This window comes from Leopardus geoffroyi, chromosome B2, assembly GCF_018350155.1.
Source record: "Leopardus geoffroyi isolate Oge1 chromosome B2, O.geoffroyi_Oge1_pat1.0, whole genome shotgun sequence".
Taxonomy (NCBI): domain Eukaryota; kingdom Metazoa; phylum Chordata; class Mammalia; order Carnivora; family Felidae; genus Leopardus; species Leopardus geoffroyi.
In genome coordinates, this window is record NC_059332.1 from 36,092,436 (window position 1) to 36,234,246 (window position 141,811).

The 141,811-nt window shown below is 48.0% G+C and overlaps 2 protein-coding genes and 1 pseudogene across 8 annotated transcripts; 1 reads left to right on the plus strand and 2 right to left on the minus strand.

Moving 5' to 3' along the window:
- The first annotated feature begins 12,715 nt into the window (after positions 1 to 12,715).
- CMTR1 (cap methyltransferase 1) lies at positions 12,716 to 64,423 on the plus strand. Of its 7 annotated transcripts, XM_045498043.1 has the most exons (24): positions 12,716 to 13,015; positions 14,990 to 15,127; positions 24,249 to 24,400; positions 25,966 to 26,124; positions 29,284 to 29,376; positions 30,785 to 30,856; positions 31,955 to 32,049; positions 32,163 to 32,235; positions 37,110 to 37,308; positions 38,097 to 38,215; positions 40,516 to 40,612; positions 40,932 to 41,064; positions 41,776 to 41,955; positions 54,192 to 54,248; positions 55,016 to 55,073; positions 55,583 to 55,651; positions 56,284 to 56,415; positions 57,382 to 57,504; positions 58,160 to 58,251; positions 59,085 to 59,153; positions 60,397 to 60,444; positions 61,283 to 61,395; positions 62,017 to 62,125; positions 62,919 to 64,423. In XM_045498043.1, exons 2-24 carry the CDS (start codon positions 14,995 to 14,997, stop codon positions 63,049 to 63,051), a joined length of 2,508 nt encoding a protein of 835 aa, XP_045353999.1. In that variant the 5' UTR covers positions 12,716 to 13,015; positions 14,990 to 14,994; the 3' UTR covers positions 63,052 to 64,423. The 7 variants fall into 7 exon arrangements, with proteins under 7 accessions (XP_045353999.1, XP_045354001.1, XP_045354003.1 ...); XM_045498045.1 differs by lacking the exon at positions 54,192 to 54,248 and having other exon boundaries at positions 12,788 to 13,015; XM_045498047.1 differs by lacking the exon at positions 41,776 to 41,955 and having other exon boundaries at positions 12,789 to 13,015.
- Positions 20,588 to 21,465, minus strand: LOC123609355 (annotated as a pseudogene).
- Positions 64,424 to 65,738: 1,315 nt separating the features above from the next.
- CCDC167 (coiled-coil domain containing 167) lies at positions 65,739 to 82,270 on the minus strand. Its single transcript, XM_045498050.1, has 4 exons — positions 82,177 to 82,270; positions 67,977 to 68,071; positions 67,744 to 67,796; positions 65,739 to 66,103 (listed from the first exon to the last, which is right to left on the minus strand). Exons 1-4 carry the CDS (start codon positions 82,216 to 82,218, stop codon positions 66,000 to 66,002), a joined length of 294 nt encoding a protein of 97 aa, XP_045354006.1. The 5' UTR covers positions 82,219 to 82,270; the 3' UTR covers positions 65,739 to 65,999.
- Between the last annotated feature and the right edge of the window lie 59,541 nt (positions 82,271 to 141,811).

Genomic DNA, 141,811 nt, shown 5'->3' on the forward strand with positions numbered 1-141,811 from the left:
TTTTGAATTCCACTGATTTTTGCTTTTATTTTTATTATTTCCTTCTTCTGCTTACTTTGGGTTTATTTGCTTTTCCTTTTCTATTTTCTTGAAGTGAAGCTTTGATTGTTGATTGTGACTTTTCTTCTTTTCTGCATTTAATGCAATAAAATCGACCTCTATGCATGATTATACTGCATGCTGGAAGTTTTTGTATGTTGTATTTTTATTTTTATTTTGTTCAAAATACTTTCTAATTTTCCTTGAGATTTCTTTTTGACCCATAGATCATTTGAAATAGTTAATATAAGTACCAAGTATTTGGAGATTTTTCAGTTATCTTTCTGTTATTGATTTCTACTTTAATGCTAAATAGAGAGCTTACTTTGTATGATTTCAATTATTTTAAACGTATCAAGGTTTGTTTAATGATCCAGCATGTAGTCTATCTTGGTGCACATGTGTACTTGAATGTGTATTCCACTGTTGTTGGGTGAAGTGTTCTGTCAGTGTCAGTTAGATCCAGTTGGTTAATGAAGTTGTTCAGATTTTCTATATCCTTGCTGACTTCTGTCTCTTGTCCCACTGATTACTGAGAGATGAACTCACCAACCATAATTGCCCATTTTTCCTTCCATTTCCATCAGTCTTCACTTTTATTTGGAAGTCCTGTTGTGATGCACATACATATTTAAGATTGTTATGTCTTCTTGCTCCTTTTTATCATTATACAATGTCTCTCTTTATTCTTGAGAATTTTCCTCTCTCTGAAGTCTACTTTGATATTATTCTAGATCTTTCAGCTTTCTTTTGGTCAGTATTTGCTTGGTATATCATTTCTTGATTCTTTTAATTTTTACTGACTCTTGTATTAAGTGAATTTTTATAGATAGCATATAAATTGGTTCTTGATTTTTTTATCCTTTATGACAATCTTGGTCTTCAAATTGATGTGTTTAGACTATTGACACTAAATACAATTATTGATATATTTGGCTATAGGTCTGCATTCTTTATATTGTGTTTGTTTATACTGTTTGTTCTGTTTTTCGTACCTCTGTCTCTGTTCTGACTTTTTTGGATTAAGATTCCATTTTAATTGATATAGTGAGTTTTTTTTTTTTACTATATCTCTGTATATACTTTAAAAATTCATATTTATTTTTAAAGTAAGAAATAAAAATACATCTTCTCAAGTTACTTCTGACTTAGTTTTCTGATTAAGTGACAGGGATGAACATGGCAGAGAATAGAAGGCAGAGAACTCTGAATGTAATTTATTTACTGTTTTTCATTTGTCTACTCTGAAAATGGATTTGAGGCAGCCTCTACTAGTGCTATATATTTCTTTGTGTGGATTCAATTTACTGTCTAGTGTCTTTTCTTTCAGCTTGAGAGATTCATTTCAGTATTTCATGTAAGGCAGGTCTGATAATGACAAATTTTTGTTTTTAATCTGGGAATGTCTTAATTTCTTCTTTATGACCCCTACCCCCAGTTTGGTTTTGTTGCTATTTTTTTGAAGTTTTGCTGGATATAGAATTCTTAATTTACAATTTTTTTCTTTCAACACTTTTTTTTTTTTAAGTTTATTTATTCTGAGAAAGAGAGAGAGCTTGCATGTGAGAGGGGAGGGAAGGCGAGATAGGGAGAGAGGAAGAGAATTCAAAGCAGGCTTCATGTTGTCAGTGTAGAGCCCCACATGGGCTTGATCTCACAAACTGTGAGATCAGGACCTGAGCCAAAATCAAGTGTCAGACACCTGACTGAGCCACCCAGGTGCACTCTTTCAACATTTTGAATATGTCATCCTACTGTCTTCTGGCCTCCATGATTTCTGATGCAGTCAGCTGTTAATGTTATTGAGGATCCCTTATGACCTCATTTAACCTTACTTATCTCCTAAAAGCCCTATCTGCAGATGCAGTCACATTGGGAATTAGGGCTTCAACATATGAATTTTATGGGGGACAGTTCAGTCCATTATAAGCCCCAACAGTGAAATTTTCATGTCAGTTTTTGTACTTTTCTTTTTTTTTTTTTTTATTTTTTTTTTCAACGTTTTTTATTTATTTTTTTGGGACAGAGAGAGACAGAGCATGAATGGGGGAGGGGCAGAGAGAGAGGGAGACACAGAATCGGAAACAGGCTCCAGGCTCTGAGCCATCAGCCCAGAGCCTGACACGGGGCTCGAACTCACGGACCGCGAGATCGTGACCTGGCTGAAGTCGGACGCTTAACAGACTGCGCCACCCAGGCGCCCCAGTTTTTGTACTTTTCAACTCTAGAATTTCTACTTTGTTCTTTTTATTTATTAAAAAAAATTTTTTTTAACATTTATTCATTTTTGAAAGGCAGAGAGAGACAGAGCGCAAATGGGGGAGGGGCAGAGAGAGAGGGAGCCACAGAAACAGAAGCAGGCTCCAGGCTCCGAGCTATCAGCACAGAGCCCGACACGGGGCTCAAACTCATGGACCGCGAGATCATGACCTGAGCCGAAGTCGGCCACTTAACCGACTGAGCCACCCAGGCGCCCCTACTTTGTTTTTTGTTTTTTTTTTTCAACGTTTATTTATTTTTGGGACAGAGAGAGACAGAGCATGAACGGGGGAGGGGCAGAGAGAGAGGGAGACACAGAATCGGGAACAGGCTCCAGGCTCTGAACCATCAGCCCAGAGCCCGACGGGGGGCTCGAACTCACGGACCGGCGAGAGCGTGACCTGGCTGAAGTCGGATGCTTAACCGACTGCGCCACCCAGGCGCCCCTACTTTGTTCTTTTTAAAAAATGATTTCTATCTTCTTATTGATGTTCTCTATTTGGTGAGACACTACCCTCATACTTTCTTTTAATTCTTTGGACATATTATAATAGATGATTAAAAGTCATTATCTACTAGGTTCAGTTTCTGGGCATTCTCCGGTATAATTTCTATTGGCTGCTTCCCCTCCCTGTATGAGTCATAATTTACCATTTCTTTCTGTCTTGAAAACGGAATGTTTAAAATAATGTTGCAGTGTCCCCTCCCTGCCCCGCCCCCCGCCCGCAACCAGTTTGGTTTCATTGCTATTAGTAATTTTCCTGAATTCTGTGAAGTTTTCATTCTTTGTCATGGATGGCCACTGAAGTCTCTGCTTGGTTAGTTTAACGGTCAGCTAATGACTGGACAGATTTCCTTAAATGCCTGGAACCAATAAATCTCCTAGCCTTTGTCAAGGTCTGTGTGTGCATGTTGGGATATGGCTTCAATGCTCTGACAGGCAGTTTGCAACTAACTCTGCCTTTGTCTTCACTTCCTGCTTGTGCAGAGCCGCACAGTAGGTGAGAGGTGAGAGATTAGGGCCCTCTCAGGTCTTTCCTAAGCATGTGCACAGCCCTGCATATTCCTGTAGCCTTCTAGATACCTAGGAATATTCTGGGGCTTTTTAGAGACCCCTTTGGGCAACTCATTCCCAGATATTTGTTTTTTGTTAGGTCCAACTGGTAACACTGCCTCAAGTAATGCTTGCCAGTGATTATTTTTGATAATGTTTTGCAAATAGAACTGTTTGCACAGAGTAACCTCTGGGTCAGATAAAATAAAGACATGCTTTGAGAATGGAGTTTTTCAGCAAGCTGCCAGACAGTTAAAATAGAGATAATTCTCTGGAGGTGGGGCTTTGGAGGAGCTCCAAACCTGTTTTGTCCTGCTAGTTGCTGCTAGGTTGATGGTTTTCATAGCTACCATGCTTGTGATGCTGTTGATTTTCAAGTCTACTATGGAGCTGGTGATAAGGGGATAGGATTGGGGCAAGTTAAAATGCCACAAAGCTCATTGTTCTTACTGAACCCATTTTTCCTGAGGAAACCCTCCTTGGATTGTTGCAAGTCTCTGGTTAATTTCTAGAGTTCTAAAAAAATTGATTTTGACAAATTTGCCTGTGTTTTCATTGCTTCTATGGAAGACTGTGTTTTTAGAAGTCCTTACTATGCTATTCCAGAAGTTGGAATTCTTAAATCTTTTTTAAGGGGTTGCTCTAGGGATTACAATATGCATACCTAACTTTTCATAGTCTATTTAGCATTAATATATTACAACTTTCAGCAGAATATGGAAACCTTGCCACCTTATAGGTCATTTTGCCATCCCCCATTCATGTTATAGATGTCATACATAGAGACAGACATCTACAATGGTCTACATCCATTGAAAACCCCATCAGACGATGTTATATTTTTTCCTTTCAAATCTCATGTGAATTTTAAAGAACATAAAAGTAGAAAAAGAGTTTATGATATTTACTTAAATACTTACCATTTTTATCATTCTTCCTTCATTCCTGACATTTCCGATGTGAAATCCATAGTTGCTCTAATTGTTGTTTTTCTGTATATGATATTCAGTTTTTCTCTGTTTTCTTTTTTTTTTTAAGTTTATCATTCATTTTGAGAGAGAGGGAACATGCTCAGGAGGGGCAGAAAGAGAGGGAGAGAGAGAATTCCAAGTAGGCTCTGCATTGTCAGTGCAAGGAGCAGATGCGGGGCTTAAACACATGAACCTGTGAGAGCATGACCTGAGCTAAAATCAAGAGTCGGACACTTGATTGACTGAGCCACCCAGGCGGCCCCTCTTGCTGCTTTCAAGATAGTTTCTTTGTCATTAGTTTTCAGCAGTTTGGTTATGATGCTTTTGGGAATAGATTTCTTTGAGTTTTTCGTGTTTGGAGAGTTGTGAGCTTCTGGAATCTATAAATTTATGGGTCCTCCCCTACCACCTTTTGGAAGTTTTCAGCCATTATTTCTTCAAATATTTTTTTCTGCACCCAATATTTTGTCTTTCTGTCTTCCTTCTGGGACTGGTGTCAGACCTTTTGATGTTTTCCCACAGGTCCCTGACATTCTGTTCATTTTTTTTTCTTTGTTGTTCAGATTGGAGAGTTTCCATTGATTTATCTTCAAGTTCAATGACTCTTCCTCTGCCATTGCCATTCGGATATTGAGTTCATCCAGTGAAATTTTTGTTTCTCTTACTGTATTTTTCAATTCTAAAATCCCTACTTCGTTCTCTTTTATATTTTTTCTTTCTCTGTGGAAACTTACTATTTTTCTATTCATTTTAATAGTCTGCATTCCTTCTTAGGTTGTGGTTATAATAGACATTTTTTTCAATTGTGGGGAAAACACATAAAAATTTACCATTTGTAAATTGTAACCATTTATTTTCATCTTAACCATTTTAATTTTTTTTATGATTTTTTTTTAAGTAATCTCTACACCCAACATGGGGCCTGAACTAACAACCCCAAGATCAAGAGTCTCATGCTCTACCAACTGAGCCAGCCAGGCGCCCCTCATCTTAACCATCTTAAAATGTACAGTTCAGTAGTGTTAACTATATTCATATTGTTGTGCAACAGATCTTTAGACACTTAGATTGCTTCTATTTCTTGACTACTGTGAATAATGCTTCAATGACCAGGGGTGTGAAAATCTCTCTTTCAGATCCTGCTTTTGATTCTTTTGGATATATACCTGGAAGTGGGATTGCTGAATCATATGGTAGCTCTATTTTTAATTTTTTGAGGAACCTCCATACTGTTTTCCATAGTGGCTGCACTTGACATTCCCACCAACAGAGCACTAGGGTTTCAATTTCTGCATACCCTCATCAATACTTGTTATTTTCTGTTATAGTATATATTTTAAAATTTTTTAACGTTTTTATTTATTTTTGAGAGAGAAGAAGAGAGAGAGAGAGAGAGAGAGAGAGAGAGAGAGTGCGTGCACATGAGTGGGGGAGGTAGAGAGAGAAAGAGAGGGAGACACAGAATCTAAAGCAGGCTCCAGGCTCTGAGCTGTCAGCACAGAGCCTGACATGGGGCTTGAACCCACAAACCATGAGATCATGACCCGAGCTGAAGTGAGACACTTAACAGACTGAGCCACCCAGGCACCCGTTTCATTTTTTGATAGTGACCATCCTAATGGGTGTGAGGTGATGTCTCATTGCAGTTTGGATTTTCATTTTTCTAATGATTTCTGATATTAAGCATATTTTCATATTCTTGTTGGCCATTTGTATTTCCTCTTTGCAGAAATGTCTATTCAAGTCTTTTGCTCATTTTTAAATTGGGCTATTTGTTTTGGTCATTGTTATTTTATAACAGTTATTATAAAAGCTTTTGTCTTTTGAGGTGCCTGTGTGTCTCAGTTGGTTAAGCAAATGACTTCAGCTCAGGTCATGATCTTGCGGTTTGTTGGTTCGAGCCCCACATCAGGCTGTATGCTGACATCTCAGAGCTGGGAGCCTGCTTTGAATTCCGCGTCTCCCTCTTTCTCTGCCCCTTCCTTGCTCAGGCTCTGTCTCTCTCTCTCTCTCTCTCTCTCAAAAATAAATATATATTAAAAAAAACCTTTTGTCTCTTGCAGGATATAGAATTAATATACAGAAGTTAATCAGTTTCTTATATACCAGAATGAACAAACAGAACTTGAAATTAAAAACACAATATTATTTACTTTAACACCCTCAAAAATGAAATACTTAGGTATAAATCTAACAAAATATGTACAAGATCTGTAGGAGAAAAAGTATAAAATTCCAATTAATGAAATAAAAGATCTAAATAAATGGAGAGATATTCCATGTTTATGGATAGGAATACTTGGGGCGCCTGGGTGGCGCAGTCGGTTAAGCGTCCGACTTCAGCCAGGTCACGATCTCGCGGTCCGTGAGTTCGAGCCCCGCGTCAGGCTCTGGGCTGATGGCTCAGAGCCTGGAGCCTGTTTCCGATTCTGTGTCTCCCTCTCTCTCTGCCCCTCCCCCGTTCATGCTCTGTCTCTCTCTGTCCCAAAAAGAATAAATAAACGTTGAAAAAAAAAAAAAAAAAAAAAAAAAAAAAAAAAAAGGAATACTTAATATTGTCAAGATATCAATTTCACCCAACTTTATCTATAGATTCAATGCAATCCCAATCAGAATCCCAGAAGGTTATTTTGTGGATAATGACAAACTGGTTATTATTTTTTTAATGTTTATTTGCCTGTTTAGAGAGAGAGAAAGAAAGCATGATTGAGGGAGGGGCAGAGAGAAAGGGAGCAAGAGAATCTCAAGCAGGGTCCATGCCCCAATGCTGGGCCTGATCCCACAAAGCAGGAGACCATGACCCAAGCCAAAATCAAGAGCTGGAGATGCTTAAACAACTGAGCCACCCAGGTGCCCCTTGACAAACTGATCCTAAAGTTTATATTGAAAGACAAAAGGTCCAGAATAGGCAACACATTATTGAAGGTGATGAAAAAAGTTGGAGGGCTGACATTACCCAACTTTAAGACTTACTGTAAAGCTATAGTAATCAAGATAATGTGGTATGGACCAAAGAATAGACAAATAGATCAGTGGAACAGAATAGAGAGCCCAGAAATAGACCCACACAAATATAGCCAACTGATGTTTGACAAATGAATAAGGGTAATACAATGGAGAAAAAAATCTTTTCAACAAATGGTGCCTGAATAACTGGACATCCACATTCAAAACAATCTAGACAGAGACCTTAGACATTTCACCAAAATGGACTCAAAATGGATAACAGACCTAAATGTAAAACACAAAGCTGTAAAGTTTCTAGAAAAGAACATATGAGAAATCCCAGATGAATTTGGGTATGAGGATGACTTTTAAGATACAACACCAAAGGCATGATTTATGAAAAAAATAATTGATATGCTAGACTTCATTAAAATAAAAAACCTGTTCTATGAAAGACAATGTCAAGAGAATGAGAAGACAGACTGGGAGACAATATTTGCAAAAGACACATCTGATAAAGTACATTACCTAAGATTTATGGAGAACTCTTAGAACTTCATAAGACAGCAGACAACTTAATTATAAAATAGGCCAAAGACCTGACCAGACACCTCACCAAAGAAGATATACAAATGGCAAATAAGCATATGAAAAGATGCCCCACATCATATGCCATCAGAGAAATGCAAATTAAAATAAGATACCATCACACACACACACTGGAATGGCCAAAATCCGGAATACTGATGCCACCAAGCATTGGTGTGGGTGTGGAACAAGAGGAACTCTCATGCATTGCTGGTGAGAATGTAAGATAGTACAGCCACATTGGAAGACAGTTTGATAGTTTCTTATAAAACTAAATATACTCTTAAGATACTATCCAGAAATTGTGCTCCTTGGTATTTACCCAAAGGAGTTGAAAACTTATGTCCACACCAAAACATCCACATGGATGTTTATAGCAGCTTTATTCATAACTTAGAAGTAACAAAATAACCAAGATATCCTTCAGTAGGTGAATGGATAAATAACTGTGGTACATCCAGGCAATGGAATATTATTGAGCACTAAAAAGAAACGAGCTATTTAGCCATGAAAAGACCTGGAGGAAACTTAGTGCGTATTACTAACTAATGACACTCTGGAAAAGACAAAAACTTATGGTGGCAGTAAAAAGATCAGTGGTTGCCAGGGTTTGGGGTGGGGAGGGAAAAATAGGTAGAATGCAGAGGACTTTTACAGTAGTAAAAATATTATGTATGAAACCATATGATGAATACATGTCATTATACGTTTGTCCAAACCCTCAGAATGTGCAACATCAAGAGTGAACCCTAATGGAAACTCCGGACGTTGGGTGATTATGATTTGTCAGTGTAAGTCCATCAATTGTAACAAATGTACTATTCTTGTGGGAGATGTTGATAAAGGGGGAAGCTACCACACATGTGTGGGGGCAGGGGTATATGGAAAATCTCTGTACTTTCCCTTCAGTTTTGCTGTGAACCTTAAACTCTAGAAAAGATAAAGTCTTTTTTTAAGTTTACTTGCTTATTTTGAGAGAGAGTGCGTGGAGGAGGGGCAGAGAAAGACAGAGGGAGGGAGGGAGAGAGAACCCCAAGCAGGCTCTGCACTGTCAGCGCAGAGCCTGAAGCGGGGTTCAATCTCACCAACCTTGAGATCATGACCTGAGCTGAAATCAAGAGTTGGTTGCTCAACTGACTGAGCCACCCAGGCACCTGAGTAGTTTTGGATTTTATCTTGGACGCTTTGAATATTACATATATGATGCTGGGTCTTGCTCAAATCCTATGGAGAATGTTGATTTTTTTTTTCTTTTTTGGTTTATTTGTTTTTGTTTGGTTGTTTTTTGTTCTGTTTTTGTTTTAACTGGGAACTGGGGGCACCTGGGTGGCTCAGTTGGTGAAGTGTCCAACTCTTGATCTCAGCTCAGGTCTTGATCTCAGGGTCATGAGTTCAAGCTCCACATTGGACCCCGTGCTGGGCGTGAAGCCTACTATAAACAAACAAACAAACAAGCAAGCAAAATAATGGGGAACTGGCCCAAGTAGGTCCAAACCACAATTGCCTATCTACCTTCTGTGGGCTGTGATTCTAATGGGCTGTAGGCTTTGTCCGCATTGTCGCCTGGTGACTGCCGGGAGACTGGGATGGAAGTGAATTAAGGAAGCTGACAAAACAACCCCCCCTCCCCCACTTTCTGTAATCTGTAGGAACCTCTTTCTTGCTTCTGGGATGAGAAATACATGTTTCTCTTGGAGTTCTTTTCACCTGCACCTTTTGGATAGCTCCAGGTTTCAAGCTGCCTTTCATTCCTGGCCAGGAGATACCAATGAGGTTAGAATTGGGAAACTTATCTCCAATTTGGTGGTTCTTTGACTTCTGGTTTCCTTCTCCACTAATCCTGCTACCATTTCCTTTTCAGAATCCTTAGAGAGATGTTCCATGCATTCTTCCTAGGTTTTAGTTGCATTCAGTTGGAGAAATGGGATGGACTGTATTTTCTCCATTTTGACAAGAATTGCAACTTTCTTTCTTTTTATTACTGAATATTATGTGTTTTTTGGATGTAAGTCATTTGTCAGATATATGTGTTGTGAATGTTTTTCTCTCAGTCTGCGGCTTGCTTATTCAATTTCTTTTTCTTAAAGATTTTATTTTTAAGTAATCTCTACACCCAACTCGGGGCTGGAACTCACAACCCTGAGATCAAGAATTGCATGCTCTACTGACTGAGCCAGCTAGGTGCCCTTTGCCTGTTGAATTTCTTAATGGTGTCTTTTTTATTTTTTAAATGTTTATTTATGTTTTTCAGAGAGAAAGAGAGAGAGAGAACAAGCTAGGGGCAGAGAGAGAGAGGGAGACAGAGAATCCCAAGCAGGCTCCATGCCATCAGTACAGAGCCCGATGCAGGGCTCAAACCCACAAACCATGAGATCATGACCTGAGCTGAAATCAAGAGTCAGAGGCTTAACCCACTGAGCCACCCAGGTGCCCCTCTTAATGGTGTCTTTTGATGAGCAACAGCCTCTTATTTTTTTCCCAAAATTTTATTTAAATTCTAGTTATTTAACATACAGTGCAATATTGGTTTCAGGAGCAAAAAGCCTTTTATTTGATGAGGTCTATTTTATCAAGTTTTTCTTCTGATTAATGCTGTTCTGGTCTTTTGTGAAAAAAACCTTTGTCTACTCCATGTCTGCAAGGATATTCTCCTGTTTTCTTTTTTTAACTTCCTTGTCCCCCTGTTTATGGAGTTATAATAACATATAGTATCAGTTTAAGGTGTGTAACATAATGACAATATGTATATGTTGTGAAATGATTACCACAAATAAGTTACTATCCATCACCTCACACAGTGGTAATTGTTTTTCTTGTGATGAGAACTTTTAAGATCTACTCTGTTAGTAACTTTCAAATATACATTACTGTTCTCCATAGTTGCTAATGTTTTCTTTTACAAGCTTTACCATTTTTGCTCTTATGTTTAGGTCTGATCCATTTTGATTTAATTCTGCACATGGTGTAAGGTAGAAATCAAGATTCATCATTCCCCTAAATACTTATTTGGTTGTTCCAGCTCTATTCATTGGTTTTTTACTCATATATATTAAAAACTAATTTTATCTTTAGTTTTCCTATTTTTAAAATCATTACTTAATGCTTTACATTAAAATTACAAAAAAAATCACAAAGTTCATTAAATAATTGTATTTCAATATAATTGATTTCCTTTGTTATCCTAAACTTGTATTTTATGCCATTCAAATTATTATTTTTGAGAATGGGTCTGTCCATAAGCTTTACAAGATTACCAAAGGTGTCTAAGGCACACATATGTTAAGAATCTGTCGTGAGTTGGTTTAAATGCTCATCTGCTGCTTCCTGGTTCTGTGACCTTGGGCACATCACTTAACCTTCATTCATCTTCCATACTTCAACAGATTCAATAAATGTCTATTGAGCACCTACTACCAGCCACTGTATTAAATCTTATGGATCTTAAGGATTTAATACAGACGGATGGAGATAACCTTTCTTAAAATTTCTTTTAATGTTTATTTTTGAGACAGAGAGAGACAGAGCATGAGCTGGGGAGGGGAAGAGAGAGAGGGAGACACAATCTGAAGCAGTGCCCAGGCTCTGAGCTGTCAGCACAGAGCCTGATGCGGAGCTCGAACTCATGAACTGTGAAATCATGACCTGAGCCGAAGTCACATGCTTAACAGACTGAGCCACCCAGGCACCCCGGAAAGAACCTTTCTTGTACAAAAGAAAGTGTACAACTTGTACAACCGAGTGGGGGAGGCAAACCTGTCAAGGGGTCATTACACAACACTGTGATAAATGCTTTGATAGCAGAAGAACAAAGCTATGGGAACACAGGGTGGGACTCCCAACCCAGACTTGGGGAGTCGGGAAAGATTTCCAGATAAGGATGCTAAACACATCTCAGGGATACGTGGACATTAGCCAAGCAAAGGGGGAGAAGAGCTATCCAGACAGGAGGATGAACCCTTAGGAGACATGGCAATGGGAATAAAGGATCAGTAACACAAGGCATGACTGCAGAAGGGGTGAGACTGGAGAGTTTTGTAACCATCTCAGGGACATTAGCTTCAACCTAAGTGAAATAGGAAGTCCTTGCTGGGTTTTAACCATTGATAGGTAGTGACAGGATCAGAATAAATTTTTAAAAATCTACACCAGAGGCATCACCAATGGAGACAGGGATAATGGTTTGGAGATTATTGGACTAATCTTGGTTAGAGAAAGTGAGTGCATGGGTTGTGGCAATGGGGATGGAGAAGAATGGATATATATGAGACATAATTAGGAGGTAAACTCAATGAAGTGTATATTGGGAGGACTTGGGGAATGAGGAAAATGGGCCATCTCAGATTTCTGGTTGGATCAACAGGATGAATGGTGGTGCCATTCACTGGGAAAAGGGCAGGTTTACAGAACATAAAGTCAGATTAGAATTTATGGGTGTGAAGTGACTGAGTGAGGATGTTCAGCACACGTCTGGCCATATTGGCTAGAAAACTGGAAGAGGGTTTGGGATGGGAAACCATCTGCGTCCATATGGTAAGATGCCATAGGCAGCATTCCTTCTTTCCTCCCGACCTTCGTTCAACATCTGGTTAGGATATACTATATGCTGGATGTTGGGGATACAGCCAGCAGTGAACAAGAAGACTGGGTTTCTGCCCTCAACCAGTTCACCATTTACCTTTCTCAACTTGTTCTTAATCTGTAAACTGAAGACAATGAGATTAAGTGAAATGAGGTGATGTGACGACACCTGCTCTTCCAATTTTTATATTTGTTTCTCGTCCCCAGAGCGGGAAGAGAAGGTACCTCGGTTACTTTTACTTTCGTATCCTTCCCCGCTAGGCTCTTCCGCGCAGGCGCCTTGGAAGGCCCTGGGTGGGGGTGGGGCGGGCCCTAACCTGGGTCTTCTTCCCCGGGGCCAGGACCCGGCCGCGAGAAGGAGCGGGCTGCCCGTGACGTCATCAAACTGCGCAGCCCGCAGGGCGGGACCCGAGCGCGACAGCGCGGCCGGCGGACCTGGCTGGCTTGTGGGGGAAACGAAACTGAGGGAGGAGGCGGCGGCTCTGGCAGCGGCAGGGCCAGGCCTGGTGGAGGAGGCGGCGGCAACGGCGGCCTGACCCCCCCCTCTCCGCTCCCAGGCAGCTCACCCTGTCCCCTCAGCGTGAGTGCCGACGCGCGGCCCGGGGGGAGCGAGCGGGCGGGCGCGCGGGCTCAGCATCCCTCTCCCCTCCACCGCCGCCTCGGCCACGCACCGGCGGTGGTGACCCTCGCCGCCCTTTCTCTCTCCCCTCCTCCTTTCCACCCTCCCCCGCTCCCCACCCGCTCTTCCAGCTCCCGCAGCCCGAGCTGCCGCTGACAAACGTTTCTGCGCACACATTCACACACGTTGTTTTCAAATGAAAAGACTGGCTCGGAGAGATGGGAGCTCATCTCCTCCCTCAGTGGATAGGGGTGGCAGTGCGAAACCGACACCCCGGGAGAGAAGACTGGAGAGGGGATTTGAACCCGTCCCTTGGGGGAGCAGCAGGTAGAACCAGGCCTCTTGCCTTCCACGCAGAAGTTCCCTGCCTGGGCACATTCTTCTGGCCTGTGTCGGTCACTGGAGCAGGGCACTGGTTAAGGTGTGCGGCCTTCCCCTCTCAGGCCTCAGTTTTTGTCCAGTGGAAAATGAGAGCGCTGGAGTAGATGATTTGGAAGGCCCAGATCTAAGATGGTTTGGGGAGGAGCATCAGTGTCTCCTGCCTTTCACACAACTATGTATTCTTGTTTTGCACCCACCGCGACGCAGTCCACGTTGAATTCCCGTTGCTTACCATCTCTCAGAGTCGCTAATAATCAGATGGCCCTTTTACTTTTGTTAGGGGCCTTTGGGGGCATTTAAGACGCTGGTTTAAAGTGAAACGTGGTCTTGCTTTCTCTTTGTTCAGTGTCTCCCGTTTTTCTTCCCTGGGATAACCCCTGCCTGTGCCTAGTAAAAGGCTGCTTCCTTAAAGAGGATAAGATTATGCATTGGGTGGATGGGCTCATCCTTGAGCTGGAGAGAAGTGAAAGAAGTGATTCAGGGTTTTGTGAGATTGAAGGGATCAGTGATATCTGTGCATTTCATTGCTTTCTTCCTGCTGTGATTCATGTTAAAAGACCATTTTGTGCCTCTGCACCTCCCCTTCCTCAAGGAATTGCAGCCCAGCTGGTCACCCACCTGTTGGCTCCTATGTTTTGAGTTCTTTCTCTTTTCTGAGTCTTAACAGACAGTTGTGTGTAAACCACACTGTATTCACTACTACTCTTGCTTGCTCTTTGACTTGATCATTCCTTAAAGTTTCTAGATGTAATAATCACTTCATTCCATCGCATTCCCCCCCCCCCCCATGCTTACCTCCTGTGCCTACACATGGGCATGGGTGATGGTGATGTGGTGCCTGATTGTTTCCATCCTCTTTTCACGGAGGTGTGTTCGTGTTCTTAAAATTATTTTTGTACCTGAGTCCTATGACGTGGCTACTTCTGGTTTCAGTAATTTTCCTACTCTTCTGTTTCCTCAGTCCTGAGTCAACTACTGTTTCCATTCCTTACTCATTAAAAACTTTCCCAGTTTTTCCATGCTTTCAAATATCCCGAAATAAACCAAAGCCAGTATTTTTATCATATTATGTAATCCGTTGATTGTCTTGCTAAAATAATAATGGTGATGGAACAGTCATTCTGGGGTGGTCCCTTCACATTCTGGAATGGTCGATACTCATCAGGTCCAGTTTACACTGTTGTCATGCATGGCTAGTGTTGCATGAAAAGTATAGAATGATAAGTTCCCAAGGCTTTTTTTTTTTTTTTTTTCCTTCCTTGTGGCCTGTGGAGTTGATCCATGACTTTTTGGTATCTGACACCCTTTCCCTGAGGCCTCTGGGTCTGTAAGCACCACACATTATCCAGTAAAATTAACTGCTATTATTGAAGACGAGCTTGGCTAGCATCCTTCCTGGACTTCAATTTGAGGAAGAGGCTATTCAAGTGCTGGCACTGGAAGCTATTTGGAATTGCCAAATCCCATTCCATTGATGACTTTTACCTTGGAATCACTGCTCTGATCCTAGTGGCTCTGACAAGGGCAGCTGACTATCTGGATTTATGGTTGCAGTAACAATGAGGAGGAGAAATGATCCAGAATGCACTGCCCCTATCAAGAAACAGAAGAAAAGAGTTGCAGAGCTTGCCCTGAACCTCAGCTCTACGTCTGATGACGAACCTCCCTCTTCTGTCAATCACGCAGCAAAAGGTATGCTTGCCCATGTGATGTGAGGCCACTGGCCATCTGGTTATTTGAATCCCTGGTGCCTGAATTGGGCAGAACACAGTCCACTGCCCCTTGAGGGAAATTAGGCAAGTTCTACAGAGAGTTGTTGGCTATAGCTTCTCTTGCTTCTGTCATTCTTCTACTAGGAATGGGCAACTTGTTTTAAATAAAAAAATTGGAATTTTGACAGTAGTGCCTTAGTTCTGCTGCTGGCCTTTCAGCAGGGGGCACTCTTTTGCTGCCTTAAACCTGTTGGAAGTAGTGAGCATTGAGTGCCCTGTGCTCTTAATTGCTGTTAATGATCCTGGGGCTCTTTGACAGGGGATGGGCTCTTTGCTGCAGTGATCTGGCCTAATTCCCCTCAGGTTTTTGTATTCTGTTTTCTCAATTCCCTCAGCATGTGTGACCAGAAACACCTAAATGAATTGGAGCATCCTGTGCTCACTATTGACGTTAAACTCAAAAGATTTCACTGATCTGGTTGAAACTGACGTTTGCTTTGCCTGTTTTGTAGGGTTATGGACATTCACAGTTTCCATAGGTAACTTTCTGTGAGAAATTGTAAGGTGCCTACGAGTTTGCCTCAGATACCAAGCAATTAGAAGTAGTTCCACTTACATTTACCTTGACTTGCCAGCTGTATTTCCTAGGGCTACTGTAACAAATTACCACAAACTGGGTGGCTTAAAACAACAAATTTATTCTCCATAGTTCTGGAGGCTCCATGTCTGAAATCAAGGTGTCGGCAGGGCTGTGCTCCCTTCTAAGTCTCTTGGGAAGAATCCTTCCTTGCCTCTTCTAGCTTCTGGTAGTTGCTGGCAGTCCTTGGTGTTCTTGGCTTATAGCAGCATAACTCCAGTCTGCCTCTGACCTCCCTCTGTGTGTGTCTGTGTGCAAATTTTCCTTTATAACGACATCAGTCATTGGATCAGGGCCCACCCTAATCTAGTATGACCTCATTTTAATTTGATTACATCTGCAAAGACCATATTTCCAAATCTCACATTCCCAGGTGCTGAGTGGATATAGCTTTTTGGAGGGACGCTAGTCAGTCCAGTATACCAGCCATCTTGGATTTTGGATCCTTTGCTGGATCACTGGTAAATTAGAATGAAATTTGGTGACAGATTGGTGACTGAAAGGGTGTGAGGCATCCTTTGAGAGTGGTAGGAAATACAGTTTACAAGTGGGAGACTAATTGAAGGACAGTTACTCATCAGTTGTACTGAGAAGCTGGTTCCGAGAGGAGAAGCTTGACTGGCAGAAGAGCTGAAGCATTTGGTGCAGCTGTGGTCCCGGTTGAATAAGAGACTCATAACCTTGTGTGTGGAGATACATTTGCCTTTAAAGTCGTCACAGTAGCTTCCATTCCAGGTAGCTGAGAAAGGCTGTATGTAATTGAGATTACTAAGTGGGAAGGCAAAAACATACTGGGTGCATTGGTTCTAGGGATTGTTGAAGAAAGGGAGTTTTGCTTTTCACCTGGGATTTGAGCAGCTTGGTGGAAGTAGAGTCTCCTTAGGTAGAACTCTGGGTTATTGGGAGAGATGGCCTACAAAAGAAGAAGGGAAAGCACATCTGCGCTTTCACAATTTCTCAAATGCTTTTCACATTTCTCAGATGTGCTCAGGTGCTGGCAGTATTTAGGTCTAAGCGGTTCTCGGGGGACATCTCTTTGAGGTAAGGAGAGGGCAACGCCCAGGTAGAGGAAGGTACATGGTTAAGGATCTTATAAGGGAACCAGTCTGATTTAAATTTCAAGCTTTTAAAATGGACTGAATTGAGATTACCCAACCCCCCCCCCCCCATCCCCCTTAATTGCACCAAATAGCTTTAACCTTTTCTGGAAGTAGCGCCATATGATTCAGTTAGGATTGACTATTGCTGTTGTGTGTACAGAATGGAAGTCTAGATGTGGCCAGTACCTTGTATGTGTCTGGCAGTAGGCCATTTGGTCCTTTTCATTTTTCAGGAAATGAGGCGGGAGGCAGAGGCAAAGAAACATTGTGAGATTTCCCTGGTTTAGCTTATTTTAAGAAGGGGCAGCTCCACGTCACAAAAACTGAGGGCTGGAGTCTGGTGTCTTCATCAGCAAGATTGCTTTCTGTGCTGCCCCCACCCCACCTCCCGCATGGAATAAATGCTTAATAAATATTCACTGAATAGAATTGATACAAGTACCAGTAGCATCTTTTCCAAGAAGCTTAAAATGCTTCACCTCTTTCATTTTGCCTATCCTCCTCCATTCTGTAGAAGATCATTTCATTAAGTACTTAGCATTTATATCATTTCTGTTCTGTATTGGCTTTTCTTAGGTGTCCCCTGGACGGTGTGCCCTGGTAGTTTACTGTCTCTCCAGAAACTACATTTGCTGAGGTTTATATACAGCTTTCCTAGTGAGGTCATTGCATTAAAGCAAATGTGTTTCCTTTTGCTTCAACCACTTCTACCTGAACATACTGTTGAACAGATGACTGAAAAATGCTCTTTAGGGAGTACAAATAGAAAAACAAAAAATAGTAGTTACTGTTTTTGTCTTTCTGTGCTTTCTTGTGCTTTCTGTCTTTATTTGTGCTTTGTCTGCTACTTCAGTGCAATGACTCATTAATAGATCTATTTAGTTTAATCAGTGTGTTTATTTTACTTTATTGACAAGGTAACTGCATTGCCTTGTCAGAGATTGACATTTGACCAGAGTAAAGGAAAAAAGGGATGTTATTGTAATGGCCACTGTGGTATCATGTGTTCTTTTGAGTTTTGGTTTTGTTAAGTTTATTCATTTTTGAAAGAGGGAGAGAGACAGAGTGTGAGCAGGGGAGGAGCAGAGAGAGACTGAGACACAGAATCCAAAGCCAGCTCCAGGCTCTGAGCTGTCAGCACAGAGCCTGACATGGGGCTCGAACTCCCTAACCTCGAGATCATGACCTGAGCTGAAGATGGACGCTCAACCAGCTGAGCCACCCAGGTGCCCCTCTTTTGAGTATTTTAAGAGGACTTTGAAGGATTTTTAAGCCTAAATAAACTTGGAAATTTGCTATTAAGTAACAACCTTTTGAAGTAAGAAGAGGCAGGTGGAGGTCATTTTGTTCTTTTTAGTTGTTTCTCTCAGGGAAAATGTGGTCTAGGCTCCAAGACAGTTTCCTTTTCTCTTTAGCTGTGTGTGTATCCAGTGCGGGCTCCTGGCCCTCCCACGGCGTGTTGCTTTGGATGTTGCCAGGCCCTTTTGCTGGCACCACACTAGTAGCGTCTTCCCCTCCACCAGGTTTAATTCTTCCCTAAATAGGCTATTTTCCCTGAAACACCATCGCTTTCCTGTCAGCCCAGATTCATGACCTTAATCAAAAACTTCCTTTATCGGTATCTGCTTAAATTGCTCTAACGAGTTACCATTTGTCTGGCATGAAGGAGAAATTGAGTCTTTAAACAGGAGTGAGTGTATTCCAAAGCAGTTGTTAGGCAGGATGCGATATTTATTAAAATCCATAATTTATTCTTCTGTATCTGTGTGCTGCTCACCTTGGCCGTTAGTGGTTGGAACTGCCTCTCTATATGTGTTGTCACTCTCACTTTTAATCTTGGCTTGTTTGCCCTACTGTTCTATTGCCATGTAAAAAATTCTGCCCTACTGTTGTATTGCTATGTGAAAAATTTTGAACTTTTCTTCTTTAAAATGACTTAAGAGTAATGATTTCTATCAGGTAGAGAAGAATTTTTAAATGAAAACTGAATAATGTTTTGGGCTCTCTGCTAGGTTTTAGAAGGGGAGCTCCTGGGGAGGTAAATGGGAGTGCCACCCAGCTTTGGCAAGTTCTTAATGAAACTAATCATTTTAATAGACTGACCTTATTACTCCTGTTAATTTATATCTTCATTACAAAATTGTCTGCCCAGTGTTTGCTAAATTCTTACCAGTCTTGGGAGGCTAAATCTCCTCTTTAGTTACTGCTGCAGCAATGACAGTTGTCTCCTTTTCATCTGAAAAGAGTGGCCCCAAAGGCCCAGGGGTAAAATGGGTAGTGACTGTGGCAGTCTGTGGACATCAGGATTAATCCAGGCAACTTTGTCTTAAATCATGGCAGGCTAAGAATTGGCTTCAAATACTGCATGAAATAAAAGAAATAAGGCTTATCCAAGACACTTCTTGATCTCACAAATGCCTAGTAAGGTGATATTTTAGCTCCCATTAACCTCACTCTCAGAACCATGTAGACAGCTGCATGCTAGGTAACGCCTAAGGAAGAGGAACGGAGTGGAAAGGTAATTTGTGCCAGAATCTGGTGCTGGTAGTTTGCACCAGAGTCACCACTGATTTGCCTGATAAGCCTTCCACTCAAATTTGGTTCTCCCTGTCATTTTGGTCCAAGAATGTTATGAAGACAAAAAAGACAAAAGATTTCTCTTTGAGATTTGAGGGTGGTGTGTGCCCTGCATGCCCAGGAATGATATTCATACCATTGATGAGTGACCACAGATGGGTCCTCAAGCAAACCTGAGAGCCTGCAACTCTAACTGGAGCTAGACCAAGGGCACACTCTCCTTTGGTGAGGATACCAGGTTTTCCTAACTTGTCGTAGGTAGGCCTATGAATCCCCAGAGAGCTGGTGAACGGAGTAGTAACTGATTTAACATTGTAGCTTCTGGTTAGTCAGGACCCTGAATCCCTGGGCTACACAGAAAGAAACTTAAGGGCTGTGCTTAGGGACCTGCCCACATACCACCTCTTTCTGTATGTATCATTTGGTACAGGTTGAAGGCATGGAAACAGTTGAGTAAAGAGAATTTCACCTTTGGAAGCACAATTCTTTAGTATGTGGGCACTGTGCTATAGAGTGTATCTGTTTCCTCTATGTGAGAGAATAGGTGAGAAACCCAGGGTTAGTCTTGAGCCACTTGAGAGGTCTTCCTCTTTAGATCTTGCTGCCCTCTGAAGATTGGTCTAAAAAGGAACTGGCTTTTTCTCAAGGTGTGGAATGGTACTTTATTTCTTTATAGCTTTATTATTATTTTTTTTAACTCAAATGTATTCTTTTGTTTTCTTTTTTTTTTTTTTTTTTTTTTTTGAGAGAGTGTGTGTGTGCCAGTGAGGGAGGGGCAGAGGCGGGGCTTGGTGGGGAGAGAGAGAGAGAAAATATCCCACGAGAGGAGGAGAGAGAGAGAGGCAGGACTTTTTTTTTTTTTTTTTTTGTACCCAAAGCGGGGCTCGTGTTCACCTCAAGCAGGGCTTATGCTCACCCGATGTGGGACTCGAACTCACGAACTGTGAGATCATGACCTGAGCCGAAGTCAGATGCTTAACAACTGAGCCACTCAGATGCCCTCTAATGAATATATTCTTATTTCTCACACAGAAAATGTAGACAAGTGCAAAACAGAAAATAAATATAACCTCATCTCACAGTTTCCATGGTTACTCATTGTTCTGGGTCTTTCCTTCTGAGTGGCATTCTCTGGCACTCTGTGACATGTGCTGCATTGGTCTGTGTAAGCAAGTCAGTTCCTTTTTGAGAGAATTGGAGAAACCTTAAGAGGAAAGAGTAGATTTGATAACCTCTCATATAGGACGTTGTCAACCAAAATTTCTCCTTGCTAACTGCTTAGGAACCAGAATGTTGGTTTTAAGTTTATTCTATTTTTTCAAACATGTTCATAGGACTTTTCTTTATTTTGCAAAATCCTATATCCTTGAAAGAAAAGAAATGCATATTTAGTTACCTGATTTTTATTTATTATTATTAAATTTTTTTTTTCATGGACCAATCTAAGTTATTCATTTAAGCCATCTCCTGCCATAAGCAAAGGGACTCAAGATCAGTTTACCAGTCATCATCTGATACAAGTAAGGAAGGTGGGCTTAAGGTCCTATATACTTTTCTGGTCCTTGTGCTGAGTCATGGTCTAAACCAGTGCTGTGGTCCCCACGGGGCAGTGGTCCAGGTTCTCTTTATTCATCCTCATAGCTAGTGGGAAGTGAATTCATGTGAGAGTTATGGAATAGAGTATGATTACCATCTCCCCACGGAAAGGGCTTGGACCTGATGTGGAAATGGGGGTCGGTGATGAACTCCCAATCTCTCGTGCTCTCCATGATATGACTTCAGGAAGATGTTCAGCATGCTCACTTCCACACTGGGGAGCCCTACAGAGTGGGTGAGGGCCTTACACGTGCAGGCTGAGCCCTCCTTGCCATGTGTGCCATCTGACATGGACCACCCCAGTTGTGCCCTGGACCAACCCAGTGGCCTAGAAACCCGTACCCAGCTGCTGCCACCATTTTCAACCAGGACCTTAGCTATCTGATTTTTTAAACTCTGAGGGTAGAGTTATTACTTTAGGGGAGTGCCCCATTATATATAGCGTGGACCTTTTATAGAACAGGTTCTGAACCAGAGTGGTTGTCTGATCAATTAAACAATACCAGTGTTTTGTTTTCTGACAGATCTGACACATATCCTATTTCAGCCTACTGGTGGGAGTGGTGGGGGAATGGGCTTTGTTAATAGTCCAAGGAAGGCCCAATTCTCTGTTAAGGTATAGGCATTTCACACTCATGCTTAAACTTTTTGTTCTTACTTAACCTTTTTTAAAAAAAAGTTTAAAGACTTAATTTAAAAAATTTTTATGGCATTAGGTCATAAAGCAGCTTTTTTAAAAACCATCTTTGTCAGAGTTTTCACAGTAAAACAAAGTTAAATGTACCTAAGTGAGACATGAAGCCATTCTTGGCAATACTGTACATTTTGTCCCGTGGGTATTACTATTTTCAAGTTTTCTCCTCTATATGAAACTATCGAAGGGAAAATTTATGTTGCAATTTCTAGATTACTTTGTACATGTCTCATTCTATAGACAAATGTATTCGTAGTTAATACATTAAGACCATAAATCAAGGCTTAAAATTTTTTTTTAAATTCACTGCAGTGAGTACTTAATTTTTGTTAAATGGAAAGATTCAGTCCAGGTGTTGGAGATGGGATGTGGAGTGTGACACAGTTCTTGCTCTCTGGGAGTGACCTTGTCCTAGTATTTGTGATGAGTGCTGGGCTGATAGTGCTGCTGCTGCTGCTGCTGGGGCGCGGTGGGAGGGAGAATCAGGCCTGGGGTGCTGGAGGAAGGCTTGGCTCTTCTCAAATGTTCACCCTTAGTGAGTTTGTGTTCTCATGGGGAAGTGGGCGGATCAGTGCAGATAGGCTTTAGAATTATGACGTCATTGCAAGTTACGAATACCTGAATAGTGACCATCTTGGGTTTTTGAAGAACTGTTTTACCCGAGTGCCTTTCCTTAACAAGCAGCCAGGCTTTGACTCCGCATCTCTTCTCCGGGACTTCCTTTCTTCCTTAAGAGAATTGTGTCAGTCACTTTCTTTTTCACATTTATTTTAAATTTTAATAGGTAATATATTCACATGGTTCATAAAAATATAAAAAGATAGTAAGTATAAACTCCAGTGATATAAAATGTAAATCAAATGTCATGTCTTTCACTTGTTCCAAGTAATCATTTTGGCATTCTGTCTCCATGCCTCAACTCCGCATATGTGGATAATCACTTTTATTGGTCTTTTCGTACATCTTTCCTTCCAAAAGCTCTTTGTGCAATTACAAGAAATATAACTATATATTCTTATTTTCTCTTTAGTATAGACTTAGGATGCCATGTGTCATGCATATGGTCTAGCTCTTCTGTTACTCATTTGACAGTATGTCCTGGTGATCTGTTCATTTCAGTACATAGAGCAGAGACTCCAAAGTGTTGTTTTTTTTTTTTTTTTTTATTCTTGGCACCCTCAGTGTTCCCTTAACTTTTTTCACCATGCTCCTAGACCAAAAGAAATACCTAAAAGTTCGTATTATTAATATTTAGATCTAAGTAACAAGCATTTCTAGTCTAACAACTAGTATATGTTTGAAAGCATAATACATGTAAACTGGAAAAAAATTTTTTTATTTTATTCTTAAATAAGTACAGTTACTTATTAATGAAATGTGTATACCGTTGAGCACTGTACAACATCTCAAGCCTTGGGATGAGATTAGACACCACCACCCTCATTTTCTGTCTTGCATTCTTCCTGGCTTGCAATTTATACCATTTTCAATGGGAATATGCAGAAATTGATAAGTTTTTGAGATACGGTCCATTTCCAAATTTGGTTGGGTTTGTCTGAGAAACTACCTGAATAAAATTACATCAGGTTGAAATCGCTTTCAATTTAAGAAATTCATGTATCTATAAAAGAGAGGGTAAGAGCCAGACAGACACAGTGAATAGAGTGTGAGTCATCCCACTTTGAGCCAGGACACAGGTAACCGACCACTTCTGGCAGCTGCTAAGGTGGGTCTTATTTGGAGTCCTTTGGTAACGAGGTGGTTGACCATGAAGATAATGGTTTAGCTTATTTAGGCCACCAGCTTCCTCCTGAAGCATTTAGGTGTAGCTCCTCTGCTGTTTGCCTTAGTTGATGCTGCTGCATAAGCACCTTCCTCTTCCCTGTCCTTCCTTTCTGTTCCCCCTTCCTGCTCTTTTTCCTTCTTCCCACCCTTCTCTTTTCCCTTGCTCTTCTTCTACCTCTTCTCTGGGGCAATGCTGGAGATCTGCCCTCTTACCTATATGTTTGAAGGACTGTGAAAACAGAGGAAACCAGGAGATTAAGCAATCAGAAACTGTTAGTCCCATGATAAAATTGTTGAAAATGGAGCTAGGCATCAGTGTTTGGAAGTTGATGTTCAAATAATAAATAAAATTTCAATAAATACATTTTGTATTTGACAGTGTACTTCCAAACACTGGTTTCATTTAACTTTCATACAATCCCATGGGGCAGGTATTACCATCTCAGTTTTGTGGGGGAGAAATTGAAAGGATGGGAAAGGACACCTGTTATTTCTGAGCTCCCGTTGTGTGTCAAGTACTATTAGGAACTTTGAGCGACTTGCTCACGTTAACATAGTAAGAGGTAGAGAATGCGTTTGACCCTGGGTCATTTAATGAACTTTATGTGTGCGATGCATAAACTGAACACTAGTTGAATAAATGAAACCTGGACTTCTAGAAGATACTTCGTGCCATAAGCTCACCTAAACAGTTTCTTTTCTTCTTTTCCAGCATCTACCACGAGCCTAAGTGGGTCCGACAGTGAGACTGAGGGGAAGCAACACAGCTCTGACTCTTTTGACGATGCGTTCAAAGCAGACTCCCTTGTGGAGGGAACTTCTTCTCGCTATTCCATGTATAATAGTGTCTCCCAGAAGCTTATGGTATGTCAGTGCTCCGGTTGGGTTTCTAAAGCTCCACCAGCAGAGTAAGAGAAGGGAAATTGTATTGGTATGAAAAGAAGAAAAGCTAGGCATGAGTTTTTCCTCTGCTTTTCAGCCACTGAAATTTAGTAGAGAGAGTGTGGCCCCCTTCTTAATAGAAGTGTCTGTCACATTTGAATCATCCATGGTAAGTGGCTGCACAAGCCTGCTTCTTCTGTCCTGTCCAGAGCTGGATCACTCTTTGGTCTCCCTAGTAATGAAAGCTTATTGTAAGTACATGTGAACATACTTCCCTACACATAGATGTGTGTGGATGGGTAAAGAGGCTTCATGCTGTGAATTTTTGCTCTAGTGAGTAATCTCAAGAGAAATGACTAAAATCCTGCTCACTCTCAGATGCCTAAAATAAGTGGGAGCAGAACAGTCTTTTATATTATTTCGAAAAGAAGGTCTGGTTCTCCTTCCCAATTTCTATACTCCATTGATATATCAGAAGAAGGAAAGCGACCAGGAAGACCTGCTTGCTTTCCTTATCAAATGTTAGTGCACAAAGGTTAGGGAAATTCAAGTTTGCTTTCTGACTAGAAATATTAATATTATAGTTAACCCCTCCATTTTCTTTTGGATTCATTTAAGAGTAAGAACTGCGACTTCTGAAGTCATAGTCCGGATTGTAGTCTGGGGGGCCACAAACTTTGGGGAAGTGGACAGTGGGGAGGTTTGTAGCTCAGTCAGCCTTTTTGACCTGGGGAGAGATTTGTGGCTACTGTAGGAATTCTGTCCAGTTCTTGAGTTGGTAATGCTCCTTCCAAAGGGAATATAGACCCTCAAGGAGGAACTATGTTTTCTTAGGACTGGAGTTCTTGTATTAGATAAGGGTGCTTGGGTTTGGGATTTGGGTTTCTGATTTTGGGGCATATAACTGGGCCCAGTGACTCAGGGGTTTAGTGTGAGCTTATGGACAATGGTGACATTTAAAAAACATTCCTTTCCAGTATCTTATGGTACCTTCCATACCTCAGTTTTACATGAAGTGATTTTTCAGTTAATATCTTGATTAAGTGGGCTCCTGCAAGCCCTCATTGTCTTTACCTGGTAAGGCTGTTTGAGTGGCTGAGAGTAAGGTAGAGTTGCTGCTTGAAGCATTTCCATTTTAAATTACGTTCTCTTTATCAACTCTACTCTAGAGCTACGTTTCAGTTAATCAGACAAATTAGCTGGAAGGGTAGTTGTGCAAATGTCCAATGAGATTTGTTAAGTGCTCTTGGTGCTTTTAATTACAGCTATGAGGTTCCTTCTCATTTATCCAACTTCTGGTTGCCCTAGACTTTCACCTCCAGAATAGACAGCCACTGGACCCACAGTTAAACTGCGGTTACTTTTTATGCTTATTTTCTTCATTAGGCCTTTCCTAAAGGAAAACTTCAGGCCTTACTCATTGATGTTTTTTCAGAGCTTAGCACAATGTCTGACACGTGGCAGGGGCTAAGTAAATGTCTGTTTATATAAGTGCTCCCTTATTATCTGTTTATTTATATAAATGCTCTATCTTATTTCTTTTTCAGGCCAAGATGGGCTTCAGGGAAGGTGAAGGATTGGGTAAATACAGCCAGGGTCGGAAGGACATCGTTGAGGCCTCTAATCAAAAAGGTCGAAGAGGCCTGGGTCTGACCCTGCAAGGTTTTGATCAAGAGCTGAATGTGGACTGGCGAGATGAGCCAGAGGTAACTGGTGAGGGGAGGAGGAGACAGGAAAGCCAATTTGTATATGTGGCTTGAAGTAGCCATATTAACAAATTAGAAGTCTCCAGAGGCAGTGGGGATTGGAACTGGTTTTTTTTACGTGGACTTGTACTGGGGATGTCCATAATGGAAACAGAAGAGATATACTGAGGGAGATATGATAGGATGTGGGTTTGTTTTCTACCGGTGGGTAGAAGATGCTGGAAGACAGAGTTTGACTTCACAAAGAGCTTAAAAAAATTTTTTTTAACGTTTATTTTTTGAGAGAGAGAGAGAGAGAGAGACGGAGATGGAGACAGAGACAATGAGTGGGGAGGGGCAGAGAGAGAGGGAGACACAGAATCCAAAGCAAGTTCCAGGCTTTTAGCTGTCAGCACAGAGCCCTACGCGGGGCTTGAACTCACAAGCTGTGAGATCATGACCTGAGCCGAAGTCAGATGCTTAATCGACTTGAGCCACCCACGCGCTCCCACAAAGAACTTTGATAAATAGGTATACCTTTCCACTAGTGGTTAAGGTACCTCATGAGATAGTGAGGTCCCTCTCTCTGCTGAAAGGATTCAGAGGCACTGAATGAGGACCCGTTTACCCGTTGTGTGAGTGACTGGATTAGATGCCCTCTAAGGTCTTGCACCTCTATGGGTTTATGACACCCCATCTCTACCTATGTAGGTGTTTGTTTATACTCCATAAGTTACTGTTTGGTCTGCTTATCTGGTTGGGTACCAGTTGTTCTAACCCCAACTACCAAAAGAGACTCCTGTCCTTTTTCATGGCACAGATGATGTTGAGATTTTATTTTTATTCATTTATTTATGTCCTATCTTATTTCACAGAGGATTTGAAGTAGATGTGATAAAAGCAACTAAAAATAATGATGAAATATTACCATTACGGAGTTGAAACTAGAGAAAATAGAACACAAATGTCTAGTCTTCTACATAGTTGCTGTATTTGAGCTTCACATGGGGCTCTGAACTCTGGAGAATTGATATTTTGTCTCCCTGATATTCCAGTTCAGGAAAGAACTCTCGTGAATTGCACATGATAAAAGCCTAATAAGGCTTCAGAATAAGATGCTGACAAGTCAGGAGCTAATGGTTTCTGGAGGTGGTCCTGCTGTGTTGCCTTGTAGTTGTGAGGAGACGAGACCAGCAGAATAGCAGATGAGACAGTGCAGGATAGGGTAAATATTTGTAATTGGGTGCTAGATAGAGGTTTTTACCTCAGAAATACTTGGTGCTTTCCATGTCTTCATTTGTATGAAAACCAGTAAAGAGTCTTGATTTGATTCTCTTAGTGGGGCAGAATTAGAACTAACTTAACTCAGAATCTCAAATTTGCCTGTAAGATCTCTGTTTTTAATGGACACAGGCTATTGAAATTCCTTTCTTTTTTTTTTTTTAATTTTTTTTTTTTTTCAACGTTTATTTATTTTTGGGACAGAGAGAGACAGAGCATGAACGGGGGAGGGGCAGAGAGAGAGGGAGACACAGAATCGGAAACAGGCTCCAGGCTCTGAGCCATCAGCCCAGAGCCTGACGCGGGGCTCGAACTCACGGACCGCGAGATCGTGACCTGGCTGAAGTCGGACGCCTAACTGACTGCGCCACCCAGGCGCCCCTGAAATTCCTTTCTGAGGCAAGGCTGTCCTAATTATCACTTACTGTGATTCAGTTTTTCTCTTAAAAGAGATGCCCTATTGTTTAAGAGTTTGGCCTATTAGTTGGTATCCACTTCTTTAAGGTAGATGAGTCTGGGTTACCTTGGGGTGACTGTCCAATCCTGGAGTCGCTGCAGAGAAAGTGCTTGGTGTCTGCTGCAGCCCAGGAATGTGGAATGCAAGGTTTGACCCTTTGGACAAAGTCCTCTTTGCGGTCCATTTTTGCCCTTCATGTTCACACTTCTGTGGGGAGATTGAGTCTGCTTATTTTCTCCAAAAGGACATGCCAAGTGTATGTGAGTTTTCTTCCCCCTAGAGTTTATAATGTATAACCATTTACAAATGGATTTGACCGGGGTGGGGGGTGGGGGGGAAGCCATGATTCACTGCCAGATTCATTGACAAAAGGCTTCAGTAACTTTTCTTTGAAACTTTCTCTCTCTAGTTGATGGTTGGCTTGCTCTCATGACCTTGCATTGCGTTACCATTTTATGCTTTTCAGAGCATGGAATATTGCCTTTAATCACATTGCTTCAGTTTGCAGTGGTGAGTCTCTTCTCCACACTTGCTTGGGAGGCAATGTGTAGTGTTGCCACGCAGGTTAGCCACCTATTTAGGTTTTATAATCCAGTGAATGTAGTCCTGGTTGGACATTAGAATCATTTGGGGACAGCTAAAAAATGTACTTAGAACCAGATTCTGCCTCAGACTGATAGAATTATATACTCTGAGGGTGGGGCCTAGCTATCAGTAGTTTTTAAAAGGACCGCAGAGGGGTGCCTGGCTGGCTCAGTCAGCAGAGCACGCGACTCTTGATCTTGGGTTGTGAGTTCAAGCCCGATGTGGGGTGTAGAGATTACTTAAAAATAAATAAAATCTTAAAACAAAACAAAACAAAACAAAACAGGACTGAAGATATTTCTAATGTATAATGTAATTGAAAAATTAAGAGAATACACCATTGAGGTGCCAGTTTCGGCTTTGGAATGAATAGGTGAAGAATCTTATTTGTTCATAACACTTTGAAAGGCATCAGGAGGTGAGACACATTGCCATTGGGTCTTCCTGGTATGATTACCTTTTCATAGACTTATATCCTATGTGTACTTCCCTGTGTCCCTACTGCTCTGATTGTAGGCCCCTTGGGTCAAGGACCATGTCTTTTTAACTGCTTTCTGAGTACTTAGCCCATAGTATGTATTTTTGAAATAACATTGGAACAAATAAAAGAAACTTTGAAGTTTTGGGAAGTTTCTAGAGATTCAAACTAGAATTGTTGCTGGCCTTCAGAAGTTAAACTTTAGCATCATGGCTCTCAGTTTTCATGTCTGACCACTGCATTTGGTCTCAGCTTTCTGGAGGGACCCTTCCTAGACTGTCTGAGTCCCTTTTGATTGTTTTGGGGAAACCCTAATGAGTTGGGGCATAGCCCTAAGGGGTTGTTTTACTTGACTTACTTGCCTCTTTTTTGTTTGTAGCCCAGTGCCTGTGAGCAGGTGTCATGGTTTCCAGAATGTACCACTGAAATTCCTGACACTCAGGAAATGAGTGATTGGATGGTTGTGGGAAAGGTAGGATTTCAGGAAAATACACCCTGAATTATTGGCACTTATCTCCTGACTTTTCTCCTTGAGTCTGGTATGTATACTCATAGTTTAAGAAAAATGTAAATCTGCCATTCTGGCAAGAGTAAAGCTGTGTCAAGATGGTGTGTCAAGGGCTTTACAGATATTCCCCTAGGAGATGTGACAAGGTTTTTTTCTCCTAGTCATTTAACTTGCAAGGCAGCACAAAATGCATAACTTCTGTCTTCCTCATGGATGCTTTTTAGAGTAGCTGATTATACATTTGTGTATATTCTGGTCACTGCTGGGCACTGTTCCAGGTAGATGAAAAGACACCGTCCCTGTCCTCAGAAAATAATGAGGGAGTTGTTACAGAGGGAATTTGTTTAATCTCCTTCTGGAAAATTGTAAGAATAAAGTAGATAGCCACCAAATCAGTATGGTCTGGAGAACAGTTCTCAAAGTGTAGGGCCCCCTGGGGATCTCCAAGACCCTTTCAGGGGCTCTGCAGGGTCACAGTTATTTTCATAATGGTACTGGAAAGTTACTTGTCTTTTCACTCATTCTCTCATAAGTGTCCAGGGGAGTCTTCCAGAGGCTGCACCACAACCAATTGAATGTAAATGTAGAGAGGAGAATCTAGCCAGATATTAAGAGATTTGTAAAAATGGAAAATAGTGCCACTCATTAAAAGTTTTTTGGGGAAATATAGTTACTTTTCATAAATATGTTATGTTAACACAATGTATTGCTTTTTTACACTGAATGATCTTTTAACATTTTCTCGGTTTTAATTTCTAATAATGTTGATACGTATATATCCCTCACATAAACAAAAGCTCTTTGGGGTCCTCAGTGATTTTGAAGTGTGTAAAACCTGAGAACACCCAAGTCTGAGCATCGTTGGTTTAGAGGTAGCCTCACTCGGACCTGAGGTTGGGTTTGACACCCACGTGAAGGTCTCCTGAACCCTTGTCTTCTCTGATGCTACCAGCTCCCACCTGGTGCCTGGTGTCCTACCTTTGTACTCATCATCGATCAGGAGGCTTCCTGGTTGAAGGAAGAACAGGCTTCTGTCATTTAGGGCGGTCCCCATCTGTCTGCCTCCATGCTCTGGGGGCAGACAGCTTGAACGTTTCCTTCCTGTTTGCTTTTCTCAGCCTCAGCGTTCATGAGTCTTATATCCATATGGTGCTCTAGTCAGAGCACCCAGGGGGCTGCTTCATCTCACAGCCATCTGGAGTGTAGCCAGAGGGATTTAAGGTTTTCTCTTTCCCTCCCCCCAGGGATTGATGTTCCTTGGCAGACACTCAAGCCCCTTCTTGCTCTACTCACTTGGAACCCTCGTTTCTCCATTCATTCCCCTAAATGTAGTCACACGTGGTCGTTATTGATTGTTTTCTTCTTTCTGTAGAGAAAGATGATTATTGAAGATGAGACAGAGTTTTGTGGGGAAGAGCTGCTTCACAGTGTGTTGCAGTGTAAGGTAAGGCCTGTGGCTAGAGCTGGGGTTGAAAACCTTTTGTGAGGGGATGTTCTGGGCTCTTCCAGTTCTTTTGAATTGGTTGTGGGGCTGAAGTTTAGCTGAGGTTTTTCCTGGAGATCAGATGTGTGTCTTGCTACATTTCTCTGAGGTAGTATCCTTTTTCCTGGTTCCCTGCAGTAGTGCGCTGTCCCTGTGGTCAGTAGCCAGGAAAGGATTCACTTAACAACTCAGTGGGTCCGTTCTTTACCATCAGACCTGAATTCAAATCCTTGTTTTTCAGGTTTTTTTTTGTTGTGTGACCTTGGGCCAGTTGCTTTAGCTGCTCTGAGTTTGAGTTTCCTCATCTATAAAATGGGGAGAGAATACTTTCCAGGATTGTTATGAGAATTAAATGAAATAATCCACGTGAAGCTCATGACACGCTGGGTGAATGTTAGTCTCTCCTTGATACTTTTGGAGTGATTTTGTGTCAGGAAGTACATTACCTGAGGCAGAATGAGCCAGGGAACCTCTGAGGAAGAAATGGGTTGGAGAAGAAGTAATACCTCAGACCAGCCTCACTGAACTTATGTTTTTTTGCCAGCAGAGGGTTGGGAATATCCTTAAGGTGACTGGAACTCAGGTGAAATGAGGCTTTTTGTTCCCCAGGGAAAAAATTGGGAGAAGGAAGAAGGGGTCTCCGTTGTGCATTAGGTGCCATCAGAAAACACTGGTCTTGGTTTGTTTGCCCTCTCTGAGTGAGCTCAACATCAGAATTCTGGTCCCTGGAAAGTTGCTGTTGGAGTGGAGAAACAGATTTGCTCTAAGGATTTGTGATGCCAACAGGTGGCTTTCTGCGTAGCCACAGGTGCCATTTATTAACCACTTACCATGCAGGGACATGCTTACATTTTCTCTTTTCCACTTAATAGGTGAGATAGTTGAGGGTCAGAGTGATTGAGCAACTTGTCTGGGGTCACACAACCGGTCGTTTTAGAGCTGAGATGCAGCAGTATTCTACCTCCTCAGAGGGCTGAGTTGGGCTCCGCTAGCACTTGAGTCCCCTGTCCCATCCTGGAGGGTGATGCTCACTTCGAGGTTCTGATTGTCTCCGGGCAGAGTGTGTTTGACGTCCTGGATGGGGAGGAGATGCGGCGAGCTCGGACCCGGGCTAATCCCTACGAAATGATCCGTGGAGTCTTCTTCCTAAACAGGTTTGCGGACGTTCCCCTCCCCTGCCCTGATATGTACTGTTGCACATTTCATCTGAGCCTCAGCTTTCCATACATCTGATGTACTGAGTTGCACTTTTCTGTCTTTGTTGCAGGGCGGCAATGAAGATGGCTAACATGGATTTTGTGTTTGATCGCATGTTTACAAATCCGCGGGACTCTTGTGGGGTGAGAACAAGATTCTGTGTGTGAATTTATAGCTTAAGCTTCAGCGGCCCAGAAATCGCCATTCGTGCAATGCTAGGAGAGTATTCCTGCTATGTGGTAGAGATAGATTTTGCTTGGAGCTCCTCAAATTAGGTCCCTCAGTGCTTCCTCTGGTCCCAGGGATGCTCCACAAGGCAGTTGTGTCTAGGGCTTGAGGCCCAGAGTTCCAGCCCCCAACTCTGCAGATCCTCCTGCCCACCCCGAGTGGAGGAGGGCAGGGCTTGCAGCAGTGGCAAAGGGACATTTCTGGGCCAAGTTGGCAGTTGTGCTACCTACAGGCCTAGGGAGCAGGGAGGTGAGGCTATGAGATAGGGCGTGGGCCCTCCTCCTGCATCCGGTAAACACGTATTTATCCTACTATGTGCCAGGTACCAGGAATATAATTTTAAATGAGATAGATGTGATCCCTTCCCCCATGGCACTTAGGTTCCGGATGTTCTGGTGGATTTGAGAACTGGTAAGGGTGCAGGGTTGAGATGCTTGTAAAGCCTTTCTGGGCTCATTGGTGTGTGGAGGGCAGCTGCTGCCAGGGAGCTTTAGACTGCTGCCTTCCTACCGTGGATGAGGTGGAGTGGTAAGGGTGAGTATGTAGTCCTTACAGTGAGCTTAGTTTCCAAATTCAAATTTGTGATATCGTCTGGCTTGAGTGCTGTTGCTGGTATGAGAAGGGAGTGTGCTCTGGCAAATGTGATGTGAGTGTTGAATGAAATGTGGGCATCTGGGTCCTTTCACTGGTCTATTTAAAATCAGTATCACGTCTGAAAATCTAGGCTGTGTTTTTCAGTGAGGGGTCGTGGGGGGCAGGAAGTACAGAACGTCCGTCGCAAGTAGTGTCACTTAAGTTCATCCCTTCTTTGGGGCTCGGCTGCCTCATCTCTGGAATTAGTCCTACTAACCTGCCAGAGGGTTGGACCAAAGGCCCTTAAGATTTGTTCCAGATCTAAGATCTGTGATTTCAGATGTGGCCACTTTCCCTTTCTGCCTTTCTGAACCAGCTTTGCGTGGGATCATATAATTATTAGATTTTGGCCCTTCTCAAGAAGCGGTAGAGCAGAATGATTTTCTACTCTGCTACATCTCATTTATCTGAACCCAGACACACAATAATTATAGAGAAAGAAAAAGGGAAATTTCATTCTGGCATTCCCTTTAGGGTTTCAAAGCATTTTTGCCCGGTCCTAGAAAGTTAGTTCTCTTTGACAGTGAAGGGTCAGCAGCCAGCTGTTCCCAAACCTGTTTCTGCTTCACACTCTGTCCTTCCAATAGGCCCCATGATTATCCACCCGCTAAAGGAACTTCTCTTCCAAGTTTTTTAGTGTTTCAGCTCCACCTCCCTTACTGCTTCCCTCAATGCTGGCAAAACTGGCATGTAGACCCCTCCAGCCTGTAGTCATTTCTCTCTCCCAGGTCTCCCTCCCTGTTTGCCAGGACCAGCAGGCAGCACAAAAGGGCTCTTGGAATTAGCATCTTGAGAAAATTAGGTTGATATAATGTTGGTTTAATTTTCTGAGTTCCAAATGATTTCCTTTAAACCCCTGCCTGGCAGAGGAGCTCTGTCAAGCTGATGGGAAGTCACAGCATCATTTTGGGCTTTTGAATGTAAACGCCTCCAGCAGCTGGTATCTGGTTATTGTCTTTTGCTGTCAGGAAAATGAAGTAGGCGCCAGGGTTGTACCATTCAGGTCAAGGGTGGAGATGTTAGTTACATAGGAAAAGGCAACTGTGTTTGTAACGCTTCAGGCAGCTTCTTGACCTGAATTGATTGTTAGTGGCCACGGAGAATTGCCCTTTCTGAGATGTTTCTCTACACTCTGCTATAAAAAGGGATTTCTCTCCAGCCCCTAGTGTTTTCTTCTCTCTTTTCATCTCTGTTTTCCCCTGAGGACCAGAGTGATAGCCAAGCCCAGTAGTCTTGGTGTGTTTTTCAGGTGAGCAGAGACACTCCAGAGCAATCCCCAGCAGAGATGGGAGTGGCTGAAGGTCCAGACACACACTGGGTTTGCTAGAATCTCAGTGGCTCTGGGATCACACAAACTTTAGAATAAGAGCATGGAGAACTTGAAGCTTAGGTAGGTGTGAGGAGGTTGGAGGTGGGAAGCAGAGGGGACTGTGAATTTTTTTACTGGGTTTCTGGTTCTGTGGGTTGTGGTAAAAGGAGAAAAGAGACTAGGTAGGGAAACACATTGTAAATATGAATTGGAAGAGATAAGGGAAAGAAGGGAGTTGAAGATTCTTTGGGTATATGCTAGCACGTTATGTGCAGGCTCTGTGTGCCTGGGGGTATTGCTGAGGTAGTAAACGTTGTGTAGCCTCAGGAGACAAAAATTGAATGTAGATCTTTAAGTTTCAGTGCTATCTTAGAGGAAATTAGATAGCACTTATAAAGTGCCTACTGAGTGTGGAGTACTGCACTAGGCATTGGAAAAGGAAAAAGATGGGAAAAGACAAGAGTTTTGACTCCAAGGAAGTTGATCAGTTGAATGTTGTGTCATCTTACGTTTAGTATTTACAGTGTATAAAGATCTTTGACATATGATACTTTAATCCTACAACAGCCTTGAGAAATTAGTTACATTAATCCCAGTTTACAGTTGAGGGAATGTGAGCTTAGAGGCATAAATCTTACGCTTGCCCTTAACTGCGCAGCCAGTAAGTGGCAGAGGTGAGAACTCCAGCCGTCCTTTCTATGAAAAGACCTTCTGGCCATGACCTGTGAGGTCTTGAAATCACAGATGGAGATCATACTTAAGTGCTCTTTTTGGAGGTGAGATTCTTTCACTGATTCATTTTCCTTCCTCTGCCTGGTCTTCCTTTGGGCCAGTGGCTCACCTGGAGAGCCTAGAGCCTGGGGCTAGGGCATAGCCAGTGATGAGAAACATTGTTTTTCCTCTTTCCAGTGTGTGCAGGCCTTAAACTTGTGACCCCTGTCTCATTACCACTGGGCTGCCTAGAAAATGCTACATAATGTTCTCAGCAAATGCCATTAGGCCTTTTTTGTATGTGTGCAAGTGAATATAATCCAAAAATATGAATAATTGATGGCTCAGAAAGGAAGAATACTGAGGCAGATTGGTGGGAAAGTAGAGAAAGAACTGATACATCTCAGCATGCCTGGGTGGGCTTATCTTAGGATGATGAAGTTTATTTTTAGCTAAAGTCCAGAGACTTCTTCAGCTGTTTTGGTTAAGCAGGATAGCTATCATCAGAGGCTAGGCCCTTTTCACCCAGAAAGTGACTAGATTGTGAACATTAGTATTTTCCATTTCTTTCTTACAGCTCTTTCCCTGAAAGCTTTCTGATCTTTATCTAGCAGTTACAGAACTCTGGATAAGTACTCAGCCAAGACAAACCTATGGAGAGGGAAGGCTGAGCTGCCTAAGCTCCTTCTAGCTGGATGTTCCTTAGGGTCCTCTAGTTACCTGCTCTAGAGCTCAACCTCTTGTTGTCACCAGTGTGCAGGTGGTATATCCCCTCTGCCTTGGAGCCAGGTCGGAACAAGTAGAATTCACCTCTAGGGCCAGGTGTGTAAAAGATAAACACAATATGGGCCAGTGCTGGTTCAGCATAAATTTCAGATTAAGGGTTAAAAGCTACTGGAGGGTTAAAAACTATAAGCCAGTAAAAATTCAAATACTTGTTGTAATTTAGTTATTCCTAAGGTGTGGGCGGGTACCCTGGGGGCTGCCTGGAAGCTCCACGCCAGTGTCTCCTTCCCCCTCTGCCTTGTCAGCCTCCAGCTCTACACTGCCCCATACTTCTGGCTAGCAGAGGGGCGAAGGCAGGAGAAGGGAGTGCGTAAAAGGAGGAGACTCAAAGCACTGTGATATATTGGACTGGATCTTGGAACAAAACAAGGACTCTAGTGAAATATGAATCAAGTTGAATTTAGTTAATAGCAGTGTACCAGTGTTGGTTTCTTAATTTTGACAGATTTTGTAAGATGCTAACAAAATTGGAATCTGGATGAAGAGTATATGAGAACTCTGTCTTTGCAACTTTTTTGTAAATCTAAAATTATTCCAAGATAAAAAGTTAATTGGAAAAAAATAGGGAGAACCAAGAAGGAAGGGGAGAAGGGAAGCAAAGGCTATGGTTTGGAAAGGTAGGCCCTGTGACCAGGAGGGACACATGTTAGAGCCTCTCAGACTTTGTTTTTGTTTGTTTTCTTAATGTTTTTTATTTATTGTTGAGAGAGAGAGCGAGAGAGGCAAAGAGAGAGGGAGACACAATCTGAAGCAGGCTTCAGGCTCTGAGCTGTCAGCACAGAACCCGACACGGGGCTCGAACTCACAAACTGTGAGATCATGACCTGAGCCGAAGTCGGACACTCAACCGACTAAGCCACCCAGGAACCCTGAGCCTCTCAGACTTTGGATAGGAAGACCGGAGTCCAGCAGTCAGGCCAACTGGATTCTGATTGAGCTTTGCTGCACACAGGCTATGAACAGGTTGCTTTGTGTCTTGGTGTCTTTTTTCCCTGTCTGTAAGTGGGGGATACAGCATCTATTCTGCTCAATGGGACTCTTAGAGTCAGGATATGGTAAGGAAAGGACTCAGAAATAAAAACGAATACTCAGATTCCCATTAAGATGTTTTTATTAGGAGTCTGAGCCAGGCCATGTAGTTGAAAGGCATTAGGGGTATTTTGAAGCACGGATGGGCAACTCCAGGGGGTGATGATCACAGAGGATACATATCCTGGGTGTCGTGGCCCTGGCGGGAGTTCCGCACTCCGCTTGCTGAAAGGCTCGTTTTACCTCCCTGCATTCTCCTTCCTGTTGCCCGTTGAGCCAGACTTTTTCCCTTCCTCCCCTGTCCTCCACTTACCTTTGCAGAAACCACTGGTAAAGGACCGGGAAGCTGAGCTTCTGTACTTTGCTGACGTCTGCGCAGGCCCAGGCGGTTTCTCTGAGTATGTGCTGTGGAGGAAGAAGTGGCATGCGAAGGGCTTTGGAATGACTCTGAAGGGCCCAAATGACTTCAAGCTGGAGGACTTCTACTCAGCCTCCAGTGAGCTCTTCGAACCCTACTATGGTAGGAACATGGAGGAGGGTGACGGGCTTTGAGAGAGTCCTCTGTGGGGACTTTAGGTCAGATGCAGTTATTATCCACTTGGCATGCTTTCTTTCCTAGGTCTCTCAGCCTGGGGTTTCCAGTCCTTGTCCTGAAGATCTCCGTTCCCTCTAGACCTTCCCTTTTTACCCCAGGCCTGTAGGATACAGGTTAAACACTCCACTAGGCAAACTCTCATCAAAACCATATTAATTCCCCTTTTCTTCTCTTGTGGTGACAGGAGATAATGAAACTGCCTGATCTCCAGCTGAGAAATGACAGGGTTATTAACAAATACAAACTCCATGCCCATCTCCAGCCTGTGCACGGGGTGTGGAATTCACTGGGTAACGGACAGCTCAGCAGCCCCACAGCAGTCCCCTCCACTCTTTCTTGATTGTTGTGATTTGGCAGAAAGTCCCAAGTTCTTTCTTAACAGTTCTTATTTAAAAGTGGATGTTGGTTCCTAAATATAGGTGCTTTAAACACAACTTGAGTCTTGAAGAGGAAGGCCCTCTACTTCAATTGATGACTCTTGGCTGGACAACTCTTTTTGAATTCTGCTTTATCACAACAGGCCCTGTTTTTGCCTCTTGGTCCATCACTGTAGGGCAGCCTTGCAGGATGGATTCTGCATTGAGTTGCTCCTCACAGGGCCTTTTCTCCGGGTCCTTGAGGAGAACCTGTGTTCACAGTCCCAGAGAGCTTGTGTCCCGGCTCCTGGGATCCACAGGGCAGATGAGCTAAATGTGAATCTTGTGTCCTGCCAGGTGAGGGTGGCATCGATGGAGATGGGGATATTACCCGCCCAGAGAACATCACTGCTTTTCGGAATTTTGTCCTGGATAACACAGATCGCAAGGGTGTCCACTTTCTGATGGCTGATGGGGTAGGTGATCTGTTCTCCATAGAGCGATGCTTTAGGGATTTATCATGTTAGAAGCTTGAGAGTTGCTTTTGTTTTGTTTTATTTTATTTGGTCCTTTTGGCTGCTCTAGAAAATGGTAGTTCACTATTCAGATAGTAGGGATATATGATGCATTTTTTTATTCTTTCTGCACATATTTTCAATGATAACTTTGTCAATGCTGTGATTTTGTGGACACCTTTGCTTAGAGCAAGTGGACCTTCTGAGCTCACTTCTTCGAAGGGCCTCGGTTGGCTGTGAGAAATGGTAGGGGAGAACCATGACTAAGATGGATTACGCAAAACTGACTGGAAAGAACATTTCCATCGTTGGTCACCTGGGTGTGGCTCCTGGTAGAGGCTGTCCTTACATGACCATACCTAAGCCTCTGGATGGGCTGAAGATGACCACATAACCAAAGGCAGTGGCTCAGGAGAATCCACCGGAAGCCCTGTCAGTGATCGGGCTGAAGTGAATATTCAAGGAACCTTGTTCTTCGGGCAGCTGCTTGAGGCACAGAGGGGAGCCCACTGTAGCTTTCTCACCTGGAAATCTGATGCTGCAGGTAGTCTTTTTTGGAGGAAGCCACCACTCACTAAGAGGAAAGACAGAATGTGGCAGTTGCTCCAGGGTCACATGGCTAGAATTGAGAAGAGCCTCTAGAGCTCCTTGGGTGGCCTCTCAAGCAGTAACCATGTGGAAAGGTGAAGGAGTGTGTAGGATGTCAGCATAGGCTCTGAAGATGCCTTGGCTTTCCACAGCACCGTGCATGGCAGGGACCAGCAGATAGGCTTGGGGGAGAAGAGGGAGGGGCTGCTCCAGCTGAGCAGATGTGGGGGCCTGATAGTGCCTGGGGGGGCTGTTGTTGCATTGTGGCAGCTAGAGCACAAACTCAAGGATTGTCTTTCTGTTTAGGCATTGGAGCCTGATGACTTGGGATATTTATTTATTTATTTAATTGACCCTGTGAACAGGCATGCATTTTGAGAAACATCTACAAATCTGGAGGACATTGTTAAACAATTTCTGATTCTGAGTCATTTAGCTGTTACCTTTGTAGGACTGAGGCAGGGAGACCTGGCCTGGCTGGTGCCAGCTTAACAGTCATCAGCATCCTTTACATTTTAAGAAAGTTATTGTTAAAACAACAACAACAACAACACACATACAATTTACCATCTCAGCCATTAAAAAATTTTTTTAAGTTGTTTTTAATTTTAATTTTTTTATTTGAGAGAGAGTGCAAACAGGGCAGAGGGCGGGGGGGGGGGTGGTGGGGGGGGAGAGAGAGAGAGAGACAGAGAGAGAGAGAGAGAGAGAGAATATCCCAAGCAGGCTCCATGTTCAGCGTGGAACACAATGCAGGGCCTGATCCCACGACCCTGGGATCATGATCTGAGCCAAAATCAAGAGTTGGACTCTCAACTGACTGAGCCACCCAGGCACCCCCCACCATTGCAACCATTTTTAAGTTCAGTAGTGTTGAGTATGTTCAAATTTTTGTGAAACAGATTTCCATGCTTTTTTCCTTTTTGTGAAATTGAAACTCTGTAGTCATTAAACAACTCTCCTCTCCCCCCTCCTCCAACTCCTAGCCTCCTTTACTTCTGTGTGAGCTTGGCTCTCTGCTCCCTGCTGGTATCTCACAGAGAGGGAGACCACTCCAGGGGTGGCAAGGCACATTCTTTGAACAAACACCCTGGCCAGAGACCCTGTCAGCTAGAGGGAGAGGCTCCAAGGTTTGAGACAGGAAGGGGGTTTTGGTTAGCAGAGAACGAGATTACTGTGACTGTCAGTTGTGTTAACTTTTCACCTATCACCATCCTGGGGCCTGAACAGTGGCTAAGCCCAGGCAGAGTATTCACACCACTCTCAGGGTCTTGGACTGACCAGGGCATTCTGTTTCCTATCTTGTAGTTGGCCTGTGACCAGCCAGTATTTTGCCTCTGCCCTGCCTTACTCTTCCCCTGGGTTCCCAAATGGGTTTTAAAATTTTCTGGACCATCTCCTTGGAAAAGTAGTCTTGGTTGTATCTCCTGGGAGTGATGGAGCAGAAGAGTGGCCCTGTGCTAGGAGTCAGGCCTGGGTCCTGGTACTGGCTCCGTCTGCGAGGAGCCATATGACTGTGCAAAATAATCTAAACGCTGAGCTGTATTTTTTATCAGTCTGATGGTGGAAATCAATGGAAACGCTTCAGGAAATCTTAATGAAGATGTAGTAGGGATGAGCGAGGTCCTCATCACTACTCTTTCCTACTCCCGATTCTTATACTCTCATTTCAGGGTTTCTCAGTGGAGGGACAGGAGAACCTGCAAGAGATCCTCAGCAAGCAGCTGCTGCTCTGTCAGTTCCTCATGGCGCTGTCTGTTGTCCGAACAGGTAACGCTTCCTCAGGTGTCTCCCCAGCCTGGGGTCCGCTAGAGGCCCTGTTTGGACACGAGCACGTATGGGGTTTCGGAGTAAGAAAAAAAAAAAAACCTGCTTAAATCAGGTGTCAGTTGGCTAAATGAGGAATTTAGGGAAGTTAGTGCAATAGAATCCCCCAGAGTCCCCTCTAAAACTGAGACTACCCCTTGAATTGCCTCTTTTAATGGACCCGAGCGCTGGGTCCCTGGCTTTGTCACATTTACTCCTTCAGGCTACCTTACCACTGGGTAAGAGCCCACTGACGGCTGTTGGTGTCTTCACTCTAATCTAGGAGGCCACTTCATCTGTAAAACCTTTGACCTGTTCACACCGTTCAGCGTGGGGCTCATCTACCTGCTGTACTGCTGCTTTGAACGAGTGTGTCTCTTTAAGCCGATTACCAGCCGTCCTGCCAACTCCGAGAGGTAAAGCCTTCCTCTCCATTCTAATCAGACTAGTTGACTAAATGTTAGAACAGAAAAGTGCAGCTCTCTGGCATAACTACTCAAGCTTGTACTCAAGCTACATTAAAACCCTGATTTTAAGGAAGTGATTAGAGCCAAGAGGAGTCAAAATTTGGATCTTACTGGTTCTGTGGAGTGTCAGTGCAACTTCTGCCTCCTTCTCCACAAGCCTTATTCCTCACACTTAGGTCGGGGATCCTTGGCTTGGTCCGGGAAAGAGAAAGTGAAAAGGGCACCTATGGGCTGGGCCAGGGCAGGAGGGCCACCAACCAGAGGCACTATTGGCATCCTAGTTGGGACACAGTGCTCATGCATGACGTGAGAGAAGATGTGGCCAGTCTGAATTGCTAGGTGGCTTGTTAAAAACACAGATTTCTGGGCCCTGTTCCTGGGGAGTCTGATTGACAAGGTCTGTAATTTAACAGACTCCCTAGTGACAGTGATACAGCCAGCCTGACACCGGGCAGTTGGGAACCACTGCCACAGAGAGTAGAAATATAGCCCAACATAAAAAGGAAGGAATTGAATTGAACTTTTGCAGCACAGAATTGGTACTGTTCTTTGTGCACAGACTTAAGATTCTTTAGCTTTATGACTCAGCAAGGAGTTTGGGGAGGAGGAATGTGGGGGAGAAGCCCTTGCTCAGTGGAGTGACAGGGTATCTTCTGCCAGGTATGTGGTGTGCAAGGGCCTGAAGGTGGGCATAGATGACGTGCGCGATTACCTCTTCTCAGTCAATATTAAACTCAACCAGCTGCGGAACACTGATTCTGATGTCAACCTTGTGGTCCCCTTGGAGGTAATCAAGGGAGACCATGAATTTACTGACTACATGATACGGTCCAATGAGAGGTAAGCAAACCCAGTGTTTTTTGCTGATACCACTGTAGTTATCAAGGAAGACCAGAGATTGAAGGACTGAATGGCTCTTAGTATCACTTTGTCCATTCCCAAACATTGGTAACTAGGATTGGTGTGCTTGTTCCAGGGCTCTCTGGGACGTGGGGGACCTTGGGGACCCTTGTCCCACTCCCATGCCCTGTCCCTAGGGTGGCCAGTGGGAACCTGGTTGGTGTTGCCCTGCCCATGGGAGCCTGAATATGATAGTGGAACCTGATAGAGCGCAACCTTGCCCGGTCCCTGGAGGCAGGAGTAACTCTATTTGCTTCTGTTTGTGAAAAGCCATCATGGTTGTTGCCTTGTGAAACTCCCTGTTTGGAAACAGGAGATGGCTAGAAAGCAAATATGCAACATGCTTTGGAAATTTCTGGTAATAAAACTTTTTTGCCAGTTCATGAATTCTTTAGATGCGTGATCTGAATGCTGGGGTTTTTTGTTTATTTGTTTGTTTTAAGTCTTTTTTTGATTTCTGCCCCCTTCTTGGTATTGGTAATAATTTAAAGTTGACAGTTGACTCAGTTTTCTAAGGGAAAACTTGGAGAAAAATTTTTTGAGGTAAGTTGGAGAGTTGTATAGTAACAGTGAATCAGTAGAAGTGCTTTCTCACGGGGCCAAACAGGTGTTGGTGTCATTTCTAAGGGTATAATCCTGTCTCCCGTGGAAGTTTGAAGGTATAGGTGGCCCTGGAGAATCACAGAAGGATAGAAAGTCTTTACCCATTTGCCCACCATCCTGCAGTGTTTTAACTTTGCACAGTACTGCCACATCAGCGCTTTCATCTTGATGGTAATGCTAGGCACCACGGTGGAGAAGATACTAAGCTTCGGCATGTTATACATGAGGAAACAGGTCCGGGAACTGGTCTAGAGTCAGCAACGCCAGGGCCTTGTAACATTTCTGTTTGCTGAACCGTGCTCCCGTCTGCTATGAATGTGTGTGGACGCATGGCGGAACTGGACTCTGCAGTGCTCCCAATAGTGTAGTGTTTAAGCAGACCTACAATGAATTAGTTTGCTTTTTTTTTTTTAAAGATTGATGGATAATTCCATAATTGAAATGCAGATCTTATGTGTATTTTTGACAAATGCGTATCTTCATATAGCCTACATTCCTATTAAGATTAAAAAAAAAAAAAAATTAACCTCAGGAAATTTCTTTGTGCCCCTACCTAGTCAACCTGGAAGTAACCACTCTTCTGATTTTTATCTTAGGCTGATTTTGCCCGTTCTAGAACTTAGTGTAAGTGGAATCATATATACATACACACTTATGTCCTGTTTTTTGTTTTGTCTTTTTTCCTTACCATAACATTTTTGAGATTCTCTCATGTGGTGTTAGTTTGTTCCTCTTTATTGCTGAATAGTATTCCATTGTATGGGCATACCAAATTTATTCTTCTGTTAATGGACACTTTATTTCCAGTTTGGGGCTATTCTGAATAAAGCTGCTAAAACATTCTTGTACAGCGATTTTGGTGGACAAATGTTTTCACCTTTCTTAGATAAATACCCAAGAGTGGAAATTGTAGGTCATAGGTTAGATGAGTACTTTTTAATAATGCCATACAGTTTTCTCAAGTGCTTATATGAGTTTATACTCCCTGTAGCAGAGTGTGAGAATTCTGATTGTTCTACATCTTTGCCAACATTTGGTATTGTTAGTCTTTTTCATTTTAGCTATTCTGGTGGGGGGTTCTATTTTTGTTTGTGTGTGTGTGTGTGTGTGTGTGTGTGTGTGTATAGTTAATTAAGTACCTGTGTTAGTTTCAGGTGTACAACATAGTGATTCAGCATTTATATACATATATGAAATGGTAACTACAATAAGTCTAGTTACCATCTGTTACCATATAAAGTTGTTACGATATTGTTGACTACATTCCCGTCTCTCATTTATTTAACTGGAAGATTGTACCACTTGCACCACTTAATCTCCTTCACCTATTTTGTCCATTCCCCCTCCACTCTTTCCCTCCTGGCAACCATCAGTTGGTTCTCTGTAAGTCTGTTTCTGTTTTGTTTTATTTGTTAATTTGTTTTGTGTTTTAGATTCTACATATAAGTGTTTTTGTCTTTCTCTTTCTTATTTTGACTTATTTCACATAGCATAATATCCTCTAGATTCATCCATATTGTTGGAAATAATAAGATTTCATTCTTTTTTGTGGCCAAGTAATATTCCATTGTATATATACATTTTATTTGTCCATTCATCTGTTGAACATTCAGATTGCTTCCACATTTTGGCTATTAATAAATAATGGTGTGATGAATCTAGGGGGACATAGGTCTTTTCAAATTAGTGTTTTTGTTTTCTTTTGATAAATACCTAGAAGAATTGCTGGACCGTGGTAGTTTTATATCTTTAATTTTCTGAGAAAATGCTATACTGTGTTCCATAGTGGCTGTACCAATTAACATTCCTACCATCACTGCACAAGGGTTCTCTTCTCCACATCCTCTCTAGCACTTGTTATTTCTTGTCTTTTTGGGGGGAGGGGGGTTGGTTTTCAGTTTCTCTTTTTTTTTTTTTTAACTTGTTTTATTTTTTATTCTTGATAATAGTTCTGTGAAGTGATATCTCATTGTGGTTTGGATTTGTATTTCTGTGGTGACTAATGACGTTGAACCTCTTTTCATGTGTTTATTGGCTGTTGAACATGTGACTCATGATCTCACGGGTTGTGGGATCAAGCCACACTCTCAGTGCGGAGCCTGCTTGGGATTCTCTCTCTCCCTCTTTCTTATCCCTTTCCTCACTTTCTCAAAGTAAATAAATAAACTTTTAAAAAATTGATTTTTTTTTTTTTTTTTTTTGTGAGAGCACAAGCTGGGGAAAGAGAGAGAATCCCAAGCAGGCTCCATGCTCAGCATGGAGGCTGACATGGGACTCAATCCCATAACCCTAGGATCATGACCTGAGCAAAATCATGAGTCAGACACTCAACTGACTGAGTCACCCAGGTGCCCCTCTTTTTATTAAATTGTAATATATTTTCTATTTTCTATATTTTGAATACAAGTCTGATTTCAAATATGTGTGTTGTGAATATTTTGTCCTAATGTGTGACATGCCTATTCATTTTCTTAATGGTATATTTTGATAAACAGAAGTTAAAAAAAGTTTTTTTTAAGTTTATTTATTTTGAGAGAGAATATAAGTAGGGGAGGGCCAGAGAGAGAGAGAGAGAGGGAGAGAGAATCCCAAGCAGGCTCTGTACAGAGCCTGCTGACAGCACAAAGCCCGTTGCAGGGCTCAAACTCACCCAGGTGCCCCCTACTTTGACCCTTTTTATTTGTTTGTTTATTTTTGAGAGAGAGTGCAAACAGGGGAGGGCAGAGAGAGAGAGAGACACACACACACACACACACACACACACACACACACACACACAGAATCCGAAGCAGGCTCTAGGCCCTGAGCTGTCAGCACAGAACCGACTGTGGGGTGGGGCTTGAACCCACAAACCGTGAGATTATGACATGAGCCGAAGTTGGAGGTTTAACCAACTGAGCCACCCAGGTGCCTCTATTTTTAAAATGTGTAATTCTGGGGCACCTGGGTGGCTCAGTCGGTTAAGTGTCTGACTTCAGCTCAGGTCATGATCTCACAGTTTGTGGGTTTGAGCCCCATGTCGGGCTCTGTACTGACAGCTCGGAGCCTGGAGCCTATTTCAGATTTTGTCTCCCTCTCTCTGCCCCTCCCATGCTTACTCCGTGTCTCTGTGTCTCTCAAAAATGAATAAATGTTAAAAAAAAAATGCATAATTCACTGGCATTAAATACATTCACATTGTTGTGCAACCATCATCACTGTATATTTCCAGAATGTTTTAATCATCCAAAACAGAAATTCTGTACCCATTAAACAATAACTCCCCATTTCTCCCACCTTGAAGTTCGATGAATTTGCCTGTTCTAGGTACCTCATATAAGTGAAATCATAACGATATTTGTTCTTTTGTGTCTGGCTTATTTCACTTCGCATAATGTTTTTAAGGTTTATATCATGTTGTAGCATGTGTCAGAATTCCATTCCTTTTAGGGCTAAATAATATTCCATACACACACACACACACACACACACACACCACATTTTGTTTACCCATTCATCTGTTGTTGGATATTTGGATTGTCCCCACATTTTAGCTCCTGTGAATAATACTGCTTTGAATATTGGTGTGCAAGTAACTGAGCCCCTGCTTTCAGTTCTTTCGTGTATACACTTAGAAGTGGAGTTGTTGGATCCTATGGTAATTGTGCTTAAAATGGTGCAGCTACAACTGCCATACTATTTTTTACAACACTTGCCCTATTTCACGTTACCAACAGTCATGCTCAAGGGTTCCAGTTTCTCCACATTCTCACCAACACCCGTTGTTGTCTCTCTGTTTTTGTTTCTGTTCTTGTTTTTTTGGATAATAGCCCTCCTAATGGGTGTGAGGTGGTGTCTCATTGTAGTTTTGACTTTTGATATTGAGTATATTTTTGTATCGGGCTGTTTGTGTATCTTTGGAGAAATGCCTATTCTAGTCCTTTGCCTATTTTTAAATTGGTGTTTTTCATTGTCAAATGGTAGGATTCTTTATTAATATTCTGGATATTAATCCCTCATCAGATATATGATTTGAAAATATTTTCTCTCGTTATGTGTTTTTTTTCCTGCATTGATTGTGTCCTTCAATGCACAGATTCAATTTCTTTTTTTTCTTTTATTGTTTATGCTTTTGGTGTAATATTCAGGAAATCATTGCTGAATCCAGCATTATGAAACTTTTCACTGTGCTTTTTTCGAAGTGTTTTATACTTTTAGCTCTTATCTTTAGGTCTTTGATCCATTTTGAGTTAATTTTTGTAGATATTATAAAGTAAGGGTCCAACTTCATACATTTGCATGTAGACAACCAGTTTTCCCAGCACCATTTGTTGAAAAGACTATTCTTTCCTCATGAAATGGTTTTGGTACCCTTGTTGAAAATCATTTGATCATATATGCAGAGGTTTACTTCTGGGCTGTCTATTCTGTACCTTTGGTTCTGTATGCCTATCTTTATGCCAGTACCACAGTTGTGATTATTCTAGCTTTGTAGTAAGTTTTGAAACTAGGAAATATGAGACCTTCAGTTTGTTTTTCTCTTTCAAGATTGTTCTGGCTATGGGGCCCCTTGAGATTCCATATGAATTTTAGGATGGGTTTTTCCATTTTCGCAAAAATTGCCTTTGGGATTTTGAAAGGGATTACATTGAATCTGTAGATTGCTTTAGATAATATTGTCTTGTTAACAATATTGAGTCTTCCAATCCATGATCACAGGATGTCTTTCCATTTATGTCTTTTTCCATTTTTGTCAGCAGTGATTTGTAGCTTTTAGTGTACAAGTCTTACACTTCTTTAGTTTATTTCTGAGTATTTTATTCTTTCTGATGCTATTGTAAATGGAGTTATTTTCTTCATCCTTTCAGATTATTCATTATTGTGTAGAAATGACTGGTTTTTGTGTGTTGATTTTGTATCCTGCAAATTGGCCAGATTTGATTATTAGTTGTAATAGTTTTTGGTGGAATCTTTAGGGTTTTTTTGCATGAAAGATTATGCTGTCTGTGAACTGAGATAATTTTACTTTTTTTTTTTTTTTTTCCAGTTTGGATGCCTAGAACTTTTAAATTTTGATAATGAAATCCAGCTTATCAGTTTTTTCTTTTTGTTAGTGATTTTTCTTTCTAAACAATCTTGGCCTAAAGTCATGAAAATATTCTTCTCTTTTCATGTAGACATTTCTTTTGTTTAGGTCTATAGCCCACCTGAAATTAACTTTTTGCATGTGGTGTAATGGTAGGGGTTGAAGTTCTTTTTTTTCCCTTAGAGATACCCAGTTCTAACACCATTTGTTAAAAATACTTTTCTTTTTCCATTTAATTGTTTTGGCACTCTTGTTGAAAATTGATCTAGAGCATTCTGTTCTGTTAATCTGTTTGTCTTCTGCCATATTCTCTTGATGACTGTACCTTCAAACAGGTCATCTTGAGGTCAGGTAGTGTGTGTTCTCCAGCATTGATCTTTTTCAAGACTGTTTCAGCTTTGTCTAGGTGTGTTGTTTGCAGTTCTATGTAAATTTTAGAATCAGTTTGTCAATTTCTATAAGATTTGATGGAGATTACATTGAATTTATGAATCATTTTGGCAAGAAGTGACATCTTTTTTTTTTTTTTTTCAATGTTTATTTATTTTTGGGACAGAGAGAGACAGAGCATGAACAGGGGAGGGGCAGAGAGAGAGGGAGACACAGAATCGGAAACAGGCTCCAGGCTCTGAGCCATCAGCCCAGAGCCCGACGCGGGGCTCGAACTCACGGACCGCGAGATCGTGACCTGGCTGAAGTCGGACGCTTAACCGACTGCGCCACCCAGGCGCCCCAGAAGTGACATCTTAATACTGAATCTTTCTATCCATAAATTTAAAAATACCCATTTATTTAGTTTCTTAAATGTCTCTCAGCAGTGTTTTATAGTTTTCAGTATAGAGGTCTTACACATCTTTTGTTAAATTTATCCTTAAGAATTTTGTGTATTTGGATGCTCTTATAGGTGGTTTGTTTGTTTGTTTGTTTGTTTATTTATTTATTTATTTATTTATTTATTTATTTATTTCTAAGTTTGTTTGAGAGAGAGGCAGATAGAGAGTAGGGGAGCGGCAGGGGGAGAGAAAATTCCAAGCAGGCCCCATGCTCAGCTCAGAGCCTGACACAGGGCTTGATCTCATGAGACCATGGCCTGAGCCGAAATCGAGAGTTGGATGTTTAACTGACTGATCCATCATGTGTCCTGTAAGGGGTATTTTAAAAATTTTGTTTTCCAGTTGTTCATTGTTAGTATGTGGAAATACAGTTGACTTTTGTATATTGACTGTGTATCTTGTGAGAATGCTTAATTTATTTATTGGTTCTATGAATTTGACTATTTTAGAGAACATATGTAAGTTATGGAATCATGTAGTATTTGTCTTTCTGTGACTGGCTTATTTCACTTAGCATGATATCCTCAAGGTTCATTCATGTTGTCTCATGTTGCTTAATTTCTTCTCTTTCCTTTTCTTTCTTTCTTTCTTTCTTTCTTTCTTTCTTTCTTTCTTTCTTTCTTTCTTGTCTAAATATTGTATTGTATGTAAAGGGGTGCCTGGCTGACTCAGTGGGTAGAGCGTGTGGCTCTTGATCTTGGGGTTGTGAGTTCAAGTCCTACATGTGGTGTGCAGTTTACTTAAAAAAATTTAAAAAGATATTCCATTGTATATATATTACCACATTTTCTTTATCTGTTCATCTGTCAGTGGACATTTAGGTTGTTTCTACATCTTGGTTACTGTGACTAGTGCTTCAGTGAACATGGGGGTGCTAATATTTTTGCAAGATCCTGATTTCAGTTCTTTTGGATAAATACCCAGAAGTGTAATTCCTGGATCATATGGTAGTTCTGGTTTTTTTCTTGCCTTATTGAACTGACTAATTCCTTCAATTTGATGTTGAATTGAAGTGATAAAAGCAGACAGCCTTGCCTTACTCTTAATTTTAAGCATAAAGTGTTTAATCATTCATTAAGTGTGGTGTTGGCAATAGGTTTTTGTAGACGTCCTTTATCAGATTGAATTTTCTTCTATTTTGAGATTGTTGAGCGTTTTTATTTTGAATGGATGTTTAGTTCTGTCAGATACTTTTTGTATCTATAGAAATTATTATGGTATTATTCTTTATTCCATTAATACAATGAATTAGATTGAATGATTTTCAGATGGTAAACCAGTCTTGCATTTTTTAATATGCTTTGGTTATGAATATCATTCTTATATATTCTGTATTTGATTTACTAATATTTTATTGAGTTGAGTCTGTGTTCATAAGGGTTATTAGTCTCTAAATCTGTATTCTGTTATTCTTAATGAATTGACCTTTTGTCATTATGAAATACCCTTCTTTATCTCTAGTAATACTCTTTGTCTTAAAGTCTACCTCATCTGGTATTAATATAGTCACATCAACTTTCTTTTGCTTAGTATTGATTTGTCTTTTTTTCTTCAATTCATTTATTTATTTTTGAGAGTGTGAGTGAGCGAGGGGCAGAGAGAGAGGGAGAAAGAGAGGAGAAAGAGAATCCTATATAGGCTCTGCACTGTTAGCACAGAGGCCGAAGTGGGGCTCGAGCTCATCCAAAGTGTGGCTGGAGCTCACCCGAAGCAGGTCTCTAGCTCACCCCATGTGGGACTTGAACTCAGGAACCATGAGATCGTGACCTGAGCTAAAGTCAGATGCTTAACTGACTGAGCCACAGATGCCCCTGCTTGGTTTATCTTTTTAAGTCCTTTTATTTTCAACCTGTGTTTGTCTTTATAAATAACATATGCTTGGGTCTTACTTTCTTATGCAGTGTGACAGTCTCTGCCTTATAATTAGAGTGTTTAGTATAGTTACATGGAATGTAATTATTGCTATGTTTGGGTTTAAATCCTCTATCTTGGAGCACCTGGCTGGCTCAGTTGATTTAGTGTCCAACTTCGGCTCAGGTCATGATCTCACAGTTCGTGGGTTTGAGCCCCGTGTCAGGCTCTGTGCTGACAGCTCAGAGCCTGGAGCCTGCTTTGGATTCTGTGTCTCCCTCTCTCTCTCTGCCCTTCCCCTGCTCGTACTCTGTCTCTCTCAAAAATAAACATTAAAAAATTTTTTTTTAATCCTCTTATCTTGGTTGTTTAGTATCTCTTTATCCTGTTTTCTGTTTGTTTCTCAGTTCCTTCCTTTTTTGGGGGGGCTGGTTGGTATTTTTTAATATTCGTTTATATCTCCTTGGATTTTTTCTTTTTTATGTCTTTTTGTTTTATATTTTAGCTCTTTTATTTATTTATTTATTTATTTATTTATTTATTTATTTATTTAATATATGAAATTTATTGTCAAATTGGTTTCCATACAACACCCAGTGCTCATCCCAAAAGGTGCCCTCCTCAATACCCATCACCCACCCTCCCTCCAATACCCCATCAACCCTCAGTTTGTTCTCAGTGTTTAAGAGTCTCTTATACTTTGGCTCTCTCCCACTCTAACCTCTTTTTTTTTTTTTTTCTTCCCCTCCTCCATGGGTTTCTGTTAAGCTTCTCAGGATCCACATAAGAATGAAAACATATGGTATCTGTCTTTCTCTGTATAGCTTATTTCACTTAGCATCACACTCTCCAGTTCCATCCACGTTGCTACAAAGGACCATATTTCATTCTTTCTCATTGCCACGTAGTACTCCATTGTGTATATAAACCACAATTTCTTTATCTATTCATCAGTTGATGGACATTTAGGCTTTTTCCAGAATTTGGCTATTGTTGAGAGTTATTTTAGCTCTTTTAAAGATAACAGTATTCATCTTTAATTTATCATGGTTTACTTTCAAAGAGTATCCTGCTTTATGAACAATGTAAGAACCTATTACCGCAGTATATATGCATTTACAGTTCTGCCTTTGTGTTCTTGTTTTATATAAACCCTACTTTAGCTTGCTATTATTTTTATTTTAAGATTTCTTTTTTTTTTTTTTTCAATTTTTTTTTTTTTTCAACGTTTATTTATTTTTGGGACAGAGAGAGACAGAGCATGAATGGGGGAGGGGCAGAGAGAGAGGGAGACACAGAATCGGAAACAGGCTCCAGGCTCCGAGCCATCAGCCCAGAGCCTGACGCGGGGCTCGAACTCACGGACCGCGGGATCGTGACCTGGCTGAAGTCGGACGCTCAACCGACTGCGCCACCCAGGCGCCCCTATTTTTATTTTAAACCATAAAGTCTATATCATCTTTTAAAGAGATTTAAAGTACATCTGCCTGTACAGGCATACCTCAGAGATATTGCAGGTTTGGTTCTAGATCACTGCAGTAAGGTGAATATTGCAATATGGCAAGTCAAATTAATTTTTGTTTCTTAGTGCATATAAAGTTGTGTTTATACTATAGTTTACTAAGTGTGCAGTAACACTGTGTACAAAAAACAATGTACAAATGTTAATTTAAAAAATGCTTTATTGCTAAAAAAAAAATGTTAATCATTGTCGGGGCTTTTAGTGAATCATAATCTTTTTGCTGGTGCAGGGTTTTGCCTCAGTGCTGATGGCTGCTGACTGATCAGGGTGGTGATTATTGAAGGTTGGGATGGTTGTGGCAGTTTCTTAAAATAAGACAATGACATTTGCCACATCGATTGACTCTTCCTTTTATGAATGGGTTCTCTGTAGCATGTGATGTTTGATAACATCTTACTGACAGAACTTCTTTCAAAATTGGAGTCCATCCTCTCAAACCCTGACACTGCTTTATCAGCTAAGTTTATGTAATATTCTCAATCCTTTGTTGTCATTTCAACAGTCTGCACAGCATCTTCACCACGAGTAGATTCCATCTCAAGAAACTACTTTCTTTGCTCATTCATAAGAAGCACCTCCTCATCTGATAAAGTTTTATAGCAATTCAGCCACATCTTCAGGCTCCAAAGTTCACTGATCACAGATTACCATAACAAATATAACAATAATGTAAAAGTTTGAAATATTATGAGAATTACCAAAATATGACACAGAGACATGCAGTGAGCAAATGCTGTTGGGAAAATGGCACCAGTAGACTTGCTCAACACAGGGTTGCCACCTGCAATTTGTAAAAAATGCATTATCTGTCAGGTGCAGTAATGTGAAGTGCAATAAAACGAGGTATGCCTGCATATGTACATTTACATTTTTTAAAAAGGTCCTTTGTATCTACTGACCTATTTACACATTTTGGTGTTCTTCATTTCTAGTTCTTGCAGAACTGGGTTTCTGTTTGGAATCCTTTCCCTTTGGCCTGAAGAATTTCTTTTAGCCTAGTTTTATTGTGCAAGTATGCTGGAGTAATTTGTCTTTTGAAAATGTATTTATTTCCCTCTCCTCTTTGAACGATACTTTTATTGGATATAGAATTTGAGGGTTGGTCGAGTTTCTCTTTCAGCACTTTAAAGATAATGTTCCATTGTTTTCTGCCTTCCTTGTTTCTGATGAGAGAAGTCAGTCATTACTGTTACTGTTTTCATGCATATCATGTGTCCTTTTTCCTCTGAGTGCTTTTAAGATTTTCCCTTTATCTTTGTTTTCAACATGTTGACCACAGTGTGTTTATATATGGTTTTCTTTGTACTGATTCTGCCTGGGGTTCTCTGACCTTGGATCTGTGGATTGATTTCATTTACCAGTTTGGGAAAATTCTTGGCTATTATCTTGTTAGTATTTTTGTCTTATTCTTTTTTCTGCTTCTGAGACTCTACTTATTTATGTTTAACTGTTTGCTATTGTCCTGTAGAGTTCTAATACTGGTATTTTTTTTTCACTTTTTCTCTCTTTATGTTTTGGTTTGCGTTTCTGTTGACCTCATTGTCCCCAAGTTCACTGATTCTTTCCTGTACTGTTTTCAGTCTGGTGATAAGCCCATCAAAATCATTCTTCATCTCTAATATCATAGTTTTCAATCCTAGAATCTTGGTTTTTTAGAAATATGGTTTCTGTACCTCTGCTGAAATTCTTTATCTTTCCATGAATGTTGTACATCTTTTCTACTAGATCCTTTAATATGTTTTTCAGTTATTTTAAGGGCCATGTCTGATAATATGAACATCTGGACCATTTCTGGATCTTCTGCTATTGGATTGTTTCCCCTCTTGTTAGCTGGTCACATTTTCTTGCTTTATCACATGTCACACACTCTTTAATTTAACGCCAGACATTGTATAAAAGGATAGTGGGGATTAAAGTAGCAAGGGCAGCTGCTAGTGTAGGTGGGTTGAGTCAGTTCAGTCTGCAGCTGAACTGGGTCTGGGCTTTGTCGTTGCTTTATTTAGAATTAATTCACTACTGCTTTCAAGTTTTTAAGGATGGGATCATAACTTTCCTTTTAGCAGGACCTGGGAGCTGGGTGTCTAGCGGGTTTGACTCAGTTCTGCTTTATTATAAGCCTTTAGCAGGCCCCATGTAACTGTATCTTGGGGTGTAGTCAAGGGGGTTCTCTTTCAGTTCTCCAGCCCCTCTCCCCCAAATGTAGATGGCCACTGCTCTGGCTGAGCTTCTCTTTTTTGATATCTTTTGCCTTTTTTGGTAATCCTTCTGAAATTAAATCTTTTTTTTCCCCCCCTCTCTCTAGCCACTGTAGTCTGCAGATCAAAGCTCTGGCCAAAATCCATGCCTTTGTTCAAGACACGTGAGTGTTGCCCACTCCCCAGAATTCTTTTATTTCAAGGAAAGATCTTTTCATTTTGTTCCTTCCTCTGAGCTCTTTATTTCATTTCAACAAACATTTAAAAACGTCTGTTTTTTTTTAATCTTTTACTCTGCTGTGGTCTTTGAAGCATACCAGAGAAGTAGATGGCATGAACCTTGCCCTCAAAGACTTTATGTTTGTGTTTAGGCAGATAAGAGTACCCCAGGAAAAGGATACAGGAGGAATGTAGAGGGTGCATCAGAGGGTGTAGAGTGGCATAGTATGAGTAGAATGCATAATGTTGAGGGGACACAGAATAAAGAGTGATCAAGAGAGGGGAGATAGGACTGGTCTAAGAAAACCATTCTTCTGGTAGGGGGTCAGCATAAGCTGATAAAGCTTTCTGGAGCATAGTGGCATCCATTGGGATGGACTTAATGTGTATCAGCAGAGGAAAAGCCAGAACATGCTGAGAGAGGAGAGTGTGTGGGGAGCTCTGGCATTCAGGGTGATCGGGAGGGTAGTCTTCCTTCCCTTTGTGGTGAGAAGGGGAGGTCATCCATTTTGTCTACATCTGATCCCCCTTCTTTAAGGGGCAGAGCCATGTGAGTGTTGTAAGCATCCTGGGCTAATGGCAGCATGGCCTCTGTATGCACACACGTTTATTCATCTGGGCTTCCTCTCTTGGGAGTTCTGAGGGGTGCATGGGATGCACACTCCTTGTACCTCTTGGAGGTTTTAATCACTTGTTGGTTTTATTTTCCCAGAACCCTGAGTGAGCCTCGGCAGGCAGAGATCCGGAAAGAGTGCCTTCGACTTTGGGGGGTGAGCATCTCCCTAGCCCATTATTACTCCAGAGCAGGGAAGCTGTAGAGAAGAATGGATTGACCAACCCTGTCTACTTAGGGTTTCTCCTTACATGTAAACGTCTCCCTACCCTCACAGGGTTCCAGAGTTAGATGTCTTAGCATTGTCAGGAGTTACCTTTTTGGCCCTTTCACTGACATTGTGGTCCTGCAGTTGGGTCAAAAAGGACAAGGGTGGTGGGTGACCAGGCCTCATTTTGTTGCCAGGGCCCTATACAGCAACTCTCTGCCCACAGAGAGTCCCAGACAGAGGGAAGGAGCCTTTGTGGTGTTGTGGTGTGCAACCACAGGGCTTGAAGTGAGGCAGTGACTGGATTACCCACTCCCATCTCCTGCTTTCTAGCCCCCTTTGTAGGGGGCCATTGCCTCTTCCCCTGTCTGGACCTATCCCCTCGCCTGCATGTGCATACACACAGCTTTCGTTGAAAGTACATTTGCAAATCAAAGCTCTTTGCTGTCTCCTTTCAGATCCCAGACCAGGCTCGAGTTGCTCCTTCTTCCTCAGACCCCAAATCTAAGTTCTTTGAGCTAATCCAGGTGAGTTTGGTATCTGTTGAAAATAAAAAGTCAGAGAGGCCTAACTTTAGATGTGGAAGGTATCAGACCCGTGCCATCCTCCCTCCAGATGCCTGGCCTCCAGAGGGCTTGTGTAGGCACCTCCTGGATTCTGAGGGGCTGGGCTTCATTTAAATCTAGCCCAGATTATGGGGCCGTCGTGCTGGTTTTGTGGGGTCACGGACTGGAGAATGAGGTTCCAGATGACCTCAGAAGAGTAGCATGTGTACATATTTCTGAATGGGGTGGAGCGGTCACTTAACTGCTCTCAGACCAACTACTGATGAGTCCTCGCCTTCAGTTTTATTGAAGGGGTGGCTTTTATATTCTGGCGGCATTTCCTTATAGCTCTGGTAAATTGATCTGTACTCAGGGAGTTGGTGTTCTTTCCCTTCCCAGCCTCTTCTAATAGGTCCTAAAGGAACACTCCAAGCAGATGGAATTAGATCCCAGTTAGTGCATGGTTAGGGAGAGCAGGGGGGCATGTTTCAGAGAGCAAGTGCTTCCTGTCCCTCGCCTCTCCCAGCCTGCCCCCATCCCTCATACAGGCACCCATACTGAGCGCCTGTCCCTTCCCCCAACCCAGCCATGTTTTCTCTGACCCGCGGCTGCAGGGCACTGAGATTGACATCTTCAGCTATAAGCCCACGCTGCTCACCTCCAAAACCCTGGAGAAGATCCGCCCAGTGCTTGACTACCGCTGCATGGTGTCTGGCAGCGAGCAGAAGTTCCTCATCGGTCTGGGGGTAAGTCTGCTGCTGGCTTCCTCTCTACTGTCGGGGTGGTGGAACCTTGCTCCGTGTCTGTGGGAGTCTGGACAGCTGCCTGCCACCCTCGGTGCGTGTTCTCTTGGCACTAGGGAGCTGGGGCTTTGACCCCAGGGAAGGTATTTCTTAAAGCTTTGCTTCCTTTCTGTGAGTTAGCCAAGTGTCATTCATCCATTCGGTTTTTCATTCATTCACATTTGCGCATTCATCTCTGTGCATTGTAAAGGGAACACTGCTTCTTTTCTTGTGATATTAAGCTTCCTAGGCTAACAGGATTGTCAGCAGGCTACTGTGGCTTGAATCCATGCAGCCATTTCTTTGTAACACCACCCCCATTGGGCTCTGTGCTGACAGCGTGGAGCCTGCTTGGGATTCGCTCTCTCTGCCTCTCTCTTTCCCAAAACAAATAAATAAACTTAAAAAGAAAAAAAAAAAGATGCTCAGCCAACTGAGCCACCCAGGCCCAGGTGCTCCATGAGCTTGATCTTTTTTGAGGGTCACTAATCATGGACTTGGGCCTTTTTTTTTTTTTTTTTTAATGTTTGTTTATTTTTGAGGGAGAGACAGAGCATGAGCAGGGGAGGGGCAGAGAGAGAAGGAGACACAGAATCTGAAGCGGGCTCTGAGCTGTCAGCACAGAGCCCGACACAGGGCTCGAACCCTTGAACTGAGACACCATGACTGAGCCAAAGTTGGACACTTAACCGACTGAGCCACCCAGATACCCCTGGACTTAGGCCTTTTGAATGGTGCCCTGGGCCTGTTCCCTACCACCAGGACTGAGCCAGATCCCTGTCGCTGAATTATAACACTAATCTCTCCTAGACATTTTCTTCTGACATTTCCCAGCCCCATCAGCTTATAACCGCCAACTGAAAGCTCTTTTGAGCGCTCACCCCTCAATCTCCATGCCTACCTCATGAGGCCCTTTCTCTCTGCCTGTAGAAGTCCCAGATCTACACGTGGGACGGCCGCCAGTCAGACCGCTGGGTCAAGCTAGACCTGAAGACAGAGCTACCCCGGGATACTCTACTGTCTGTGGAGATCGTCCATGAACTGAAAGGGGAGGTCAGAGGTGGTTCTGCTCATGTGTTCTGGCCCTGCCAGCTAGGGAACTGGGGCACGGCTGAGCCTGGTCCTTTTCCCCCCAAGTTAACTGGGTCACATTGTGGTGCTTGACAGGGCCCAGAGCTGGGGGAGGGCTGTGAAATGATTCCTCCTCCTTGGGTAGTTGCTCGAAACAATGATACGTTTAGGTAGGAAGGATCACAGTCCCCATGTGTGCAAGAGGGAACCTCAGTCATCTCTGGGCATCCTGGGCCCTACTGGGCCTGCTGGGTATTTTTTAGCTGCTGATTTTGTTTTTACCAGGGATCCCTTGAGCTTTGGCCATGACAGCCATACAGATGACTTTCAGAACAGTCAATGGGAACAGTGGACAAGATTGGGAAGCTAGGCCCTGGCTGGAGCACCATGGCGGCAGCCTCACTGAGTTTGAGGTTCAGGGGTGCTCATCACCTAAAGCCTCAGATCTCTGCTGCTCGGAAGTCTGGGCCAGTGTGGTGCTGAGAATGATCTGGGAGGGAGGCACAAGAAAGTTCTGTGTTTGGAGTCCTTCTCTTCCCCCGGTGATATATAGGTAGAACGGAGGCCAGCATGCCATGGTGGGCAGTGGGCCCCAGGCCGATGCTTGGCAGGGTGGGCAGCGCACTTCTTCTTCTAGGGGAAGGCCCAGCGGAAGATTAGTGCCATCCACATCCTCGATGTCCTCGTGCTGAATGGCAGTGACGTGCGGGAGCAGCACTTTAACCAGCGGTTTGACCTGGGTCCGGGGGAGGGAGGGCAGGGTAGGCCAGGTCAGCTGTGTGGCAGCAGCCTCTGAGGCTTGGTCCCTCACCCAGGCCTTCTTGCCTAAGGCTATCGTTAGTTTTCCTTCCCCACCCATGGGCTGGTTCCAGGGCCTGGGTGAGGAATTAGTATCTGCACTGCAGAGTTTGCTGGGGCTTGGGCCTCCATTGCCACAGATACCAGCACACTCCGTTTGGCTACAGCTGTTCAGATCAGAAGTGATGTTTTGATTCAGGTTGAGCAAGAGGATAGGCTTATGGAGAGAGGGAGGGTCTCTGAAGAACACGTCTTGAGCATGGGTGGTCCCGTTTAAGTCTGTTTATCTGGATCCCACAGCGGCCCTTTTGCTTGTGGATGGATGACTGATCAGTTGTTAGAAGGGGGGTGGAGGACACAAAGGAGGGACCTCTCACACTGCCGTGATACTGATATGCCTAAGTTGGTTCTTCTGAGTGGGTGTGCTGTGGCATCAGTGGTTTGGGGTGAGTCGACATACACGATACAGATGACATTTGAAGTTCTAGTGGAGGGGACTGAGCACAACTCAAGGCACACTTCAGAAAAGCCTACCAACATATAGCAAAACTGGATGTCCAAATCTACAGAGGGAGGGTGTGCACAAAGATGTTAGTGGAGAAGGGCAGGGTGGGCTTCCTCAGGCACAGGAGTGCTGCCTCTTGGAGCGGCTTTGCTCCACATTCAGAAGTGTTCCGTCTCTGGTGCCACGCAGATGCCCTGGGGGCAGGGGTGCTAGTGGAGGCGCCTTGGCTCACCTCTGAGAGACTCTGTTTGTGCTCTAGAATTCAGCTTGCTGAGAAATTTGTGAAAGCTGTTTCCAAGCCCAGTCGGCCTGACATGAATCCCATCAGGTGAGCATATGGTCTCCCTCCCAAACCCCCATTCCCCATTGCTTCTTTCTGGCCAGTGCCTGCTTCCCCATCCTGTGGAGGATGGGAGGGCTCAGTAGAGAGGACCAGGCAAAGTTGTGGTTAGAGATAAGACTACCCTTGGTGAATGTGAATTGTTGGGGTGGGGTGCTGGGTAGGTGTGTCCTTCGCCCCAGAGTGTCTCCCCATCCTGCCTGTCATGGTGGGCCAGCCGCCACAGGAGATGCATTCCTAGGGGTTAAGGTGTCATTGAAGATGCACATGCTTCTCTGGGCACTGACACACCTTGCACATTCACACTCATTAGCATACCACCTGGCCTTTTCTTTTTTTTCAGGTGAGAAAAGGGTGCTAAGGGAATGGGAGTTTTTGAACAGGAAGAAGAGAGTGTTTGTTGCCACGTTAGGTGGTGTGAAAGTTCCAGGCCCTGAGGTAGGAGAGGAGGATGAGGACAGTCAGGGAGCCCACAAAGGGAGACCAGACTTTCCAGGCTGTGCCCAGGTCAGAGGTTATTACCTTTGGGGCTTGGAGACCCAGACTATATGACTGGAGACCGAGGTGTCTCTCTACACTTTTTATAAAATGTCCTGTCCTGAGGGCAGGAACATTATAAATGTTATAAACATTATAAATGTTATAAACATTATAAAATGTTCAGGTCCTGAGGGACACCTTCCAGGGACCCTCCCTGTGTTGCTTGTTGTCTAGTTGCTGGGTCCCTGGAGACCCTACCCAGCAGTTCCAAAGATGTGTTCAGAGGCCCCCAGAGGTGAAGGAACCCTGCACCCTGGGTAGAGGTCCCCCTGCCCCCTATGGTAAAAGGCCCGTTAGGACTGTTTGGAAATAACTCTGCTACAGGAAGCCCTAAAATCCATGGTGACCTACACAAGAGCCTGGACCTTGGTATTCGGGTCCCTGGTGACAGTGAAGATGACTTGGGTGTCTGCCAGATTTTCCTCTCTCCCCCTTCTTCAGTAACCATAGTTGTGCTCCCCAGTTGCCGTGGGGCAGGCCCAAGGGGGTGTTTGGTAGCTCTGAGCTAGGGCATCTGTGTTGGACAGCAGCACACGGGGCTGGGGGTCCTCATTCTGGTGGGTTGGGGTACTGGGGCCAGAAGAAGACAAGGACAGGCACAGCCTCTTGCCTCCAGCTGCTGCTGGGTAAGAATATCTGCCCCCCCACACCCCAGAAAACCTTTGTCCTCTCTCTGTCCCTCTACACACAGGGTGAAGGAGGTGTACAGGCTGGAGGAGATGGAGAAGATTTTTGTCAGGTGAGTGACTCAGTGCAGGATCTGAGAGGAGAGTTGGGGTGGGGGTGCAGCAGCGTTCTCTTTTTGCAGAGTGTGTCGTGGGGGAGGTGGGGAGTTGGCCCTGGCAGGCTGCCTTTAACCCCCCCTGCCGCAGCCAAGAGCCCCCCGGCTGAGAGCTGATTCAGCACCGTCAGGAGGGGAGCAGGGCGGTGTGTGTCAGGCAGAAATACGGGCTCATTGATGCTGTAATAGTTACGATTGTCCCTGCGAGGGGCAGAGCAGCAAGCTGCTTGAAACACTATAAATCCCAGCTCCTGGTGCTGACAGAGAGATTGAGCCTGGAGGGGCAGGGGGGCGTAACTGCTTCCTTGCATTAGTGGTGTGCAGGGTGCTCTCATCTGGGGGTCTCATCCTGGGTTTGTGCCCGCTGCGGCCATGGGAGCTAGGCCAGGTCTCCATGGTCTCGTGTTAACTCTTTAGTGGCCACAGTGATGCCTTTGGTGGGGGATCGAAGACCCAGTGGCACCTCTGGTCTCAGATCTTAACCTTACTTGTGTCACCCTTGAAACAACCCCCCCTGCCCGTCCCCCAAACGGCAGCAACAGAGCAGGGACATCTGTCACTTTCCTGACTCCATTGCTTAGAGTTTAGAGCCTGAGTTCTCCATCCAGCTCTGCACAGACTCCCTCGATGGGTAGCCTGGAGCAACTCACATCTCTGCCTCAGTTTCCATTTCTTATGTTGAACTGAGGTAAAATGCTGTGGGTGGTGGGATTTTAATATTAGCCGGAGAATAATGTGAGGGCTCGCTCTCATGCACAAAACCACACTTGCTGTTTACTCACCTCGGGGAAATTAGGTTAGAAATGAAGATCATCAAGGGCTCCAGTGGCACCCCGAAGCTCAGCTACACAGGGCGGGATGACCGGCACTTTGTGCCCACTGGCCTCTACATCGTCAGGACGGTGAATGGTAGGTGATGGGTGATTGTTGCCTGTCCTCTTTCCTGCAGCCAGGGTGACTGGCCCAGACCCTGTCTGAGCCGGAGCTGAAGGCTGCCTACTAAGGTGCATGGCAGCCAGGCTGGCATTTCTTTGAGGTGTGGGGTTGGGGACTGCTTCCCGAGCCTCTTCTGTTCCTTGGTGGGTCCTGGGGGTCGGGTTGGGGCTGAGAGAGAGGAGCCCAGTTGGTTTGTGCACACACAGTGTCCTCATGCAGGTAAAGGGCCTTCTCTGGGGGCGGCAGCAAGTCAGGCTTGGCCATTTGTATCCTCTGTACAGGCACTTTTCTTCAGTGCCTTCTGGCTAAAGAGCCTTCCCTCTGCCAGGGTCCCAGAGTTGTTGCCCTGGTGGCAGGTTGGCAGGACTGGGGTGGGGTTGTTGAGAAGTAATTATCCTAGTTGTCCTCCTTGAGCCCCTTTGGGCTGGTGATAAAGGCTGCATCCTCCTCACAGGCTGTTCTCTGCCTGCTTTTTGGGAGAGAGGGCAATGGAAGAACACAAGTGCAGAAAGGCACACCCCTATGTTGGTCTGTTCCTGTCCCGCATGAATATTTTGTGTCCTTTTCTGAGCTTTCCCCTCTTCCTTCTGTCAGAGCCATGGACTATGGGATTCAGCAAAAGCTTCAAGAGGAAGTTTTTCTACAATAAGAAAACCAAGATCTCTACCTTTGACCTCCCTGCAGACTCCATCGCCCCATTTCAGTAAGTGGCCCTCCTCCGTGCCTGTCCCCCCCACAACCCCAGGTGCTCCTGCCAGGATGCCGGCCAGCCCTCTTGGGGCATACCCCAGGTCCTGAGAAAGATGGCTACCCAAGCAGGGGCTCCCCTAGCATAGACTGGGCTCCTCCCAAGGGTGGGGCTATGCCCCCTCTAGGGCGTGGCCCCCAGTTCTGGATAGAAGCTCAGTGAGAAGCAAGTGACACTAAGACCTGCTGTGATGGCTGGGGGTCCTGGGTAGGAAGAGCCTCATCCAAGCAGGGCATCTATCTGCCCCATGGAGCAGCCACTGCTTATGCGACTTTCTGACACTGGCCTGGTGGTGCAAACCTACCAAGGGCCTGCAGCCCTGCCCCTTGGGATTCAAGGGTGTTAGGTGTCTCTCATGAGCACCCAGAGTCCGTTTGCCAGACTGTTACAGTCATAGGTTTTGACAGCAGCCAGTAACTCTAATGCACCTATAATTAGCCACTGACACCAGTGTCTGTTGCTACACTGATACTGTTTTATTAGAACGGCACAGACAAACCAGGAACATCAGTAATTCTAGGAATCTAGTTGGACACAATTAGCATCAGCATCTGTTTGTTGGAAAGGCGCTGGGGCCTACTGGGTACCTGTTGGCTGCTAGAGGGAAGACCCTCAACTGGAGTTAAATGACCCACCCCTTTAAGGATCAGTCCTCTAAGTCATGGTTGCCAGGGTTGGGGTGGTGATCTCTTGGTCCTGCTCCACCCAGGTACAGCCCTCTGACCTCCTTTCTCTTCCTTCTCCCCAGCATCTGCTACTATGGCAGGCTCTTCTGGGAGTGGGGGGATGGCATCCGTGTTCATGACTCCCAGAAGCCCCAGGACCCAGACAAGCTGTCCAAGGAAGATGTCCTCTCATTCATCCAGATGCACAGCGCCTGAGGGTGTGGGGATGCCCACCCCTGCTGAATGATCTGTCATTCTCTGAGTCAGGGCACTCTGCCTGGGGCTCACAGTACTGGTTTTTTACCCCTTCTCGGAAAGGGACTGGGGAGCACAGTCACTGCAGCCTGACCATAAGGGGTGGGTGGTCTCCTCTCCATTCTCCCTGAAGAACTCAGTTGGGGGCCTTCTGAGGACTCTGACGTTCCTTCTGGGACACCTTTTGGACTTCCCTCCCCAGAGACCTGCCTGGGAATTGTCTTCCCTGCCAGGAATCAGCCTGAAGGATGCTGCTCCTACAGGCGGGTTTGAGGTCAGGGCCGAGGGCATGTGTGGTCAGTGGAGGACGTGTCAGAGAACAGCAGGGCTTTGTTTCTGCCATTCTCTCTTGTATCCTGTAGACTCACTTTTCTGAGTTCCGTGCACTGCCCTGAGGGCGGCCATGCCCGTGCTCTGCCCAGCTTTTTATTGGGCCGACCCTGAGTGGGTGTAGGCCAGGGGCAGCTGCTGTACAAATCAAGGTTTTGTTTCTTTGAACTTGCTCTGTTTTGATGCCAAGTTGGAGATGATTTTATCTCCTCCCTGACCTCTGTCCTGGTCTTCCCTGGAGTTCGTCCCAGCCGGACCTCTGACAGTCCCGCAGGCCGGGAAGGGAGGCACGTGGGCCATACTTCCCTGCCACTGCATCGGGACACAGGCAGTGCTGTCTTGATAGCGGGCATGACTGCCTCCTGGGGTTGTAGAGCCTTCCTGGGCCCCATTCCCTTTTGTTCTGAACCTTGGGCAGCTCTAGAAGAGGAAGCAGCCTTTAAAGACCTTTTTCTATGCCCCAGCAGCCGTGGCCCCCTGGCAACAGAGGTACCTCGGGTTGGGTCACACCCAGCCTTCTGGCAATCATGGCACCCCCCCCCCATTTGCCACAGCCACCTTGCTACTCACCCCCTTTTTCTTCCCCAGTAGGAAGTACAGTCACTTTTGTTTGTCCTTTTGTGGTCACTCCATTTCCTCTGTCTTGGCAGAGGGGGAAGAAGGGAAGCTGGGCAGTAGCTTTGGGTGGGGGAGGGCACTTGTGGTTGTTTTTAATGGGAAATACCTCTCAGAGATGCTCTTATGGGCTCCCTAGAGCCCCATCCCAGTGCTAGGCTGGTTTCCATGGCGATAGGCCACAGAGACTCCCTGTGAGGTTGGAAATGACTCTACCTGGGGGTGGGGGCGGGGGGGGGGGGGGGCGGTGTCGCCTAGCCAGCATCCAGCCCCTCCCTCCCCCCAGGTTGGTGGCAGCACGGCTGAGAAAGGTGTGTTTCCACCCCGTTCTGGGTATATCAGTGTGTCTTGCAGAACCTTGGATCATTAAAGATAAACATATTTTTAATGCCTGTGTGGCTCTGTGCTGGGGCTAGTGCTGTTTGTCCTTGGTGCTGTGTGGTCTGGGATTGGCTTGGATGAAACAGTTTGGGCTGGAGAAGGGGAGGAAGCTCTACTTAAGAAGCGGGGAGAAAAGCAGGTTTGTTTATAATCAGAGCCTCTACAAGCTCCTGGGCCTCGTGGGCCCTGCTGCTACAGAGGGGCCCCACCTAGGAAGAGTCCGGAAATTATGCAGCTCCTGTTGGAAGCAGGGACTGGAGAATGAAAGAACCTACTGCCCAGCAGGGCAGGGAGGCACCTTCCCCCTTACATAAATCACACGGCTCACTACATGGTAGCACTGTGACAATCCAGGATCAGTCTGTGTGACTAAAATAACAGAGGTGTCAGACCAATTAGTGTCACTAGACCGGAGGGAGAGAGGGAGGGAGAGACGGTTGCACTGACCCCTGGCCAGCCTCCCCTCCGTTCTGTGCCTGCACCGGTGGGGGTGGGGGGGCTGTGCTTGGGGTGAGGTGTGCAGGTGCCGATGGTGCCTCCCTCTCGGCCCAGGGCTAGAGCTGCTCCACCAGCTCCACAGCTCTGGTGCCGGCCTCCTCCAGCCTGCTGTACTTTGGCTCCTTCCTTCACCCTGGCCCCAAGGGTCCTTGATGTCTCACACCCTGAGCTCCTAGGGCAACTCCTTTCTTAGGGCAACTCCACTTTCCTAACTGGTGTAGTCTCCAGGCCAAGCCCCTGATCCTTCTGGTTGCCCTACTATGCTCGGCTTTGCTCAGCCTCCCACTCCTGCCCCTCCTGGCCCTGGTGCTGGGAGCAGAGTTGGAGGGTGGCCTTGTTTGTTGTTGCTGCCCACTGTCACTGTAAGTCTGGTCATTACCATGGCTCTTGCCGCCTACTCTGCCAGGCCTCACCAGCTCTGCTTGCCTCTTGAAGACGGGTTAACTCTGTGGTCCTGTGGCACCTCCACATGACCACTTCCCTGGTCACCCTTTGCTGCATGGCATGTGTTTTTGGTTTTTTTTCATGCCATAATTACAGGCAGTGACCCTGACTGGAGGGCAAGAAAGTGTGTTTGGTGGGCACGGTGGACTGGTAGTGCAAGGCCTAAGCCCTGGAAATGGCTCCCAGAATAGTTTTGGCTTTTACATGCTTCCTCCTGTCTCCTTATTCCCCACTTAAGCTGGGGACTCACCTTCGCAGCCCTGCCTTCCCCCTCCCTTCTGAGTTGTAAGCTGAACACTTCCCCTTGAACATCTTTTCTTCCTTGATTCCCGAGTGCCACCCCCACCACCCTCCAGCTGCAGTCAGACCATGACATTTACTCAGCAGACAGAAGCAGCCTGGCTGTTCTTTATTGCCTCTCCCTTGGGCTGAGAGGGGAATCAGCACAAAGTCCTTCTGGAGACCCAGGCCCCACAGCAGGACCAGGAGTGAAGAGGGGCTGGGCTGGCAGCCCTGATCCAGTGTCGGGGTCAGGGAGAAATACGCCTGTACCTTGGTTGTCTTGAGGCTTGAAGGGCCTGCTTGGTTGTGACCAGGGGGCCAAGGAGGAACCCCGTGCTGACTCTGGAGAAGTCTCAGGCTCACATGGTCCAGTAGGTGTAGATGAGGGTCAGGAGAATAAAGATGGCCACAGAGAGCAGCATGTTCTTCCGGTTCTCCTGCCGAAGCAACTTTAACTCCTTCTCTGGGAGGAAACAGGAGTGGACAGGTAGTTTGGGCCCATATGCTACTCTCCTCTGTCTGCTTCTCTCACAAATGGGCACATATATTGCTCTGAGGGGCAGACGTGTTCCTTCCCAGCTTCTCCACTTATCTATAAAGATGACTGTCCTTGATCTGCCCAGATTCTCACAACCTTTTGGCTACAGATCCTGGCCCAAAGGAATCCCACCACGCAATGCTGCTCAGCCGTTTCTCTTCAAACGCAGTGAAAGTTGAGGACGGAGTGTGTGAGGGGGTTATCAAAAAGGCCACACCTGAAAGCCAAGCTAGGTGTTGGCATGGCATCGCCAGGTGAGTCCTTTGGGCTGGGGGTGGGGGCTACTGGTGCTCATCCTTTCAGGTGTTCTCATCTGGTCAACTAGAGACTCGGGGTAGCTGGGGCTTTTGGGGCCTGACGCTGGAGCGGGTACAGGGTGGGGCCACACCATCAGGGCTTCCAGTCCTGCCCCCTGCTGGACACCCAGCTAAGCAGGAACCAGGGACACTAAGAGAAAGCAGTTTGTACCCACAAGGTGGTTGGGCTCGCCTCTAGAGGAAGCCAGTCCTATGGCCACACTGAATCCATTCATCCCCTCGTGTGACATGCAGGTGGGTGGTACTGAGGTACCGTACCTCTCAGGGAAATGGGGTTGATGCTGCGGCTGCAAAAATTGCTAGGCTTAAGGGGCACCTGGGTAGTTCAGTTAAGTGTCTGACTTCGGCTCAGGTCATGATTTCACAGTTTGTGAGTTCAAGCTCTGCATCTTGCACTGTTAGCGCAGAGCCGGCTTCAGATCCTCTGTCTTCCTTTCTCTGCCCTTCCCCAGCTCACTCTGTCTCTCAACAAAAATAAACATTAAAAAAAAAAATTGCTGGGCTTGAGGCAAAATGGATATCCCACTCCTACTTGTATAAAAGAGTGGGTATGTACCTGTAAATCAGCGCTGGGCAGGCCAGACTGAGATTGGGGCCCATGCAGGGGTGTGTATGTGCTTACAGTGTTGATTCAAACTGGTCCCTCTGGGAGGTTCCCTGTCACCTGGACTGTTCTGGGGCTGATTCTTGGCCAGGTCTGGTCTCTCGGGGAGGACAGAACAGAGAAGTCTGATGAGCCTCTGTAGACCATGTTCCTCTGAGGTTGGCTGGGGCAGGGTGGGGGTAGGGGTGGTACCAGCCACCCTCCCGCTCTGCACCCTACCTGGTTCTACCTGGCTCTGCCCCCAGCGCCCAGAAGGTGGCAGCATTGCTCCACCCACAGTAGCCCTTCCTGCTGCCCAAGTGGGAGGTTCATCCTGGGATGGAATGGAGGGGAAGGGGGGGGGGGGGCCGGAGAACAGATGTCCCAAGTCTGGGTGGATATGAGAGTCTCTTCTGGACCTGACTACAGCCATTCCCCTTCATCCCACAGAGGAAGAAGAGGCCCGTAGGCCTCTCCATCTCCCCTGGAACAAAGAAACAAACCTGCTCTCTTTCCAGGCTGCTGGGCCTACAGTGGGTTTCTACAGCCTCGGTGGAGGGGCAGGGGGGGATGGCTCCCTCCCAAAGAACCCTCTCGATCCCCATCACCCGGTGGGCTCCCTGGGCCTGGAGGATGGGGCTGGTAAAGGAAGGGAACTTTCTTACCATAGTTAGAGGCTTTGTTCATCAGGCTGTTTTTCTCCTTCTCCAGAGACTTCCTGTAAGGGGAGAAGGAGTATTATGGCTCAAGCCTTTTTCCTTCCCATCTGAGGGGCAGCTGGCACACCGGGGCAGGATGGACAAGGAGCCCAAATCTCCAGCGGCAAGGAGTAGGGCAAATGGAAGCTCAGGGCCAGGTCCCCAGGATGAGAATGAGGGGCCAAGGGCAGATGCCTTACCTGGCCTCTGGGCTCAGCTCCGTCCCACAGAGCCTGGAGTTTACAGCTTCCAGGTCTTTCCGACACTGTGACAGCTTCTCCTCCAGCCCATCGATCTGAAACACACAGCACATGGGCAGATAGAGATGGGTGACAGAGCCTTTCAACTTTCAAAACAGTTGGGGTCCTCGGATGGGGAGGAAGGGGCCTCTAGGAGTCTTCCTGGACAGCACCCTGTCCCCCCAGCATCTTTGTTTTGCCGTCCTCTACCTCCACACAGTGCAGCCTGAGCCCCACTGCAGACAGCTATGGGTGTGGTGCGGTTCCCACAGTTGCCCTGCTTCTCTGGACCAGGCATGGGTGGGGGGCCGTCAGGAGCAATCTCCCTGTCTTCCCAGGACGCATGCCGGCCAGGCTGACAGCAGGAGTGACCTGAGACCGTCCTGGTCTAGGAGGGAACAAGGCACTGCTATGGGAGGCCCTGCCTTTCCCCAGCACTCCACACACACGAGGGATGGGGATTAGACATATAGGGGCCAAGAAGCAGAGGTATTTCTTGCGTTGACACACTTAAGGTAGTTTTAAGTTGTAAGAATATATATATTTTCCCATGAGAATCAATAAAAATCACGGACTGTAAAAAAACACAGCTCAAAAACTTGTTTCTGACTTGGTTCTTGTGCAAAAACATTGCCTATCATCAAGGTAGCTGTAGCTTGTGGGGCAAAGTAGCTAAGCTCCTCAAAGGCTGGCTGACAAAGGTATCAGCCCCCCCCCCTTTTTTTTTAAATTTATTATAGTTTCAGAGTTGTGTTCTTGGGGAAATAATGTGTTGTAGGAAAATGTTTTCTAAAATACTGGACTGGATCATTCAAGCCTGATTCCTGGTATCATGTATGTGGCTTTGAAAGTTCATCTCTGTCCATCTGTCTCCAGGTGTCTAATCTGCCACCTCTCTGGGCCCAGGTCTGTTCCTGTACCTCTGCGCTGCTGGAGGCAGCCTAGATTTTGGTGGGTGGGAAGATTCAGAGGGCCCGGTGTCCCTCAGTGGCAGGTGACTGAATAGTGCCTGGGGTCCCATGATGCTCAATTTTCCATCACATCCCTGGAGAGGGATAGCAAATATGACCTCTATATGGGAGGCTGGGATCCCCAAAGGGAAGGACTTTTTCGAGGAGACTGGAGCACCCCTCTCCTTAACTGGTCTCAGCCAGTTCTCTATCCAGTTCCTCCCGGAGAGGCCCCTGCAGAGACAGTGATCAATGATTACAAGTGCGGATCCCAGAGTCCCAGGCAGGTGTTCTGAGGCCTGTGTTAGGAGAGATGCACTTGAAGCCTTCTGCCCCTCTCCCTGGCCAGCACCCATCCCAGCCACTTCTGGGTCAGCCACTTTGCCTTGTCCCAACGCCTAGCTCTAGACATACCATCTATTCCCTTCCCTACAGCCTCAGCCACCTGCCAACTGCAGCTCCAGAGGCAAGGCCCTGTGGGAGGGAGCAACAGAAGAGCCCTGAGTTGATTGCCTGGTTAATTGTGTCATTTCTCTGCTAATGGGCACCAAAGGAAGGACTGTGCTGGGGAACAGCCCCAGCCACGAGCTGGGGCCTGTGCCTTGGGAGGCCGAAGGCTGTCCTGGAACCTGCACTACAGGGAAATAAGCACTGGGCAGTCAGGCTCGGAACAGCAAGAGCGTGCCGTGATGGTCAGTGAAGCTGAACGAGAACAGCAGGTGGTGTAGGCCACCATGCAGCCCCCTCTTCCAGCAGCACCCTCAACACACACAGCCCAGCTGGGCCCTGAGACTTGCTGTTTCCGTCCCATGGTGTGCAAACCACAATCAGGGCACCAAATTCCATGCTAGGTCCCAAAGCTTAGTTCTTGAAGTGCTACCTCCTCCACAGGCCTTCTCTGCTGCCCTTGACTGGAGAGGTATCACTTCCTTCCCTTGGCTCTCCTAAGGCTGACTGCACACGATGTCATCCCAGCTACGGGTGTCTAAACCTCACCTTCCTATACTCTGGGAACCCCTAGGGCAGATGTTGTAAACTTGTAGCCCAGGGATCAAGTCTAGCCCAGACTGGCCCATTCCACTTGCAAATGTGACTGCCCGGCTCCTAAGGATGCCTGACTTTGTAGCTCCTATCCTAGAATGGCGGCCGTCTGTCTCCCCTTTGTGATCACCACAAAGCCTGTCCTGCTGCAGTCATTGTGTTTGTAGCCACGGAGGAAGGACTGCAGTTGAACGTGGATGGGGCCGAGGGGCTACAGACAGATCTAGGCCTCATGTAGAAACTAGAGCCTGAAACCCTCCCTTAGAGCTCACTCTTGCGTCAGATGTCTTCCTGCCACTCCTTGGGCCAAGTCCTGGTTCAAATGTCCTCAAGCAGGCTCGGTATTTCCACGCCTAAACATCTCTGGAAGGCTACCGGGTGCCCAAACAAGTGGTAATTGGCCCAGAACAAGACCGGGAACTCACGCTAAGCAAAATCTTTAAATTGAGGTTGGCAAACCACAAGTGGCCAAGCCAATCTGCTGTCGTGCTCTGGGCAGGGCATGTGGAGCTGGCAGTAGGAGGCCTTTATCTGAACAAGCCCAATTTATCTGCAGTTCCACTGAATATCCCCACTTTCATTTACCACTTTTTAATGAGGCTTAAACGGACGAACACAAATCAAGGTTTTAGGGACTCAAGTTCTAACCTCCCTCTATGAATATTTATGTCCTGCTGACAGCTCTCTCTGATTCCCTTCGAAATAGCAAGTTCCCCCTTTTTTTTATAACCCAGCTGCTTGATGTGGGCCGAGTGAGGGGAGGCTGAGACTGTCAGGAAGCTCTTCAGTAGGCCACAAACCTGTCCTCAGAAGGTGACTCTGCTGGCAACCACCCTGCAGCATTTGCTGAAGCAGGAGGCAGCTTTCAAGCAGCTTAATAATGGGTGCAAAGATCCAGGGTGACCTGGCTGCAGAGAAGGCAGGGAGGGAAGGTCAGGATGCAGCTTTTAGTTATGACTGGGGTCAGGAGTGGTGGCTACAGAGTGGGACTGACTCAAGATGGGCCCAGAAGTCGGGGAGAGGACCTAGAAAGTGGGCCTTAAAGGAAGCCTCTCATTGGGTTTTCAGTCAACTCACAATGACATTCTCAAGGTGGATTATTCACCTTGCAGATTCCCCAGTGCAAATCTATAATCCTTGGTTAGCTTTCTCTCTGCTGCCAGGCTAAAGGCAATAGAGGACAATACAGCCAGGACAAGAGAGAGGACAACAGGGTTAGGACCAGAGTAAAGAGATGAATGTCAAGCAGATTCTAGAAACATAGGATCAGAGCTGGACGAGCAGTTGGGAGCCCAAGTGCCCAGAAACCTGAAATTGTGGTTCCTGAAAAGTGTGGTAGTAAGGAGTGTGGGCTGTGATCAGGTGCCTCAGCTGACTGCTCACTTGCCCTCTAAAGGACTTCCTTAATTCTGCACCTATTGTTCATGTGCAAAACAAAGTTAATGTTTCATATTTCAAAAAAAGCTGTTGCCAGAATAAGAGGCAATACAGGTAAGGTGCTTAGAATAGTGCCTAAAAGTTAAAGAAGTGTGTGCTATCACTATTAGCAGAGAATGGCTTTCACTGGATCTTCGGAGAACAAAAAGGAAAGTGAGTTAATGTGAGGTGAGAGTAAGAGGAGGAGACAGAAGTGGGTGGGGTGTGTGATGGAGAGGAATCTCCACTCCTCACTGGCTGGCAGCAGTGGGAAGGGGAGGCCCTCTAGCTGGGATATGGCCATCCTCTGGGTCTGTGGCGGGGTTCGGTGGGGGAGGGGGGGCCTGCAGCACAGACCATCAAAACAGCACTGCCTCTAAAGGCTGGCCCGCCACGCTGGCTTAGGACACAGCATGCTGGGAACCTCATGTTCCTGTCTGAGGATGAAGCTGGAAGCGTGGGGCTCTGGAGCCAGCACCAACCTGCTGAGGCTGGGCCCAAGGATGAGGCCAGAGCAGTGCCTAAGGACAGAACAGATTCAGGTGTGGTGTGGGCACAGATGGGCCTCTGAGGAGACATGAAATGGCAGGTGGACCCTGGCAGTTGGAGACCGTGTTTGGCCACACCATGGGCCTGGCATCCAGTTAAGCCGAGAGCAGGAAAGTGAAGCCCCGGGACTAAGAAAGGGACTGTCAAAGAGACTGGACTGACTCAAAAAGGAAGAGGAGGTTACACTCTGGAGGCCATAGTGTCTCCTAGGACTCCTGCCCAATGGACGATACAGGGTCAACTGGCAAGAAGAGCACGGCTGGCCCGAGGCAAGCTCAGGTACTGAGGCTTTTCTGGAGCTAAAGGGGACAACACTGCTGGCTGTGACTGTCACAGGCAAAGTGGTAACAGCCAGGGGGGACTCCGACAAGGCACTCATTTAGACACAGTGTGGGAGCACAGAGTGGATACTGACGATGTAAAATTACATTAAAAAATACCAAGGGGCGCCTGGGTGGCTGAGGTGGTTAAGTGTCTGACTCCTGATTTCAGCTCGGATCATGTATGATGTCACAATTCGTGAGACTGAACCCCGTGTGGGGCTCCGTGCTGGGCGAGGCGCCTGCCTGGAATTTTCTCTCTCTGCCCTTCCCCTTGCATGTGTGTTCCCTCTCAAAATAAACATTTAAAAAATGCATTACGTTTATATTCAGAAGACCAAGTGTCCATTTTCATACAGGGAAAAAGAATATTGTAAGTCTTTGAGATGACGGTCAGCCAGTGAAGCACAGATATAAAGGGACACCAGAAGTCAGAAAGGCGGCAGTGCGAGCTATCATTAGCTGTGACCTCTGGCACTTCACGCAGAGTCGAGGACCTGGAAGGTGTGAAAACCTGGGTGCAGCAGTTCAGTGGACAGAGAAGTAGGTGGGGAGTGTGCTGGGTGCCCTGGTAGAAAGTCTGTTCTTATCCCCGAGACGAGACCATGGGGACTATGGGTCTGAGCCCAGGCAGGAAGATGCAGAGGAGGAGGGAAAAAGAAGTATGTAAGGTAGGGAGGCAGAAGGATACAGGAAGGAGTTGAAGGTCCCAGAGGCGGTCCTGGAACCAGGGTCCAGGAAGGGTGTACTTGAACAAGAAAGCCCACAAGTGATTCCATCGCCATCAGGATGAGAACCGCTGTCTTTCTGATGCCCCAAACATGGATTGGGGCATCAGAGCCCAGAGCCTGGGGGGCGGCTTCGAGAGCGGGCAGAGGAGCAGGCTCAGTGAGAAGTTTAGGACCAAGGATTCTCCACAGAGTGGGGGATGTTTCCTGCACAACAAGGTGAAGATCTGAAGTCAGCCCAGCAGTCAAGGTAAGCAGAGGCCAAGTGGGGCCACTGATCCTGTTGGCAGGTGCCAAGGGAAGAAAGGGCTTCTTCATTTCCAGTCCTTGGGGGCAGAGTTCCTGCAGCCTCTTCCTCAAGTGCCCTTCAGATGCGGCTGAGTGCCGTGTGCTCTGTGTGCTGCCCCGGCAGTTCAGGAGCCCTGAGCCAGCGAAGAAAAGCCCCTCTGCCACCTGACTTGGGGAATAACACCTTATTCTCAGAGCTTTCGGGAAGTCTCCCTGGGGTCCTATAACGCCATAAAACCACTGTGTTAAGAGAAACTGTAAAATTCGTCTGAAATCCCGTGAGGCACTTTTTTCAGGAGTGTGGAGCCTCCTGGAATCGAAACCCTGAATGAAGCCTCTTTGGGGACGGTGAACCCAGGTGCCAGCTCACGCATGGGTAACTGCCCAGCACGCTGGCTGGATCAGGCCCCACAGGGGTGGGGGAGCAGCCCCAGGTCTGGCTGCTGCTGGGCCCTGTGCACAGCTCATATTCTGCTGACAAGCTTGAGCCACAGGCTGCCGCTCCCCTGCTGCAGGTGTTCCTACTGAAGGTGGCTGAATGGTGCTCCCATGAGCATCTTGATGGCCTGGGAGGTGACTCCCTGCCTACCCCAAACCACCGTCTAGGGCCAGGCTTTCTTCTGGGAAAGGGCAGAAAGCACCCTCAGGGCTTAGCTCTGGGTTACAATGCAGATCACTCTACTTTCTGGTTTGGGAAGTTATTTCTGGTTTTCCCAGTCTTGCTCTCAAGAGCTTCTGGCCAGTGACTGACAGAAATCGCTAGAATAGGTTAACCTCCGAAGTCAGACAGTGGTCACGGGGCATATCCCACACCTGCCTGGCCAGGTACTTGCTAATAGAGAGCATGGTGTCAGGGTATTGGATGGCACAGCATGAGTCAAAGCAGCTTCTGGAAGCCAAGAGTCCATGCAAAACTAAATCACACTACCAGTAGCAGCCAACACTTCTATAGCATGAGCTATATTCCAGGTTGTTCTGAGCACTTCACTCACAGAATGCTTACGATAACCCTATGAGGTGGTCCCCCTGCTCGGTGGTCCCCCTGTCTGCTGGGAACATGCTCCAAGGCCCCCAGTGGATGCCTGAAACCACAGATACTACTGAACCCTATATATATACATATATGGTGTTTTTTCCTATCCGCACATACCTATGATAAAGTTTAATTTATAAACTAGGCACAGTAAGAGATTAACAATAATAGTAAAACTATAACAAAATTATGTGAATGGAGTCTCTTTCTCAAAATATCTTACTGTATGTACTGTATTCACCTTTCCTGTGATATGAGATGACAAAATGCCTACGTGATGAGAATGATATGAAGTGAATGACGCAGGCTTTGTAAGGGAGCATTGACCTGCCTGCCACCTTTTGACAATATGTCAGGAGGAGGATCATCTGCTTCCAGACCGAGTTGGCCGCAGGTAACTGACATCACGGGTAAGGGGGATCTCCTGTATTCACCTTTTGCAGATGAGGAAACTAAGGTCATGGAAATGAAGCCATTTGTCCAGGGCTACCCATAGGGGAACTGGGCAGTCGGAGTCTGTGCTGTTAGCTGCCCCCCCCCCGCCCAACCCCCAACGAAGAAAGCAGAGAGCTACCAGCCTGAAGCCACTCAGCTCCTGGGCGTAACCTCCGCTCCTTGTACCCCAGGCTAGGCAGTCTGAGATGGCTTCGTATATGCTACCGATGTCGGCATCAGCTCTGCAAGGAAGGGACTGTCCCTGTTGTAGAGGGGAGAAAACTCCCGGTGGGGAGATTTTAAGCAAGGTCATGTAATTGGGAAGTGGCAGAATTGGGGATCTGAATCTGAGTTTTTCTGCTTCAGAGCTTATGCTCCTTCCAATACTGCAAGCTCTTTCTTCAAAATCCCTCATGAAAACATTCATGACAAAGAAGGGTTCTGGGGAACAAAGTCATCCCACATCCCAGTCGAAGCCAATCTAAGCTTGTTGATCTGGCTTCAACAGATTCTCTACTCTGAATAATCTTGTACGAGGGCTTTGCTTGTTCTCTGTCCACGGAACAGATACTCTCGGTGAGGGAAGAACCTGACTGCAATCTGCTTGGAGACAGTAAGACAGAAGCAGAGCGCCTGTCCTCATGTTAAAGGCAATTACCCCCGCCCCCACCTTCCAGCTTCTTGAACATCCCTGGCACCCTCCCCCAGATTGCCTAAACTGCCACAGCACCCTCCAAAATTCACACAAAAAGACCCAGTTTCGAGAAGGAAAAGGTGGGCTAGTTAGCCCTGACAAGTCCTTCTTTCCCCAGTGGGGGGCAAGGCCTTTCTTTTCACTTGCCAATTTACAGCCCTGAAGAGGGTGTCAGTGGCTTCACCTCCAGCCCCAGTGGCCTGGGAACTGGATTTCTGGAATCATTTTCACACATCAGGGAGGCCCTGGGACATTTATTATAATGGGTAAAGAGGCCAGAACACCTGCACAGATGGTCTCTGGCAAGAGCACTGGGGCTTTCCATCTGAGGCCGTCAGACCACACAGCCAAGTCACATGGGGATCACAGGCCTCGATCTTCTGGGTGACCAGCCTCAAACCCCAAAGGGCCGGTTACCCTGACACCGCTTAAGGGGTGTTTTTCTGTGGAGGTGGCTCAGAAAACAAAAACCTCACCCACGGCTCCCCAAATCATCAGAAGTTTCTCTCCCAGGCTGAGCAGATGAAGACCGTAAACCCTCCCAGTTTTTAATCAACAAACAACTTCCAGGAAAAGCAGACAGCCAAAGGGCTTGTCATTTCTCTGGAGAATCGCCCCCCACCCTGGGTCAGGATCACAAGGGGCCCTGCGGAAGCACACGGCAGCTCTGAGATCCTGGGAGACCTTCTGGCGTGCTGAGCAGCTCTGCGAGGGGAGCCACGTCAGTCCCGGCCTGAGGCCTTCAGCTGTCCCCAGGCCAGAACGCTGTTTGGGGTTTGTTTTCGCTTCTTTCCCCCAATATATGTTTTTTGATAAATTAGCAAAAGCTTCTTCATCGCTGAAAGGCTCAAAGCACTGTTCAAGAACTGGCATCCACCCCATGCCTTATGAATTCATTAATTAAGATGCTGGCAAACAGCCACTCCACACATGCTGACATCCAGCCGTGTTAGGTAATGAGGTTTTAGTCTCCTGACCCCCGTCAAGTGGAACGAAGCCAGACACGGGCTGCCGAGAGAAATCACCTGCCCAACGGCAACCTGTCGCTTGCGCCTGGCAGCAGGTGAGGCTCATTTAATGGTCAGTGGCCCTTGAACAGTCTCTGCACGCCATGAGCCTCTCTCCCGGCCCCTGGATGGGAGGTGTCCAGCTGCCTGCCCCCCCGTGGCCTCCTAACCTCTGACCAGTGAACCACTCAACGGGGCCCAGACATCAGGGGCGCGGGTTCAAGAGCTTCCTCCAGCCACTCAAGCCAATTCAGTAAATATATATTGATGATCCACTAAGCTGCTTCCTCCCCTTGTCTCAGAAAACAGGTAGGTTCCCCTCAGCCATGTACACAGCCTATCCCAGTACTGTGTCTTCACCTTTGTGCCGCAGGAGGTAATGAAGGGAGCGTGACCGCAGGCAGGTTGACCTGCGCGCAGGACTAGGGCAATTGGAGGCTCCTCACCCCTCCCCTGACCTTGGAATGTACGTTCTGCCCACTGTTCCCACAGTGGGAGCTGTTCTAAGGACACAGCCTTGAGAGACCAATGTGTTGTGGAGACCATCTGGACAGCATACGTGACTGAACCCAGTTAAGGCCTCTATACAAACTTAAGATTTGGCAGGCGGGTGTGGAGGTCTACTCACCACCCAGGACAAGCCTCATATGTGAATTCCCTTGCTTATTAATTTTTTAAATGTTTTTATTTATTTTTGAGAGACAGAAAGAGAGAGAGAGAGCGTGAGCAGGGGTGGGGCAGAGAGGGAGACACAGAATCCGAAGCAGGCTCCAGGCTCTGAGCTGTCAGCACAGGGCTCAAACTCACAGACTGCGAGATCACCCAAATCGGGTGCTCAACCCACTAAGCCACCCAGGTGCCCCTGTTCCCTTGCTTATTAAACCTGCCACCTACCAGTCTGGAGTGGCCTGCCCCTTTCTTGGGTCTCTCTCTGCCCTCCAGGTCAGGGGGCTGTTTGCAAACCAACAGCTTGGTGCTTCTGCCCCTCTATGCCCGCTGGGAGTTTACAGCAGTGGCTTACATCGAACAAGTAATTACAATGTCAAGGTTCTTTCCTCCTGGTGCTCATCCTGTGTAGGCCATTTTCTCCCCTCAATTTACCAACTCTCCTTACTCCTCAGTGATCCTGACCTCTTTTTCTGGTAAGGATTCCAGTGAATTCTAATGACTCCCATTAACTTTCCTTCCCTATAGCAGATATTATTAGTTGGCCAACCCAACACTGATTCCCAAACCCCTCTTCCTCTGCCCACCTCCAGGTTAGAGGTTAGAAAAGCTCAACAGGTGCTTTCCCAGACTCACTGCAGCTAGGGGTGGTCATGATCCAGTTCTGGCCAATGAGATGTTCCAGAAGTCAGCTGGAAGACTCCTGGGACAGCTTATGCGTTGCTGATAAAAGGGACAGTGTTGTAGTTCCTTTATCCTTCTTCCTGACTTAAAAGTTGGATATGATGACTGGAGCTGTGGCAGCTACCTTGTGACTATGAGGAAATAGCTAAGAGAATGCAGAAATACCAGCCTTGACTTAGCTGAGCTTTTGAACCAATAAATGCCAGGGGACATTTACCTCCAAATTTGTTAGAGAGAAAAAAGTACATTCCTATTTACTTAGGCCATATAGGTCAGTTTCCTGTACCTTGTAGCAAAAAGTTTCCAAACTGACAGATTTTTGTACTGGGGACCAGATCTAAGCCAGTTATCTCCCTTAAGATGTCAGCTAGGACACCACACATCTGTTAAGACCCACTGGCTGTTGAAACATCTAAAGACACCAACCTGAATGGACGGTGTAGCTACAAAAGAAAAGTACAGTGACCAACAGCTCATTACTGTCAGACATTAAAAAAAAAAACAGAAACAGGTTTTGTATCAGCCAAAATCCTATCAGTTTAGACTGAAACGCCACCTTTCCCTCCTTCCACACATTAAAATCAATCTCATCTGAATGCTCTCTCATTATGCAGAATTAACTCTCAGAAGCTAAAACTCATAGCCAGTCTTTTCCAACTCTGAGATCTTGGAAAGTAGCAAACGGGTTGGACAAAAAGACCTTAAGAGGAGACACAAGCAGAGACGGCTACGAGGTGTCTTGGTTGTCCTGGGAGGTGACTGCCTGGTACAGCCCAGTACAGCTGGCCCAAGCCAGTCTTCGGGTGAGAACCACCAAGCAGGCAGTGGTAATTGGTTCATTACAACAAGTGGAGACTGTTTGCAGGTGCTGAGATCACTCACTTGTGGGGGTTTTATTGCACTCGTCAGATTAACAAACATTTTGATTAAATCACCACTTCACTGGCTCTGAGCACATGACTTTTAATAAGAGGACAATATCCCCTGCTACTGAATATCAGTGCACATTCAAAACTCAGATCTGCTGGGGGCAACAGAGGAACAGGTGGGGAGACAGCCAGATGCCAAGCTTTTCCTAAGGTGCACAGTTATAGATCTCGAATCTTAGAATATCCAAGCAAAAAGTAACCTTAGAGAACAAGATCACATATGTAAATAAATCAGTATCGACAAGATTTAAAAAAAAAAAAAAACCAAAAACAAGGCGAACGTGACCAGTAAAGACACCAGGAGAGCATATGCCCACCAAATTTGAAACATTTTAGAAACCTGTGTCAGCCAAACAAAAACATCTGTGATCCGTATTGGGATCACCGTCAATGAATTTCTAATCTCCGGTTAAGTTTAAGGCCTTCATGCCACAGAAAAGGAAACTAAAGTCCAAATGTGGGGCCTTAGCCATGATGGAAGGTTGCAAAAGAACTACAAAGGCTACTCGTAAGAGCGCTGTTTGTTGATTACCCACCCTGAGCCAGGCGTGAGCTAGGCATTTCACACATTATGATCTCATGTGAGCCTCGAAACCACACTTGAGGCAAACTGCAATCTGCAATAGAGACTGCAGGCTGTTCACTAAACACACTAGGCCCTTCTTCCACAGTGATGGGGCTGTAGCTGGGCATGCGGCCTCCTGGCCAATGAATGCATTTCCCAGCGCCCCCCTACAGTTAGGTGAGCTCTGGAGTCTTAGCTCGCATCTTTGCCAACCGAAAGTGGGCGCTCTGGGCCCACGACTCTTAAGACAGTGATGTTTATGCTTCCTCTGCTCTCTTTCCCTGCCAGTGGACACATCAATGGGATGTGACTTAGTTTCATTCATGAGGTGAAATTAAGGCACTGAAGAAGGGCAGAGTCACAAGATGAGAGGAATATGGCAGAACCACTACTGCCCTGGTACTCTAGACCAGGGATTGGTAAACTGTTGGCCTGGGGGCCAAATACAGTCCCTGCCTCTTTTCATAAATAAAGTTTTATTGGAACACAGCCACACCCATTAATTCACATACTGTCTATGGCTGCTTTTGTGCTAAGACAGCCTGTCTAAGCATGGTTGATGCTCCTTATTCATGGTAGTTATGGTCTATTACAGTTACTGCCAACAATGAATTAGCAAATACTGAACCAGGTTAGATTCCTGTGAGCCTCTGGTCACAACAGTTTTATCAACTGATCAATACAAAACCTTGTTTTTTGTGTTTCTGTTTAGAGACCGTATTTAATATATATTATTGATTCATTAACATCGAACTCAGAGCCAACAGCACTATAACTCATCTCTGAACAAAGCTTATCTAACATATATTTTCTCTGGAAGGCAAATACAGCCTTCTTGTGCTTTAGGAAAACTAGATAGCACTTCGGTACTACACGTGAGGGCCATTTTAAAATTTTTTTTTTTTTTCAACATTTATATTTGGGACAGAGAGAGACAGAGCATGAACGGGGGAGAGGCAGAGAGAGAGGGAGACACAGAATCGGAAACAGGCTCCAGGCTCTGAGCCATCAGCCCAGAGCCCGACGCGGGGCTCGAACTCCCGGACCGCGAGATCGTGACCTGGCTGAAGTCGGACGCTTAACCGACTGCGCCACCCAGGCGCCCCATGAGGGCCATTTTAAACAACAAAATCACCAACAAAAAGCACAGAGACACAAAGAACATGGCACTACACAGACCACAAAAAAGACACATGTTTACAGCATAAGATGAAATACGAAGGCAGAGCACTGCTTTGTGCGACCTTAGCTGGGCCTCAGGTGACTCCAATTTTTCACTGGTTTGTGTAGGAACTACTGCAAAAGCATCACAAGTACTGATCTGGGGGTCACGAATACATTTTTGCAAGAAGGCAAATTCACAAAGACAGAATCTGTGAATAATTAGGATCAACTATAGTTGCAGCAGAGACATATGGCCCACAAAGCCTAGAAATGTACTATCTGGCCATTTATAGACAACATCTGCCAATCCCTGCTCTGTCCTGTTAGAAAAAAATAAACTTTGTGAAGCCACTGAATTTTTGAATTTCTGTTACAGCAGCCTACTATGTCCTAATGCAGGTTATAAAGTCTATGCTCTTCCCACCACACAGTGCTACCTCATTTTTCCAATCATATTCTCTTCTAGAGGGAGGTTCACATTTCCATCAACCTTTTTTTCGTGCCACGTAGGCTAGTATTTCTCAAGAGGTGGTATAAAAAACCTTCTGCATCGGCATGGGTGTGTGTAGCTGGTTAAAAATGGAGCTTCCTGGGGGTGCCTGGCTGGTTCAGCTGGTAAAGCATTTGGCTTTCAATCTCTGGTTCATGAGTTCAAACCCCCATTGGGCATGGAGCCTACTTAAAAAAAAAAAAAAAAAGCAGATTCTTTGTTGAAAATACACACCCAAGTCCTACTGAATTACTCAGGGTAGAAGACAATTCAACTCTCCATTTTTAACAGGCTCGACAAATTATTCTTAATACATTCTAAAGTCTGAGAACTACTTACTGGTAGTAAATTCAGGAAGACTATTACCCTGTATCTATCTCTCTTGCACTGGGACAGTAATCTAGGGAACTGTAACCCAGGAGAAACAAGATGCATTAGAGGGCAAATCACCTGTGCTGATTCTCAGCTCCTCCACTGCTTCGACCTGGCCTCAATCTGCAACCTCAGTTTCCCCACCTGTAAAAATCTCACAGGCCCATAGCGAGGACTGAGAACGCAAATGAAGTACCATGTAGTAGTTAGTTGCTCAATATGCCTCAATCTTCTTTCCCTTCCATATGCAATTATTTTTAAGCTCTTTGGGAACTTCATCATTCCACAATTCTCTACAAAATCCCACAGATCGCCAAAGTAATATTCAAGCTACAAGCTTCAGCACCCCAGAGGGAAAACTTCCTATCTCAGGAGATATTTAAGCCATTTAGTAATATAGTAAACGGTATGGGCCCCCTCACTTCTGCGGGGGTTCCCTCATCCACAGGCATGCTTTTGGGGTCCCCCTCACCTCCCAGTGCCCGCCCCTTTTACGTCCTCTTCAGTTACACGTTTTCACTACGGCTTCCTTATTTCCGTGTCCCGCCCTCTTTGGGGCTTTCCTTTCACCCCCACGTCTCTTTCCCCCTGGAGGTCCCCTCACTTCTGGTGCCCCCTCGGACTTTCCAACTTGCCTTTCCCTCAGCCCGCCCCTCATCTCCGGGAACCCCCTCGGACTCTCTATGGCCCCTCACGTCCCTCGCCCGAACCCGCGTCACCCTCACTTTCTCCCCTCACCCCTCCTCCAACCTGGAGCCGGGCCGACCCACTTCCCCGCCGCGGGGAGAAGGCAACGAACGACCCGGCCCACCCCCCATTTCTCCCCTCACCTCTAGAGCGACGCCCAGATTCTCCCGCTTCTTTTTGGTCATGTTACTCGCAGGGATCCCCCAGTCATTATTGGACGCACCCACTGGCGGCAACACGCATGAGCAAAAATCGTGCTTCTTCCTCATTGGCCGTGGCGGCGGCGGGGGGCGTGGGGCTGCTGGAGGTCACCATCTTATTGAGGGGCGTGGCCAGCTTGGGGCGGCCATGTTTATGAGGGGCAACCTCTAATTTGAGGGTCTCAAGCTAGGGGCGTGGAGAGGATGGCTAGATTGGCCCGTGAGGAGCAATGGCCCACCCTCTAGGGATGGAGTTGCTCCTTTTCTTTCTAGTTCAAAACCATTTCGCATCTTTTTTCACCGCATTCTATTCTATTTCATTTTATTCTGTTTTTTTTTTTTTTTTTTTTTTTTTTTTTTTTTTTTTTGAGAGAGAGAGAGAGAATGAGAGAGAATCCCAAGCAGCCTCCACACTCAGGCAGAACCCAACGCGGGGCTTGATCCCACGACCCTGGGATCATGACCTGAGCTGAAAAAGAGTTGGATGCTCAACTCACTGAGCACCCAGACACCCGTATTTCATTTTTAAAAAGAGCTGGTGGGAGGTGACTGGGTGGCTTGGTTGGTTAAGCTTCCGACTCTTGATCTCAGCTCAGGTCTTGATCTCAGAGTCGTGAGTTCAAGCCCCACATTGGGCTCCATGCTGGGCATGAAGTCTACTTAAAAATAAATAAGTAAATAAACAAACAAAATAAAAAATAAAGTTGGTGGTAGGAGACCTGTTAAGTTTCTTTCATGGCCCATTAATGGATATCGAACTGCAATTTCAAAAATAGTCATAAACATTTTCCCATGTCTTTCAAATCATCATTTGTGATAGCTGTATATATTGCCCGGTAAGTATATACCGTTCTTGTATCGGACATTCTTCTATTAGACATTACTTCCAAATAATGCCAAAGGAAACATCTTTGTGTACATCGCTTTTTATGATAAATTCACACAAGTGGAATTTTGGGTCGAAGAGGATGATACCAGCATCAAAGCTCCTTACTTTCTGACTAGTTATCTCTCCTCTGGAACCTGTGTTTGTGTGTGTGAATGATAACCCCAGCTCAATGTCTGGGGGGAAAAGGAAAAATGTTTTCAGATCTGTGTTCTCTTCTTGATAGAGTCATTGAGTGATGGAGCTGGAAGGGACCTGAGATATCATCTCGCCGGGCTGCCTGACTGAGGCCCACAGAGGGAAAGTATAGTAAATCCTGTCTGAACAGGAGGCAGGCTGTTGAGCAGTTGTTTAGAGCAGTTCTCAACACCCAGCACAGGAAAAACTTACTCAAGAACATTGTCCATCAACTGTCAATCAACAGCATTTATTGTCAGAACACTCTTCACAGTATTGGTTCCAATCCCAGAAAAACCAGACTCTGTCTTCCCAATTATCACAGGCACAGGCACAGGGGAGGTGAGAAGAGGGGGAAAAACACTGTGTTCTTTTAAAAGTGGTTCCTTCTGCATTTGTTTGCACCAAGAAAAAGCCACAGAGATCTAAGTGGGCTTCGGTCCCTTGTCTCTGTCCCCAGTTCCCCTGTGAAATGCTGGGCAAGCTATCATCCTTCTCCTGGAAGAGCCTCAGATTTTCCACACCAAACCTTGTCCCATGGTTCTGATGATGGGACAAATACTTGAAATGGGGCTGGAATCAGAGTGTGTGTGGGTTGGGCTGTAAGGGAAGTGAGGGAGACTGCCCCGAACTCCAATCCCAGCTCTGCCACTTAGCAGTGGTGTGATTTGGGACGAGACACTTAAGTTCCCTGAGCCATGTTTTCTACGTCTGCAAAATGAGCTCGTGGAGCCGGGCTTGTAGGGTTGTTGTGAGAATTCGGAAGTGGTTGGTGCTGTGCTTTGTGAATGACCAGGAGAGATGCCTCTGGGGCCAGCTTTCCAGTATAGGTTTCACTTAGTAACTTCTGCCACTGGTATTTTTTGGCATTGTTTTGGTATTGGTTGCAATCAGCTTTGACACTGTTGTAAAGTATCTGTTGTAAGGAGTTTGGGGCAAATACTTGGGTTGTTTCCTGCTGTCAAGGATGAGTGGTTCACTGCAAAAGGCAGCCCCCAACATGCACAAGGGTCTCTCTGTGATGCTCTCTCCACCTCTCTACTTGTCTTTCCTGCTGAGACCATCAGTCATGGGTTTCACGTGTCCAGACATATAGTCAGTGTGATCCCCGTGGTGCTGGGGAGGCTGAAAAGCCCCAGGTAAGCCCCCGACGTCCTTTCGTCCCCCTGGTACATATAAAGACCAGCTTTGATTCCCATGGGAGCTGTCTGCCAAGCCTATTGCAGCTTGGCCTGGCTTTGTGCTGGAAATTCTGCCCACACACAGATGGATTACTGTGGGCCAGTTGTCTGTCCATCTTTGCTCTCCAGTGGGCTGTGGTTCTGAACTATTTATGAGTTTTAGAGCAAAGTGTTTAAGGGAAATAGAGCACTGCATTGGCAGACAGGAGAACTGGTTCATTCCTGGCAAGGCCAGGTTGTCACTGCAAGGCCTGGGGCAGGTAAAGCCTCCTCTTTGGTTTTCAATTTCCTCATCTGTGAAATGGGCATGGGGGGGGGGGACTAGATAGCTTAGACACCTTAAGATTCTGTTTTAATGACCTTGTGATATGTAAAGTGCCTAGACATAAGGTGCCCTCCTTGACCGTAAAGGAGACATATAAAATAAGAACCAATCATTAACCTCAAGATATCTTCGGTCTAGTTAGAGAGACAGACTGACCACATGAAATAGTGAATTCCAGACATCATATAATTAAATGCCAGCTGTCTGGCATTAATGCATTAGAGCTCAGAAAAAAAAAGAGAATGCTGTGGGCTTTGTCTAGGCTGTGGGTCCCAGGATGGACAAGGTTAAGTTAGGTGAAGACGGAAGAGAGGACAGTGCAGGTGGGACCCCAAGGGCCTTCCCATGCCTACGGGGTCACCCTTTCAACTTTGCACAAAAGCGCTGTGTAGGCTAGCCACAGCCCTGGCTTATTTGTCACAGAGACCCTTGGGTCGATTCTTCTATCCCTTGTTCCATCCTGGGCTTGCCTGACCCGTGGGGCCCGGACCTGGACCCCAACCCTCCTCTCCGTGCCCCCACTGCCTCGAGGGCACCTTCTCAGAGCAGGAGTGGGGGAGAGTGGAATCCTTCACTGTCAGAAGCATTTCAGGCAGGAAATGAAGAATTTCGTAGGTGGTTAAAAATACAGTGGAGGCTGATTTATGTTTGAATTTTGTTCCAGGACAGCAGATTACAGCCCAAGTTCTGAGGCAAAGGCAGCGGTGTCTTTATGGCCTGCTTGGATCAGTTTTATGTCTTGGTGATTTTTATTCGTTTCGGCTAAGCCAAGGTGCTCGAACTTTTCTGTCCTGTACTTCGCTGGGGAACCGATGTAGCACTCCTTGCCCCCCATCTCATTTTACCATAAACAGACAGCAAAAGAGACGAAAGGGATGTTTTTGCTCGCTATTTAATTGGCATCTGCTTTTTAGCTAAATTGAATCAAATCATAAATGATGAATCTCCATGAGACCCTGAAGTAGATGTCACGTGACATCGCAAAAACAAAAGGACAGGGATCTAAATATTATTGAATATGCATATCCTTAATGTCTTGATATCCACAATATCCTCTTGATCAGATGCTAGTGCCAAGATAAGCTGTGTGACCTTTCCCGGCACGTTGTTAGGTTTTTGCCTTGATGGCTACTGTCTCTTTTGTAACTGATCACGCTTCCCACATTTTGGTTCATGAGGAAGCTCAGATGTGAACTTGTTCAGGGATTTTGAGCATAGGTTTCCATGTACTAGTGTTTTCCCTGGCTTTATTTTATTTTTCTACCCTTGTTTTCCCTTTGCTCTCTCACTCTATTTTTATCTCACTCTATTGTGTGCATCTTGGTAAACTACCTCAAATCCTGTTTTGGAACACAAAGAACATAAATAAATCAATAAATACATCCTGTGTTTGTAAATATGGCACTTCGTTCTTTCTAAAGCAATTTTCGCATCCATTAGCTCTGTGGATCCACACACGCTCTCCCGTAAGGAAAGTTAGGTAGACACTCAATCAGCCCCATTTTGCAGGCAAGGAAGCTGAGGTGCATCCATGAATGCAGTAGCAGAAAAGGACAGACTCACCCTCTATATATCTAGACCACTGAACACCTTTAAAGAAAAAGACAGGAATATGAAACTAACAGCTCATTAAGTAACTTTCTATTAGAAGATGTAGATTGAGAAGGAGAAGGACTCCAACCAAGGTTGGAGTCACCAGTTGGAGAGGACACAAACTGGGGTGACCGCTGGCTTCAGAAATCTCCCTCCTCAGAGTCCATCTCTGTGTGGCCATCTCTATTGGCCCCTCCTTTCTGATAATAGACCCACTCCCACTGCTCATATGGGTGGCATGTGACTCAAGCTGGGCAGCCAATCATAGAACTACATGCCCCTGACCATAGTGATTGGTTCAGACCAATCACATGACCTGAGCTGGGCCAATGGAGTTCTTCACTGAGATTTTTTATCTCTAGCTGGGAAATGAAATTCCACCTCAGCTCTGCTGGTAGAGCTGTTGGGGTGTGATCCTGGAATGGCTGGGAGCTATACTCTCTTGAGGAGAAGCAGCTCATGTGAAATATGAGAGAAGGCCGGCAGCATGCACAAAACAGCAGCTATGACAGACAGAGAGTGCCCAGCAGCTGTTTGGAGCTCATGTTCCTCACCCTTACCCCTCCCAGGATGGAGGCCAAGAAATCTCCTTTTTTGAGTAAGCTAGTTTGAGCTAAGTTTCTTTCACTTACAGCCTAGAGATTTCTTAATTCATATAATATTTAGACTTTTTTTTTTTCTTTTCTAAGGGAGTATACTCTGAAGTTCTGTTTCTCTGGGGTCCAAATTTTGGTTTCCTGGATCCCATGTCAGGAACCTCAATGTTTAGCTTCACCAAGGGGGCTTAGGCTCTGGGCAGCAATAATAGTAATTACCACCACCTTGTCATGCACCTGTCTATAGCTGGGCCATCGACAAAGGCCGTAGAGCTTAGTGGTTCAGAGTGGCTCCGAACATGGCTCTGTTGCTCATCAGCTGTGTGAACTTGGGCAAGTCATTTAACGTCTGAGCCTCAGTTTCCTCATCTATAAAAAAATGAGGATAATAATAGTAGATACCTCATAAAATTCGCGTGAGGATTACATGAACTCATCCCTTTTAGCATACAATGATGCGCCTAGCACCTAATTAGCACGCCATAAATGTAGTTCAATTATTTTGGGTAATTTACATGCAATATTCCTCAAGCGCTCCTATGAATGAGGCAGAACAAATATTCTCATATCTGCGTGGCTGATGAAGACTTTGATGTTCAGAGCGGTTAAGTGACCCACCTGGGTCATATAATAACTGGAAGAGTCTGGATTCTGGACACTGGAGTCAAATCCAGGGGAAAAACAAAACAAAACAAAACAAAAAAACGAAACCAGGGTCATCTCCTTGAGACCAAATGACACTGCGCTGTCTATTGTCAGGAAGCCAATTTCAGTTACAAAGGGCACTATCCCTCCAGGGGCAGAGTCCATTAGAGAAGCCAAATTCTGTCCAGGAGGCTGTGCTTGGTGAGGATAGAGGATTGACACTGGAAAGATGCCCAGAGAAAGGGCTGCTTAAATTGGCTTCCCTGGACACCTCCAGCTGGTGTCTGTCTACCCTCCTCTCCCTCTTCTTCCTCACTGTCAGCTCTCACAACCCCCACAGTTTGAAAATAAGCATTCCAGAAGACAGACTATCAGAATCAGAAGGTAATACAGAGATGGCTGGATCCCATTCATTCACTCAACAAACATTTGTTAAACATCTACCATATGCCAAGCATAGCAAATAAAATGGTAAACAGACACAGATCCAAGCTCTTATTTTACAAATGAGAAAACTGAGTCCCGGGAAGGAAGATGGATTCCCTAAGGTCTACAATGAATTTGCAACTTTATTAGACACCTTCTAGAGATAATCTGCCTAGCTCACAATGATCCCCCTTTCCTGAGGTTTATGGGGCCTTGGCTTCCTCATCACAGCTGTTTGGACCTGAGGAGAACACCTGACTGAAGCTGGACCAATCAGATTTCATCACCTAAGAATCTGACCCTGGAACGAGATGATGGTCTTAAGCCTAGCAAGAAAGGCACAGAAAGAATGCATGGTCCTATCAAGGTACCAGTTCTTGGTTCAACACTTGGGTATGCCACGAACACCACCCATCCCTTATTGTATTTCCTCTTCATTTTGGGAATTTTGGAGTTGTTGTTGTTTCTTTCTCGCAACAAAAATAACCTAAACTAAGACTGTGGCCAAGAGTGGATTAAACCCAAGTCTCCTGGCTCCCAGATCTGTGTTCTTTCCATCACGCTGACTGGCAGCAGAGATGCATTTTCAAGGATCCCTCAGAACTCTGGCTTTTGAATATGACCTTAGATATATCAAACAAAACCATGCCATCCAAAGGGGTCCTCAGCACTTCAGGGAAGGGATCTCTGGGGGGGGGGGTGCCAAATTCCATGATCTCTAAAGCAATTGCCTTGGAGGTGCATGTGATGGTTTCCAACAGCAACAGAGAATGGAGATTAAAAGTTCAGGCTCCGAAGCCCGACTGCCTGAGTTCAAACCCATCAAGGTCCTCCACACCAGCTGTGTACCTCAGGCAAGTTGCTTTTCTCAGATTCCTCCTCTGATATTTACTCCCACAGGGTTGCTGTAAGCCTCCATATATGTAGAAAGTGCTTAGAACAGTGTGCAACAATAGTAAATGCTAGCTGTTTACTATTACCTGCTTTTTTTTAGATCGCATTTCCCCACAAAACATTCCCAGGCCCTTAGGGTTTAGCTTTCGCTCACTTCTGTAGCTGCTGCTAGTCTCCTGAGATCCACCTTGGTCTGATCACATTTTCAGCATAAAAACCAGCAGCATTCAAAGCCCAAATCAGAGACCCACATGAAAAGCAATGTGTATTGCACCTGTGATGAGTCAGTTGTCTCAACTCGTACACTCAGGAACTGACCGGCTTGCTTAAAGTTTCTCATCAGACATTCATTCAATAATTATTTACTAAGTGCCTACTAAGTGCTGATCTCTATACTGGGGCTGGCAGACAGGTTGAAAGAGAAATACGATGCCATGTTACCGGCACTGTAAGAGAGGCAAGCGTAAGGAGCTAGGGACGTGTTGAGAATGTGGACCTAGTTCAGACTGGGGACTTAGGGGGGCACCTGGGTGGCTCAACCGGTTGAGCGTCCAACTTCAGCCCAGGTCATGGTCTCACGGTTTGGGAGTTCGCACCCCACATCAGGCCCACTGCTGTCAGCCTGTCAGCGCAGATCCCACTTCAGATCCTCTGTAACCCCTCTCTCTGCCCTTCCCCTGCTTGCGCTCTCCCAAAAAAGAAATAAATATATATATATATATTTTTTTAATTTTTTTTCCCAACGTTTATTTATTTTTGGGACAGAGAGAGACAGAGCATGAACGGGGGAGGGGCAGAGAGAGAGGGAGACACAGAATCGGAAACAGGCTCCAGGCTCTGAGCCATGAGCCCAGAGCCCGACGCGGGGCTCGAACTCCCGGACCGCGAGATCGTGACCTGGCTGAAGTCGGACGCTCAACCGACTGCGCCACCCAGGCGCCCCGAAATAAATATTTAAAAAAAAAAACAGACTGGGGAGCTAGGGAAGAAGGCTCAGAGGAAGGCAAAGGTGAGTAAGAGTTAGACAGGCAATGCAATTTCACACCCATCAGATCAGCAGACATCTGACAAAACCAAGGGTTGACAAGAATGTGGAGCCACAGAAGCTCTGAAACACTGCTGGTGGAATGTAAATTAGTACAATATTTTGGAAAACAAATCAGCATTCACCAGAAAAGTTGAAGATGGACTTGTGCCCCAGCTGCCATGTTACAAGCATGTGTCTTGTTGCAATAGCAAAGAACTGGAAACAACTTAAACGTCCCTTATATTAGTCAGCTACTACTGCGATGTGGCAAAAAATGCCAAGGAACAAATAATCCTAAAAAAAATCTCCCTGACTTATAACAACAAACATTTATTTCTTGCTCACAGGATTTCAGGCTAGCGGGGGTGATCCTGCTCAGGTTCGCATCTGCTCCGTGTGTGTCTCATTTGGGGACTCAGGCAGAGGAGACAACAGTTTGCTGGCAATTTCCTCTCCTCGCAGCAAATGGCAGGACTGCAAGAGGCCAAGCGAAACCATGCGGGTACTTTCAAAGCCTCTTTTTGTGTATCACGTTCTCTATTAATGTAATACGTCACATGATGCTAATGTAATATGTCACTGGTACACAGGTTGACATATTATAAGCAGGTAATTCTGTCTTGGACCAGTGGATGGTCTTGCCATTTGCTGGGACAGGAAAGTCGGGCAGAGTGGCTGATTTAGGAAGAACAGTGATGAGTTCAATGGAGTGGTGACCCTGAGGGCTGGACTCCAGGGTACAGCTGGAGGGGTCATAGATGGGATGGGAGGGCAGGTGGGTGGTTGAGGGAGCCTGAAGGTCTCTGTGTTCTTTGTGCTCTAGAAGGGGAGCCGTGGGGACTAGGATGGGCATGGCAGACACTACCTATCACCTACTCTAAAGGATTCCTTCTCCCTCACTAAGAGAGCCCCAATCCCCTCCACCAGTCAGTGTGCCCAGGCCCAAGATGAATCATGATAGGTACAAATCAGTTATGATCATCTAGTCCCCTCTGCCAGTGATCGGCTTAGGAGTAGACATGTGACCCCATTCTGGTCAATGAAACCAAAGGTCTGCTGGGTTTTCTAGGAAACTGTTTCCTCCATGATAAGAGACATACGTGAGAAGAAAATCTTCCTGTCTTCTCACGGTACACATACAATTTTTCTCTGCCTGACCCTTTTATTTCTACTTGGGCAGCCGTTGGGAGGGCATGCAAGGCTCGGAACTGCAGCAGCCATCTTGTCACCACGAGGAGACACATTAAGGGTGGCAGAATGAAAAAAACAGGAAGAGCCCGGGGCCTTGATGACATCTGTAGAACTGCTAAACTAGTGTTGGGACCTGCTCCCTGCAGACACTTGTCCAGTACACAACACATACCCTCACGATTTGAGCCACTGACTGTTGGTTTTTCAAATGCATCCTAATTGCCGAATGCACCCTAATTGACACAGGGGATTTGACGTTTTGAAATAACCGAAGTGTGGCTTGAAAGAAGGAAACCAAATGCAGTGTTAAGGTCTTGAGGCTCTTCCAATAGCCTCCACAACCCTCCACAGCTGGATTTCCCGCCCACTAACTCTGATGTCACCTCCTATTACTCTCACTTGCTCACTCTACCTCAGCCACATTGGCCTTTGCTGTTGCTCAGACATGCCAGGCCCACCCCCACCTCCACACTCCCCAGTGTCTTTGTACCTGCTGTTCACGCTGCTTGGAATACTGTCCCTCCAGATGCCTCCATGGCTTCCTCTCTCGCTCTCTTTAGGTCTTTACTCAGAGGCCACCTTCTGGTTGAGATACTCTCTGGCTACTTTCTTTAAGTTGATGCCCCCTCCCAAGTCCCCTTATTCTCCTTCCTGTTCTTCCATAGCACCTCCTCTATATTTTGCTCATTTATTTTGTTCATTGTCTCTCTCCCTGAGGACCTGGCTCCATTTCATTCACTGATGTATCCCCCAGGGCCTAGAATAGTGAACATAAGTAGTAGATGTTCAATAAATATTGGTTGAATGAATAAATGTGGGAATGAATGAATGAATGAATTTGCAGGGGCTCCAGGACGAATAAGAAGGAAGCATTTTCTCTTGAAGACCTCAGCAATCTGGAGAATAAAGGCCGATGGCTGGACTAATCCGGGGATGGGCTTTGCTCAGAGGGAGTAGCAGAAAGGCAGCAAGAGGGACAAAGGTTTGGAGGGGCTTCTCTGGGGTAGGGTCTCTACATCTGAGGTTATCAAGACACACGGTGTGGTGTTTGACAGCATGGACTGTCCCAGGACCTGTATGTGGCCCTTCCTACCAGCTCGCCCCAGCACAGAGCCCCCTGCCCTGCCTCCCTCCTGAGTGATGTTCCTGTTCCAGTCTCCTGCTTCTACTTCGGTGGCTCCCCTCACCTGGAATTCTTTTTTATTTTTATTTGAGAGAGAGAGAGAGGAGAGCAAGCGAGAGCACAGGGGAGGGGTAGAGGGAAAGGGAGAGAGAATCTTTTCTTTTTTTAATTTTTTTTTTTTTGATCTTTATTTTCGAGAGAGAGACAGAGTGTGAGTAGAGGAGGGGCAGAGAAAGAGGGAGACACAGAATCCGAAGCAGACTCCAGGCCCCGAGCTGTCAGCACAGAGCCTGATGCGGGGCTCGAACTCACGAGCCGTGAGATCATGACCTGAGCCGAAGTCGGACGCTCAACCGACTGAGCCACCCAGGCACCCCGAGAGGGAGAGAGAATCTTAAACAGGCTTCGCGCTGACTGGAGCTCCATCCCACGACCCTGGGGTCACGACCTGAGCTGAAATCAAGAGTCTGTCGCTCAACTGACTGAGCCACCCAGGTGCCCCTCCCCTGGAATTCTGACTCTAGCTATGCTTAGCCACACTGCCTGCCTCCTCTGGGGCAACTTCCCCTTGCCAGAATTGCCAAATGCGCCCAAAATTGTGTCCCCTACCCCCAAAGTTCCCACATTTTATGTCTGTGTTTGACCTCCAGCCCAGCTGCCAGCCCCCATCCTCTCCCCTTCTCCAAGGCAGCCTGCAGGGCAGGGGGGCCCATGAAGACACTCAGCAAACCCTTAGGGGGCGGGGGAAAGGTCCTGTTATTTCAACAAGACACATTTAGAGACGAGTATTCCTTTTGGGTCTTCCATAAAATGGCACTTGCCCACCATCCCCCGTTTCTTCTGGTGAGGAACATATGCTTCCACACGTGTTGTCGCATTTACTCCTCCAAGAACCCCGGGAAGAGGGTGCTATGATTGCCACTTTCCAGATGAGGACACTGCGGCCCAGAGAAATGCAGGAACCTGCCCGGAGCTACACAGTCAGAAAGATGCAAGCCGGGTCTGAGGGGGTCCGAGTTTTCCCAGGGGTGAGGGCGAGAGAACTCGTTTCCACCTTCTCTGCCAGCCGCCTCTCCCCTTCTCCCTCCCCTCCCCTCTCCTCGGCCATGAACACCAGAACCCCTGCTCCAGGGAAAGGGAGAATCAGTTCCGTGTGTGCTTGCGGTGAACAAAGGCTCAGGAGGAACTGTTCCTAAATGGCTTGCTGGAGGCACCGGCGTTTTTATCTGTGGCCTCCCCTCTCCTTCACCTCCTCTCTTTGAGGCTCTGAGGACTCAGAGAGATTCTGTCCTTGCTGGGTGCCGGCTCAGGCCCGGAGTTAGCCAGATTACAGCTTAGCTGCCTCCACCCGCCTGCCTGGAAGGCTCAGATTTCTTCCTCCAACCTTCAGCGTGCCTGGATCCTCCCACTCACTCCTCCAGCCTCAGTTTGGGGTGAGAGTCCCTCCCCCTGGTACCTGGAGGGCTGTGTGGGGCTGGGCTGTGGTCACGCCGAGCGTCTGGGGGGCCGGGCGCCCTGGGGGCAGCGGCAAGGCCTTTCGGGAACAGAGGTCGTTTCTGGTGCTGGACCGAGGAAACCTCCTCCTTGTCCCTCCAGATCCACATCCCACCTTCCCACATCCTGCTGCCTCCTGGCCGCCTCCGAGGGCTCCCCTGACCTCTGGCTTCCTGCTGCGTTTGGAGGAAGGGAAGGGAGGGAGGACGGGAACTTTATTATCCAGTTCCCTCCTGGTGAGGTCATCACGGGCTGGCTGTGCCCTCTACCCACCCTTACGCACTGTCAGGGGGCCCCCTCCACACTGCTACTCTCTCAGGGGCTCCCCACTTTCTTCAGCCCTAGGGTGCGGGGCTACCCCTTGCGGGCTTCCCTAAACCCTGTCTGTACCTCTGTAAGCAAACCATTAAACTCCCCTCACGGACAGGAAATGGGGACTGAGAGGCAGTGGGGTGAGCAGGAGTCATGGCCACCCCACCCCCCACTGCCCTGTCTCCTGGTTGAGGAGCCGCTGGTGAGCCTCGTGTGGGAGTTCAGTCAGGTCCATCTCTAAAGCAGACCAAACACCTGCTGCTTCCAAGTTTGGAGGGGAAACAAACCCTGGAGACTGCTGTCTTCCCCTCTCCCCTTTGGAAGAGCCAGGCCGCCCCGATGGGTCCAGATTTCTGGGTAACAGAGCACGGAGTTAACAGCGATCTCCAAATGTTTGGATCACATACTCCTGTGGGTGAAACATTTTTGAGGATGTGCCTGTGTATCAGCCAGGGTCCCGGCGGGGAAACAGATGTCCTATTTAAATGAGGGTAATCCAAGAGAGTTTATATACAAAGGATTCTTTGTAAAGATGTACGTGTATGGGTGCCCGGGCGGCTCAGTCGGTTGAGCGTCTGACTTCGGCTCAGGTCACGATTTCATGGTTCATGAGTTCAAGCCCGGTGTCGGGGTCTGCACCCACAGTGGGGAGCCTGCTTGGGATTCTCTCTCTCTCTCTCTCTCTCTCTCTCTCTCTCTCTCTCCCTCTCTCTCTGTCCCTCCCCCGCTCTCTCGCGCGCTCTCTCTCTCAAAATAAATAAACTTAAAAAAAAAAAGAGTTGTGGGTGTACAGGAACCACAAGAGACTGTGCAGTAAGCAGAGAAAAGACCACCCCTCTGTCCACAGGAAAGAGAAGGGAATGATTATAGAAATTTGGAGGGAGAGAGTCAACCTGTGAGGAGCTTTCTAGTAAGGGACACAGCGGTCTGAGGTGGCCCTGCAGGGCGGGGAGGCACGAGAATAAATTCCCTCCCTGGACTGTCCTCCAACAAACCCTCCTATTAACCAAATCTTACCCGAAACGCCAGGGCAGGGAGCCTCGGGGCAGGGTGGAGGAGGGCCAAGGGGGCAGATATTCAGCTCATATCCCCAGCAAATATATGTTTATCTATTAATAATTCTAAACACACACAACCGTGTTAATGTATTATATGTATTATAAAGTACACACAAAAAGCCAAATTGAAAAGGATAAGGTAAAATAGAAGTGGCACCCCAATAGATTATTTCATGCCTCCTTGGGATGTGGGCTCCCTGCTTTGATGCAGACTGCTTTGTAAAGGCCAATGTCCCTGTAGGAACATTCTGGGGTGACGGAAATATCATCTTGACCTGTATCGTGATTACACGAGTGTACACGTGTGTAAAAACTGACCGAGCTGTGCACTTAAGGGTAGTGCATTCGACTGTACCTAAATCACACACACACACACACACGCGTGCGCGCGCGCGCGCACACGCACACACACACACACACACGTGCACACGCACACACACACACACACACACACACACATCAGAGCTCAGTGGTTTCCTACCTGGCTTCCATGGCTCATCCGAAAGGGTAGAGCAGCCTGTCGTCCAGGGCTACTTCTCCCCCCTTTCTTCTCTTTTCTCCCTTTGTCCACACTGACAGTGTCTGGGCCCGGTGCACCCTCCTCGGGAGGAGGCCCAGCTGCCTGTTCCTGAGCGTCATGAGTCAAACTTACAGGGCTCTGACTATGTGCTGGAAGCTCTTCTAGGCACCTCACACACAGGAACTCATCTAATCCCATGACAACTTATGGACATTGGTACAATTTTTACGTTCATCTAACAAATGAGGAAACCAACGCACAGAGAAGGGAAGTGACTCACCCAAGGCCACGCAGCTATTAAGAGGCAGAGCTAGGATTCGGCCCCCAGGTCTGTGCTCTATAGTTGTGTAGCTTCCCCGGGGCAGGCAAGGAAGCCGTCTTGTGCCCTGATCTCTTTTCCTCTCTCAGCTCCTCCAAACCCCTCCCCCGCTACTCTCTTCCTGTCATGTGGTGATTGGTATGGGATCCGTCCTGGCCTGGGCTAGCTGGGCACCTCAGGGCCAGTGGCCTGGGAGGTAGGAGTCAGGCCCTGGAGCTGGGCCCTCTGTCCCTCCACCTGGCCTGGAAGAGGGAGAGGTTTATGTTTGCCCCATACCCTTTCCCTCTGGGCAGGCTGGCCTCCTCTTCTCCCTGACTGGCCGATCCTGGCCTCTGCCCTTTGCCGGCCTCCTCCCCACCGTCTGCAATTGTGTTCTGCTCCCAGCCCATCCCAGCCCGCCTCTAGGCCCTGTTGAAATCCTGCCCTCCCTCTGGAGAGTGTCCTGCCCACCCCAGCCCACCTTTTGAATCTGCAAGCTGGGCTTCCTTCTTACCACAAGCTCAGGCAGGGTAGGAACCATGTCTGCCTTGCTCACTGTCACCATCTGGACACCTTCCTCCAAAGGTGCTTGGGACAGAGCAGGTACCCTCTGACTGAATCAGCAGGGGAACATATTCATGAGTCTTGATGTTGTTCTGTGAGCCCGTGGAGGATCACGGGGGGTTTGTCAGCACCTGCATTGCACGATCAGAATCCTCCCAGTGTCCTGGGGTGTTTGGGGCTGGCCTCTGTCCTCCTTTCTGAAGATTGTTTGCTTGACAAGACCCCTCGCCAACGACTGTAAGAGAAACAGTAGGCCCAGGCTCATTAGCAGCACCAGCCGTAAGGCAACCAGGCAGGGCAGCGCTTACAAGGTCCGCTTTGCTGACCGTGGGCACCATTCAGTGCCCGCCCAGTGGGGGAGAGCCTGCCCACCCGGGCCTCCTCGCGACAGCCTCGCGTCACAAGGCCTCCGGCAGGCTGAACTCTGTCACTTCACAAGACAGGTCATTTCCCTCCCCAGCTTCCAAGCCTTTACCGGAGCTGTGTTCTTGTCCCTTCTCTCTGTTGGTATTGAAGTCTGGGCGGCCTGACAGCCCTGGCAGACAGCCCAGAGGCCAGCGCCCCAGGCAGACACTCTTTCTGCCTTATTATTCAGCTTCAGTGGCCTCGCCGCGATTGGGTGGCATTTGTGAGCACAAAAGAGAAGACGCGAGCATTCTGGAGTCCCTTTCAGAAAAGGGCGCCACCGGCCTCCTGGCTGGAGATTCTCTGGAGGTCTGGTTGAGTCTATTTTCGGCTGTTGGGCATTTCTGTTTGCGTCCTGACCCTGGCCCTGGGCAGTGCAGGGTGGGGGTGGGGGTGGGGGGGGTGGGGGGTCTGCTGCCCGGGGAGGGGGCTGGGACAGGGATTTCTACCAGGGTCTCCTAGCCTGGAGGATCTGGTGTGGGCTGCCCAGAGCTGGAGTTAACAGTCTTCCCCAGGCCCAGGCACCCTATGTGCACACTTTCTCAAAAACTGGGGTGATGGGGGTGGCGCCCACCGGGGTCTGTCCTCTGCCACAGGCACCTGTTTCCACCTGGCTGCTGGGCCTTCCTCCTCCTGCCTGTGCAGGCCCCTCTGGGAAGTGAACAGAAGCCCCTGTGCGTGTAGATGAGAGTCGGCAATAAAGGGCCAACTCCCTTAATTGGTGCCTTGTGTGACTCAGGGCTCCTTTGTCACCCACATCATCATCCGTGGTACCCAGATCAAAGCTCCTGCCAGCTGTGCACCAAGCCCCGCTCTCCGCAGGGAACAGCAGACCCGCGCAAGTGAGAACGAAAGATGAACTCGGGACCGAAAGACGCTTTCCTCCGTAACAGACTCTGTGCCCCTCAGCTCCCTGCTGGCTCCGGCCCCCAACCTTGTCTCTAGTCCTGGGAGCAAGGGGGGGCTTTGAAAATTCCACCCAGAAATGATGCCCTGGTTCCCGGCATGCCCTGTGGCCGTCTGTTGTTGATTTGAAATCTGTTCTCCGGGAGTCCCAGTTCGGCTCAGCAGACAGCAGTATTTGCTTATTAATTTGTTTATTGATTTACTGGGCTGTACTTGGGGCTTCTCCCGGGAAGAACTCCAGACGTGTGGGCCGCCCAGCATCCAGCCATCAGTCAGCCTCAAGTTGGGGCTTAAAATACCACAAGGTCTGGAGCAGGCCACCCATAGGCTGGTGCAAAGCCCTGGAAGGACTGACAGCTGGGCAGTGGGGCCCTGAGGGCCTGAGGCCAGTTGGGGAGGCGGTGGGCCCACGATAGCAGCTCCAGGGACCAAGGCACGCTGAGCTCTGAGCGAGCAGCACCGATTCCCCCACCCCCGGGCCCCCGGATTTGCACCCCTGCTTTGGGCCTCTCCCCGTGGAGAGGTTATCACAAATCCATGGCCCGAGCTGGGGAAACATAAATCTCCATCTCCAGAGGGGCGCTTCCCCAGCTCAGCCGGCATTTGAGAGGCCTCCTTCCCTGAGGCAGGGGGTGGAGGAGGACCAGTCCAAGGTCTTTGGTGCCCGAAGGCAGTCAGATCCTTGTCTTAGGACGGGTTTTCCAAACGTGCCAGGACTGCGTAAGGCAAGGGGTGTTTCTAGCCACGATTCTCTCAGCTCTTGCATAATAATACTACTTTTTTTTTTTTAAACCTCTGAGGACGTCTGTGGCTTTGTCGCCTTTTCGAGGCATATGTTGACTACAGATTGTGGTAGCAGGATGGGAGGGGGATGGGAGGGTGGTGAGGGAAGAGGCAGCAGCATCTGAACAGAATTCTGTCACGGATATAAAGATCTCTGACAGAGATCTTGTAAGAGTGAGGCCACCTAGGGTGGGCTTGGGGGGTCACACAGACGGGCTCTAACATTTATGAGCTGGGCAACCCCAGGCAAGTTACTTACCATCTCTGTGCCTTGTCTTGTCTGTAAAATGAGGGTGAGAGTGTCAGCTGCATAGTGTTGATGTGTGGGTTGAAATGAGAACTCGTAAGAAAAGCACTAACGTGTAGATGGTCGTTAACTCCCTATCGTATACACGAGATTAGATACGTGAGGTTTCTTTTTGGAAATCTCACCCCTAACACAAAAGGCCCCCCTTTTTCGATGTGCCTTTCTCTTTGGCTGCTCTGTACTTTCTGGGCCTCCCTGGTGTCCCTTCTCTCCCTTTCCCTTCAGGATCAAGACCAAAATCTCCTGGCATTGCCATAAGGGGGCCCGGCACTCATATGAGCCCGCAGAGGATGCCAGGTGTGGACGGGGCAGGGGTTTGCCTGGGCAGGTGGAGGGCAAGAAAGAACTTAGAGTGAAGTCCACAGTTCTGAGAAAGTGCATTGGGTCTCGGGGGGCAGCACGCAGGCTGAGGGGTCCCACTGCCCAGATGCCAGTCTGAACCCCATCTCTCAGGCGTGCAGTCGGGAGCAAGGGGTTTCATCTCCCTGTGCCTGGTTTCTGCATCTTCTAAGATTAGGAGAGTGCTTGCCTCATCGGATTGTGGTGAAGTTGAGGGATTTATACTCTTTTTTTTTTTTTTTAATTTTTTTTTTCAACGTTTATTTATTTTTGGGACAGAGAGAGACAGAGCATGAACGGGGGAGGGGCAGAGAGAGAGGGAGACACAGAATCGGAAACAGGCTCCAGGCTCTGAGCCATCAGCCCAGAGCCCGACGCGGGGCTCGAACTCACGGACCGCGAGATCGTGACCTGGCTGAAGTCGGACGCTTAACCGACTGCGCCACCCAGGCGCCCCGAGGGATTTATACTCTTTAAACCACTTAAAACACTAGGTACCTGTTCACAGCTTTCAAGTCTTGCTCCAGACATGGTTTAAAACACTCGTGACTCCTCTTCCACGATTCCTACCCTCTCCCTGTGCACACTGTGCTCAAACCACACCAGACTGTCTCTGTCCCTCAGCCCTGGCCTCTTAGCCTCTGTACTTGCCATTCCTCATCCAGGAATGCCCTTCCTCCCAGCCTTGGCCTGACAAGGTCCTTCTTTTAAAAAAAAAAAAAAATTTTTTTTTTAATGTTTATTTATTTCTGAGAGACAGAGCATGAGCAGGGGAGGGGCAGAGAGAGGAGGAGACACAGCATCTGAAGCAGGCTCCAGGCTCCGTGCTGTCGGCACAGAGCCCGACACAAGGCTCCAACTCACAAACCGCGAGACCATGACTTGAGCCAAAGTCAGACGCTCAACTGACTGAGCCACCCAGGCGCCCCCTGACAAAGTCCTTCTTATCAGAGTCTGGCTCCACTCACTCTGGAAAACCTTCTTTGGTCTTTTGGGACAAAATTCTGTTCCCCCCCTCCCAGAGTTCTCCCTTCTCCCCCCTGCCATCTTGAAAACTCCTCCCCATCCTTTGAAATCCCCTTCCCCCACATCCTCCTCCCAGTTGGGTTGTGGTCTCTCCCCTCCCCGCCCTCCCCCCCCCCCCCCCCCCCCCCGCCAGCCTCTGTGCTTCTTCCCACGGTAAGTGCCCTGTGCGTTTCCCTTACCACCTGACTCAGCAGAGTTGGTCCGTTTACCTGGTTGACTATGGTTTCCAGCAATGGAGCAGTAGGCATCAGTTAGGACGGAGATGGGCTGCAGGTAATAGTAAGCCCTCAAATATTGGTTTATACAATGTAGAGGTTTTATTTCTTTCTCTCTTGAAAGTCTGGCATCCAGGTGGCTCTGTCCTCCAAGATCTAGGCTCCTACCATCTGGTTGCTCTGTGACAGATGGCTTTCATGACCAATGACCCCTCACAGACTAACATGACTGCTCCAATGCCAGTCATGACATCACTTTCCAGTCAACCGGGGGAAGAGTGAGTGCTACCTGTCTATTAAGGAGACTTCCAGAAGCTATCGCTTGACGCAGTTCCCTTTAAACATTAGTTGTCAGAATTTAGTCCCGTGAGTATATCTAGCTGCAAGGGAGGCCAGGAAATGTAGTCTTTATTCTATTTGGCCATATGATCTGCCAAATTTCCAGGACTAGGGAAGAAGGGGAGAAAGGAATGGAGATAACCAGCAGTCTCTGGCTTCCCTCCACCCCGTGTTGTACCCCTGCCACCCCACAGCGCATTGCCGGGCAGAGAGTGAATGCTCAGTGTTTGTGGCAAGACAGACTCATATAGATGGTCACGGAGTGTGTGTTTGCTTCCCCCAGAGTGGGGGGTGTGGCAGCCTCTGACTGATCTGTGTGTCTCCCCTCTCCACCACCATTCATTCATTTATACAGATTTGTTGATGCCTCCTACGTGCTAGGTGGTACTCTAGGTGCAGGGATAAAGCGGCCCATCAAAGACACAAAAGTCTGCACGCTTTCGAGCTTGCTTCCCAGTGGCTTCTACGGTGCTACGAAGCACTGTGCTAAGTGCTTTCTGAGGACTAACTCGCTCAAGAGGGGTGCCCATATTAGTCCTCTCTATTTTATAGATGAGGAGACTGAAGCACAGAAAGGTCAAGTACCCTGTCAAGGTCACGCAGCGTGGAAGAGACAGCTGAGATTTAAGCCCAAGTGGTCTGGCTCTAGAGCCCGTTCCCTCAGCATCTGCTGGCTCTCGCCTCTCAACATTTCTTACCCTGCGGTACTCCGACTGTACAAACTGTGCTGTGCCCTGCTTTCTGCACTTAACTGGGCCACAGATATTTTTCCATAACTCGTGTAATCACTATTCGTGGCGGGCCCCCCCTTCCTCTGGGGGAAGGCGGGGCAGAACAGCTGTGATCTACGCGTATGGGGAAGGGGGTGGGGTGTGGTCCTTGTGCGGTGGCGGGCGGGGGGGGGGGGGGTTGTAAAGAAGGATCTGTGTATATCTGATTGGCAGGGTCCTGTGACTGGTGGGACCAGGGCCCTGCGGGCTTGGGGGACCTTTGCCCTCTATCCTTCTTTGAACCTCCAACTGGGGTCTGTCTTCTCAGCCCTTCTCCACTTGACCCTGCTCCTCAGGGAAGCTGCTGGGCCTTCAGCCTTCCCCACCCCCCCCCCCCCCCTTGACTTGTCCTATGACTGACTTGTAGGCCTCAGATTTGCCTTCCTCCTCTAGCCGGTGGAGGCCTAAAGGCTCCCCCGACTCCTGCCTTGTGGACTCTGTAAAGCACATCCGTCTTCCCAAACCCTTCCCTAGCCCAAGGAGAGGTGGGCGGAATTAGCTCTGGAATAAGGCGAGTGGTGCCAAGGGTAAGATGCTGGGCCCCACAACTTTCCTGCCTCCCCCTTCCTCACCTACTCCCCAGTCACCCTCCACTGTGCGTCAGGGAATAGGACCAAAGAGAAGGGAGCAAACCCTTTCTGAAGACCCATTCTCCTTTGAGAATGTGATAGGGGTGGGCCCCGGGACTCAAAGAGGCCTGGTCCCTGGCCCTGGGTTTCTGGCTCGTTGGTAGCAGGGGAGAAATTGGAACTCTGCCCCTCGCCTGGAGGGCAGGGAAGGAGGGGGCACAAAAGGGGCTGACTATTTTGCAGATGGGCACAATAAGGCCCGGAAATTTAGGCTGTGCCCAGGCCACAGGGTGCACAGTGAGGGCAGGCCCATCTGCCTTCTTTGGCCTCACAGGTTTGGTTTCTAAGACCCCAGAGATCTCAGAGCACTTGTCTAAACCTGTAGAAGGCCTGGTAATCCGCAAGTGCTTGTGGCCAGGCTGGGTGTTGGCAAGGATCGTGTGACGTGCTGTGGGGGGGGTGCAAAAAGAAATTAAGATGTGATTCTTATTGGGAGGTGATGGCGGGGTGAGGGTTTTGCAATCACGTTGGGGAGATGAGCACTTAGAATAGGAAACATGCCTCACATACAGGTATTTCAATGTGTGGTAGTGCCCTTGGGTGCTTTGAGAGCTGGACTGCAGCAGTTAAGAAAATTTAACGGGAGAGGGGGATTTAAACTGGACCATGAGAAGGATTAGGAGTCAAACTCGTAGACAAAGGACGGAGAGATGGCAGGAGGGTGAGGATACCAGCCGGAGTAAAGGCACGGAAGCTGGGCGGAGGTGGCCCACGCCAGGTACAGCGTGATGGGGTGGCCTTGGCGAGTAGTGGGTGATGATACTGGAGAGGGGCCAGACAGTGGAGGGATTTGAAAGAACAGCAGAGGTATTTGGTCTCAATTCTAGCACCCAGGGGAGACAGCTTTTCAGCAAAGGTGCTTCCAATATCTCACCTTCATCCATGGCAGGCCCTGCCAATCAGTCACTACACTCTCCCTGCTGAGCCACGCTGGGCCTTGGAGTTCTGTTCAACCCAAAGCTCCAGGCAGACCCTGCCTGTGGTTTGTGACTGAGAAGAAGCTTAGTTGTGGTGGGAGCCTCTGGGAGGTTCTTGAGCAAGAGAAGGAATGTCAAAACGGGTTTTGCATTCTCGGAGATTGTGTGGACTGCTTGTCATGATCCAGGTCAGCCTCGAGGCACAACTGTGGTGGGGTCAAGGTCTCTGAAGATGACAGGAGAGTGGGGACGTTGCCTTCACCCCTATAAACCCACCTGGTCCAGGCTTGCCCCCTGGGGAGAGGGTCCAGCTTTTCTTATTACGGAAACTGAGCAGAGAGAGAGAGAGAAGCAGTCACCCCACCAGGCGAGATTGAATTCTGAAAGAAGCCCTGGTCGGCTGCCCCCCTGCTGAGGGAGAGAGGAGGCCAGGCCAGGGCTGGGTGGGTGCCTCCACTGACCCAGATTTAGTTTAAATGCACCTTTAAAATGCATAGAGGTCTGAACAAAACTCATCTGTCATGGTTTTCAGGGTGAGAGGGATCCATCCATTCACCATAGCTGTGAGTGTGTGTGTGTGTGTGTGTGTGTGTGTGTATTTTTTTTCCCCAAAAGTAAGTATTGATTCTCAGTGACTGTAAACAGGCCTTAAGAGGCTCTCATGCATCGCACCCTTAGACTTCAACCATGCAGATATGACTCTGAGATGACATTCCTCCTATGGTTCTGGTTTGTTTGTCATTGCTGGGTGTGTGTGTGTAAGGGTTGATAAGAAGCACAAGAAGGACGAAGGTGGGGATAAAAAGGGAGCCATTCTGCTACCTGGAGCTGCTGTGGACACCGAGTACAGGTGTTTGTCTGTCGTGGGTCTCGGAGGCTGGTGGATGGGAAGGGACCTCCAATATACCTGGAGTGGGGAGCTGAAGGTCGCTTGCTTTGCAGGCCCCTGGACCCCCCCCCCCCCCCCCACTGCACCTCTAGGCTGCAACTTCATCCCTGGCTGGGGAGGCCTGTTGATAACCCAGCTCCCTGGTGAGCACCAGGTCCGTGAGCAGCTGAGAGATATGTTTATTTCCTTTTAATGTTGTTCAGGGTTCAATTTACCCAGTGGCACGCTAGTAAATAAATAAGAAAACCAAACCTTTGACAGGGGGAAATATGGAGTTTTCCTCCTACATTCCTGAGTAATATCTCAAAACTTTTGTGACTCACGAGGGCCTGCGGTATTTGGCTAACGGAGAAAAAAAAAAGAAGGAAAAGAAAACCATCTTGTTTCTTATATATTTGTCAACAGCTTTACGGCAAGTGGAGAATATTCTATATAATGTGGCCCCATGCACCATACGTGCTGACACCGGTTTCCCTGAGGTCCGTGGCTGTGTCTGAAGCCAGGGAAGTGTAACCTGCATAATTGTATCTCTGCAAAGGGGGCCGTTTGCTACTGCCCAGAACCCATTACCCACCAAATCTCCTGACACTAATCTCCCAGGCCTCTAAGATCTGGGTGTTGGGGGTGGGGAGTTATGGCACAAAAATCGTTCAAATGCTCCGACTCGGAACACAGCGGCAGTTAAGAAAAAAAAAAAAAAAAGGCAAATGAGAGCGAAGCTGTTACAGGCGAATGAGGCAGTAGGAGGCGAGACCAGTGAGGTAAGAATGACAGCTCTGCATTCTGTTATGTGTTTACCTGGAAGGCTTTGAGACCCTATGTGCCAGGTATCGGGCAAGGCACAAGCAAAGGAGGGAACAATAACAATAACAATAACAAGGCAATCATACTGGTGATAATAAAGTGGCCATTTACTGAGTGCGTACTAGGTGCTAGGCAGTGTGCTGAGCATATTATCTCAGAATTGAGTAGCAGAGCTCCTTGTTCTCAGAGAGTTTTTAGTCTGGTGGAGGAGAGGGGAGTGGAATTAACTGCCCCCTGAAAATCCAAGGATATTTCTAGTCTTGAAGGGTAGTTGGGAAAACCCCCAAATTGGAGAATTAATAAATTTTGAAATTCAGGCTCTTGATTGATGTTGGAAACCTCAGCCCTGTCCCTTTGAGGGACTTAGGGCCAAGGAAACCAGGAACCCTGGTAATTTAGGTTTTCATGGGAGAGCTGGCCAAATTTAGCACAAAAGGCATGGGCAAAGGGGTGAGGAGGGGAGGGGACTGGGGGAAAACGACAGGGAGAGAAGGGGAGATTCAAGGCACAGAGAAAGGCAGGGGGCAGGAAGAGAGGAAGGGGGTGGGGAGATGTCTGACCACTAGGGTGTGAAATGAATAAAGTCTATGACATGCAGATGAAGGCTGCGGGACTTGGAATCCCCCAGCCCAAGGCACAGTTTTGAGAAGGAGGGAGATGAAGGCTGTCGGCTGGCTGAATGGGAACTGTGTTAGTGGTGACTGAGGTCTTCTGCATCCTGAAAGGAATCAATGAAAGCGACTGAGAGTGAAATTGCTCCTTCAGTTGCAGGACAGAGTTTGAAGATGTGCCTCCCAGGGAGGGAGAGGGGAAAGGAGGAATTGAGCGGAATTCAAGGGGAAGCCGAGGGAGGGAGATCGTGGGGAAATCGCCAATCTCACCTGCTCAGCAGGCTCCCCTGTCTCAGGCCTTGTGGGGGCGGGAAGAAAAATATGAAAGGGAGATGCCAGGAACTGTCCAGGATCTCAAGTCCTGAAACAGATTCCAGGAACTAGGCAGGCCTTTTTTGGTCCATAGAAGTGGAAAGCCTCTGATCCAGTGGTTCTCAAAGTGCACTCCCTGGACCAGCAGCATCAGCATCATCTGGAAACTGGCTAGAAATGCAAATTCCCAGACCCCACTCCAGATTCAATGAATCAGAATCTGTGGGGAGAGACTGTGTGCAACAGCAATCTATTTTTAGCAATCCCTCCAGGGTATTCTGAAGCCACTCAGTTTGGAGAACAACTACTCTTACAATGGCTTTTTCTGTTCCCAATCCCAGGCCCCTGGCACCCTGTTCTACCATGGCACTTGCCACCCCGCCTTTAAGGCATCTCTATGTCCGTTTCTTCATCAATGCTGAGCTTTATAAGGGGAGGGTAATGTCCTACTCAACTCTGAACTGCCAGTTCCTGGCACAGACTGGCACACAGTAGGTGCACAGTAAATCTTGTTGATGAATGGATGGAATGATGAATGAATGAATTCTAAAAAGGTAGCTAAGGTGACCTTTAAAAACAAATGAGATTGGGTCACTTTCTTGCTTAAAACCTTCCAAGCGCTCCCAGTGCATTTAGAATGAAACCTAGCTCCTTACCATGGCCTATGAGATCCTTTAGTCTGGGCCTGGTGGCCTTGTGACTCTGATTTATCCTTCTGTCCTCCTCAGCCACTGCTGTCGGTCTTCCAAACACCCCAAGTTCATTCCTATCTCAGGGCCTTTGCGTGACTGTGCCCTCTGTCTGAGGTGCTCATGGCCCAGATGGTGAAAGTTCCTTATTTTTATTTATTTATTTTTTAAAGTGCTCACACACATGCATGGGTGGGGGGGGAGGGAGGGAGACAGGGAGGGGGAGGGGGAGAGAGAGAGTCGCAAGCATGCTCTGCACTGATAGTGATCATGATCTGAGCCAAAGTCGGATTCTTAACCGACTGAGCCACTCAGGTGCCCCATGAACTGATGATAACCCATATGGGTAACACAAAGGGCTTCCTCTCATTTCTCAGGGGTTGGCTGACATGACACCTTCTCAGAGAGGCCTTCCCTGAGTACCCATCAAAAGCATCACTTCCCTTTCCATTCCATTTTTTTCTGGGTTGTTGGTTGGTTGGTTTTTCTTCTTCGTGGCACTAGTACAGATTCCAAGGGTATATTTGGGTGAGATTCTCCTCCACTATTTCCGTATTTCCCTTCCAGTGTCCCTCCATACAAAGGAAAATCGTTATTTATATAGACCACTGATATTGCCTCAATTAAAAAGAAACTTTCCTATATTTATTTAGTTGTAAGTAAAATCTTTGTGTATACTTAGCAAACTCAGCTTCAAGATGAGTTTCCTTCTCATCAGCTTGCTGCCTCTAGGTCCCTTTGGATGGGACTTCTGGAATAGCCACAGACGGAGCCCCTTTAATCTCAGCATCATGGGAGTTAGAGACTCAGGGCAAGACAGGTCCTGTCATCTGGGCTGTTCCATTGAGCAGGCAAAAAAAAAAAAAAAAAAAAAAAAAAAAAAATGGGCCACCCAAGGAGGACATAGAGATTATGGCTGAAGACTTCAATACATTCAGAGAAATGAGGGACAGATGGATGCTTTGGGACTGGGGTGCAAGTTTCATTATGGTTAATAAGAAAAGACTTCCTGCCTAACTGGGCACTTGTGTTGCACTGCAAAGATTTTAAAGGGATGAAGATAGCTGAGATAACCATAATAATAGTAATTTTGTACAGTGCTTGATTCCATGCCAAGCACCGTTCTAAAAACTCGTATTCATTTAATCCTTACAAGAATCCTTATAAAGAGGGTGCTCTTTTCATCCCCGTCTTACCGGTGTGGAAACTGAGGTACAGAGAGGTGAAGTAACCTCTCCAGAAGTATCCAGATAGAAAGAGGGTACGGCAGTCTTAACCATCATGCTCTACTGCCTCTCCAATAATGATGCCAGCAGCACTCTGTTTCTGTACAGTTTCCCAAGCCTGTCCCCCCACTTCTAGATGGTTCTGAGTGCCCATGAGGTAGCCAGGGCAGGTGTTTCACCTACATTTTCGGTGAGGGTGCCGAAGTTGGAGAGGTTAAGCAAACTGCTCAAGGGACCACAAAAAAGAAGACGCAGAAGTGCCACCAAGCCTGCCTACAGGAAAGCCTCTGGGGTGTTGGTCCTCCCGCCACCAACCATAAAAGCCCCGGCCCCGAGCAAGCAGAGGGCATCTGGGAGGCGACTCTGAAAGCCAGCAAGCAGGCAGCGCTCCTGCGCCTTTCCCCAGCCCACCCTCTCCCAGCCGTAAGATATATATAGCGCCAACAGAGAAATGAATCGTGTGTTTGTCTGCAGCCCCTTCTGCAGATCCATCACAGAGCAGTGCTCGGTGCAGATTTTGCAAACAGCTTGAGATTACTGAATTAATTAGAATAAAATTAATCAAAACACCCACCACAAAGGAACCTGAGCGTGTGGAGTGTGACTTGGGTGAAGGAGGAGGCGCAGCTGAGAGATGGCAGGCACTACAGCCTGCACTGGCTGCCCGCCCAGAGCCCACTGGGGCAGGCCAAAAGCCACCGGGCTGGGGCTCTGATTCCTGCCCGCACTTCCACATGCTCCCCCGTTTCTGCACCCAGGGCTAGAAAAGGAGGGGACGCTGCCGCTTCTGTCCAGGCTGTACATTTTACAGGGGCCGCAGCTTGGGTCCTGTAAGAGTGTTCGAGGTGATAACTGAGAGGGAGGTGGGAAGGCAGGGCTAATGCAACAGAGCAGAGATCAGAAGACCTAGGGGCTCTGGGCATCGTGATGCCAGTTTCCCGGGACAGAGAGTTTTGACTTTACTCATTTGGGTTCAAAGCTTAGTTCCACCACTTACTAGCTGTGTGACCTCAGGCACTGACTGACTGGGTAATGTCTCCAAGCCTTAGTGTCCTCATCTGCCAAGTGGGGATAATAATAGTACCTCCTTGGGGCGCCTGGGTGGCGCAGTCGGTTAAGCGTCCGACTTCAGCCAGGTCACGATCTCTCGGTCCGTGAGTTCGAGCCCCGCGTCAGGCTCTGGGCTGATGGCTCAGAGCCTGGAGCCTGTTTCCGATTCTGTGTCTCCCTCTCTCTCTGCCCCTTCCCCATTCATGCTCTGTCTCTCTCTGTCCCAAAAATAAATAAACGTTGAAAAAAAAATAAAAAAAAAAATAATAGTACCTCCTTTATGGGGTCTGGTATACAGTAGGTGCTATATGCATGTAAGCTGTTATTATTATACCTAACCAGTCAAGAGGCCCTCTCTGTCTTTCTTCAACTTGGCTTCCTATTTCCTTTCTCTTCCTGCTGCCACTATCTCTGTCAGGCCTTCGTTCATTCATTCATTCATTCATTCTATAACTATTTATGGAGCTCCCACTCCGTACCTGACACTGGACCAAGAGCTTGGGGAAGCAAAGATAAGACCCAGCCACTGCTTTTGGGGGTTCTCCGTCTATCATAGGGGTGTGGATGCACCTAGTCAAACTCCCAGGGGTCAGGGAATGCTTCACAGAGAACTTTCAGCTATAATTCTCCATGTGTATCAGGTGTAAAAAGGAGAAAAGGCATTCTGAGCAGGGGAATAGCATGTGCAAAGCACTGCCACCAGAGTTAATATGCTAAAACACGACTTTGATGAAGTCACGTCCTGGTTCGAGAACCTATAATCAGCCCTGTTAGCTCACTGTTGTCCATGTTGTAGGTGGCATGCCTCCGGCTTGGGTTTTAGGCTTCTTCCCAAATCTGCCTTCACTTACTTACTCCTGTGCTCCTGAATTCTTAGGGCTCCCCTTCAGCTGGGAATGTAAAATGATACAGTTATTGTGGAACTTAAATGATTATGTGTATGCAGCAGGTGCTTAATAAATAAGACTCCCTCCACACAGATACTAGGCTGCTTAGTCGGGTTCTCTTTGTTCAAGTGTGTGCACACAGGCAGCTGTGTGATGCTGGGAAAACCTAACATCTCTGAGCTCCCACGCTTGGTTCATCTGTAAAATGAATGATGATGGTAAGAGTAACTGCCTCATAGTGTTATTGGGAGTGTTAAACACGATAATGAGCGTAAAACACTTAGCACAGAGCCTGGCATGCAATTAAAGGCTCAATAAAAAGGTTTATTGGGTCATCTTAGGCAAAGTTGAATCGCTCTCAATTTTCTCATCAAAGAAGGATAATAACGCCACCCTCTCACTTTGTGAGATCGAAGTCAGCACGCACATATATGCCAGGCACAGCTGGCCCTCTGCAGGGCACGTGGCTGGTGGGCGCGCAAATGACTCGCCATCTTTGGAGGTCAGTGTGGCAGCATATTTCAAAATTACAAATGCACGTATCTCTTGTCCCAGAAATTCCATGTTTAGCTATTTTTCCTACATGCTCCCAAGCATGCAAAATAACATATGTACAAGGTGTGTATTAGCAAAGGACTGGAAATGGGTGGTCATATCCATCCACTGGGGATTGGTTAAATCAATTATGGGACATAAATACACTGGGATACTAACAGCCGTAAAAGGGAACGAGGAAGTTCTTTATGTACTCATATAGAAAGATCTCCAAGATATATTGTTCTGGAGAAAAAAGAACGACGTGCTATAATGCCTACATTTGTGTGCTTGTCTATCCGTAGAATATCTCTGAGAGGATTCACAGTAAATCAGCAACAGCAGCTGTTGTCTTCAGGGAGGGAAAGTGGAGTGCAAAGAAGGGAGGGAGTCTTTTGTGAATTTGGAACCATGTGCGTATAAAAGCTATTGATAAGTATAAAATCTGACTTAAAACATCAGGGACCGTAATGAGCCCGAGTCTGAAGTGAGGTCTTCTGCTGGGGGATGGCTGTGAGGCTTGGTTCCTCCAGTTTCAGGCATATGGTCCATTGCTCTTGCCTCCTGCACATACTTCTGAGGCCAAGAGGGAGGCTCCGCGGGGGGCCAGGAAACACGGGGCCCCCTCGGGGTAGGCAGCCGCTTCGTCCATTCCTGGCGCCCTGGGAGGCCGCTTTCCCCCAAGGGACCCCACATGTTTGCGCTAAAACTGGGGCTGTGGTACCAAGCGCCTGATTGCTCTGCCCAGGACTGCGCCACCCAAGGGCTCTGTGGCTGACTGTGTGATTGGAAAAAGAGTCCTTGGGTGGCCTCTCAGTGGCTGCCAGGGAGAAAATTTCACAGATGGCCCTGGCCCTGTGCCCCTTTTCCCTGCCTGGAGCAAAGGAGCTGCTGCTGTAGCTCCGAAGGAATGAGGTGTCTGTCCCTGGAGCAAGATTCAGAGGCAGGCGGATGGAAATACAGAGCCTACAGAGTCAGACACACTTGGGTTCAAATCCCAGCTGGGCCACTTACTTACTTGTATGATCTTGGGCAGGGCATTTAGCTTTTGTGGGCCTCAGTTTCCATACCTGTCACCCAGAACAATCACACACACACACACACTTCACAGAGTTGTTGCAGCGAGTGAAAGTAATGCCTAAAATGCCTTGGCACAGAGTAATAACGGAGGGGAGCGTTTGTGGGCAAGGAGTTTATTTGGAGGGTGATCTTGGGAAGCACTGGGAGGCAGGCGGAGAAAGGAGGAAAGCCAATAAAGGGTGTGTTGAAGAGCACTTACCGTCCTGGATCCTGGGCTCCGTTCTGCTGGGCCGCTGGGAAACTGCGTGGAACAAGCCTCAGAGTTGTCTCCACGAGGGACAAGGTTGCTGGGCATTTATATGGCAACTCCCTACTGTGAGCAGGTACTTAAACTGTTTGCATTTCCAGCCTGCCTGGAGCTCAGGGGTGGGGTAGGTGGGCGGGCAGGGGCGGGGGTGGGGGGGGGGTGGGGATCGAAGAAAGCTGTCAGACAGAAATGCAGATCCTTGAAACTGACAAATCCAAGGGCTACACGTGGACTCGTGAGAGCAGAGGGCATGTGGTAGGGGCACCGATATCTCTGTCACAAGTGCTTTAGGATGTGTTTGGCACTGCTCTAAGGATTTTACAAATATTAACGTATTTAAACCTTACCGCAACCCAACGAGCTACATGAAGATACCGAGGCACAGAAAGGTTAAGTAACTGGCCCAAGTTCACCCGCCTAGAGGGGGAAGCCAGGATTTAAGCTGAGGCCTATAGGGACTTTAGAGACCACCTAGGTCAACCCCTTTATATTATGAATGAGGAAACCGAAGATCAGAGAGGGGAAGCAATTTGTCCAACGTCACACAGCTAGCTAGTGACAGAACCAGCACTTGATCTGGGATCTCCCGTTTCTTCTGTGAAGATTCCCTTGCTTAACCTTAGCCTTTTCTCCTCTGGGCCATCAGTCTCAAGCAGGGCCAGAGGCAGGTGGAGGGTATGTGGAAGGTGGCATTCTGCAGAACTCTGGGTGCTGTAATACAGAAGCCAGGGTGCCATTAATCGGCGGGGAAGGCGAGCATGGCAAAACCAGATTATGATCTTTAAGATGCGTGCCTTGAATCTCAAAATCAGAAAAAGAATCAGAACCCAGAGGAGGTTTGTGTTGCCTGTCCCTGCTTTTTAACCCCAGGCTGGCATCAAAAAGGAAAAGACGAGCTGGGCTCACTAGGGTGTGAAATTTCCTTTTTGTCTCCTGAGGTGGGGAGGGAGAGATGAGAAATTGCGATGCACCCCGTGTGTAATTAAAGGCTCTAGAATTTCTTGAGGATTATGTTGCTCAGAGACACATGGGGGCTCTGGGCGGTATTGCTGGGCCCTGGCTGACGTGCCTCTGGACAGACTAAGGGAGGTAAGGAGGTGTTTTGTGTGCGTGTGTGCATGCACACATGCGTGCATGTACTTGAACTGAGGGGAAATCACAACTGACAAGACATCAATTAACTCTTACCGCTTCATACTTCTGAGAAAAGCCAGGGCAGGTGCTGGCTGTCCTCGCCTGGAGATAACCTAGAATCTTCACCTTTGAGTTGTCAAGGGGTGCCCTTGCCAAACTCTCAGGGGGTTGCTGTAGACATGGCTAGCACGAGGGTGTCCGTGTCCCGGGTTGCCTAGGAGAGTTTCAATTTGAGCACTGAAAATCCTACATTCTGAGAACCCTCTCGGTTCTGGACAAGTCAAGATGGTTAGACACTCTAGGCATGACCTTTTAGTACTCATCCTTGCTAAGGCTGGACCAAGAGAAGCCAGCTACATGAGAAGATTGGGTCTGTGGGGGCTGGATGAAAGCAGGGCCACCGGCAAGTAAAGGCCACCCTGGCTACACGTCCAAATCTGGCTCCAACTCTTGTCTTTGGTTCCCCCTCTTTTATCTGGCTGCTCCCTTGAATCAGGTCATGCTCCTGTCAGAGACCTTTCCTGCTCTGGGAAAGGGGTCCATGATCCCCCTGCAGTCACATTGAGCCTGACTGGCAGGGCTGTGTGCCTGGGAAGGAGCTTGGTGTGGGAACAGTGTAGGACAGGGACTGGGTTACCACGTGGGCACTGTGCAACCTGGGAGACTCCTTTTCTCTCTCTGGGCCCAGTTTAAAATGAAGGGGTTATACTGGAAGATTTTTCTCTTTCTTTCTTTCTTTTCTTTTCTTTTTCTTTTTTTTTCAAAAAGATTTATGTTTAAATTATGAAAGCAATGCAATTGTTTGTTGAAAAAAATTGAACAGTACAAAAATTTAAGAGTAAGAGGTTAAAGTCCCTTTCTCTTCATCCCGTGGGACAACCGCTGTTAACAGTCTTTTTTATCTTCTCAGACATTTTCTATGCATATGCAAGCATGTGAGTATATATAGCCTTTATTTAAAATGTAACACAAATGAGATCGCTCTCTACATGCTATTCTGCAACTTGCTTTTTCTGTTTAACAATATAGTCTGGACATCTTTACACACACACACACACACACACACACACACACACAGAAATCTCTTTCTTGTTGTTTTTAATTTTTAATTGAAGTGTAATAAATAAACAGCGTTAGATTAGTTTCAGCCGGAACTGCTGGTTTGTGAGGGCCCTACTAGCTCACTGCCCAGGCAACAGAGAGAAAACCGTGGGGTGGAACCGGGGTGGGGAACATCAGCTGACTGTCAGTCCAGGAAAGCTTGAGGTATGTCACATCTCTTCCCTGAGAGATGGCAACGGTTTGGAGAGGGGTGAGGAGGGAAGAGAACTCCTGAGTCCAGACAGTTAGGCCTGGGGTGGGGGGAGGGGCTTTTACAGATCCAGGAAACAGCCCCTCTGACACCTAAGTGAAAGTAGGGCCAAATACACAGACTCTCTGCTAATGCAATGTGACAGGGCTGCAGGGCCTGATAAGTTTTTCCATTTCTTTGTCTTTCCTGAGAGAAGCTCCTGATTATCACCTTCTAGGTCACCAGAGGCAGAGCGCAGAGGGACAGCGCAGCTCGTGCGCTTCCAGCTGGCTCCCATCAAGAAGTTAGAAGGGAGCCTGCAAATACATCTCCTATTATCATCTCTCCACCCCACAGCGACGTTCCCCGGCGGGGTTGGGGGAGGGGACGCGGGCAGCTTGCCCCTCAGGGGGACCTGGGCAGGAATATTAATGCCCTACGACTTCCCAGCTCCGGGGGGGGGGGGGGGGGGGGAGAAGGAGGAGCAGCAGCGGCGGCCGAACGGGGTCCTCGGAGGGTCTGGAAGCTGGTTGCTGAGCAGCCCGCGGGAGGAACGGATCCGCCGGCTGGCTGCAGGGGCCGCCCAAGTCCTAATGAAAACATCGCCTCGCTTCTGGCCGGGCGCCCTGGACACACCGTCCGGGCCTTTCTCGGCCACCTGGGAGAGGATGAATGCAGCGCGCCAACGACCAACGTGTCTGGCTGTGCGCGCACAGCCACAGCGCTTTACTCCCGGCCCCGCATCCGTCTCTCTGGGTCTAGATAGATAATACAATCTCTCTGCCCACACCCCATTTGCTAGGAGACAGCCTGGGCTTCTGAATTTTTTATGGCCTCACTTAGCTTGGAGGAAATCCAGAGGTCAAAGCCAGCGCAGACGCTCCAGTCACCTTGCCCGTCCGGGCGCGCAGCCTTTCCGAAACGGGCTCACCCATGGGGCCCTAAATTACGGCGATTACACTGCAATTCGCGGCGCGATATTACTTTGATACACTACCTGCTGCAGCCGCGACTGGGAGGCGTGCATTATTTACCAGGGAGGCTGCCCGCGCTGCGCACCAGAGCCGCCAGCGCTCCGCGGGGTCCCGCCTGTCCCTGCAGCCCCGGCCCCGCCCGCAGGGTGCGGGGTCTTGGCGGGGGAGGGGACTGGAGCAGCCGTCCTCTCTCGGAGGGACCCTTTCCTGACTCCAGTATAGGTCAGGAGAGGAACGGGTGACAGAAGTGGCAGCTTGCGATGAGGTTGGGGTCTGTGGGTGGGGAGAAGTACTGAGCCCCGGCTCCTCCTGCTCTTAAGGGCACGTCGGGTCCCCTTTAGCCAGCCTACCGGAGCCCTGCCACGCGCGCTTCGGGAACCACCCGGAGGGCGCGCCCAGGGCGCACAGCTGGCTCCCGGACCCTGGCCAACTGCTAGCAGCCCATTAACCCCTCGGCCAGGCTCGGCGGCTCGGCCGGCGGCGGGTAGCAGAGATGGAGGGAGACCAGGCTCCACCCCTCTCCTCTAAGTCCGTGGAAGCCGAGTCGGCCGGCCGCAGCCGCAGCCAAAGCTTGCTTTCATTCTCGCTGGGGGCTGGGGGCTGGGGACCCGAGTCGGGCAGCTGGCCTCTCTCCGGCTCCCCCATTATGACTTGGCATCAGCATCTAGATTGCGGGTTACTTCTGCTTTTATCCAAAGCGGTCCTTAAGGGAGATGGATTTCTGATTGAAATCCAGTCAATTGGCGCTGAGGCTCGAAGGGCGCAGCATGAGCACACTTCTGGGGAAATTGCCCTGGGTCGAGGAGGAGGGGTGGGGGAGGGATCAGGAGCCACAGGCCCTGCTCAGGCCCTGCTCTGGAGCCTGTGAACACGCTCCTAGGAGTCCCCGGACATAGAATTTGCTCCTTTCTTCCAGTGCCCTGGGATTGATGGGGCTAGAAATCTCCAGCAGGGGACCCCCGGAGGTCAGTGCATCCAGTCCCTGGCATGCAGACAGCATGTGATAAACTAGCTCCAAGAGAGAGCCCACCCAAGTCACCCCACAGCAACGTTTTGGTGATGTCTGTTTTGGTGGGTGAAGTGGATGGTCTGCGGTGGGTTCATGGTGGTTGGTTGGTTCAGATGGTGGCTGGGGACAGCCTTGCCATTGGTTCCTGGTGGAGAGGGCTGCCCCCAGCCTTCCGGGTGTGCCCAGGCTCCTTTTTATCTCCCTCCCCTCCTGGATAGTGCCCCCACCTCCACCTGAGCCTTCCTTCCTCATCAGGGAGCAGCCAAGGAGCCCCGGGAAGGCATCTCTGACCCCCCCCCCCACATCTTTCCCTGTCATCCTGAAAGCCCTTGATGTCCGGGTTCTGGCTCTATATTAAGCCTTCCCCTCTTAGCAGAGCCTTACTTAGTAAGTAAATTCTTCTGGAAGGAGCAAGACTTTGAACGGCTACTATCTTCCAGTGGAGGAGTTTATCAGCCCATCAGGCAGCTGGGGGAACTAGGTGTGGAGGGGCTCCTGGAAGGAATCAAAAGGCACAGGAAGGTGAAGGATGACAAAGATCCGTGCTTCCCAATTGCTCACGAGACAACATGGCTTGGGGAAGAAATATGGGAGACTGAGTGTAACACATTCCTTGATATTCCAGAAATGTCAGGAGCTCATTGTGCCTGCTCTTCCTGGGTCAGCAAATAATGCACATATCATCTCTCTGTCCACTTTGGGACTTGCCTGCGATGAACATATTTTTAAAGAGGAATCCCAGCTGCTGCAGGAGCAGATGGCACTGTGGGGGCAGCCAAGACTGAGAGAAAGCACTGGCTTGCAAGGAAGGAGCTCCAGGGCTTTGCCCTGGCCCTGCCCCTTGCTAGCCACTAGCCACAGTGTGACTGTGGGCAAGTCACTCCCTGGTTCTGGCCCAGGTTCCCTTATGAAGAACGAGCGGGTCCCCCGTAGTGTGCTAGGTGGGCAGAGGCCTTGCTCTCCTGCAGCAGTAAGGATGAAACACGATCCGGGTCAGCAAGGAAGATTTATTTTCCTATTTATTTGTTCTGTTCAGCCACAGAGAGTGGGGCCATCTTCCAGGCCTGCAGCAGCCACAATGTGTTCATGCATCTCTGTTGTAGCTGTTTGCCTGACTAATTTATTCAATGGCCTCCTTGGCTGGGGCTGTGTCCCTGTGTCCTCCTGCCCATTTGCCTCTGGCCCATTCCTGGGGTTATCAGGAGGAACAGTCCTAGGTGTGAGGGTGGATGAGACTAGAACACCCACCATCACTGATTGACCCTTGGGTTTGGAAAGGATCTTAAAGGCACTTGGTCCAGCTATCACCTCGTGCTTCAGACCCCTCCTCAGAAGCTCCCCCCTTTAATAATGGGAGGCTCACTGCCTCTTGCCCATCCATTCTCCTAGAAAGTTCATCCTCTTCTGTAACCAAAGTCCGGTTCCCTGTATCATCTCTCCTTAATTCTAGCCTTCTTCTTGGGGGTAGCACATAGAAGGAGTGAGTTCTACAGGCTTCACAGGATGGCCCTTCCGGGACTCCAAGGCAGCCATCTTGTCCAACCCCACCCTGTCTTCTCCAGGCTCAACCCACCCAGTGGTGCCCAGCGTCCTCTCGCTGCTGCTTCCAAGTCCCCTCGAGATCTTAGCTCTGACAATAATTGATTGAACCTCCAGTCTGATGGCAGAGCCCCTGGTCTTCAGGGAGCTCCCAGTCTGGGAGATAGTCTTCCTAGGACCAAAAAGTGAATAACAAAATTACACAGGCATTTGGGACTGTTGAATTTCCAACTGGCGTGGTTGCTGGTCTGGAAACCTCCTCAGAGGTGAGTGGGTTTAGTTGTCTTCCAGGGAGAAGAATTTTCCAGTTCTGTCTGAAAAAGCTGTCTCGCCTTTTCTCTGGGATCAGCAGGTGCTCTGAGCGGGGCTGGGGCCTGCTAGGGTGCCCCAACCCTCCACGGACAGGGAGAAAGGTAGCTATGGGAGAGAATGTGCTTCAATTCTTCCATCCCCCACCCGGCCATCCTGGGGGGTGGGGGACCCACCGGGTTAGGTACCACAAAGATCTGGGGTCTAGTGGCCTTGTAACCTTGGGGAAGCCACCTCAGCATCTCAGGCCCCAGAGCTCCCATTATTTCCCCCGACGCCTAGAAGATGTTCCTGGAGGGGCCGGTCTACACTGGCAGGGAGTGAGTGGGCCTTCCACATCTAGTCCCCTTCTACCCGCCCCCAGCTCTTAATTTATTATTAACTCTGGAACTGACTTTGAAATTATGGAAGACCATGTTGCTTCTTTCCTCAGCATCTCTTATGGTCCCCGAGGGGAGGCGAGCTGAGAGTGCCAGATACACAAATATGCTGTGAAAACCCTGTGGATTTGCGGTTCTAGCAAGGGGAAGGAAATTAGCTGTAATAAGCTGCTGTCGCTTCATGCGAAAGCCTCCAATGCAGACCCTGGGAGGGGCTCCGGGGCCCCTTCCTCTGCTCTGACCGCTGCCCAGCCACCTGGCTGGAGACCTCTGTCTTCACGTCTCCTGCATGACAGCGGCCCCCTTCCCCACCTAGTCCTGTGACATCACTGATGGGGATTCTCAGTCTCCCCAGGCAGGCCGGTGAGGAGAAAGGGGAGACCCCTGGCACACAGAGAAGCTTGTCCCTGCCTTCCCCTGAGCGATTAGCTTGAATGGTGGTAGGAGAAGCAGGTGGGAGTCAATTTTCATTCTCCTAGAATTACTGGAAGGGAGAGGGTTATTTGGAAATTTCTGAGAGGTGAGAGGGATTCATTGGCCCCCAAATAAAAGGAGCAGTAGGCATCTGGCCTTTTCCTTTTTCCTCTCCTGAGGAGAACCAAGGTCTAAAACCTTTAAGTGACTACCCCACAGTGGCCACTGCACTAACAGCAGAAAATAGCCCCGGGCTACGGCTGGGGCAAGGGAAGGAGCTGTTTTAGTCCTTGGCTGGCTAACAAGTTGGCTTACAACGATCTGGCCTCCGGCTCCCTATTTCGCTTCTGGTGCAAAGAACATAACTCAGTCACGTGGCAGATGTTATATAAACATTCATTGAATTGAGTGGGTTAGCTTCTCCAGCTAACTTGCTGTGTGACCTCTGGCAAATCACCCAACCTCTCTGGGCTTTGGGGTTTGTACACATAAAAGAAGAACAGAGGTGAGAAGACACAGCAGCATAATCACGGTCGTTAGCAGTGTTTTATAACCGTGACCCAAACTCACTTTCTGCCACCTCCACCAGTCAATGGGATATACTGTCTGCTGCAGCCTCACTCACTGGTAGTACTATTATAAGGAAAGTTTTACATCCAATATGATAGTCAGGACTTTCCACTGCTAACCATTATCTTTGTGACTTAAAACCTTGGCAATAAAATGATTTTTTTTTAACCAATATTGCTGTGTCTTTTTACTTCTTTAAAATTTACTGAGATTTTTTTTTTTCCCTTGGAGAGATCGGGTTCAATGGTAGAGAGCATGAGCTCAGGAACCTGACTATTTGGATGTGAATCCTGGTTCTACGACTTACCAGCTGTGTGGCCTTGAGCACGTTTCTTAACGTCTCTGTACCTCGTCTATAAAATAGGGGAAAATGATGTATCTTAAGGTTGTGACCTAAAGGGCTAAGAAGAGTGCTTGGAGCATCGTTAAGTGCATACTTGGTTGGGTATTTTTACCCATTCTGTTGGGTAATAACGGAATGCCTTTAAATGCTTCTCAGGAAAGGTGGACTCTTTGTTTTTATTGTACTGGGTCCTGAGTCTTTGCTAGAGTGATCAATTAGAAATATATAATTTCTGGGCCACCTGGGTGGTTCAGTCGGTTAAGTGTCTGACTCTTGATTTCAGCTCAGGTCATGATCTCAGGGTTTGTGAGTTCAAGCCCCTCATCTGGCTCTGTGCTGGCAGTGTGGATTCTGCGTGGGATTCCTTCTCTCTCTCTCTCTCTCTCTCTCTCTCTCTCTCTCTCTCTCTCCCTCCCCCGCCTCAAAATAAATAAACTTTAAAAAACTTTAAAAAAAGATATATAGAAATAGATATAATTTCTGAAATCCTGAGAACACCGGACAGGATGATCTCCAAGGTATGCTTCCAGGTAGTGGGCTGACAGTTGGGGGAGGGTGTGTTCCTGGTGAACAGAATACTCTGGTTAACTGAGAGTAGCCCATTCCTTTCAGTTTCATTCCCTTTGTGGTTGGAAATTTATTTGAAATGCACAAACTCCTGTCTTTGCTTTAATCAGCAGGGTACTTAATATTCTTTTCTGCGGGTGGCCTCCTGGCATTATTGGAAAGAGCCCAGGCCAGGCTGCCTAAGGCTGGCAAGTCTGTCCTGCCTCCACGCCTGGCTTCTGCATTTATAAAGTGGGGTGGTGGGGGGTGGGGTCATGATCCCTGAGCGAGTGCAGGCTTTCCCTTCTCACATGGAGGTATCAGGTGGGATGAGGGCTCCAAGAGAACTTTCTAAACTGTAAAGCCCTGGGCACCCAAAGGGGTACATCATCTGGGTGCCTCTGCTGGGGGCCCCTTTGCAGGACAAGAAGTTATGTTATCCCCGGCCCCTGGAGCGAAGGCCCAGGTAATGGCGCAAGGCTGCTGGGTCTTGGACTCCGCCCCAAGGAACAGAAGGTGCTTCTGTGCCTTCTTTGCTGATCTTGCTTTATCCTAAAAGTCAAAACGCAAATCCAGTTAAAGGACAGTCCCGTGAGCCAAGACTTCAGAGGTTGGATATGTGTGTATGAAACACACAGTACGTGCGTGTGGGGTCCATGTGGGGCCCGATCTTGACCACTGGTTTTCAGAGTTTATCCTCCAGTCTGGTCCCCATGCCCTGCATGTTCATTCACTGGACAAGAATCTGTGGAGAACCAGTCGGATGCCGTTCTAGGCGCTGGGAAGGCAGCCAGGAATAAGACTGACAAGGTTCGTGCCCTCCCGCAGCCCTAACTGAAGTGGAGAGAGAACGCCATAAAGAGAGAGATAAATAAGAAGGTTGTGATGAACATTGCAAAGAAAATAAACCCATGGGGCTGGGCCACTTCCTTGGGCGTGGTCAGGATGGGACAGGCTCCGCTGAATGGGCAACTCTATGAAACTGAGAGTGTCCTAAATCCTTTCTCTCTGATACAAATACTACTATGCATCTAACCCCCACAACAGCCGTATGAGGAGGGTATCGTTATTAACCCCACTTCACGGATGAGCAAACCGAGCCACAGAGAGGTTAAGTAACTTTCCCAGCATCGCATAGCTAATAACGAGTGAAACTGGGATTCGAGGGTCCCGGTGGGTTTATGAATGTTGTTGCTTTGGGGGACTACAGCCTAAGTATTTGTAACTGTTGCTCGAATAGTTATGCTCCATTAAGTATTCTTCATTCAATTTGACCCATTTTCAAAATGCATTTGGCAATGTGTAGTTTTATTTTATTTTCGTGAAGAGGGCTTCTCTTGGGAGTCAGGAAGCTCGTGGTTCGGGGAGGTTGGTAGCTTCTAGGGTGATAGAGGCATTACAAAGCCCTGGGATAGGAAAGCCGCAAAGGCTGCGGGGACCATCTGGCCCAGGGCTCTTATCGTGTAGAGGGCGAAGGTGAGCCCAGAGAAGGGCAGGAGTCACCCAAAGATACACACGCTGCAAACCACACACTTAGCGTCCCCCTCCCCTCAGCCTCCCACACATTTTGAGGAGCATGTCAGATTCTATTAAGAGTAACCACGTGCAGTGTTCAAACACGGTTTCAGCCTATTTATCCAGGGACACCACAGCTTTGGAGGCAGCAAACATGCCCATTTGTTACTATTTGCGAAGATGGTGAACACCAAACATGGGCTTTCTGTAAACAAATTAAAAAGTAATAAAGTGGCCCCATCTGCATACTAGAGCACCACGCTTCCATTTTAATGAAGCTTGCTATCGCAAAGCCATTTTGATGGCTTGTCAAACATGCTGAAGCCCATGGCTGAACACGGAAATGTGCTGTCATTCCTTCCTGCGGTCCTTTCTCTCTCCAGTGTGTATGGGGCACCTGCTGTGTGCAGATGGGGTAGCTGAGGAGCTGGGCCTGGCCCCTAAACCGTCTGCTACGCTAGCGAGAGCTGACATGTGCAGATGATACCGTTAAATGTCAAAGTCAGATGTCACAAAATGGTCCGCGCAAGCCACCTGAACAGTAATAATAGTCATACTATTTCATCAGTGTTTACCATACGGCAAGTGCTGCGTATCTTCTGTCTGTTGCTCCAAACCCACTCTCTGCCCTCTTCCTCCCTGCACTGTGGCTCCAGGAACCTGACCTCATGGACAACGCCATGGCCTCCCCTGCTTGGCAGTGTCCGGGAGGAGGCTGCGCTGAGAAACGGAGGAGGGAGGGGGGTAAGGTTGAGGTAGGTGTTTCGGGATGCGGTGGCTACTTCCTCAGTGCTCACGATGCCCGTCTCGGTCCCTCTCCTGCAGCACAGCTTTGTCTCCGGCTCCCCACGACCGCTTTCTCCTCATCTTCCTCTAGGCCTAGGGGTGCTAATAGCTCCCCAGTGTTGCCAGCCCCGGGGTTCTTCCCATCCCTTGCTCCTTCCTCAATCCTGCCCATACCTTTGCTAACCAATCCTAACCCCTCCGATAGACTCTCCTCGGTGGTTTGAATGAACCATCTGTTTCCTGCCAGGACCCAGATTAACACAAACAGCCTGAGCTAAGCCTTGGCAGATATGCTCTCCATCCTCCCTCAGAACAACTCTGCGAGGTAAGGGGCGGTTATTCGCCCCATTTACAGATGAGGGAACTGAGGTTCAACGTGCCCAAGACTGAGGACACGGCAGAACTTGACTCTAGTCTGTCAGTCCGCAGAGATAAGCTCTTAATCACTACCGCACCTCCAGGAGGGGGATCGGCCCACCTGTCATGCAATCGTTTATTAGCAAACACTTATTGAGCATGGACTATGTGCTAAGCATGGTGCTAGGTCTCCTCTAGAGGAGACCTCAGCCCGATCTCTCAATTGCATGGTTCTCAACCTTGCGGCTGTTGGCATTACCCGGGGGAATGAAACAGAAGCAATGCCCTGCAGCCCCACACCCAGGCAATCAAATCAGAATCCGCGATGGGGAGGCCGGGCATTAGTGTTTTAGGGAACTCCCCAGGTCGAGTCCAGTGAGTGGCACGGTTGAAGACTGGAGTCGAGGGCCGGGCCGTGCTTGAATGCAGCAGGGGGTCAAAGAAGGTTGAGAGAGTCTGTGCCTGGGCCGTTTGGAATTTGGGCTGGCCTGGGAGGATTTGGAAAGATGGAGGGTGGTAAAGGTGAGCCATCTAGGCTGGGGAATCACTGGCGGGCATGTTTGCGTTTATTCACTCAACAAACACTAGCCGGGCAGCAACTCAAACCTAAGCAGTCTGTGTGGTTTAGGCGTAGAGAGGGTCCTTCTGGCTCTCACAGCACAGGCGCTTCCTTCTGGGGCTCTGGAGAGGGCTGGGCACTGGGGAGCCCTTCACACGCCTCCCTGCCCCTGAAGCCAGAGACAGGTCTGTGAAAGCTGCTGGCTGGGGCAGGAGCAGGGAAGAGAGGGTGTTCCGGACATGCCCTCCATCAACCCCCACTGCCTAAACACGGGCTCTACGCCTCTCACCGGGCTTTCCACTACCTGCCGGCACTTTAATTCTCTATCTCACTGCCCACCTACCCGGATAGGATGAAAGGAATTTTTAGGTGAAGGGAACATCCATCTTCCCTCCCTAGAGCACCTGTGAGTCTTGTTCCAGGAGATAAGTGAGGTGGTACCTGGAAGGAGACACACCCGTGCCCTCAGGGAGTCCTAGTCTGAGGGGGGAGACACAGCCCTGCCACAGTGAACCCCAGTCTGAATGGGGAGACACAGCCCTGCCCTCAGGGAGCCCAGTCTGAAGGAGGAGACACAGCCCTGCCCTCAGGGAGTCCTAGTCTGAGGGGGGAGACACAGCCCTGCCCTCAGGGAGCCCAGTCTAAAAGAGGAGACACAGCCCTGCCCTCAGGGAGTCCTAGTCTGAGGGGGGAGACACAGCCCTGCCACAGTGAACCCCATCTGAAGGGGGAGACACAGCCCTGCCCTCAGGGAGTTCCAGTCTGAGGGAGGAGACACAGCCGTGTCCTCAGCAAACCCCAGTCTGAGGAGGGAGACACAGCCCTGCCCTCAGGGAGCCCCAGTCTGAGGGGGGAGACACAGCTCTGTCCTCAGGGAGCCCAGTCTGAGGGAGGAGACACAGCCCTGCCCTCAGAGAGCCCCAGTCTGAGGGGGAGACACAGCCCTGCCCTCAGGGAGCCCCAGTCTGAGGGGGAGACACAGCCCTGCCCTCAGGGAGCCCCAGTCTGAGGGGGGAGACACAGCTCTGTCCTCAGGGAGCCCAGTCTGAGGGAGGAGACACAGCCCTGCCCTCAGAGAGCCCCAGTCTGAGGGGGGGGAGACACAGCCCTGCCCTCAGGGAGCCCCAGTCTGAGGGGGGGGGGGGACACAGCCCTGCCCTCAGGGAGCCCCAGTCTGAGGAGGGAGACACAGCCCTGCCCTCAGGGAGCCCCAGTCTGAGGGGGGAGACACAGCTCTGTCCTCAGGGAGCCCAGTCTGAGGGAGGAGACACAGCCCTGCCCTCAGAGAGCCCCAGTCTGAGGGGGAGACACAGCCCTGCCCTCAGGGAGCCCCAGTCTGAGGGGGAGACACAGCCCTGCCCTCAGGGAGCCCCAGTCTGAGGGGGGAGACACAGCTCTGTCCTCAGGGAGCCCAGTCTGAGGGAGGAGACACAGCCCTGCCCTCAGAGAGCCCCAGTCTGAGGGGGAGACACAGCCCTGCCCTCAGGGAGCCCCAGTCTGAGGGGGAGACACAGCCCTGCCCTCAGGGAGCCCCAGTCTGAGGGGGGAGACACAGCTCTGTCCTCAGGGAGCCCAGTCTGAGGGAGGAGACACAGCCCTGCCCTCAGAGAGCCCCAGTCTGAGGGGGAGACACAGCCCTGCCCTCAGGGAGCCCCAGTCTGAGGAGAGAGACACAGCCTTGCCTCAGCAAACCCCAGTCTGAGGGAGAAGACACAGCCCTGCCCTCAGGGAGCCCCAGTCTGAGGGGGGAGACACAGCCCTGCCCTCAGGGAGCCCCAGTCTGAGGGGGGAGACACAGCTCTGTCCTCAGGGAGCCCAGTCTGAGGGAGGAGACACAGCCCTGCCCTCAGAGAGCCCCAGTCTGAGGGGAGAGACACAGCCCTGCCTCAGCAAACCCCAGTCTGAGGGAGAAGACACAGCCCTGCCCTCAGGGAGTCCCAGTCTGAGGGGGGAAAACATAGCCCTGTCCTCAGGGAGCCCCAGTCTGGGGCGGTGGGGGGAGACACAGTCCTGCCCTCAGTGAACCCCAGTCTGAGGGAGGAGACAACCCTGTCCTCAGGGAGCCCCTAAACAAGGGGACAGAACAGTGACTGCGTCTTCAGAGAGCTGAATATCTGAGTCGGGGAGATACCACATGTGAGGGAGCCTCACCCCCATGCACAGTTAGGACAAGATGCCTCCTGGTCGGGGCCCTTGCTGGGTTACTCCTTAAAAAACAACAGAGCCTCCTGGTTCCTGGTCAACCCTGTGCTTTCCCCTTCCGCGGTGACCACACTGGCCTGACGGAGTCCTAGGCCAACCAGGGGGCAGAGATCCTAAGGGAATGCCTGGTGGCCTGAGGCCAGTCCCTTGACGGGAAAATGACCAACCACAGATGAGTTCTCTGTGGGTTTCTCCCTCAGGAGTCGTACAGAAAGTGAACAAAGAATGAAGGAGGGAAAAACATAAGCCAGGCCGAGTGGCTTCAGCCCAGACTTCCAGTCCCTTCCGTAAAGACCCCTGGACTTCTGCCGCTGCTCCTTGGGACACCCTCTGCTACCCTCCCCATCTACTACCCGCCCCACCGTGTGGCCTTCTGCAATCACCCAACCTGTTACACATCAGATGCCTCCCCCATCCCCCAGGGAGACCTTGAGGCACGTCTGCCTCCTTTTTCATAACTGGGCCCCCCCCCCCCCAGTGATGACGCCAGATGGTCCAGCAGCTGATAATGACAGTTGAGCATTTACCATGTGCCCGAGATTGTTCGAAATCTTTATCTGTATTATTACTTAATCCTTACAACAGCGCTGGGAGGTGGCTTCTGTTATGGTCTCCGGCTTATAGACGAGGAAACAGAGGCCCAGAGCGCGTCAACAACTTGTCCAAGGCTGCAGAGCTGGTGGGCACTGGAGGTTGGGTCCGTCGGGCTGCAGAGCCCCCGCTCTGGCGGGCTCTCTCACCCTTCTGCCTCTCAGTAAAGTGTGCAGATTAATGAGGTGTGGATGTGAGACCAAGGCTTTGATAGATGGAATTAAAGGAGAGAGGCCTCACCTCCGTGCCCCTTTGTCTACCCGTCCCTGGGAAGAAAGGATTCGAGGCTGGAACTTCTTCCCGATTTCGCTCTCCTCTCTTTCTCCTGCCGAGAGGCTGGGGGTTTGGGGCTCGTGGCCCTTCTGGCTGGGCATAAATGGGGAGCAGGGCCGGTTATAAATGAACCGCCCTCTGAGACTGTCAGGTCCGTCCGGCCCTGCACAGATGGCAGCCCAGGGCGGGGGCAGGAGACTCTATTAGCAGCTCCGGCTGACTGCATCCGGAGCCAGGGTCGGCCTCCTTTCTGCTCCCCTCCTGGAGAGCAAGGTGAGTCGGGCTGGCTTCAAGGTGGCCCGGGGTGGGCCGGGAGGAGTGGACCAGCCCTCAGGCAGCTTTGGGGTGGTATACCCACCTCGGGCTGGGGGGAGGGGGGTCACCCGTGGTTGGGTCTGTACGAGGCTAGACAATCCGCCCCCCCGCCCCACTCCGGGAACCCCTGGCACATTAGCTCACTTAGTCCTCACAACAGCCCTGTGCGGTAGGGATGGCTGTTACCCAGTTGTTGTTTTTTTTTATAGGTTCAAAGAGGCCAAATCACTTGCCCAAGGTCACATAGTCCCTGCTAACTGCACAGCCAGTGTCCTTGACCACTAGGCACTTGTCTTGAAGCGATGCCGAGCCAGTCCACACAGCTGTGCCCATGCCTCAGTTTCTTCTCTGAGCCTCCAGCCCCCAGTAGAAACAGAACCCTGCCTGGAATGCCTGCCTCTGAGTATGGGGTCCCGACCCTTTTTCCTACCTTTGCCCCCTGCTCCTGGTCTCACTCCCCAAGGGATCGGTGGTGGCTTCCTCAGATGCCTACCCCTGAGATAGAGCCTGGCACTGGCCTCTCACGACTTGGGCCCCAGAGTTCCATTCCAGCTCTGCTGTGTGGTCCTGAGCAAGTTACCTAGCCTCTCTGAGCCTTCGTTTCCACACCTGCCAAATGGGGAGGATGATTGCGGGTGGGGTGACCCAGGGATCTGAATTTTTAAATTAGCTTCCCAGGTGGATCTGATGTCCACTAAAATGTGAAGCCTCTGGGACGCCTGGGGGGCTCAGTCGGTTAAGTGTCTGACTTTGGCTCAGGTCATGATCTCACGGTTTGTGAGTTTGAGCTCCACATTGGGCTCTCTGCTGTCAGCACAGAGCCTGATTCAGATCCTCTGTCCCCCCCTCTCTCTGCCCTTCCTCTGCTCACACTCACTTTCTCTCTCTCTCCAAAACATATAAACTTAAAAAAAAAAAAAAAATGCAAAGCCTCTTTGAGAGGAAAGGAAGGGTCAGGTCATAGACTTGTTTGGATGGATGTCAGCCAAGGGAGATCAGATCTGCTAACCCTAAGGTCCTCTGACCTCTCACCCCTTCACACTGAACTCCTGCTGAGCAAAACTCTAGGAAGCCCCCTGCCCTCCCTATAGCGCTGCCTGCCAGAATTGCACTTTCCACGTTCATCCAAATTCCTCTCCTATGACAAGGACCCCCCAGGCGTCCTTGGCAAAACACTGAGCCTCCCTCCCGAGGAAGCAGGCACAGTGGTTCCCTCTGGCGCAGCTTTGCAGGGGGTGAGTGGGTGTGTGTGAGAGTGTGTGTGCACACCCGTGTGCATGCACGCGTGCGTGTTTGTGTGTGTGTGTGTGTGTGTGTATACATCCGTGTGTATGCGTCTCTGCATATCTGGCCCCGTGTGTGCACGCTGGTTAACAGCAGCAGCACCTTCCCGGTGATGAAGGCGTGCCAGCTGGTGTTTCCTTGTCTGAGTGACGGCAGCTGCCCTCCGCAGCTCAGATTCCTCTGAGCCTCCTGGCACCGCATCCCAGAGGCCGGCAGACCTGGCTTCCAGCTTTTGGCTTCTGGGCCCTCCCTGGAATTGTACTTTTCCTTAACTGTTTCCTGCCTGAAGTCTGGAGTAGCATCTTTAACTATTTACTGCCCAAAAGCCCAGCACTGAAGCAGCAGAACTGGGAGCCCCTGGATGTCACCCAGGCTGAGGCCCTGGTTGCAAAATGTAAGGGTCACAGAGTCTAATTTTCAGATCTGTTCCCCGTCTGGTACCAGCTGTGTGACTCTGGGGCAGCCGGTTGGTTAATCGCTCTGAGTTTCAATGTCATTATATTTAAAATGGAGACGATAGAAACTACATCAGGAGGGGCACCTGGGTGGCTCAGTCGGTTAAGCGTCTGACTCTTGATTTCCGCTCAGGTCAGGATCTCATGGTTCGTGGACTCGAGCCCTGCGTTGGGCTCCGCGCTGGCAGCAGATTCTCTCTCCCTCTCTCTGCTCCTCCCCTACTGTCCCTTTCTTTCTCTCTCTCTCAAAGTAAATAAAGAAACATTAAGAAGACAAAAGAAACTACATCATGAGGTTGTTAGGAGATCAGGAGAAGTCCGGAGCCCATGGTCTAGTCGAGGAGACAGACTCATTGTCAAATTATAATACAATAGGGTAAGGGCCAAACTGGTATTAATAATCATTTAAAAATGCATTTACTGAGTGTTTACACAGTGTCAAACACTGGGCTTTACGTGCCTCATTTAATCGCCATACCAATCCCATGAGTGGTTTCTGTTACTATGCCCATTTCACAGATGATGGCACTGAAGCCCAGAGAGGTGAAGTGACTTGCCCAAGTCACCCAGCCTGTAAGTGGCAGGGCTGGTATTTGAACCCAGGCAGCCCTGGCACCAGGAAAGGCAGAAGAAGGTGAGAACAAGTCAGTTCTGCCTGGACAGGCAAGGAGGGAGGACAGCAGAAGTCAGGAAGCCTATTCTGGCTTCTGCCATTGGGGTAGAGCGTAGACATCGCTCCAGAAAAACAAGGAGGAAGGGCAAAGGCTATGCTGAGTCTGATTCATCCCCCCACCTGTGAGCAGAGGTTGATGGGGGGTTGCAGCCCCAAGGCCCGGTGAGGTGGGTTCTGCCTTCTGTCGTCAGGACGGGAGTCACAGCGCTGAGTGGCTCTCTTTGCCGAAGTAATAAACCTGCCTCCTTACCCCCTCGCAAAGAGGTCCTTTTGTTACTTCTCGGTTCTCCTATCACCACAGCGCCAATAAACTGTGTCTTTATGACCAACAGCAGACACATTGAGCCGGTTAGGGATGTTCCCTCGCCTGGTGTTTGCCCAGCATCTAAGAGGAGACCTGGGCCCCATTCCCACTCCTCTGTTGCAGAGCTGAGTGGCTTCTTTCTTTTTTTAATAGTTTCACTCCAGGAGCTGAGTCCCCTGATCTCTTTTCCAATCTTTGGTTACAACACTTTATTAATTCTGTAGCCATATGGTGTGTAATAGGTCTCCTGGTTCCTGGGAGTCTTGGCTGTGATGACAGATTCCTAGAAGCCACTGGCTAGATTGGGGCTGGGGGTGGGGCACTGATGTTCACACTGGCGTATACAGTGGACATTGACTCCTTCCCACTAATAACCCCAAGAGAGGCGCATGACCTTGGACAAGCTACTTGACCTCTGTGGGCCTCAGTTGTCTCATCTACAAATTGGGGATAATAAAAGGACTCACCTCCCAGTGTTGTCATCAGGAACAAACGAGTCCATCCAGGTAAAGCAACTTAGGATAAATAGGGCCTCCACACAGCGAGCCCTATAGAGAGGGAGCTGTGTTGGTGGTGGTAGTGTGGATGACGACGGATGAGGCTTGGGGACTGACGTTGCTTGCCCAGGTCACACAGCAAGGATTCGGATCCAGGCCTCCCTTGCTCCTAAACCCACATTCGGCATGCAGTCCAAGCCTTTCCTTCCACAGGGAAGGAAACAGTGAGCCTGGAGTGGTACAGGAGCTTCCCCAAGAGCACACACAGCAGCAAGCCAGGAGGATGTATGGGAAAGCGCCCTGCATGGGTGACAGACACCCTGGGTTGGAGTCCGCCCCCTCCTCCACATGTACAACTCCCAAGGCCCGTTCCGTCTCTAGGCCTCCATTTCCTCACCTGTAAAATGGGTGAGGGAGTTGGTCAGACTTGATGGGCTCCAAGGCACTTTCTAGTTCTGAGTGCTAGAGGCTGGATCTAAATCATAGATTTATTTATTTATTGTTAATTGGCGGGGGGGGGGGTGGTGTTGGGAGGGGCAGAGGGAGAGAGAGAATCCCAGGCAGGCTCCACTCTCAGTGTGGAGCTTGACATGGGGCTCTATCCCACACCCCTGGGATCATGATCTGAGCTGAAGTCAAGAGTTGGACGCTCAACCAACTGAGCCACCCAGGCGCCCCTAAATCATAGGTTTTTAATGGTAGAAGGGACCCTTCTGAAGCTCAACCAAGTTATAACAGGTGGACCCAGAGCTGTGGGCAGCCCGCAGACCCATTTCGTTTGCCTTGCAGAGTATTTTTTTCAATTTATGTTTGACTTTGTCCACACAGGTTGTAGTTTAGTCATAGTCTGCTCCATTCCCTATGGCTTCACACCCCATCTCCTCACACGCTTATCTCCTTGGTCCCCGAGCTGTTCTAAACTCCTCATGGTTCAGAAAATGATAACTGTTATTCTGGCTGAATGCATTGAGCTCTTCTATGTGTCAGACCCTGTTCTAAGCCCATTTATATGAACTGACTTATTTAGCCCTCACGGCATCCTTGTACGGGGCTCGTTAGGAGCCCCCTTGTCCGGACGAGGATCATGAAGCCCGACACCCCCCAGCAAGACTGAGGCCCAGATATGGAGCATCATTTGCCCAAAATGGCAAAACAGAATTCTCCTGATTCATTTTTCTGCCCACAAATCTGCGCCTCAGCCAGGGCAGAAGTTGTTTTAGGCGGCTCCCTCTTGCTCTGCCCTTTAAGAGGGTGGTGGAAGGAGGGAGAAGGGGCGAGCCCCGACCTCCACATCCAGACACCCACTTCCCCGCAGCTGCCCCCCCCTCCCCCCGCCAGTCTCTCCAGGGGTTCTACAAGCTGGTGGCTGGAAAGGATCAAAACAGCAAGTTAAAAGCGAAAACGCACAGCATTTTCTTCACAATTCCCTCTGCTCTTGAGGAAGGAGGCACGCGTGTTCGCGGAGCTTTCAAGTTGTCGGGAACAGAAACGGGACCCTTTCATGGCTCTTCCTCTATGTTTGAGGCACTCAGTGCAAAGTGTTATTATTAGCAGTGCCTTCGCTATCTGCCAAACAGGCTTCCCCTCGAAGAAGTAATTAAATGCGTTATTTGGTGCAAAAGAAAAGCACATACCCCCATTTGCAGCCTCAGACACCACTACATAGTCATTTTTGCAATTTTCATAGTTACATCTTGTGGCCACATCACATCTAAATAAAGCAATTAGCTCTGGCGGAGGACGGGGTAGAGGGCAGAGGGCAGAGGGCAGAAGGCCCTGGCGAGGTTTTAGCAGTCAGACGAGGTGGTTTATGAGTCTTAAGGCTGGAAACGGGGGTCCTCTGGAGAGCTGGAAGGACTGGGGTGCCTGGGTTTGAGCCGGGCAGGGCAGGGCCAACCCCTGTGGCTGCATGGAAAACAGGAATCAAAGGGTATGGCCAGTGGCCCCCAGGTGATCTGAAACCCAGGGGACTTGGCCTTGGCCTCTGGAGGCTCCGAGCTGAGTGATTCCCAGCAAGAAGCCTCTTCTCTAAATCTTATCTCCCGGAGCCAGAAACTGGGCTCCTTTCAGCCTCCATAGCAAGTCTGCTTCCTAGCTCTGCTGGTTTGATTTACAAAAGAGTCTAAAATCCATCTGTGTCTTTTGCCAGCGCCAGGGCCTTAGCGTGGGTCCCGGTGGAGCAGAGGCGAGCTGGGGGTTGAATCCGACTCCACCATTACTTGTTGGGGGACTTTGGGCTAGGGCTGGCAGACTTAGGAAATCAAAAATATAGGATGCCCATTTGAATTTGATATGCAACATTTGGGACATATTTATACTTAAAAAAAATTCCTTGTTTATCTGAAATTCAAATTTAACTGCTCATTCTGTATTTTATCTGGCAACTCTAGCTTGGACAAGCTCCTTAACTCCTCAGCTCCCTCCTTTATAAAGTGGGGATAATAATAGTCCCCGCCGCAGAGGTGGTTCTGAGGGTTAAATGAGTTTAAAATGTACAATGCTTGGAACAGGATGATAATAGCTGTCCACACGCGATTAGTGTTATTAGGAAGCGCTTTATACGTTCAAAATGCAGTTGATGAGTGACTGTTGTTGATCAGAGCCAGCAAGGCAGCAACGTCAAGGCGCGGGGGTCAGGTGAGGAAGGTGAGGGGGATGGAGGTTAGACCTAAGGGAACTTCCGGGCAGGACGGGCTGGGAGACCTGCAACAGGTGACAGGAAGCAGTCCACACAGCTCCTTCCTGGGCCCAGGAGCAAGCAGGTGTCGTGTGTAGAACGGTTAATGTCACCGAGAGGCGAGGCAGGAGGGAGGTTATGAGTCTGGAATCTCAGAAAGCTGGAGTCTCAGAAAGCTCTCAGCCGAGAGCTGGTGTGGTTGGCAGCGGGGGGGAAGGGAACAAGGGCTGGCCACCTAGAAGCCTGGTTGGAGGGATCCTGGGAAGGCGATCATTCATTAACTCGGCACACATCTACCAGGCAACACTTAGGCTCCAAATGCTATTTCAAGTTCTCTCCCCAGCTACTCCCCATGCCTGGGATGCCACCATTAGAACTTCTCTCTGTGGGTGCCAGAGTCTCCCTAGGCTCTCTGTTAGCACACAGCACTCCCAGGAGGGTGGGAGAGCTTGGGTTCAGGGCCCAGAGCCCGGGGCTCACTTTGACCCAGCACTCCTACCATGCCATCTAGACAAGTCTGTCTGCAGAGGCTGCAGAGGGCTCTGCCTGGCTGCTGCGAAACTCAAGCTGTGTCCCCACCGTATGGGTGGCCTGAAGCGCTAAGGTGCTGCAGCTGGTGACAGCGGGACTGGGCAGATGGGCACGAAGACAACACTTCTCTACAACAATGAGAACGAATGAACTGTGACTACACCGACCACACTGCTGAGTCGCACAAACACCACCAGGTTGGTTGAATAAAGCTAGACACGAAAGAATATGTAACATACGATTCTATGTATGTAAAGTTCAGAAACAGGCAAAACAGCACCGTATTACTGAGGGAGCACACAGACTAGAAAGAGAAGCAGGAAGTGATTGCCTGGGACCTCCTGGGGAAGAGGGAGGCGGATGGGCAAGGGGTCCATGGGTTGCTAGAGCCGGTCCTTGGCTGGGGTGGTGGCTACCCTAGTGTTTGTTTAAAATAATGTATTATTTTTTTAAATGCTGATTTATTTATTTTGAGAGAGACAGAGACGGTGTGAGTGGGAGAGGAGTAGAGAGAGAGGGTGCGAGAGAGAATCCCCAAGCAGGCTCTGTGCTGTCAGCACAGAGCCCGACATGGGGCTCGAACTCACGAAGCCGTGAGATCATGACCTGAGCCGAAACCGAAAGTCAGACGCTAACTGACTGAGCCAACCAGGTGCCCATAAAATAATTTATTAAATGGCACATTTGTTTCATGTCCTTTCCGGGATGCGAGACTTATTTTGCAATGAAAAAAAAAAAAAAAAAAGGTTATGGGACAGAGAGGAGGCATGAAGGGTCACTGCTGGGATGACTTGAGACTTGTGGTATCACTTCTTCCAGGAAAGAGCCTCCAAGGAAAAGGTGGAAGCTGACCTCTCCTTGGCCCCAAAGCTAGAAAGTGAAGCTGGCGTGGCAGCCCCCAAGCATGGCCCTCTGGCCCGGAGACTCATTAAGATTCCTCCTCAATTCTGCGCTCAGAGTCCACTGGGGCAGAGAGAAGCCCATGAACCATGCAGATCTCTGGGGTGAGAAAGACAAGAAAGAAGGGGTGGGGGAGAGGGAGGGGGAAGGAAGGAGAGAGGGGGAGAGAGAGAGAGGGAGCGGGAGAGAAACAGAGGCACAGAGAGAGAGAGGAGGCAGGAGGGGATGAGGACCCCAGGCCCATGGTGCCAGCCAGCTCTCTATTCTTAGCCCATCTAGGCTAATGACAGCTTTTCAAGCGTCTCCCCCACCCCGCCTCCGCCACAGGAGCAGGATAATTATTGGAGATAATGATCACCCAAGGGGACAGGGGCACTTTTCATTAACCCCAGACCTAGTGTCCCACTGCCCTTCCTGGGGAGGCTGACTCCCCACCCCGTCAGCCCCCACCTCGGGCCCAATGCCTGTCTTCGCCTTAATTCCCCAGTAAGTGACATTTAAGGGTGAGCTCTTCATCGGGCCATAACGATTTACAAGCTGTGCAGCGGCAGGGTTGCTCTGGGGCCTGCAAGGCGGGGAGCAGTGACCCTCCATCATCCGCTAAGGTGAGGGGTCAAGTGATGCACGGCTCCTCACTGCAGTCCTTGCACCCACGGTGATGACGCAGCCAGGGAAATAAAACATTTTAGCAACTCATTTTCTTTTCATTTCCCGAGTCACCCTGTCAGGAAAGCCGCTCCTGACTTAGGGCAGCTGGGAAACACAGCTGCCTTCAGATGCCTTATCTCCGTCCTCCCCTCCCTCCCGCGCCATCCAGGGCAGGAAGGCAGCAAGGCTTCGAGCTGCCTCCCCAGCCCTTGGGCTGCTCCCCGTCTTGCCACTCTTTCCAGCGGACGCCCCTCAGAACGGCACCCCCCTCCCGGGACCATTTCTTGTTGGCGTTTATAAAGTGCTTGCATCGTCACTGAGCCCTCAACTGTTCAACACCCGGTGCTCGTACTTGCAGAGGTGGGACTCCAATTCAGGCCTGTGGCGGACAGCTAAAGCCAGATCCTTCCTCAAAGGGGTGAGGCCAAGCAGAGAAGCTCACAAAGGAGGCGGCCTTGAGCAGCCCCGAAGCGGCAGAGGAGTGAAGAGGGGAGAGGCCGGGCCCACACTGTCTATGAGAATAGCTCATTTTCACTGGAGGAGGTGCGAGGGTGTGACGAGTGACTCGGTGTCTGGACCAAGAGCTTCCTGGAATCTCCTTCCAGCTCTTTCTCCCCTCAAGCTTCACTACTTGCTTCCTTCCATGGGAATCTCCAGTTTTCTTCTTATTTGTAGTTCCCTCTTTCCTGTCCTCTCTCCCTCGTCCTTTCCCCTTACTTCTCATCACTGCCTCCTGCTTCCCTCCTGTTTGCCTATCTCCAGCTCTCAGCCATTTGCTAGAGAAACAGCCTGGTGATCTGGGAAAACGAAATGCCATGGGCCCTGACCTGAAAGTCCCAGGGTTCAAATCCCTGCTTCCCCGCCAAGGGCTAAGCCTCTTAACCCCTCTGAGCTTTGGTTTCTCCTTGTATAAAGGGATTAACAGTCTTTGGTTTTCAGGGCTTGTTGTGAAGACTAGAATAAACTGCATTTTGTAAGAGGTGTGGCCCAGGAGAAATGTCCAATTAATGCTGGCAACGGAAACAGAGCTGACCAGCAGTCCGCCACAATTTCACGAACCCCATTCCACGGTGACGAGTTTTGGGCTGAGTTTTGGCCATGCTTGAGGCCCCTTTCCATCTAGGTGGGGCCACATTCCTAGTTCTCCCCAGTGGAATGGGGGCCTGTCACTTCCAGGCAGAAGCATCAAGGGTTGGGGGCACCCTTCCGGTGTCTCTCCCGCTCTGCTGGCTGAACAAGGAGGAGTCAGAGATCTTAAGGGAGGCAGAGGCACAAAAGAAAGGAGCCTGGGCCCTAACGGGCCACATGGCAGGCCACCCCAACACTCGCATTGGATTGTGGCTGAGAGAGAAGTGAACTTTCATAGGCCAGGCCCTTGAGATGGGGGGACCGGCCTGTTATAGCAACTGGCGTTGCTTCTCGGTTTTTTCTCCATTCCCCACAACCTCCAGTCCCTGTCTCTATCCCTGTATGTCTTTCTGTTTGAGCTCACGGTCTGGAGTGGGCCTGTGTCCTCCTCCCTGCTGCTGCCACATCTCTCCAGGTCAGGCTGCTCCATTTCCCACATCACGGGGCCTTTCCCCCACCCCAGACCCACTGCCCTGCTGTGCAGCAGGGGCCGAATGCAGCTGTCTCCGTTGTCAGGCTCTGGGCAAAGTGCGGCCTTCTTTTTCTAGATGCCAAGGGCAGTCCCAGACTCAGTAGGTGCTGAAAGGATGGTCTGGCCATCCAGGGATCTCACTCAGTTGTATGGGCCTCTGGGGACTGGTTTATGGGAATCCAAACCACGCTGGACTTCGGAAATGTCCCTTTCCCGCCAGGAGTGCTCAGGAAGAGAAGAGCCAGCAGCCATGGGAACAGTTCGCCTTGGCCTCCACTCTTCTCTCCCTAGCTTTCCAGCTTTCGGAGGCAAGCCCTCTACGGGCCCTCCTCCTGCTGCCTCCCTGATGGTGGGCTGGGGGCCTGGTGAATGTGTACCATTTTCTGTGATAGTTCCTTCTCCCCAGGCTCCCTCGCCCCTGCCTTGCTTCTCCTGACCTCTGTCCCCCTCTCCCTGACTTTTTAGCTTTGTCCCCTGCCGCCCACTCCCAGGTCCTCCCAAGGGGATGCCGCAGCACAGACATCTATGTCCTCCTTGAAATAGAAGCATGGCAAGAATCTTGGAGAGGTCATCTCCCGGGGGACAGGCTTTCCCTATGCCTCCATCCTGGCAGCACATGAAGTCTCTGGAGGAGACAGTGGCAAATTGGATAACAATCTCCATGTGGCAGCAGCACTTGCCCGGGGTTAGGCAGAGGTTCAGGCTGGCGCTCCTGGACGGTGCCCCGAGTCATGCGCACCTGACAGCAGAGATGGAGAGCATCTCCCCCCCACCCCCCCCCCGACCTTCTCTCCGGGTCCCTGCCTCAATTACCCAGAGTCCTCAGCACGGCCCCGCTGCCCGGTCCACCCCTTCTCCCAGCTCCGAGCCCCTTAGCCCCGCTGCTAAACCATGACCCTGCCTTGTCTCCTGAACCCTGCCCCCCATTCATTGCCTCGAAACATTTCTTTTTTAAAGTTTTAAAAATTTTACATACAAAGAGCCAGCACTACTTCGGTTGTTGGGAAGATGTCTCGAATGATCCATTCCAGGAAGGTCACTGATCCAGCTTAATGAAGCCTGTGTCCTCTGCGTACTAAGGGAGACACTAGCAGCACTTATTGAGGCCATATTTCCAGATGGGACCGCAGGTTTGCGCAGATGCTACAAGCACGGGAACTCTGGTCACATTTTCCCAGAGGGCTCCGGTACAGATGCCGGTGCCCCGTCTTGCTTTCACGGATGCACTGAGGCAAAAGGCTTGAGAACATTTCTCAGACACATCTCCTAGATTCTGGCCCTCTGTCTCTTCTCCCTACAAACAAGCGTTCAGCTCCGATTCTCCTGAGGTGGCGTTGGGGTGTGGACATTGGAAAACCCCTTGGGACAAAGAGCCCTGCCTCTAAACAGCTGGGCAATTCATCCGGGGATCTTGAGCTGGCCTGCAGAGCGGTGGTCTCCAGGACTCCATCCAGGAGACAGACACACAGACAGACAAGGGCAGGGAAATGTTCCCGAGCCCCTGATGCTGTGAAGCCCAAAGTGGGGGTGGTCCGTTTCACTGGGGAGGGGACCAGACTCATGAAAACCTTCGCCAAGAGGAAAGAGATTGGAGCTAGTCTTGGAGGACGGCTAGGAGTCCGCAGGGGGAGGGAAAGAGCAGCAGGGAGGGTGTTCCAGGCAGAGGGCACAGCGTGTGCAAAGGCCTGGTGGGGAGCGTTGAGTCTGAGGCCGAGGAATGACAGGGGAGGAAGGTGGAGACAGGATGGCGGGGCGTTGCCAGTCCTGCTAAAGGGTCTGGACTTTGTTCAGTGGGAGCCACTGAGGGGGATTAAGCAAAGCAGCAACATGACCGTGTGCATTAGTCTCCTTGCTCCACAGTCCTCTGACTCCTACCCCAACGCCTTAGCTGGCTTCCAGCGCCTGACAAATAGTAGGTGCCAGCACACGAATGGATGGATACCACTCATGTCTCTCCTGTTGTCCTTACAATACACTCCACAGTGCAGGGCTTGCCCTGGACAGGCCTGCCCACTTGGCTGGTCCTACTCCCGGCACCGTCCTGGCTCACACGGCTCCCGCCATACTGGCCTTCCTTGGGTCTTGGTATGGCGCCCAAGCTTGGTGTTGCTTTACAGGCCTTTGCTGAGGCTGTTCTCTCCACCTGGGCCCTGTCTCCCCACTCCCCACCCCATGCCGCACCCACTCTTCCTCTTGCTTGGCCCCCTCTCATCAGGAAGGTCTTGGTCACAATATTACCTCTTGGAGAGACCTTCCTGAGCACCCAGTCTGAAGAATCTCCCTCGCACACGACGCTATCCTCCTTTGTAGCATTTAACCCGATTTGTCATTATACAATTGCAGTTTGTTTGGAGTCTGTCAGCTGTACTAGACTATACAGGGAGCCTGTGGCTTTTGTCTTCCACAGCGTCTCTGGGGCCAGGCACAGAGTCTGGCACAGGTTCCATGATTTTTTGGTGAAGGAATGAATGAAGCCCAAGTCTCTACTCAGACCCAGGGCCCCCTGAAGGCAGGAATCTGCCTCTCTTCCCAGCCTGGGACACCTCCACTCCTTGCACAGAACAGGGACCACATGTCTCCCTCTGTGTTTCTTCCAGGGTCATCTTGCCGGGCCACAGCTGCAGCAGGTGGCAGAGATAGCTGGGAATATACTCACAGCTCAGACCCTGCAGTTTTCTCCAACCCACAGAACGAGCATGATTGAGCCGAACAGTAGACATCTCCGAGGAAACCCCCGCCAGCCCCCTGAGCTTACTGCCTGGCCCCCAACCCGGCCACTTGCTTGAAAACGGACACATCTTCTCCCCATCTCTAAAGATACCTCAGAGCCCACTTTCATTAGCCCATTTCTTTTTTTTTTTTTAAGTTTATTTATTTATTTTGAGAGGGAGAGAGTGAGTACAAGTAGGGGGTGGAACAGAGAAAGAGGGAGAGAGAGAATCCCAAGCGGACTCTGTGCTGTCAGTGTAGAGCCTGACGCAGGGCTCGGTCTCAGGAACCATGAGATCGTGACCTGAGCTGAAATCAAGGGTCGGACGCTTAACCGACTGAGCCACGCAGGGGCCTCTCACTGGTCCACTTTAACGAATGATAAAACGGCTTCAAAACCAGGGCTGTATGGTAACACACACATACACACACACACACACACACTCACTCACTCTTGACACATCCCTACTTCCACCCTGGAGCCCAACAATCTTTTCTGTCCCGCTCCTTTCTGCAAGCATCTCCCTTGCCCAGTCTCCGTGTCTCTGTTGCCACCTATTTCTGTCATCTCTCTGTCTCTGTTTTCGTCTCTGTCAATCTGTGTCTCTTCCCATCTGCCTCTGTTGCTCTGCTGTGTTTTTGGGTCTCTCTGCCACGTTTTTCGTCTCCTTTCTGCCTCTCTCCATTTGTGTCCGTCTCCCTGCATCGCAGGCCCTCTCAGGGTCTTTGCTGGTGTCTGCCTGACCTCCCTTCACCCCCAGGCCCTCTGGGCCTCGCCTCCTTGTCTCTCTAGCCCCCTAGAAGCCCGCCTCTCTTGTGCCACCAGCTCACACTCAGTAAGCTCCCAAGGCAATCGCAGAAGGAAGAAAGGGAGGGAGGGAGGGAGTGGGGAGCTTGCAGCTGTCCCTTTTATCTGTCCTCAGCAGGAGGGAGGAAGCAGGGGCAAGGGAGGTAAGGAGGAGTAGTCACCCAGGGGAGGGGAGATGCGTGGCTGTGCCCTGCTGGGAGAGGGAGAGCTGCTAGCAGCCGACTGGGCCTGAAGTAAAAGAGGGTGGTGGTTTCCACGACCTCTGGTTTCCAGGAAGGGACTTTTAACCCTGATTGCTGGGAACAGGGAGTTGTGAGGGTCTGAGAAACACAAGGATATGAGAAATGAAAAAGCCATGGGAAGGGCAGTGAGTGCGTGCGTGCGTGCGTGTGTGCGTGTGAACGCACGCCTGTGTTATGTTGTGGTCATCATTAGTGCTATTTGCTAAGAAGTTCTGGGTCTCCGGTTTCCTTGGGTGGGGGCCATAGGACCAGTTCTGGCCAGTGAACAGAAGAGAAAGTGTCACTTCTGGGCGTAAAGATTTAATCACCCAAGACCTTCCAAAGGTCTTTCTTTCCCTCTGGCACGGTGCCCAGCAAGGTTTGGGGTGACCACAACGAACAAGGGCTGCGATGGACATCGCGTGTAAGCAAGAATGAAGCCTTTGTGGTCTTAAGCCACGGAGATTGTTTGGAGCTGTTTGTTAGGGCAGCACAACCTTGCCTATCCTGACTGATACCGTATAAACATCGGTGACTATGTATATGTTTGTGCAGGAGTGTAAAGTGAGCAAGCATGTTTGTATAGGCATGCGTATGTGCCTATATATACATATATTTATAGTGATATATATGCAAGCATGTGTGTTTGTGGGTGTGTGGGAGTACAGATCTCTGTATTTTTGGTGTCCGCCCAGCAGGAGGCAAGGAAGGAAAGCTTCCCTCTGCTGCCTTCTCACCTCCTGTCTCATTTAGAAACACCAGGGCTGTATCTTGGTCCCAGCCTGCCTCCTCACCACTTTCCCAGCTTTAATCTACAAGTATCCGCTTTTCAGCAGCTGCCGCCCTCTCCCCCGGGGCTGAGCGCTCCTGGGGCGGCTCCTGCTGTGGGCAAGTCTCCTCTTCCCCACCCCAAGCGGAATGAGTGCTTCTGGGATGGGCATGTGACCTGGGCCAGACCACTCAGACGCCTTTCCTGGGATTTTGCCGTTGGAGCCAGCAGGGAAGAGCAACTTTTCCTTTGGGGTGACAGACGCAGGAAGGGGCTAGATGTGGGCTACCCCTGTCATGGAGGAATGAGTGATCAGGCAGAAAGAAACAGAGAGGAGAGAAAGGAACGAGACGGGCCTGGAGCCAGTGCCACCCCGTTCTTGCTAGTTCCATGGGTCAGTGCATTTATCTGTTTGCTCACCAGGGTTGTGGGGCCTGGTGGTCAGTGCCTGGGCTCCAGGCTGCATGGCCCAGGATCCCTGCCTTGTGGCTTCAGGTGGGCCCCGTTGATGGGGAGCCCCACAGGAGGTGGAGAGAAGGGGGAGAGTGAGGCCGGGGTATTTAATCTCCTGACTTGTTCCCTGTCGGCTGCAGGAGGCTGGCTGTGTTCCTCTCCCCTTGCCTATGGCTCCTGGCCAGTGACTCCTCCACACGGCTCCCCCACCCAGGTCTCCTTTGGCCTGGCCCCTCACCGCACCCTCCTGATTTCCCTACGTCTTCTCCACACCTCTGCACCTTGCCAGCACCTTCATGAAACTCCCTTCGGATTACTCAGTTTGAACATATCCTGAGTTTCCTGCTAGACCCTGATTATAAATAAGATCCCGAGTGTCAGGGGTACTCGGGTGGCTCAGTTGGTTGAGTGTCCGGCTCTTGGTTTCAGCTCAGGTCCTGATCTCACGGTTTGTGAGTTCGAGCCCCATGCCGGTCTCTGAGCTGACAGGTGTGAAGCCTGCTTGGGATTCTGTCTCCCTGTCTCCCCGCCCCTGCCCTCCTCACTTTCTCTCTCTCTCTCTCTCTCTCTCTCTCTCTCTCTGTCTCTCTCTCTCTCAAAAATAAATAGATAAACATGAAAGCAAATTTTAAATCCCTGGTGCCAAGTCCTTGGGGCACCCTTGGTG

What these genes read in the sequence shown, in the direction of transcription:
- CMTR1 (XM_045498042.1), top strand. Translation starts at nt 14,980, where the DNA reads ATGGTTGCAGTAACAATGAGGAGGAGAAATGATCCAGAATGCACTGCC. An exon ending in AGTTCTTTGAGCTAATCCAG is followed by an intron (nt 55,652 to 56,283) that starts GTGAGTTTGGTA and finishes CCGCGGCTGCAG; the next exon opens with GGCACTGAGATTGACATCTT. An exon ending in GAGCAGCACTTTAACCAGCG is followed by an intron (nt 58,252 to 59,084) that starts GTTTGACCTGGG and finishes TTTGTGCTCTAG; the next exon opens with AATTCAGCTTGCTGAGAAAT.
- CCDC167 (XM_045498050.1), bottom strand. Translation starts at nt 82,218, where the DNA reads ATGACCAAAAAGAAGCGGGAGAATCTGGGCGTCGCTCTAGAG. An exon ending in GAGCTGAGCCCAGAGGCCAG is followed by an intron (nt 67,797 to 67,976) that starts GTAAGGCATCTG and finishes CTCCCCTTACAG; the next exon opens with GAAGTCTCTGGAGAAGGAGA. An exon ending in GAACAAAGCCTCTAACTATG is followed by an intron (nt 66,104 to 67,743) that starts GTAAGAAAGTTC and finishes GTTTCCTCCCAG; the next exon opens with AGAAGGAGTTAAAGTTGCTT.